Consider the following 144,179-nt stretch of genomic DNA (forward strand, 5'->3'; position numbering starts at 1 on the left):
AATTTCTTCAAATTCACTTTCGCTCATATTTTAATTATTAATAAACAAAATTGTACTTAAAATTATTGACAACTAAATAAAAACTCAATTCTCCATTGCTGTTATGCACCCTAGTTACTACCTAACAACCAAAGTATCTATCTTGATAAAATGAATGAAACTAGTCAATATGACGAAAATGTTTAATTTTATAATTTATAATGGTATCAATCGTGCAAAACACGTTATAAGCATGTCGAACGTTAAGGGAAAGACAATGTCGAAGACAATTGTTTGGAGGAGGAGCGGAGCGACGTCTCCAATTATTGTCTGAGATCGGTATAAAACCCTTACCGTTCTCCATACTTAATATACTATTTTGCACGATTGATCATTTTGACTGTTTACCGTAACAGATTTTACGTCAGTAGGTGATATTTACTAGCAACTCGACGGTAAGTAATTCAACTCGACGGTAAGTACTCCAACTCGACGGTAAGTAATTCACTTACCGTCGAGTTAAAAAATCTCTTAATTTTAATTTATTTTTTGAAAGAATAAAGAAAACTAACAAATTATTTATTAATATTGAAACTTATGGTACAATTTGTTAAATTATTTAATAAAATCCCACTTGTTTGGGCTGTGGTTTCACTTCTAACAGAAACTCCTGCAGAATCGCATGCATTAGTAGTATCCAACATTTCTTCTCTTCAAATACGCGATCAAAGTTGAAAACTTGGAAATATCAATGCCATCTTAAAGAAAAACGGTGGATTTAATCATTGAATATTCTGCCCAGAGGCTTCCAGGAGCTTTCAACTGCATATGTCTTTGAACGAAATATGCCAATAGAGTCTTTTCTTCGATTCTTAAATTCTTGCCTTCGCACCATTTTTTAAAACTTTGGTAGGTATTTTGATAACGGATTTTGGATTTTTCGGGAATAATTGCGGAACACCCTTCTTCCCAAGCCCGTTCAATTTCTTCAAATTCACTTTCGCTCATATTTTAATTTATAATAATCAAAATTGTACTTAAAATTATTGACAACTAAATAAAAACTCAATTCTCCATTGTTGTTATGCACCCTAGTTACTACCTAACAACCAAAGTATCTATCTTGATAAAATGAATGAAACTAGTCAATATGACGAAAATGTTTAATTTTATAATTTATAATGGTATCAATCGTGCAAAAAACGTTATAAGCATGTCGAACGTTAAGGGTAACAGACCTCAGACAATAATTGGAGTCGTCGCCCCGCTCCTCCTCCAAACAATTGTCTTCGATCGGTATAAAACCCTTACCGTTCTCCATACTTAATATACTATTTTGCACGATTGATCATTTTGACTGTTTACCGTAACAGATTTTACGTCAGTAGGTGATATTTACTAGCAACTCGACGGTAAGTAATCCAACTCGACGGTAAGTACTCCAACTCGACGGTAAGTAATTCACTTACCGTCGAGTTAAAAAATCTCTTAATTTTAATTTATTTTTTGAAAGAATAAAGAAAACTAACAAATTATTTATTAATATTGAAACTTATGGTACAATTTGTTAAATTATTTAATGAAATCCCACTTGTTTGGGCTGTGGTTTCACTTCTAACAGAAACTCCTGCAGAATCGCAGGCATTAGTAGTATCCAACATTTCTTCTCTTCAAATACGCGATCAAAGTTGAAAACTTGGAAATATCAATGCCATCTTAAAGAAAAACGGTGGATTTAATCATTGAATATTCTGCCCAGAGGCTTCCAGGAGCTTTCAACTGCATATGTCTTTGAACGAAATATGCCAATAGAGTCTTTTCTTCGATTCTTAAATTATTGCCTTCGCACCATTTTTTAAAACTTTGGTAGGTATTTTGATAACGGATTTTGGATTTTTCGGGAATAATTGCGGAACACCCTTCTTCCCAAGCCCGTTCAATTTCTTCAAATTCACTTTCGCTCATATTTTAATTTATAATAATCAAAATTGTACTTAAAATTATTGACAACTAAATAAAAACTCAATTCTCCATTGTTGTTATGCACCCTAGTTACTACCTAACAACCAAAGTATCTATCTTGATAAAATGAATGAAACTAGTCAATATGACGAAAATGTTTAATTTTATAATTTATAATGGTATCAATCGTGCAAAAAACGTTATAAGCATGTCGAACGTTAAGGGTAACAGACCTCAGACAATAATTGGAGTCGTCGCTCCGCTCCTCCTCCAAACAATTGTCTTTGATCGGTATAAAACCCTTACCGTTCTCCATACTTAATATACTATTAAGTACAATTTTGATTATTATAAATTAAAATATGAGCGAAAGTGAATTTGAAGAAATTGAACGGGCTTGGGAAGAAGGGTGTTCCGCAAGTATTCCCGAAAAATCCAAAATCCGTTATCAAAATACCTACCAAAGTTTTAAAAAATGGTGCGAAGCAAGAATTTAAGAATCGAAGAAAAGACTCTATTGGCATATTTCGTTCAAAAACATATGCAGTTGAAAGCTCCTGGAAGCCTCTGGGCAGAATATTCAATGATTAAATCCACCGTTTTTCTTTATGATGGCATTGATATTTCCAAGTTTTTAACTTTGATCGCGTATTTGAAGAGAAAAAATGTTGGCTATAGGCCTGAGAAAGCGATCATTTTTACACGGGAGCAATTTGAAAAATTTCTGATGGAAGCACCGGATGAAGAATTTCTAGTTCACAAGGTAATATAAGCTAGTTTAGGTAAAAGAAATACTCTAATGAAGATTTTTTCATAATTTGTAGGTCGCAATGATATTGGGAATATCTGGTGCCTGTAGAAGAGAAAAATTATATAATTTTACTATGAATGACATCCAACAAACCGATGGTTTAATGATTGTAAAAGTACCCAATACAAAAACGAACATCCAGCGTATTTTACAGTCGTTAATAAACCAGACGATAAAATTCCATATTTAGAAATTCTGCAAAAGTTTATAAAACTTCGTCCATTACAAGTAAAATCAAATCATTTGTTCTTAAGATACGCCAAAGGAAAATGTTGTGCTCAAGTAATAGGGAAAGGGACAATCGGGGGCTGGCCTTCTCAAATTGCCAAATTCTTAAATTTGCCTAATCCCGAGAACTATAACTGGCCATTCGTTCAGGAGGACATCAGCAACGCTTTTGGCTAATGAAGGTGTTGATGTCCTCGCATTAAAGCGTCATGTAGGTTGGCGTTCATCGACATTGGCAGAAAGCTATGTAGAAGATTCTCTTCAAAATAAAATAGATTTTGCCGAAAAAATATTGTGCAATAATAGTAATACTACTAATGTATGCGATTCTGCAGGAGTTTCTGTTAGAAGTGAAACCACAGCCCAAACAAGTGGGATTTCATTAAATAATTTAACAAATTGTACCATAAGTTTCAATATTAATAAATAATTTGTTAGTTTTCTTTATTCTTTCAAAAAATAAATTAAAATTAAGAGATTTTTTAACTCGACGGTAAGTGAATTACTTATCGTCGAGTTGGAGTACTTACCGTCGAGTTGGATTACTTACCGTCGAGTTGCTAGTAAATGTCACCTACTGACGTAAAATCTGTCACGGTAAACAGTCAAAAATGATCAATCGTGCAAAAATTTAATTAACTAGTTAAATACTGTCAAGGTGACAAATAACAACGTAAGTAAAACTATGGTTGCCACAATTGAAGAGTACAGGGGGAAAAAAGGAATGTCACATTTTATACATATTTAGATAAACACCAATAAAGGTTTCATTCGTATGATATCTAAAAACTACTTAGGAGATTCTTAGCACAATTCTAGCAATTCATGTATAATCTTAATACAATATTAATCTATATTAACTTACTAATTTAATAATGCACCAGAAAACTGCTAACATTCCTCATTTTTGTTCAGTGGCGTGCGGACAATCCTAGTTCTTCGCCTGGATACAAATTTTTAGAAAATGTATATAGACTGATCTTTCTGGTTATTGTCCTGAATCGATAGGCTAGTCTATAGTACGCAGTTTTTGCTACTACATAGCGAAAAAAGGCAAAATTCATGAAAAAGTGATATTCCTTGTTTTCCCCTGTACTCTTCAATTACGTTACGACTATTGCAGGTAAATGTACTTATTTGAAAACTAATTAATTCAAAATTCATTTAAATTGTTTGCATATAAAGAATAATTTAGTCGGACATTAAACGTTGTAGGTACCACGGGTATTATAGATAATAAAGCTTTCGGTCAACGTATATCCCTCGGGCAAAAGGCCCTCGGTATATACACCATTGACCTCAAGCGTTATTATCCTTATAATACCCTTGGTACGTTAATAACTATTTCATTGCACCAATAATTATGGCTCAATGCCATAAAAATATAATACTGAATTTAGACATCCCACAAGAAAACAGTTTCACAACCTTGTTAAACAACAGTTATCGGCCTTGCGTTAATATAGATTTTAGTTACAGTCATTGTACACGAAATTGGCTCATGCAGAAAATTCCATCTCTATCTCCATACTCATGCAGAAAATTCCATCTCTACACTTGAGTCCAGATACGGGAGCACGCCAAATATAATTCTATTTTAGTGACGTCACGTTGCCTAGCAACCGTCGGTTCTCCCATTATGAAATTCTATTTTATGACGTCAGCAAAATAGAATTCTATTTGGCGTGCTCCGGGTCTTTACCCGTACTTCATTTTAAAGCAGGGGTCGGCAACCTTTTTCGGATGGCGGGCCATGTTTAAAATAAAAAATTTTATGCGGCAGCATATTCAAATATAACTTAAATAGTCTTCTTCTTCAGTCTGTTTGCATCCATCCCTGGACAAAGGTCTCCCCATGAGTTCTCCACTTCTCTCTGTTTTGTGCTATTTAGTGCCAGTATCTACCCATTTTTGCTTTGACGTCGTCTAGCCATCGTTTTTGTGGTTTTGCTTTAGTATGACCGGGCTCGTGTGGTCTCCAATGTATAATGTTTCGCGTACACATTTTATTGCTTTGTCATCGCCAGTTCCATTTTATTTGCGCAATTTTTCCAATTGCATCTTGCACCTTCATCCTGCGTCACACGTCCTTATTTTCGTTTATGTCCTTTCAGCTTAGTCCTAACATAGCTTGTTCGATGGACCTCTGTTAGTAATTCGTTAGTAATTTTGGTAGTTCAGATTTTACATTTAATATTTCCATACCGCGGTTTTCTAGTTTTTCTATGTTGAGCGAGTATAATTCTGTATAACTAGTAATATTCAAGAATATTTATTAAATTATTATTGTCATTTACAGTTATTCCATTTATATCTGTTATCAGGTGTATTTGTTGTCGGTTTTTCCTATTTAGAGTTTTTAACATTTTCATACTCTTGATTTTCCCTATAATATTTTCGATTTGTTCGGTATTTTAGTCCCTGATGTCTGGTCTTATCCTTTTTTTTATTGCCTTATTAAGTTCCTTATATTTTATTGAATTTCGGTCCATGCAACTGTTGTCCTTAAGCGTCTGTTGTCTTTCTGTATTTAATTTATTATTGTTCATAAGTTTGTTGATTTTTTCTAAAATTACATTAGTGCATTGACAGGCCGCGCAAAAAGTTTCAAAGGGCCGCATGCGGCCCGCGGGCCGCATGTTGCCGACCCCTGTTTTAAAGGAACCATAGTGTATTATAACATCAATATTTCGAATTTTACGCGATGCCTCTTCAGGTGACAGTCATAACTTTAATTTTTTTTAAATGGGAAAGTACATCATGTGGCTTGTCATTTAAAAGCTTTTGAAATACTAATTACAAAAATATATAATACTTTAAGCCTTTTTGAGAGCATAGGCGCCAAATTTCGGTCGAATTCTTTTTAAATTTTTTTCCGAATCCTGAGAAAACTAATAGGTATTTTTGAAAAATTTAAACGCAAAATGAAAGAATACAGTATTACAAGTCCCTACAAATTTTTATAGTGTTTATTTTAATAAGTTCACAGAGGTGGAAAAAGTAAAAATTATGTGTGATTTTTAATTTCAAATATATCATTCAAAATAAGCTTTGTTTATTCTAAAGGACTTTTAACCCTCCGTAATAATGTAATCGTTCACTATGCTGTTAAACTTTATAAAAATACTTATTAATTTTCTCAGGATTCCAAAAAACAGAATGCAGTTAAAAATGATTTGATTGAAATTTTGCGCGTACACTCTCAAAAAGGATTAAGGCCATCGGTACATAATTCGCAAATATTTTACGGCTATACCTACTTTTTCTGTCTTTACACGGCAAATTGCGTGTAGTAAAATTCACACTGGTATGGATATGTAAACATTACTACAATGTCATTCTACTTGAAAATGTCATCATTAACTTAAAGAGATGGCTTTTGATAATTGGATAACTGTTATTTGTATAATTGCAAATTATTAATTTAGTTAATAAATGTGATAATTTTTTCACTAACTATGTATTCAGTGATTGTAATAATTTATATATACAACAAAAACTAATACTCAATCGAGAAAAAAGGAAAAGTGTTAAAGTAATTTTTTAATAATATATTGTTACTATGGAACGCTTACAATTTTGAACACCTTTAACAACAAAATACTTGGATCACAGAACATATTATCCTGATGTATTCTCTGCATGGATCTTCCACAAATAATACACAATAAATAATTTTTATTAAAATAAAAATATATACCATTTTTATTCACTACTTCGAATTTTTATTAAGTTCACGTCATATAATAAGAGTCAACAACTCAAAATATTCCGGAAGCCATGTCAAATATTTAAAATTGTCACTGATTGTCACTGTCTGACTGACAATATGCTTTTTTTTTATTAAACACAAGCTTTGTTTAGACTACTGAAATCTGGTCATCAGTTGACCAATTATCAGTTCTTCTTTAACTTATATTACTAAATGACACATAATCTAAGATCTTAACCCTATGGTGTCCTCTTATTTTTTTTTAACAAGTATGAAATTTTAAAACTAAAACTAACACACAATACAACACTATGCTCTGCTTTTACACTAACACTTTACACTAACTCAAATGGTTTTCTTCGTTTGAGTCTTCTTTCTATCCCAGTATTATCGAGGAGCTGGATGGCCTCGATGTTTACATGACTATGGAGCCGTTGTTCGTGACTACCTGCGATCTTCTTGATAACTTTGTCTACATCTTCCATCTCAAGATCCTTGTGGAGGTCGACATTTCGGATATACCAAGGAGCATCAACGATGTTCCGTAATACTTTATTCTGGAATCTCTGGATAATCTGAATATTACTTGAATTGGCACAGCCCCAGAGCTGGCAACTATACATCCATACTGGTCTAAGTATTTGTTTGTATAAAAGTATTTTGTTATATGTGGACAATGCAGAGTTTCTTCCCATCAGCCAATACATTTTTTTGTAACGGATACCTAATTCTTCCCTTTTCTTTTTAATGTGGACTTTCCAGCGAAGCCTTGCATCAAGTGTGATACCTAAATATTTTGCAGAAGATGCATATGGTATTTGGGCATCATTTATTCTAATTGGAATGTTTTCGATATTTTTATTTGTAAAATTGACATGAATAGATTTAGATTCATTTAATTTGATTTTCCATTTTTTAGTCCAGTTGTGTATTTTATTGATTGCTAACTGTAATTCTTCTGCTGCTTCTTCGCTGATATCACCTACTGCTAAGATAGCGGTGTCATCTGCAAATGTGGCTATAGTATCATTTTCCATTTCAGGTATATCGTATGTGTATGACAGGTGTAGAACAGGACAGAGACATACGCTTCTTTGAGGGACTCCTGCTCTGATTTCTTTTAGATCAGTGTACACGTCTTCTTGCTTAATTCTGAAATATCTGTCAGATATATATGATTGTAAAATTTCTGAATATTGTTTAGGCATAAGAATTTTGAGTTTGTAGACTAAACCTTCATGCCAAACTTTGTCGAAGGCCTTAGCTACGTCTAAAAAGATTGTAGAACAGGCTTTCTTTTCTTCTAATGATGTCTCAATTATGTTAGTCATTCTGAGTACCTGATCAATCGTAGAATGTTTATTTCTGAAGCCAAATTGGTGGTTTGGAATCATTTTTTTCTCTTCTATTACTGGTTTTATTCTTTTTAGCAGAAGTTTCTCAAAAAGCTTCGACATCACTGGTAAAAGTGATAATGGTCTATATGAATGATTTTCCTGGTTTTGGTATCATTATAACCTCAGCTATTTTCCATAAATTTGGAACATATCTCAATCTAAATGCAGCATTGATGATGTTGGTCAATTTGACTATGGGTTTACGACGCAGGTTTTTTAGTAATTCTCCAGTAATTAGATCATATCCTGGTGCCTTCTTAGGATTTATATTGTCTTTTATTTCATCAGCTACTTCCTTCGGGGATGTTGGTCTGATTCTCTCCTCTGTCTGATTAGGCTCTATCGATATTTGATCATTATTTTGGTCATCATGCGGTTTAAATGTATTTTCTAAATATGTGACAAATCTCTCTGCCTTTTGTTCATTACTTCTAGCCCAGCTACCATCTTCTAGTTTAATGGGTGGAGAATGGGTTACTGGTCTTTTTAGCCTTTTTGTAGCTTTCCATAGAGAGTACTCTGTGCTACTATTATCCTTCAACTCTCTCAGGTAATAACTGATTGACTCATTTTTTATATTTTGAATCTCTCTTTTAAGTTTTTGACTAGCATTGTTTAAATTTGTTTTATCTTGGGGTGCTCTGGTTTGTTGCCACTTCCTTCTAAGTTTTCTTTTCTCTTTAATTCACTTTTTAATTTCTTTCGGATAGTTGTTTCCTTTGACGTTTGATCTTATAGTAGGAGTACTTTCCCATGCTGATTTTTGTATATTTTGTACAAGCAACTCAACTTCCTCATCTAGTTGTTCAGGTTTTTTAATGGTACTGCTAGTTCAATTCTATCTTCAAGGATTGATCTAAAACTTTCCCAGTCTGTTAGTTTATTTGTTAGTATTGGGTTACAATCCTTTCTGATAATCGTGTCACTCACAGTGAGTATTATGGGTGAATGATCTGAATTCATATCCCAACCTTCATTAATATCTACATAGTTGGATGAAATATTTTTAATAACAAAGAAATCAATTAAGTCCGGTATTTTGTTTGTATCTGTTGGCCAATAAGTCGGTCTACCTGTTGATATTACTTCACATTTCTGTTCTTTGTATAATTGCAAATTATTAATTTAGTTAATAAATGTGATAATTTTTTCACTAACTATGTATTCAGTGATTGTAATAATTTATATATACAACAAAAACTAATACTCAATCGAGAAAAAAGGAAAAGTGTTAAAGTAATTTTTTAATGATATATTGTTACTATGGAACGCTTACAGTTTTGAACACCTTTAACAACAAAATACTTGGATCACAGAATATATTATCCTGATGTATTCTCTGCATGAATCTTCCACAAATAATACACAATAAATAATTTTTATTAAAATAAAAATGTATACCATTTTTATTCACTACTTCGAATTTTTATTAAGTTCACGTCATATAATAAGAGTCAACAACTCAAAATATTCCCGATGCCATGTCAAATATTTAAAATTGTCACTGATTGTCACTGTCTGATTGACAATATGCTGACAATATATTTTTCGACTGAGTGCGTTGTAAGACAAATATATTTTTGGAAAATATTACCACGGACATTGTGTTCATTTTTTTCGAATCCTGAAAACACCAATAAATATTTTTTAAGAATTTAAACGCAGAATGAAAGGCTAAATTATTACCGAGGGCAGAAAGTCCCTTAGAATAAATAAAAAGTTTATTTTGAATGAGATATTTGAAATTAAAAAACACACTAAATTTTATCTTAGTTTTTCACCCCTGTAACTTATTAAAATAAACATTATAGAAGTTCTCACATTTCTCAAATAAAATATAAGTTATGTTTGTAAGTTATATAAAGTTATTTATTATTTATGTAATCAGAAATGTAAACATTTTAGCCCTAGGCCTACAAGGCCGGTTGCGCTTAATAAATAAAATAGAAGTTCTAAGAGACTTTCTCGGCCCTCGCTAATAACGTAATCTTTCATTCTGCGTTTAAATTTTTCAAAAATACTTATTAGTTTTCTCAGGATTCGAAAAAAAAATAAATCCCCATTTTAATAGCATTGCAGCCGAAAATACGTACCCATCCCTTAAAGAGTTTTTGTAATCAGTGTTTACAATGCTTTTAAATGAAGTATCACATGATGTACTTTTTCATTTAAAAAAAAAATCAAAGTTGTGCCTGTCAGCAGAAGAGAGCTTCCGTAAAGTTCGAAACATTGATGCTGTAAAATACTATGATCATTTTAAAAATCGACGTGTCTGAGCGTTTTGCTTATGTGCTAAAAATAAACAAGTTTATAGGGGGTAACACTTATTCCAGAGCACGGTTTAAAAAAACAATATTATAAATCAGGTTTTTTTTATTTTATTGTATTAACTACAAATAAAGTATATAATCAAAATATTTATTATTTCTACGAATTTTATACCTATGCTTTTATTTTATTTTATTTAATCTGTACGCAATTTATTAAATCTTCTTTTTCAAATCAAAACTAATTTATAATATATATTCAACAAACCTGAAAATAAAATCGATAATTGCTCTGAACCAAGTTAATATTTATTTGTACAGATATTTAAAATATTATTTCTACATTTAATTCATTCGATAAAAACAAATAAGCAGCAACATAGAAATTATTTATTATACTGGAAATGTTTTTTTTTAATAATGTTAAATTGTATCAAATGGCATTTCCATAAAATGATATGTAGAATTAGCGATTATCATTTACAAGTAATTTAGTTTATAAAATAGATAGCGACAAAAACCAGGGCGGATCAGTGAGTGAAAAAAAACTGCATTTAAATGTTAGAAGAAAAAGTTTTGTGATTACTTCAATAATACTAAATTGACTTTCCCCTCCCCTCAAATAAGTTAAGAATAATAATAAAAAAAATTAAAGTATCTAAAAATTATTAAAAACTTTGTTTTTTTCTACTTTTCTTTTGTAGAAAAGTCTCACTGAAATCAAATAGCGATAATTAAATTTTCTATAAAATATATATACAGGGTGTTAAAAAAATGCAGGTCATAAATTAAATCACATAGTCTAAGACCAAAAATAGTTCGATTGAACCTAACTTACCTTAGTACAAATATACACATAAAAAAAGTTACAGCCTTTAAAGTTATAAAATGAAAATCGATTTTTTTCAATATATCTAAAACTATTAGAGATTTTTTAACCCCCCAAACTTTTTTAAATTACTTTTGTGGAACCATTAGTTAAACACAATATTTTTAAAACTTTTTGCCCCTTAGTACTTTTTCGATAAGACAGTGTTTATCGAGGTATTCTGAATATTTGTCGAATTTACCACATATTTTAGAGAGACCTGTTAATATCTGAAAGTTTATTTTATAATTTACATTTTTAGGTATATTTTGATACATTTTAAAATAAGCAGCCACATCTCGATCAAAGGTCGCAAATAAAATACTATCTAAAAAATACTAGGAGGCAAAAAAGTATTAAAAATACTGTGTTTAACTAATGGTACCACCATAATAGTTTAATGGTAACGTACACAAACATTGGGGGGTTTTAAAAGAACAAAAACCCCATAAAATTTATATGAAAACATATTAAAAAAGAAGCCGCATCTCGATAAAAACTGACTTATTGAAAAAATACTAAAAGGCAAAAAAGTTTTAAAAACATTGTGTTTAACTAATGTTATCACAATAATAATTTAATTGAAACTAACTTACACAAGAGTTTGGGGCGGTTTAAAGGAACAAAACCCCGATAAAATTTTTATGGGGTGTACAAATTTCACTGGTATTTTTTTAAGATACTCCTGCCATGAGAATGCCACAGGTCCAATTTCAATAATAAATCTCTAATGTCGATATATTAAAAAATCGATTTTAATTTTGTAACTTCAGAGGGCTGTAACTCTTTTTAGGTGCACATTTGGACTAAGGTAAGTTAGTTTTAATCGAAGTGTTTTTGGTCCCAGAATATGTGTTTTAATTTATGACCTGCATTTTTGTTACACCCTGTATATACAGGGTGTTTGGTAAAGAATGGGACATATCTTCACCTTAGATTCCTGAGGTTAAAGTAGGTCGATTTAAACTAACTTACCTCAGTACAAAAGTTGAACATCAACTTTTAGTCAAAGTTAAACTTTTATTTTATTTATTTTTCTCTGTGGGGCCAGAGGGCGCCAAATACGTCTTACAGCGCTCATTTAATACGTTCAGTTTTTTTTATGTCCCACTCTACATACTTTGTGAACCAAAACTATTATTCTGTTAATACGAAATATTCTCCTAATAATTCTCGAAAACGGTTGAGTTTAACGAGATGAAGTATACCTTTTTTAAGTTAAAATATTAAGGGAATAAAAGTTTTGATTCAAAAAGTCTGTAGAGTGAGCAATAAAAAAATTGAACATATTAAATGAGCCCTGAAATTTTTGTTGACGAATTTAGATTTCTTGTCCCAAAAAACCCCCGCTTACCAAAATTTCGTGTTATTATCCTATGCGTGTTAGGAAATATTCAAGAATAAATAAAATAAAAGTTTAACTGTGACACCCTGTATTTCGGTTAGTATCAACTTTTGTACTAAGGTAAGTGAGCTTAAATCGACCTATTTTAACCTCAGAAATCTAAGGTTAAGCTATGGCCCATTCTTTACCAAACACCCTGTAGACATATTTACAAGGTGTCCCCGAAAATAGTGCGTTCCTTTAAGGTATGGATATAATACAGAATTTAGAACAAAAAAGTCCTATAACATTTTTTTCTAAAGTTAACTGCTTTCAAGAAAAAAATTACATTGTTCTCCATATAGGTGAATTTTTATTTTCATAAATTTGAATGACATGGCAACGTAGCCTAGAAGAACTTGCTGTGACTGTGGAAATTGAACCTAATAACCCCTTGTTTATTTAATTTGAGGTGTGATTTTTGGGGTTCTTGACATCGTAGGTACCTACCTGCAAAATAATGGATATGGGTTTGGTTGATATTTATATTATTTTACCTACCAGATGAAACTGACCTACAAACCTGCTTTTTTAATCTTTATATTTTTGAGTTGCGCGTTGTTGCCAGACTTCAATTTGCATATCAAAATGTATTTTCGTTTTTCGACCAAACTGATGAATTTAGAAAAAACTGTTATAAGAATTTTTTGCTCTAAATTGTGGCTTCTACCTGTCCCTTTAAGGAACGCACTATTTTCGAGGACACCTTGCATATCTGACTGGCTTAAATTTGTTACCCTTGATTAAAAACAACAATAAATGGAAACCTTTTCTTATTCAATTCATTCAATTTTCAATGACTTAGATCACAGATAGGCCTTTATAATTCGCTGAGAAAATGTGTTTAAAATAGTAAAACAAGTCATTAAATTTCATTAATAATTCAATTAATTCATTAGATTTCGCATGATAATGGTTCAAACTGAATTAAAAAAACTAAGCCATATAGAAGTTTGAAAAATTTTTGGTTATAACGTAACGTACCTAACGCACTTTATTGAATTGAAATTATGACTATTAATTAAAAGATTATTTGGGCGGCCTTTAAAATTGTAAATAATTGTTTGGCTTATAGTGCAGTAACTGAAAGTTTTCACTTCCGATTTCGTTGAATATCCATTGATTTTCATGAAAATTGATGAGTATTTAGAGAATATCTCAAGAAGGTGCCAAATTGCGTTTTTACCCTGAAGGTGGATGGCACTCCTTCCCCTATGGAGGTGAAAACTATTGCATTAAAAATAGGCTCATAAATAGATAGAAGGATAAATTCTAAGCGAAATTTGTTAGGTCAAGCTATTGAAATAAATCAATACTTTCTGAGTTATTAAAAATCAAAGATTTTAATCTTTCGTGAAAAACATGCTTGTTTTTAAAGCGGTTTTCATAAATAACTAGACCGGGAACAGTCGCACTCTTTTCTGTAACGTAATCAGTCGCGCGTTAGATTTTATCTAACAAAACGAATTTAAATACGAATGTACAATATATTTTTAGTTTATAGTATTTTTATTTACTTGTTATGTTACAAATATTAGTTCTAATTATTATTAAAGCTAATTAGACCAGGGCGCATCTGTAAAAATATTAGTACATTTGACTGTTGAGAGGTGACTCATATTTCTTTGCAGAAATTACTTGAAAATAACTTATGTAATAATAGTTGAGTTTTCCTCCTACTCAAAAAGGTCTGGAACATTGTTTAAATAATCAAAATGTCAAAAAATGAAGAAGAAATTCGATGTTTTTCTTCGTTTTTTTGATTATGACTTTAAAAGTATTCATTTCCGAGAAAAGTTGCACTAAAATAAAAGTTTCGTAATTAAATTTCCTATAATATAGGATTAGTATAAAATTTTAAAAGTTGTCACCCTTGTTGCAAAATAGCAATAATTGCGAAAAAAACCATAAAAAACAAATATTCGCATTTTACGTTTTTCAGCCATTTATCCTACACTTAGAACCTTCATATTTCACCCAAAAAAACTTTAATAATATAATAACACAATACTGTAAATTTCATTAAGATCGGTTTCATACACTTTGCAAAATAAATTTTGCAATCCAGCTTTCGCAAAAAATTCATTTTTTTTTCAAAATGTTGCAGGACTGAAAATAAAGCAGACAGAAAGTTGACTTTCTTTTAGATCTAGAAGAAAACTGTACCCTTCATCTGCAATTTGCAAAATTTAAATCGGTTAACCACCACGGCGTCAGAAATTTTTTTAAATAAACATTAATTTTTGGTGCTACGCGCAGGACAGCGGATACGTTTGCTCTGATTGGGCATTCTAATGACCTTTGATAATGATTGATAAATTTTAATTTTTAGTACATTTCGATATAAATAAATTAATTTGTTTATTGCGAAATAAAAATACATCCTCTATCTTTTGAAATAACACTTTTTTTAGCAAAAACTTTCTTTGTTCATATATTTTAATTTAGAGAATAAAAGTTTATTATTTTTAAACATAGGCAATGGTTTAAACAATATTTCACAAACAATAATCAAATTAATTTGATTTTTGTGGAATTAAAATATTAATATACAACAAAATATAAATACAACAAAATATAAAATATAAATATGGGGGTTCAAAGGGGGTTCAAAATATAAGATGCTGTTTCCAGCCTTCTCTAGCCTCTCCTACTCAATTCCTATCCTCACCTCCACGAAATGCAGCTTGGGCTGCACGGGTGAACCCTGGAAAACCTGAGCAACCTTGCTGGAGATTGGGTAACCAACCCCAATGGAAGGCAAGGTCAGGGCCGACGAGGAAGGGAGAAATGCTCCTCCGAAAAGGGGGTTGGTGAGCAAGGTTAGCAGCTTACCTACTGCAAAAACAATCAACGCTCATAGAACCGAACCTCGGAATTGGACGGATACACAGATGACGACCCACACAAAGAAAAGGACAAAGAGACCAAATAAACTAAGAATTGGCACTTGGAACATCGCATCCTGGAACAAAAGAGAACAGGAAGTTGTGCAGGAATTGGAGCTCCATAACATTGATATATGTGCCGTGAATGAAAAAAAAAAAGAAAGGGAAAGGAAATGTCAATAAGAACAAATTTATGTTCTTTTACAGCGGAGTAGATAAAAACAAACGAGCACAGGCAGGAGTAGGCCTCTTAATTCACAATAAATATAGCAGCAGCATTCAAGAAATAAGATACATCAACGAACACATGATGCTGGTTTGCCTTAAACTTCACCACACGACACTTAATATTATCCCTGTATATGCCCCAGATAACAAATAACAACAAAAACAAGGAACAAAAAGATGCTTTTAATGGACAGCTCCAAGATCTACTGGACACTACAACAGCCGGTAGTAAAATAATAATTCTCGGGGCGACTTAAACGCCAGAGTTGGCAACATACCTGTGGCTGGAGTTACAAAAAGATTTAACGAAGAAACGCTCAACGACAACGGAGAAAGACTCCTATAACTTTGTTTATTGAATAACCTCCGAACTAACAACACATACTTTGACCATCCAATAAAGCATAAGATCACCTGGTCAGATAAAAGAGGACGTAACTCTATGATTGCCTACATTATAACAAACAGACAAATACACCCCAGGGATATAATAGATGTGCGCACTCTATCGTCCGCCAATGTAGGATCCGACCATGGCCTGATACTAGGGAAAATAAATATAGAAATCAGCACACAACGCAAGCGAAATACAAAAGTCGAAGAAAAGTTAAACATAGAAAGCTTAGAAGACGAAGGGACACAAAACGTGTATAGAAACAGACTAACAGAAAAGCTAAACAGCCATAACCTAGAGACTAAAAAGGATATAGAAGAAACCTGGAAAATTATTAGAAAAAGTATCCTACAAGCAGCAGAATAAGTTTTAGGTAAAAGAAAAGTCAACAGAAATAAACGGGATACAAAACTCCATGGTACGACGAAAGGGTGAAAGCACTAGCAAATCAAAAGAAACAAGCTTTCCTAACATACAAAAGAGTGAAGACACCGGAGGCACGAGACGACTACGTGACAATCAGGAATAGAGTAAACCAAGAAATAGATAACATCAAAAAAGAACACTGGGAGAACTTTACCAAAGATGTGGAATACGACCTCTATGGATCCCAGAAAAAGGTGTGGCAGATGATAAGGAGACAAAAAACAGAAATGAATGAATTTGTACGGATAGATAACATTACGGAGACACAATGGACTGAGCATTTCACGAAATTATATGGAGAAGGAGAAGAAGAGAACAGAGAAATAAACATTAATGAAACCCACGATAGCGTACTAATATCAGAATAAGAGCTACAAGAACGAATAAAAAAATTAAAAAATAGAAAAGCACCTGGTCCTGATAAGATAAATAATGAACTGCTAACGTATGGAGGAGGAACAATGCTCAAATGGCTCCTAAAATTATTTGTCGATATAATAAATATCGGAGTAGTACCAGCGGAATGGAAGGAAAATCTCCTGCTACCGATAGTCAAAAAGGGAGACTCGAAAAATCCTGAAAATTATAGATTCATTAGTCTGATGAACAGCACAATAAAATTGTTGACGGCAGTCATAAAAGATAAAATCGAGGAAAAATCGAACATGGCAGATGAACAACAAGGCTTTCGGAAGAACCGCAGCACAATAGATGCAATTTTTATTATCAGGCAAATAGTAGAAAAGTCTATTGAATATGGAAAACCAGCATACATGTGCTTTGTAGATTTAAAAACCACTTTTGACGGGGTCCGGCGAAATGATATCATAAATTTATTACAAGCTGAACAAATAGACCACCAGATAATAAGGTTAATTAATGAAATTAACAAGAACAACAAGACCAGAGTTATAATTCCATGATGACCAGAGTTCATTGTTATTTAATATGGTGATGAATCAAATAATTCACGAAGTAAGAGAACGACATGGATACCACATGGGAGCGCATAAAATCACGATACTATGCTATGTCGATGATGCAGTACTAATTGCTTATAACGAGAATGACCTACAAAGGCAGCTCCACACTTTCAATATCACAGCAAATAAACTTAATATGAGAATATCAGTAGAAAAAACTAAATGTATAGTGATAAGTAAAGAGCCGCGTAGATGCAAGTTAGAAATAGACGGCAAAATTGTAGAGCAAGTAATGAAATTCAATTACCTAGGAGTAGAGATCACTAGTGACAGGAATATAAGAACAGAGACCACAACACAAGCGACAAAAGCGGCAAGAGTAAGTGGTTGCCTCCGAGAAACCATATGGAGAAACAAATATCTGACCACGGAAAGCAAAATAAAAGTATACAAGACAACAGTAAGACTTATCCTAACATATGCAGCGGAGACAAGGACCGATACAAGAAAGACGAAACAACAAATCAACAATATCGAAATGAAAGTATTAAGATCAATAGCGGGCATATCATTAAGAGATTGACAAAGCAACAGAAGTATACGAGAACGATGCAAAATTCAAAATATTAACAGGTGGATAAAAACAAGAAAGAAAAACTGGAACGAACATGTAAACCGAATGGAACCAGATAGATTAGCGAACATCTGTAAAAACAACAAGCCGTATAGCAGAAGACCCGTTGGAAGGCCGCCGAAAAGGTGGAAAGACAATGTACAGTCAACAACAACTGAAACAGAATAAGAGGCAGACAAACAGGAGTAATCCTAGTCGCGGGAAGAAAAAGAACAAAATATAGAGTAAGAAAATAATATATTAGATAAAGATTGGAAGAACTTTTGATGGAAATCAACTTGTGTGAATCGCACACAGCTGTCCTGCGCGTAGCACCAAAAATTAATGTTTATTAAAAAAAATTCCTGACGCCGTGATAGTTAACTGATTTTAATTTTGCAAACTGCAAATAAAAGAGACGGTATTTTTCTATATGAAAAGGGAATTTCAACTTGCTATCTGCTTTATTTTCAGTCCTGTAACATTTTGAAAAAATTAATTTTTTTGCGAAAGCTGGATTTCAAAAATTATTTTGCAAAACTTATTAAACCGATCGTAATGAAATTTATACTATTGTTTTATTATATCATAAAGTTTTTCTGGGTAAAATATGTAGGTCCTAAGTGTAGCATAAATGGTTGAAAAACGTAAAATGCCAATACTTGTTTAGTTATGTTTTTTTCGCAATTACTGCTATTTTGCAACAAGAGTGACAATTTTAAAAAAATTTTACCAATTCTATATTGTAGAAAATTTAATTACGCAACTTTTATGTCAGTACAACTTTTTTCGAAAGTGAATACTTTTAAAATTATAATCAAAAAACGAAGAAAAAAATCGAATGTGTCCTTCATTTTTTGACATTTTGATTATTTAAACAATGTCCGGAACTTTTTGAGTGGGAATATAACTCAATTATTATTATATAAGTTATTTTCAAGCAATTTCTGCAAAAAAATATGAGTCACCTCTCAACGTCCATCTCAAAACAGATGCGCCCTGGACTAAATTGAATCTTACCAAAGCCATAAATTCAAAAAAAAATAAACCTACGCATTACTGCACCCTTCCTCAAAGCACTTACGAGAGAAAAGTTATGTTGCAAAATTTTTCATCGAGTTATCATGAAAAAGGAAAAAATGTTAGATTTTTTCTAACAGCGCGACTGCTCCCGGGCTATAGAACCATAAGTTTTTATACTAGCCTTTTCTAAATGTAATTATTTTATTTTATAAGTAGTAGCAATACGACTGTAATTTTTTTCGATGAGAAACCACTTACTCGGCTAATTTACGTCCCCTTTTTATGTATTGCACAAAGATCGGTATTCTCAAACTTACTGCCATACAATAGCCCGATCAGGGAACACAAAATTTTACGAAAACCTCCAAAAAAATAAAGGAAGGATGAAAATTTGGGAATGGGTAGTTGAAATTTTCTATTATTATATAAGAAAAAGTTTACAATTCTACATTCTCTCCATTTTACAAAAATTGGGAAAAACGGGGTGAAAAATATTTTCTCGTGAGTGAAAAAATATACGTTCAAATAGGCCCGTAATTGGATAAAATGACTAATTCTAAGCAACTTTTGTTCCATAAAGTTTTTTCACTAAGTCAATACTTTTTGAGTTATTTGCGAGTGAATATGTTCATTTTTAACAAAAAAAAACATGTTTATGGACGGTTTTTCGCAGATAACTCAAAAAGTAAGTATTCTAGCGAAAAAAATATTCTTAGTAAAAATATATCCTATAAAAAATTGAAAAAAATGGTGTACGCGTGAGGTCTGCAGACCCAGTATAAGCAGAGTTGTAGCTAATGAAAAATAGGTTCTTCTTCGTCAAATTCCAAATCGAATATTTCAATGTGAAATAACCAAAAAATGAAGCACTTTTCGGGGAAACTTCATTACATCTTTTTTAAAGTGTTTAAAAAAAGGTTTATTTTGTCTTTTAAAAAAATTTCTAACATTAAAAATAAGTGAGTGACGCTCAAAATATTGTTGGTCCCTTTTATTTTTTGGTACAAAAATCGCGAAAATCACCTCCTAATTAGCTTCTCAAATAAAATTAATCGTTACCGCTTCACAAGTTACTTTACGTATGTATTGTTTATATTATCTATAAGCTTCATTGTTTCAAAGTGCTCAGTTTAAAAAAAAATTGGGTTTAAAATAAAACATTTTTTTTAATTAAAAAAAATGGAATTGTTCATGGAAATAACTTAAAAATTATTAGTAATAACAAAAATTTTAAAGAGTAATAAGATATACGTTTTGCTTTTCTGAATATTTTTGCTTTTTTGTTTTCTTCTTCTACAAAAATTGGTTATACTATGGCTGTTCAAAATTTGCCTAAACTCGTGATTAGTTACTCGTTCAAGCCATTTTAACAGCAGCTTTTTCAAAAATAAGCACTTTGAACCGATGAAACTTACAGATCATATAAATAATACATAAGCAAAGTAACTTGTGAAGTGGTAATGATAAAATTTATTTGTTATGCTAATTAGGAGGTGATTTCCGCGATTTTTTTACCAAAAAATAAAAGGGACCAACAATATTTTAAGCGTAACTCACTTAATTTAATGTTACCAGTTTTTTAAAAAACAAAAATAAACCTTTTCTAAACACTTTAAAAAAGTTGAAATGGAATTTTTCCCGAAAAGTGCTCCGTTTTTTGTTATTTCACATTGAAATATTCGATTTGGAATTTGATGAAGAAGAACCTACTTTTCATTAGCTACAACGCTGCTTCTACTGGGTCTACAGACCTTAAGTATACACCATTTTTTTTTTAGTTTTTTATAAGCTATATTTTTGCTAAGAATATTTATTTCGCTTAAATACTTATTTTTTGAGTTATCTCCGAAAAACCGTCCAAAAACATGTTTTTTCTGTTAAAATTAACATATTCACTTGCAAATAACTCGAAAAGTATTGACTTGGGGAAAAAACTCTATAGAACAAAAGTTACTTAAAATTAGTTATTTTATCCAATTCCGGACTTATTTTGAATGTATATTTTCACCCCCGAGAAGGGGTTATTATTCCCCTTCATTTTTTAAAAATGGAGGTGATGTAGAATTGTAAACTTTTTCTTATATAATAATAGACAATTTCAACTACCTATTCCCAAATTTTCATCCTTCCTTTATTTTTTTTGGGGTCAGATTGTTTCTTGATCGGGCTACAACGTAAAAAGTAATTAGCAAATTACTTCAAAACACATAAATTCAGTCCTCTACTAAAATTTTTTAGTCTAACTTGTTTTTAAATTACATGACTTATGTATAATTTAAAATCAAGCAATCAGAAAAGTAGGACGACGAATTCACAAAAATGTGTAACGAAATAGGTTTTGCATTTACGCCAACTATTTAAATTACAGGGATCAACTCTTATATTATATCGAAAATCTTTTCTAAAAGAAACGTTTTTTGTGAAATACATTCAAAAACGTCCATTTGTAATTCATGCAAAATTATTTTTTTCAATTTAATTGTGGCTGATTTAGCATATAAATATTTAATTGTTTCTATTGGCAGCTAACAAAATGTGTGCGAGACTTAATGTAAGAAAATATTTCATTTCAATATAGGCTATTGATCATATTCAAAATAAGATAGCTAAAAGGAACTATAACGTTAACGGGGTTTTATTATTTCATATGGTCAGTGAACATCTATATATGAAAAAATCTCGGAGTGCTACCATTTAAAGGGGTGCGTTTTTGAGAAATGGGTGAATTAGTCCCTGGGCACAGGTTACATTAGTGTGAGTTCTATGCACTTTTGGTACAAACATATCTACAAAAAAATTGTTCCTGGTTAAATTTCTTATCTAAATATCACTTTTTATAGTCAATAATACTTTTTTTTACAAAAATATATTCAAAAGAAAAAGCACAAAGAAACCCAAAAGAAAGAAATTTTGTTTTTTGTCCCATAACTTTTGTCCACGAGGATATAGGTATAGATATTGCTTTACAGAAAAAAAATCTACATATTTCTTCTTTAAAATGTTGTTTAGTAGAGGTAATTAGGATTTACAGTTTTCGAAATATGATTTTTCAAAATTCACCACTCACAGCAATTTTGGCCAATTTTCCTTGTTATTTCGCAAATATTGTTCTGAAACTTTTTTCTACGTAACTTTAGGCATATGCAATGGTACACGTAATAGGAATAGAAATCAATTACCTTTAAAATGGTCTACTGTATAACGTTGCACGACTTTTTTTAAAGAGATTATGGTTTTTCAAGGTTTTATACTTTTAACGATTTTTTATAATACATATATTATATATTATATAATATTACATTATATATAGTTATTATATATAATATAATATAATATTATATTATATATTATATAATACCTAATATAAAAAAATATTATTTTTTACATTTTTTACGATTATTTTTGAAATTTCTCATTATAACTTTTATTTTCTTGTACATGAATATACTATATATTGCTCAATAGAGAGGGCTTACTTTATGTTCTTTAAAATGGTGTATCATCTATATTTAAATATGTACTTAATGGAAACCGAGTGATTCTTTGATATTTTTTTACCTGTATTATTTAGAATTATTTCTTTTACAAAAATTACATAAACATTAGTCTTAGAAAACATCACTTTAGTTAAAATTATTTAAACGTTGACATTTAAAAAATTTTCAAAATCAAAGTCCATCTCTTCGTTAGCATTAGCTTCAATATCTTCCTCTGACACCTCAGTTATCTTAGAGTACCCACAATTAGTACCCATGCACATGCACCCTTTGCAGAATATTGAACAACTAATTCCTATCTTCCTACAACCGCAGTTTTTTGTACATCCTTTGGTACATTTACATGCTATTTTTTCAAGCACAGCTTGTGGTGCAGGAGCTTTGACAGTAAATATTGGAAATAATCCATATTTTGAAGTTTGCCCGGCGGAGTCAAGTGGATCCAAAGTATAACCTATAAAAAATAAGTTTAATCATAACACACACTCACATAAAAAAGATATAATGAGGAATTTAAAAAATAATCCTAAAATCAAAAATCGTTGCAAGTACTTACTACATTTTGAAAAAGCATATCTTATTCAAAAATAATCCGAGAAGTTTTTATAATACACCATTTTAAAGTAAACAGAAAAAGCTTTCTTTTTGTTATATAATATATACCTAAATTTAGAAAAAAAAGTTATAATGGGAAATTTAAAAAATAATCGTAAAAAATATAAAAATTAGATAAAAGTATAAAGTCTTGAAAAAGATAACCTCTTTAAAAGAAGTCGTACAACATTATACGGTAGAACATTTTAAAGGTAATTGATTTCTATTCCTCTTACATGTATCATTGCATATTATGCCTAAAGTTACGTAGAAAAAAGTTACAGAACAATATTTGCGAAATAACATGGAAAATTGCCTAAAATTGTTGTGAGTGGCGAACTTTGAAAAATCATATTTCGAAAACTGTAAATCCTAATGACCTCTACTAAACATCATTTTAAAGAAAAAATATGTAAGTTTTTTTTCTGTGAAGCAATGTCTATACCTATATCCCCGTGGACAAAAGTTATGGGACAAAAAATAAAATTTCTCTCTGTTGGGTTTCTTTGTGCTTTTTCTTTTGAATATATTTTTGTAAAAAAAAGTATCTTTGACTTTAAAAAGTAATATTTAGATAGAAAATTTAACCAGAAACAATTTTTATGTAGACGTCTTTATACCAAAAGTGCATAGAACTCACCATAATGTAACCTGTGCCCAGGGACTAATTCACCCATTTCTCAAAAACGCACCCCTTTAAATGGTAGCACTCCGCGGTTTTTTCATATATAGAGATTTATTGACCGTATGAAATAATAAAACCCCGTTAACGTTGTAGTTCCTTTCTATAGTACATAATCAATAGCCTAAATAAGTGTACGAATTATATTATTAAATCATTGGATTTTTTTAAATGTTTTTTGCAACCGAAGAATATATCTCCGTAAGAGTTCTGATCACAACTACAGGCCGAGGACTGTATACTGCCCAGCTTAGCAAGATGCGATGGAAATCGCCCATGATTTTTTAAGTCGACAAACACTTGCCGAAAAGAATTTTGAAGTAGAATAGTTGAAAATATATTGAGGTGGAAATGGTAGGGTAGGATGTATTTTAAAATAGGTATTTTGTGAGTTTACTACAGTATTTTCTTACTGTCGTTTCCATTTACTTGATCGGGTAATCCAAGTTAACTTGCCAGCCATTTTTTTAATTTTTAATTTTAATTCTTTTGTTTTAAGCTATTCCGAATAGAAAAAAATCTAATGTGCATTCAATGGACAATAAAATTATAAATCAAAACGGGAACTGGTGTATGTTTTCAAAGACTGATAGTGTGTAAATAAATTTATTAAAATCAGCAAGTACTTTCAGCATTTTTATTGCCATCATTAGAGCTATCGTCTTATAATTGTAACTACCTCAAATGAAGAGAAAACTTTGAACAAACACATTCTACTATTAAAGATTAACTCAGGGATCTAACTACTGATCGAGGTAACAACCCTTAAATGTATAAAATTATCACATTTAATGTGTTTTAAAAAATGGCTACCATTTTTACAATCAACAGCTATTACTGATTGTAAAAATGGTAGCCATTTTTTAAAACACATTAAATGTGATAATTTTATACATTTAAGGGTATTTACCCTGACCAGTGGTTAGATCCCTGGGTTAATCGTTAATAGTAGAATGTGTTTATTAAAAGTTTTCTCTTCATTTGAGATAGTTACAAATATAAGACGATAGCTCCGATGATGGCATTAAAAATGCTGAAAGTACCTACTTAGCTGATTTTAATAAATTTATTTACACACTATCAGTCATTGAAAACATATACAGTTCCCGTTTTGATTTATACAGAAGTGTGTACAAGTCAAACAGTCTGTTTCTATTAATAAAATTATAGCTTTGTTTTGAAAGGTTTTCCATAGTATTTGCTATTTTAAGTAAAACGCACCATAAAAGAGTACCTCTGACAAAGTTTGAAGATTGAGGCTCTTTTGTGTCGCATTTTACTTCAAATTTAGCAAACACTATGGAAAAATCTTTTAAAACAAAACTATAATCTCACCTCATTTTTTCCGCGTATAGCGGTTTTTTATTCTTGTTGAATTACACAAGAATATAATATCGTATATCGTTATCTCCATTAGATGTATTATTAGTCCAGAAAACCACTGCGCATCCGCTAGGAAAATATTCCGAATTTTTAAAAAAAATTTTTTTGTTTTTTCCCAAAATTATTTTTTTTGCATGGAACAAAGTTTTTTTAGGTTTCTTAGATCATTCCAAACAGAAAAGGTCTTTTGTGTCTTTTTTCTAAAGTTAATAGTTTTTGACATATTATAAGCGATTAATAATTGAAAAATTGCGTAATCGGCCATTTTTAACCCTCAAAAACTATGTGAAAAACTGAAAATTTCAATGTTACCAAGGTAGGTAGATATTCTTTAAACATCGATTGATGAAATCCCGAAGAGTTTTTTGCAATACAATATTCAAAACTCCTTTGTTTTTTAATTGATAATCAAGCGTGCGCGACACTATTTTCCACCGTTGCATGTGCAATGTGAAGGTGTACACACAGTATGGTGCAAATAAAAGGAATAACTTCGTTATTTTGTAAACCGCCGACTTTAAGAAAAAATACCGAAACAGGTCGATTTTTATTTTTAAGTTATGATATTGTGGCATATATGTTATACTAGTGACGTCATCCATCTGGGCGTGAGGACGTAATCGATAATTTTTTTAAATAAGAATAGGGGTCGTGTGCCAGCTCATTTGAAAGGTTCTTCAATTCTATATTCAGTGGTATACACATTTACATAATAATTTATGCAGGGTGTCCAAAAATTTTTTATTAAATTAAGTTATTTGACAAAAAAAAAGAAGAATGTATGTAATTTATTTAATTTAAAATACATTTTACTGCTTTTACAAATCAGAAAACAAAGTTTATTTCACATATAAACATTGCTTTTCGCTTAAATTAAATGTTCAAACTTCCAAGACGCAGGTGGCTGGCGAGAACTGGCTTGAACGTTGAATTTAATCGAAAAGCAATTTTTATTTGTAAAATATACATTTTTTAGTTTTCGGGTAACAGTAAAATGTAGTTTGAATTAAATAAATTAAATGCATTCTTCTTTTTTTTTCAAATAATTTAATTAAAAACTATTTTTGGACACCCTGTGTAAATAATTATATAAATGTTTATATTGCTGAGTAGAGAAGTGAAGAACCTTTCAAATGAGCTAGCACACGACACCTATTCTCATTTAAAAAAATCATCGACTACGTCATCACGCTCAGATGGATGACGTCACTAGTATACCATATATGCCACATATGTCCTTAAAGTCGCCGGTTTACGAAATAACGAATGTATTCTTTCATTTGCACCATACTGTATACACATGCAACGGTGAACTCAAAACTCAAACTCAAACTCAAAACAAAGAAGTTTTGAATATTTTATTGCAAAAAAGTCTTCGGGATTTCATCAATCGATGTTTAAAGAATATCTACTTACCTTGGCAACATTGAAATTTACAGTTTTTCACATAGTTTTTGAGGGTTAAAAATGGCCGATTTCGCAATTTTTCAATTTTTAATCGCTTATATGTCAAAAACTATCAACTTTAGAGAAAAGTCACTAAAGACCTTTTCTGTTTGGAATGGTCCAAAAAACCTAAAAAAACTTTGTTCCGTGCAAAAAAAAAAAATTTTAGGAAAAAAACAAAAAAGACGTTTAAAAAATTTTTGACCCACTTTTAGTCCTGGCAACATGCAGATTTGTTAAAAGTGGTCCATTTTGCGTAAGATTGTGCAAAAAAACCGACTCGGAATATTATTCCTAGCGGATGCGCAGTGGCTTTCTGGACTATATGTATTATATGGTACGACATATCGATGTATAATTTATTTGTTTTTACCTTCCCTAATAATGACGTAAATCTGTAAATATTATAATATAAATTGTCATTATTTGTCAATAATAGTTCCTTTTAATAATTTATTATGAAAGAAGACGAAAAGTGTGACAATATGTAACTGTCAAAATCACTTCGTCAAAATCACTTCGTCAAACACCATCATCCATTAACATCATGACTTCCAAATTCTTGTAATAATGACCTCCACCACTATATAACCCATAATGAGCACCAGAGAAATAGTCCAGCTTCATTTTGGTCAAGCAGGAGTCCAAGTAGCAAACGCTTGTTGGGAGCTGTACTGTCTAGAACATGGAATCAAAGTAGATGGCACATTTTACGATGAATGTTTTACAGACAACAGTTACAGTCCATTTTTCAGTCTTACAGCTTATGGCCATGTGGTGCCCAGAGTTGTTATGGTAGATTTAGAACCCACAGTAATAGATGAAATCCGTACTGGGTACTACAGACACTTGTTCCATCCAGAGCAGCTACTTACTGGTAAAGAAGATGCAGCGAATAATTATGCTAGAGGAAAGTATGGAATTGGTACTGAGATGTTACATTTAGCGTTGGATAGAACTAGAAAAGTTGTTGAAGGATGTGATAATATGCAGGTAGATAGATTGCTTTATCTTACTCTTTTGAAGATATTCTTCTTTAGCGGCGAATCGATTGAGGGTAAAATTTGATTGATCCGCGCGCATGCGCACACCGACAGTATGGTATTAGTTGTTATACGGGCTCTGATTGGGTGTTGAAATTTTGAAATGATCTGTCAATAATTGTTCAATATGGAGGTTATCGGTAAACAAAAATATTGTATAATATTAGTTTTTATTGATGTGTGGACAGAAATAAAATCAAATTTACAATTATAGTGACTTTTTAAATAGTTTTGAAAAGCCGCAGGTACGTAATTCTAAATGTTTCAGTTGGAAATACCTAATAGTTTCAATACCTATCTATTTGGAAAAAGTAAACAAAATAATGTAGTTACCTATTAGTAGGCAATGCTTTAATTTACATAATCTGATTACGAACAAACTTTCTACAAATCTTCATCTCATATATCATTTTCTTACTCTATATTTTGTTGTATTTTATTTCGACAAAAATCAAACTAATAATTTTATTAAATTCATATAAATTTATGGTGTAAACGTTTAGTTTGTGTATATTCCCACATGACGTATACGAGAGTTTGGTGCAGTTTGAAGTGGCGTCAACTTTCGTACGGCGCGGTAGACGTGAAGTGGGTTCAAGCCCCAAGCAATTTATTATTTTTTTATTTTTTTTTATAGATTTTATGACTGTAAGTATATTATTATATAATTTTTGAAGATATTCTTCTTTTTTGAAAGTGGTAGATAAGAAAGTTAGTTTGATTTTTAAATAAAATAAGTACAAATAACCTTTTAAGTATATTTACTTCGTTTAAATTACCTATTATATAATAGAAGAACATCTTCTTACGTGCGTACAAAGTACACACACATTCTTTTTTTTTTCAGAATGGTCAGAAATAATAGATACCTATATAATATTTAATTTTTGTTGAACGGTATCTAGAAAACTATACAAACTATTTTTACAGATGCTCATGTGAACCATTGTTCACGAGATTGATCAAAACCAGTCGTTTGCTCATTTCTACAATTATTACCGTTTGGGCATTGATCTCCTTCTCATCTTCATTGAGCAGTCAATTAAGAGGCAGAGTTTTCCTTAATAGTAGTCGAATTCTATCTAAGTGAGAAGATACATATATCTCTAAACATATATCTACAGAGAGAGTCAAAGATAACTGCTGGGACATGGACCATAGCAATTCGTGGACAGTAAATAAACCTCGGAAGAATACCAATATTTTCTCTTCGCAATAGAGTCTATAAAAGATAGAGGAACTCTAATGAGTAGACCAGCATATATAGCAACGTCCAAAAAGTATTCAGGATGGCGGTAACATATAGACGTTTTTCTGATACTCAACTACATGGTAGGGGAGCCCAAGCGGGGATTTTTGCAGTTACTCGAGCGCGTCAGATTATCAAATGGGGAGAAACATAGTGCCCTGTAGATGTACCTCTACCATATATTGGCTCTTTACACAGGGAGTTCGTTAAGGGGGGCCCGAAAAAAAATCTATCCTTAAAAATACTCGAAATTGTCAGATTAAGATAAGGTAAGTTAAGTACATGCAAAAGAGTGTATATGTATTTAAAAAATCTGACGATTTAAGCGGGGCGTAAGGAAAGGGACGAGTTAAAAAGTTTCACAACAAAAAAGCGAATAATTCGCGAAATGAACGTTAGATCAAAAACTAAAAAGTAAGTGTTTAATATTTTTCAAAAATCTATCGAATGATACCAAACATCACACCCCACGGAGAGGGGGATGGCCCGTTTCGGCGCCGGCGATTCGGCGCCAGCGATTCGGCGTCGGCGTTTCGGCGCCTGCCGGTTCGGCGCCCGCCGATTCGGCGCCGGCTGATTCGGCGACAGATACTTTGGCAAAGTGAGAGAGAAAAAAAATAGTTGTTAATGTATGATAGTCTGAAATTTTCTTTAACAAAAAATGTAGAGTCAGGAGAACAATTTTCGACATTTTAATTTTAGAAGATGTAAAATAATACCCGAAAGTTAGGTTTGGACCGAAGGGTTAGGTCTTCCTCCTTTGAAAATTGTACTGTATAATATATAATATATATAATATATTAATTTTTTAATTAATTATGTGCAATTAAATAGCTTACATTTACAAAAGTTGGAAAAAATAACATTTAATATATTTTTTTAGTGTGGTATAGATATAAATCAAGAGCCTCTTAAATTTCTAAAAAAGTAACGTAGGTATAATCTAGCGCCAAAACAGCCGACGCCGAATCGGCCGGCGCCGAACCGGCCGGCGCCGAACCGGCCGAAGCCGAATCGGCGGCGCCGAACCGGCCGCGCCGAACCGGCGGCGCCGAATAGTACTAGACCCACGGAGAGGGGTGGGGGTAAATTTAAAATAAATATTTCGCAAAATAAACATTAGATCGAAAAACTGCAAAATACACTTAATCAATATTTTTGAAAAATCTATCGAATGGTACCAAACACGACCCCCCACGGAGGTGGGGTGGGGGGTTACTTTAAAATCTTAAATAGGAGCCCCAAATTTTTATTCCAGATTTGGATTCTTTACGTAAAATAAGCAACTTTTATTCGAAACATTTTTTCGACCTATGGATAGATGGGGCTATAATCGGAAAAAAACATTGTTGGAAATGGAAAATTAAATTAAAATTAAATTAAATTAAATGGCAAGCGCCCACTAAAATCGAAAACTTTACTCTTAACTTTTTTTGGTTTTAGGACCTACTCTTCACAACCCAATAGGTCCCCAAAGCGCTCGAGTGACTGCACATTTAGCATACTTTGCTCCCCTACGAACATGAATTAGGCTTAAACAGCTCTTATCATTAACAAACTGTAACAACTAGTGGATGAGTCCTTAGTCCTTACCTGCCTTTGCGAGGAAGAATCTGATGAGGCAACTATCAGAACTCGTCTAAGGATAAAAATCACGACCTTAACACAGAAACCGGTTATTGAAAAATCAGGAGATCGAGAAGGACGCACAAATAATCTTAGTCTATACGATTGCTATTATAATAAGGCTCGATGTAAATTTCTTACAAGCGCCCTAGGTTTACAAGGGCCATAATCATGTTCCCAACAGATCATAAAAGATCTGTTGGGCATTGGTGGAGTGCTTATACGGGTGTTAGTAAATAAGTATGAAAAATTTTAAGGGCTAATTCTACATGAAAAATTAATGCCAGTTTGCTCTATAAACATATGTCCGCAAATGCTTAGTTTCGGAGATACGGGGTGTTGAGGTTTTTATTTCAAACTGCCAATTTATTTATTGCTCTAAGACCAGTTGAGCTATGAAAATGAAATTTTCTTGAGTTTTAGGAGGAAGTTATTACGAATTTTATGACATACAATTAAGAATTTTGTATTCATCATTGGCGCGCCTACGGGCAATGGTCTGAATTATTTTAAAGAAAAAAATAGTACGCCACTGAGATATTTCGAATTAGAAATTATTTTTAAATTCCACGTCTAATTTATGATAAAAACCTTTCTCGCCTTTTTTTCATATGATGCAAGGTTTTTATGCAGAAAAATAAAACATCTTGGCGCATATTTTTCATTTCTTAATACATCATCAAGAACTATCCAATATAATAATACTAAACTAGAACAATAACAGAAAATATTACTAATACCATTTCAACTAGGTGAAAAGCTGCAAGAAATGTTTAAAATGATCTCCTTTACAGGTAACAAAAGAATGTTATATTCATCATTGGCGCGCGTACGGGCAATGGTCTGAATTTAATGAAGAAAAAGATAGTACGCCACTGAGATATGTCAAACTTACAATCATTTCTGAATTCCTCGTTCAGTTGACGACAAAAAATCTTTCTTGTCTTTTTTTCATATGCGGCGCCGTTTTTATGCAAAAAATTAAACATCTTAACGTTTACAAAGTATTTGAACTAAGTTTCTATGCATATGGAAACTACCTCAAATACTTGGTAAGCGTTAAGAGGTTTTTTTTTGTATAAAAACGGCGCTTCGTATGAAAAAATGGAAAGAAAGATTTTTTGTCGTAAATTGAACGAGAAATTCAAAAATGATTTTTAGTTTGACATATCTCGGTGGCGTACTATTTTTTTCTTCAAAAAATTCAGACCATTACCCGTACGTGCGCCAATGATGAATATAAAATTCTTCTGTTATCTGTAAAGGAGATCATTTTATACATTTCTTGCAGCTTTGCACCTATTTGAAATCTTATTAGTAATATTTTCTGGTATTGTTCTAGGTTAGTTTGGATAGTTCTTTATTGGATACTTCTTGATGATGTATTAAGAAATGAAAAATACGCGCCAAGATATTTTATTTTTCTGCATAAAAACGGTGCACCATATGAAAAAAAGGCAAGAAAGGTTTTTTATCATAAATTAGAAGTGGAATTTAAAAATAATTTTTTATTCGAAATATCTCAGTGGCGTACAATTTTTCTCTTTAAAAAAATTCAGAGCATTGTCCGTAGGCGCGCCAATGATAAATAGAAAATTCTAAATTGTATGTCAAAAAATTTGTAATAACTACCTCCTAAAACTCACCAAATTTCATTTTCATAGCTCAACTGATCTTAGAGCAATAAATAAATTGGCAGTTTGAAATAAAAATTTCAACACCCCGTATCTCCGAAACGAAGCATTTGCGGACATATGTTTATAGAGCAAACTGGTATTAATTTTTCATGTAGAATTAGCCCTTAAAATTTTTCATACTTATTTACTAACACCCTGTATATAGCTAATTTGGCGAAATCCAGAGTACTTAAATAATAGTCAAACGAGGTACTAAACCATTGAAATTGTCATTACTACAATTTTTTATGGAATATGTTTCAGACATACTAAATTCGGAAAACAAAGCAACTTTTATAATTTTACAACAAAAAGATGTAACTTAAGACAACGGTCACGACTCATGTGGCTAGAACTTCTAAAAAATAGCATGTATCAGATTACGTGTCTTGCTCACACCATCGCTTTTGAAAATAACAGATAATGAGCATGTCAAGAAAACTTATCGTCTTTCATTTTCCTAAGCTTTCGCTGTTTAGGGTGTAACGGGTAGTTCTTTCAGGACGACAGACTCAGTAAAACGCAGGTTGAAAACAAAGCAAATCTATTAACTCCAAATTATAACAATATAACGCAAAATAATAATTTGATATTTTATCTCGTCCCAGCGAAGTCCTCCTCCGGATGGGCGTCTGTAACAGAAGAACAAAATTAACAGCGGTATTCAAATATATTATATCTATCGGGGCTCGCTCAATACGCTTGCCTCCGTTGAATTACGAGTCTCACATTACCTCACTTCGGTACACCGTGCGTCTCGTCTCGAGTTGGCCTGCCTGAGTTTACGAATCACCTCACGAACGGTGCACGTCGCGATTCAGGTTGGCCGGCCTCGCTCACTTCGCTTGGCTGGTTATGGAGCCCAGAACGGTCGTTCAGCACTGCCGGATCAAGCAAGCAAGCAAGCAATTTGATTTAACCCGACCTGTGGGATTTGTTCACCCTCTCGAAGGAGTACATTCGGGTGTAACAAGTCATTGGGGCGAGGTGTTTTGACCCGAGTTATACAGGGATCACCCCACCTCGCTCCAATGCCCCAGGCCATCCCTTTCCCCCCCATAGCACGCTGATGCGCGATGGGGGCACAACTATCGTAGCCAAATGCTCTTCACAATGGAACCCTGGGTAATAAGATTCCACTGTGGTATCCTAATCGAATGCAAAATACTAGGCCCAGCGTGATGCGCTCTATGCCTTTATCTTCTTAATAACTTATCCGCGGTACTAAAAATTGCTTGCTTGGGCCCCGAGTCATCGTGCCGAGCCCCACTGAGCCCTGTTGGGCCCTGCTGGGCCCCGCCCGATGACTCGATGCTCTAATTTTTTTTTTGTGTTTTTGGTTTTTTTAATTTTTTTGGGGGCTTTCGCCATTTTTTTATTTTATATGAATTTTTTTGGGGGCTTAAGGCCCTTCTAATTTTCTAATATTTGCTTACCTTGGAGGTGGTCGTGGTACTTGGACTTCGTGGGTAACGCTATCTTCGGCACTTGTTTCGAGCTACGAACACACTACTATCACTTATCACTTTTAGTTTATCCTATAATTTGTTGTTTCGGGCGTCTGTGCTTCCATCGGTGGAACTCGTCGTATCTTAGCGTCTCTCGCAGTATGTAATTTGGGTGATGTTCTAATTCTGCGAATTTGACCCTTGCCTTGTCTGTCATGGTTTCTGTGACTCTCACCTGTTGGAGTTCTCTGAACAGGAATCTTTCAGCTACATATCTTGGGACTCTGACGGCCTCCCTCAAGCTGTTGTTATGGACTGCTTGGATCTTCTTCTTGTGTGTATTACATACGTGTCCCCATGCGAGAGACGCATAAGTTAATACCGGTAGGATTATACTATTTATCAATCTTAACCTTGTTTTGAGTGTTAGTTTACTTTTTCTGCCTGTGAGTCCTCTTAGATTCGCTCTTGCTATGTTGGCCTTCTGGACTGTGGCTTCTACGTGTTTTTGGAAGGTTAATCCTTTATCCATAATGACTCCTAGGTATTTGGCTTCGTTTTTCCACTCGATGGGCCTGTTCTGCACCCTCAATTGTTCCTCTGGCTGCTGTCTCCCTTTCTTGTATAGAACCGCTTGTGTTTTCTCTGAATTTATGGCTATCTTCCATTTGATACACCATGCTTCAATTTCTTCTAGTGCAGTTTGTAGGTTGGTCACTGCTATATCTGCGTTTCTATGCTTGGCCGCTATTGCTGTATCGTCGGCGTAGAGGCTCATGAGGGTACCTGGTGTTCTAGGTACATCTGCGGTGTATATCGTGTACAGCAGGGGTGACAAGACCGCTCCCTGTGGTACTCCAGCCTCCGGGATTCCGAGTTCGGACAGGACTTGTCCTATCCGAATCCTGAACCTCCGGCCGCCCAAGTACGACGAGATTAGCCTCGTCATCGCTCCGCTGTACCCGTAATCCCGCATTTTGAATAGGAGCCCCTTGTGCCAGACTCTGTCGAATGCCTTGCTTACATCCAGGAACGCTGCTCCAGTGTACTGCTTATCATTGAAACCAGCTGCTATGTACTCGGTTAGCCTGAGGACTTGTAGTTCGCTGGAGTGCTCTGCTCTAAATCCGAATTGAGCCTCTGGGATGATATTTAGTCGGGTTGTTTCCGCTTGCAGTCTGCTGAGGATGACTCTTTCCACTATCTTGCTGATCGCTGGAAGTAAGCTGATTGGCCTGTAGTTCTGTGGGAATGTGTGATTCTTGCCAGGTTTTGGAATCATGATGACACGGGCCTCTTTCCATCTGTTTGGGAATGTCTTGAATCTTAATATTGCGTTTATAATATTTGTGAAATACACTATAGCTTTTCTGGGCAAATATTTTAGGGCTCTGTTGGTTATTTCGTCGAGGCCAGGCGCTTTTCTCGGTGAACTATTTTTGATATGTTCATTGATTTCTTCCGGTGATGTTGGGGGGATGAAGTCCTCTGGGTCTTCTGGTCCTTCTTCTTGTTCTTCGACTTCTTCCAGGAAGTCGTCGTCTTCATCTTGGTGGAAGTTCAGTCTGCATTCATCTTCGAGTGTAGTCCTCATTGCCTCTGCTTTGTCTTCTATGGTGTATACCATGCCGTATCTTCCATGTAGTGGGGGGATGGGTTTCCTGTCGCTTCTCAACATTTTCTGGAGCTTCCAGACATTTCTCATGTTTGAGTCTTGTTCTTCCATCTCTTGTACAAAGTTGTCCCATTTTTCGCTACGGTGGAGTTTTAGGGCCGTTTGGACCTCCCTATTTAAAATATTTGCCCAGGATTTATCTACTCTGTTTCTTGTTCTTTTTGCTGTTTTCTTTGCTCTATTTTTTTCCCTTATCAACTCTTGTGTTTCTTGTGGTATGTCTTTGAACCTTCCCATGAATATCTCGACATCTTCCTCTGTTGTGCTGTTTCTAATTGCCTCTTGGATGATATTTTCGAACTCTAGGACTTTTCCTTCTATTTCTTCTGGATTGTTTATTACTGGCACTATGTTTATTCCTTCACTTACTAACCTTTTGTAGTTAGTCCACTTTATTTTCTTTTTTGTTCTTTTTGGCGGGTTTGTCTCTTCCCATGTTCCGATTTCTAATAGGATGGGGTGGTGGTCAGTTGATCCTTCGTCCAGCGTGATTAATTCTGATTGCAGTCCTAGGTTTTTGGCTACAACTAAGTCGATGTGTGTCGGAAGTGCGTTTCCTGGGTAGTGGGTAGGTTCTTCTGGGCCCATTGCCATTGTGTCTTCGTTGTTTTCTATGTATCTGTTTAGTAGTCGTCCATTCCTGTTCGTAGCTCTGTCGTTCCAGTTGGGGGATCTTGCATTCAGGTCTCCTATTATGATGGATGGTTCGGCGATGTTTAGGAACGCATCTAGGTCATCGTCCATTAAAGGGTCTTGTGGTCTTACGTAGGCTGATGTGATCCTTATTGCGCCTTGCCTCATGTTAACTTCTATTGTTGTGGCTTCCATGTTGACCAGTGGTGGAGTAGTGTAACTGGTGTGTCTAATACCCTTCTTTACTAGGATGGCCGTTCCTCCTGATCTTCTAGTGAGGTCGTTCCTATATACGTCGTATCCAGGAAACTTTAGGTTGAAGTTGTTGGTCAGTTTTGTTTCCTGAATTGCTACGATGTCCATCTCGTATCTGTTGGCGAGTTCATCTAGTATGTTCTGATTTGTGGTTATGCCGCCCGGGTTCCAGGAGCCTATCCTCAAGTATCCCCTCTCTGCCATTAGTTCTGTGCCTGCCTGGTGCTGAGTATCACTTCTTGGACTACCTTAGTCACGATGTTTGTGACCATCCTGACTAGGTACTCTTCGTCTGGGAGGGTTGGTCGGTTGGACGGTGTGTTGTTCTGCGCTGGTTGGTCTCCCTGCGTGGCTTGCGCGTAGGATACCCCGGTTGCCTGCTGTCTTCGGTTTGGTGGTGGTCGCTGTTGTGACCTCTGTGGTGGAGGCCTCCCCCAGGTTGGGCACCTAGGACATCCTCTGTAGTTGGCTGGGTGGCTCCCATTGCAGTTGGCACACGTTGCCTTGACTTCTCTGGCTCTCTGGCACTGCTTTGAGTGGTGTTCTTCGCCGCACTTCACACATCTCGGGTCCTTGTGACACGAGTTCTGGGCGTGATGGTACCCTTGGCAATTGAAGCACTGCGTCGGTCCTGCTGCCTTGTGTAGGTCCTCTACCACAACTTTCATGTGGCACAGGTTCGTTACCCGCTTTGCTTTTTCCACGTCTTCCTGATCCAGTGTCATGACAAACATGGGTAGTGGCCTCCTTTTCCCTACTCTCGTAGACATGTTACGTGCTGTGTGGCAGGTTATTCCATATTGGTTTGCCATGTCTTCTTGGATTGCCTTCTCGGTGGTATTCGTGGGCAATCCTCGTAACACTAATTTTGGTTTCCTGTCTTCGTCGAGTGGAAAGGCTATCCATTGTAGCCTCTTTTTCTCTTTGGCGGCGTATGCTTCTGCATATTCCTCCACTATCCTTGTCATCTTTCTGTAGTCATCCGGGCTTTTAGCCTGGATGAGCGTCTCTCTGCCACTTCTGGAGATTTTGTTTGTGGTGATGATGCCTTTGCCCTGGGCTATGGTAAGAATAGCCCCTGTCTCGCTGACACTCTGTAACTTAATTACAGGCGGTTTTCTGTATGGTGTTACCTGGTTTTCAGGTAACACGGCTTCTTCGGCGTCTTCTTCGTTTTGGTTTGTTTCCATTGACACTGTATCAGTTTGACTGGAAGCGGCAAGCGCGTCCCTATCTGTGCTCGTGGATGGCACTGGTTCCTCGGGGAGGGGTAGCTGTACCTGGGGAGCTAGTTTCATGGCTTTTTCTTGGTTGGACGTCCATGTGGCGTCTTCCTCGTCGGTTAGTGGAAGGTGTGTCACCAGGGGTGGAAACTCTTCCTTTCTCTTTTTCCTCTGTTGGGTGGACGCCTCCTTCGTCGAGGTGGTAGCCTTCTGGCTGGGTGGTCGAGTCTGCTCGGTGGTCATCTTTTTGGTGGCAGGCTGCTCTACTGGTTGCTTTTTGTCCGTCTTTTCGGGGTTTTTCTTCTCCGGTTTCTTTGCGAGTTGTTTCTGGAGAGCTATCAACTCGTCGAATCTGGCATCCATCTTTTCGCTCATTCGTCGAATCTCCGTATTCAGCTCTTTGATCTCTGCCTTCTGTTGTGCGATCACCTCTTCGTATTTTTTGTTGTTTGCATCAACGTTTGCTGCAAATTCTTTCATCAGGGTTCTGAGTCGGTTGATTTCTTCGTTGGCCCTTGTCAGCTCGTCTTCGCTGGCGGCATCCTCTTCAACCCGCTGACGTTTGGTAGTGCCCCCGCCTTCGGCGCCTGGGACGTCTTCGTCCATGTCCTCGACTTCCTGGGTGGCCTCGATGTTCTGGGAATCCTCGACTTCCTGGGTGGCTTCGGTGACGTTCTCGGTGGTCTCGACGTTCTGCGTGGAGTCCTTGCCTTTTGACTTCTTTTTCTTTTTTCTTGTTCTACGATTTTGGATCGTAAAACCGTCTTTTCCATCTTCCTGGTCGCTCGAGCGGTCATCGCTGCTCTCTTCAGGGTGCTGTAACAGGAGGGACTCTTTAGAGTCTGCATATCTTGGCGGGGAAAGCGCCTTGGATCTGGGGGGTGACCGAGATCTGACTCGTGTCATCTTTGGTTGGGAGCGGTAACCTAACTTTTAGAAGAAGCCTTTTTTTCAGCCGATTGGCCCGACACCACATCGACTTCAGGGTTGGCTCCCTGCACAACAGCGCGGTAGTTCTCGTACCTAGACAGAACTAGGTACGGGATCCTCTTGATTTTCTCAACTCTCTGACCTTAGGGGCCGGGGCTGCAAGATGTATTCTAAATAACTACACCTTGCAGTGTCGAGGCACAGTGTTTTAAACTGTACCCATTCCTAACGGAGGCACAGAGAGTATCCCGTAGCGGGCTCACGTCGAGCCCGCTATTGCTTATTCTGCTTTCCAACCCTTGTTTGCAATGTCTCAGAAAATTCAATGAAATCAAACTTCCTGAGTTTCACCACATCCAAGAGGTTGGCTTTTGCCTCTGCTTCCACGTCTTCGCGTCTAGCGAGAGCGAGCGCTCTAGTGTTGCTGTGCTTACATTCACAGCCGTACTAAGAAGTACGTTACACCAAAGCACTTCCCTCTCCTCGACTTGTTGCGCTGCTACTGCTGCTCGTCCGCACTCTGCACGTCTTGTCTCTTCGGCGGCTACCGAGAGACTTACTTCTGCACTGCCGGATCGTCGCTTGCGATGCTCTTAAATATCCCTCTGGCGGCGTTGGTTCGGAGAGGTGGAACTTAGTGGGGGCACCTGCGCGATTTGAGAGAATCGCATGGTTCCGAGTGTCGATGTTTGGTCGAGCCGTCAGCCTATCATTACACCCCCTCTTCTTCGAAAAAAAAAAAAAGAAGTAACATACCTTTTTTTTGGCGTCTATAGTCGTTTGATTCCATCTATCCCTCGTGGTATCTTTATTACAATTTTTCTCCCGTTATTGCATGAAATTCTGTACCTTTTGGTCCCTCCTTCGATTAGTCGCTTTGGGACGACTTCCAATAGGTCAGAGTATTCTGCGGTTTGAGGTTCTCCTGGAGTGGATGCGGCTTGGGCTTCGAGCCCCGTTGGTGTATCTGGGGCCGCCGGGGATTCGAGGACACTCTGCTTCCTTGGCGGGGATGGCGGCGTTCCGAATAGTTCGTGGAACCTCTTTAACATCCGTTCCGCGTCTTTCCCTGGTGTCACGGGCAGACCGGGTCTCTCTGGCGTTCCTAGGGGGGTCATCTGTTCAGGAATTTCTAGAATATCTTCCATGGTGGATGTGGACGAACTAAATTCTGAATGCTAATATTGCTGCTTATATAGTGATTTAAATGCGATGGCTTTAAATCTTTCACATGCGCCGTTATCTGCTTACGGCTATTGCTGTCGGCAAATTTCAGTTTTACGATTACTGGCGATATCACGGATGTTACTGTGTATGGTCCTGAGTACTTTGGCGCTAACTTGCTGGTGAACGCTGCGCTAGCCGATGATAGATAGTGTTCCTTTTTCATGACACGATCTCCTGGATGTGGCCGCCAGTTTCTTCGCCTTAAATTGTCATGTTTCTTTTGGTCCTCGAAAGCGTGTTCCATGTGTACTTTTGCCAATTCCCTCAACGCTTCTAACTTGCTTAAGTTTTCTGCGTACCCCTGTATACCCTGGTCATTTGTCACATCTGTTGTATCTAATTCTCTTCCAAAATTGAGAAGCGCTGGTGAAAATCCTGTCGAATCATGTTTTGACGAATTTATGGCATAGAAGAATTCTGGTATGAATTTGTCCCAGTCTTTATGGTTATCCTCCACGTAAGTAGCTATCATTGTTTTCAGTACCTTGTTTGTTCGTTCTACTGGATTGCATTGAGGCGAGTATGGTGGTGTCAGAATGTGATTTATATTGTATGACTTCATGAATGCCCTAAAGCTGCTACTTGTGAACTGCGCGCCGTTGTCCGAGATGATTTTCTTTGGGATTCCGAATTGCATAATTACTTTTGATCGTAGAAAGTCGATGAGGGAGTTCGTAGAAGCTGCTTTTATTGGTTGGGCGACAACCCATTTGGTGAACCGGTCTTGCACGACTATCAGGCAAGCGTTACCCTTTGTAGATCTTGGAAATGGTCCCACTAAATCGATTCAGACAGTATGCCAAGGCTTTTCTACAGCGGACGGTTGCATTTTCCCGGCTGGTTGCATTTGAGACGGTTTATATTGAAGGCACTTCGTACAGGTTCTAACGTAGTCTGCAATTTGTTTGAACATTGTTAAGACTTGTAATTAGTTTCTGATTAATGAAATCTCTTGGGTCAGTGTGTCTGGTTCGGCTTCCTTGGAAGTATTGCTTTTTGGGATTGTTCCTGTCTCTTCCCCGCGATCCTTATAAAAGATTCTGAGTCTTAACCTTAACTCGTCGACGGTTCCTTTGGAATCCAATCCGCACCTTTCGGCGTCGCGCTGTAATTCCTCTTTGGAAAGACGATTTATCCATGATGTACCCGTCGTGGCACCTGATACTGAGTCTGTGTCTTTATCTGTCGTCATTTTTGTTATTATCTGAGCGTCGAATAACGACGTTTACTTGCGTATATTTCGACTTTTGCTCTGGCGCCAAATTTGTAACGGGTAGTTCTTTCAGGACGACAGACTCAGTAAAACACAGGTTGAAAACAAAGCAAATCTATTAACTCCAAATTATAACAATATAACGCAAAATAATAATTTGATATTTTATCTCGTCCCAGCGAAGTCCTCCTCCGGATGGGCGTCTGTAACAGAAGAACAAAATTAACAGCGGTATTCAAATATATTATATCTATCGGGACTCGCTCAATACGCTTGCCTCCGTTGAATTACGAGTCTCACATTACCTCACTTCGGTACACCGTGCGTCTCGTCTCGAGTTGGCCTGCCTGAGTTTACGAATCACCTCACGAACGGTGCACGTCGCGATTCAGGTTGGCCGGCCTCGCTCACTTCGCTTGGCTGGTTATGGAGCCCAGAACGGTCGTTCAGGACTGCCGGATCGTCCATCCAACATTGTTTGATTTGCTTGTCTAGATAATTGCTAAGAAGAAATGCGTTCAATGTGCGTCCCCGTTTAGGATTTTGTCCTCTTCAGGGTTTGTCGTGAATGTATTGTGTGGCAGTAAAAGCAAACAGTCCGAAAAACACACTGGGGCAAGTGTCGTATCCTGGTGTTTTTCCTTGGTTATGCCGGACGGTGGTGTCCAGAAGGCTAAAAGTCAACAGAGAAGAAAGGTTTGATGGATTGTTGTTGGTTCCATAGACATTTACGTGTACTGTCCGTGCTTTGCTCTCAACCAGTCTCCCTAGAAACCATTGTACAACGACAGGCGAACCTGCGTCCCTCGTGGGCGGTCAGGAGGTGGCTTTTGAGCGTAGCGTGGACAGTGAGCGTTGGAGTGGAGAAAATAGTTGCGGCTATTTTCTTGGGACGAACAGGTATAATTGTGCAATGAAGTTGGAAAACCGCAAAAAACCAACTTCTCCCTGTTCGGGGTAGGGAAGAGGATATGTTATAGGTGGGTACGGAAGGCTAACGGAGTAGCCTCAAGGATGTTTTCGTACTCTGCCGGGAGTTCGTCAATGCATGTTTGCATTAGAGCAGACGGTAAATGAATCTTTTTGTGTTTGGGCGTTCGGCAGAGTACGTGGCCGGAAGATGAACAGGAACATTTGAGAGATTCTTGTGTGTCGGAGGGGGGGCCGTTGATTACTTTGATTGTGAAGTTCCTGTTCAGAGAGTTTATTCTCTCGGTGATTTTGGATCGTCGCTTGATCGTCGCTTGCGATGCTCTTAAATATCCCTCTGGCGGCGTTGGTTCGGAGAGGTGGAACTTAGTGGGGGCACCTGCGCGATTTGAGAGAATCGCACGGTTCCGAGTGTCGATGTTTGGTCGGAGCGTCAGCCTATCATTACAAGGGGTCGCTCTTCCTTACTCATATTCGCCGCTCCCCTGTACATTATGTCTTCTTCACTTAAACCTTTCTCTCTCAAATCCTCTGTCACACAGCCTTTCCATCTTCTCCTCGGTATTCCTCCTTTCATAAACTTCTAACATTTCCATGCTTCGACTTACATAGTTTCCTTTAATAGGTCTGATGTGTCCAAGCCATTGTAGTCTTTGTTTGTGAATTTTCTTTGAGACTGTAGTCACTACTACTTCAATTTCCCTAATCAAGTCGTTCCTTCTCTTGTCCCCGCTAGTCTTACCCAACATCGACCGTAACATTTTCGTTTCAGCTACCTCCATTTTCTTGTCCTCAATCTTGTTTCCAGGTCACCAAGAAAACTTCTCGTAACTTTCGTAAAACAAACTGGAATGCCTATCAAGCAGAATAGGAATATTATTTAGCTTTTTAAATTTGTAGCGTGTACACTAGTAATAACATAGGAATATACTAGTTTATAATATGTATATTGATACATTTTTTCTATTTAAAAGGGTTTCATCCTCTTCAGAGCTAATGGTGGAGGAACTGGTGGAGGATTTACATCCCTCTTTCTGCAGCATCTAGCCGCTGACTATGGTAAAGTTAATATAGTGGAATTCACCATATTTCCCTCGCCGCAGATATCAACCATTATCGTGGAGCCATATAACACTGTTTTATCCACAAACGCCTCCATAGAATATGAAGACGTGTGTTTTCTAATGGATAATGAAGCTGTTTATGATATTTTAGGTAAGTAGACTTGCTTATTTTTATTAAACTTCGGTATTGATTAGTTTTTTTGGACATCTTAATATACCTAGGCTCGCTGTTGACTAGATATCAACGTTAGCGAAGAAATTAAATAAAGAATAGATATCCAGTCCACTGACCTGCTAAATCATCAGGCCTAACCGTAATTAATGAAGAATGGACCAACAACCAATAGATAAGAGCGCGCATCGGAAAATCTAGATCCACCTTCAACCATGTGGGTCTTCTTTAACAGCCACATTCTTTCTATTGGCATAACAGTAAGAATGCTGCGGTACTACGTCTTCTCTGTCCTTTTTTATGGTAATGAATCGTGGACCTTGAACGAAGATATATAATCAATAGACCTTCTACCCTCTCGGGTGTAGGTATTGACGTGTGCTCTGTTAACAGTGCACAAATCTCTTCCATTGCTTCCTGTCCTGTGCCATAGCCTTTGCTTTATTCCATGATATTCTTTTTTTGTCAAGAATCCTTGCCATCACTTCGTTTCATGTCTCTCTCGGTCTTCCTCTACTTCTTTTCCCCTACACCTTCGTTTCCCATATCTATTTAACTGGTACTTCTTTCTGTAGTCTTTGTAAATGCCCCCACCAACTTAATTGTCTTTTTTCAACATACTCCAACATTGTCTAGATTTTCAGTTCTTCTCTTATGCAGTTATTCCTTACCCTATCCCTTCTAGCGACTCCTTGAACTCTGCGTAGATACCTCATTTCTGCTGCCTGTATCTTACTTTTGTGTTGTCTATTTAGTACCCAGGATTCACATCCGTAGGTAAGTACTGGTCTGTATATAGCTTTAAATACCTTTATTTTCGTATGTTTCGATACTTCTTTCTTGTTAATAATTATTTTTCCTATTGCGTGGTAGAGTCTGTTCACTTTATAAATTCTTTTATTAATCTCAACTCCCTGTTTCTGTTTCTTCAATGGTTACTCCCAAGTACTCAAATGATTGTACCTGTCTGTATCATCTATCTGAACATGTAGATCCTCTCTTTCTTTGGCTATTATCATTACCTTCGATTTTTATTTGTTCATAGTCATACCATACTTTTTTATAACTGTGTTCCATGTTTTTACTCTTCTACGCTTGTAACTCGTCTTCAGTAGCTGCTAAAATTACTACATCGTCGGCAAATGTACAATCTGCTATCTCTGTGCTTTTCAGATTTCTATACCATATGTGTAGTGGTCTGACTTTTGTTTTTGTTTCTTTTATTATTTCGTCCATAAAGGTAATAAACAGTAACGGGCTCAAGATTCTCCCTTGTCTTACACCTTCAGTTGTTCTGAACTGGTTGGAAATCATACTTTTACTTATCACACAGTTTTTAGTGTCTCTGTAGATTGATTTAGTTACCGGTATAAGTTTCTCTGGTATGTTTCTGTTCTTCAGACTTTTCCATACTTTTGATCTAGGTACTTTATCAAATGCTTTTTCCATATCAAGGAAACTGAGGTACGTCTTTTTCTTCCTAGATAATCTTTAATTTATTATATCGTTTAACGTAAAAATGTGATCTTGTGTTCGTGTTCATCTACCAGGTCTAAAACCACTTTGCGATTCTTCTAATGTTGGTTCTATTATTTTTCTCAGTCTACTCTCTAATATTAGCTCATAAACTTTCATCACTGTATTTAACAGAGTTATTCCTCTATAGTTGTTGCAATTATTGTTGTCACCCTTCTTATATATAGGTACAATCAGACCAATTTCCCAGTCTGTAGGTATTTGTTATGGGTAGCGAGTAGGAACTCTTTAAATTATTGAAGATAGTCATATCAGGGAAAATGAATCAATCCCTGCCCTCGCAGATTCCGGGGGTTTCCTGACCCGGGAAACTAGTACCTGTTTAGGGTCCCTTGTCCAGGGTTACGGATGAAGTCCACAACGGCAGACATGGCGGAGAAGCGGAGCTTCGGTACGGTGTGGATGGCGGAAGTGGCAACCCTCGATTATAGGGGTAATATAGAATCAAAACCGTAGCGTCTGATCCAGAATGGACGGCTACGAACAGCGTCTGACCCAGAGTGGGCGGCTGATAAAAAATTCAGCAACCCGTCTAGCCAGCGTGGTGTTTTAAGGCTACTCATCCTTCCAACTACATAGAAATGGCGAATACTAAAACGAACGGATATGCCAAGTCCCACACCCAGAAAAGGGTCTGCCTCGTGGAATCTGGGGGAGGCAAGAATTCGCTTAGTACACACAAAATGCACATCGGAACATATAACATCAGAACGATGAGGACAGAAGATAACCTAGAAGTGTTGCAAGAAGAACTTAAGACCATAAAATGGGACGTAGTAGGCTTATGCGAGACAAGGCTTAAAGGCGAAGAAACGACTCTACTAAAATCAGGGCACACTTTGTACCAATACAATTCAGGAAATAACCAAGGTATAGGAGGCGTAGGCTTTTTGGTACATAAAAGAATTGAAAACTTGGTAACTAAATTCCAAGCGATTTCTAATAGAGTTATCTATCTGGTAATAAAACTAAATTGTAGATACAGCATTCAAATAATCCATTGTTATGCGCCAACTTCTTCTGCAGATGATGAAGAGGTAGAACAACTTTATGAAGACATTACAAGAGCCAGAAACCTAGAGAAAACATATTACGTAATAATTACGGGAGATTTCAACGCTAAAATAGGAAAGAACGAAAATAACAACGACAACGAATATATTGGAAATTTTGAACTGGGAAGTAGAAATCACAGGGGAGATATGCTCGCAAATTTCCTCAGCAAAGCAAAGCTATTCTGCTTAAACACATTCTACAAGAAAAAGATGCAGAGAAAATGGACGTGGCACAGCCCAGACGGCAAAGTAAAAAATGAAATTGACTTTATACTCTCTAACTTCAAAAACATTGCTAAAGATGTTACTGTACTAAATTCTGTCGACACTGGTAGTGACCATCGATTAGTTAGGGTGCGAATAGAAGTAAATACGAAATTCGATAGAAGAAAATTATTAACACAGGATAAATTACCAAACATAGAAGCACTCGAAATTAATCAAGAGGAATATCAAAGTGAACTAAAAAAGCGACTAGGACCTTTACCAGTATTCAACACGAAAGATATAAATGAAATAACACAAAAATTAACGAATGACATAACATCAACTACAAAAAAGATCTGTGGTAAAAATAAAAATCCGAGAAAAACGAAACTTAAACAAACAACACTGGATTTAATGGAAGAAAGAAGAAGAACATCTAAAGAATTACCAGAATATAAGGCTATCAACAATAAAGTTAAAAAGAGCATAAGGTCAGACTTGCGGGCTTATAAAACAAAACAAATATTGCAAACCATCGAAAACAATAGAAACATGAGAGTATTGAAATAAAATTTAACTAAAGGACAATCGAAGATAACTAAAATCAAAAACCAACAGGGGAATACGGTGACGGAAAAAACTCAAATAATCAAGGAAATACAAACGTTCTACAAGAATCTTTATACATCCACTATGCAGAACCCCGGAACAGACCATAGAACAATTCTAAACGTCGGCTCGGAAACTCTCCCTAAAATAACTTCTTCGGAAATTAGACATGCCTTATAGCAAATGAAGAATAAAAAAAGCTCCTGGCGGGGATCATATAATGTCTGAAATGTTAAAAATGGGTGGCAACACCGTTGTAGAGGTTGTGGAAGTCTTGCTGAATAGGTGTCTAATAGAGAAAAGAATACCCAATCTGTGGGAAAACGCCGAAATAATACTTTTACACAAGAAAGGAGACACTACTAATATTGAAAACTACAGGCCTATAAGTTTGTTGTCACATTTATACTTTATACAAACTGCTAACAAGAATAATAACCAACCGCATAACACAAAAACTTGATTTATATCAACCGGTTGAACAGGCGGGATTTCGACAAGGGTTTGGTACTAACGATCACTTACAAACCATCAGAACACTGGTAGAAAAAACCACAGAATATAATGTACCCTTACATATGACATTTATTGACTTTCACAAAGCTTTCGATAGTATTGAAACCTGGTCCTTTTTGTCAGCCCTAAGGGATGCTCAAATAGATTCACGGTACACTACACTTATTAAAAACTTTTATGAACAGGCCATATTCCACATCAAAATCAATGAAGATCAAAAAACCGAAAAAATACGCCTTGGTAAAGGTATTAGACAAGGTGATACTATTTCACCAAAACTTTTTACCTTAGCATTGGAAAATGTATTAAAACAGCTCGACTGGGAGGAAAAAGGTCTAAACATTGATGGTGTACGTTTGAGTCATTTGATGTTTGCGGACGACATAGTATTATTCAGTACAGATATCAAGCAACTGCAGCAAATGATGAAGCAACTAAACCAGCAGTCAAATAAAATAGGTCTCAAAATGAATCTTCAGAAAACAAAAATAATGAGTAATGTACAAACTAATCTTGTTATTGACAACGTCATTCTTGAAAATGTAGACCACTATGTATATCTTGGACATACCATTAAAATCGGCAAAGAAAACCAAATAGCCGAAATAAAAAGACGCATACAATTGTCTTGGGTAGCATTCGGCAAGTTAAGCTTTATCTTGAAGAATAGACATATACCAATGTGTCTAAAACGTAGAGTTTATGACAAATGTATCTTTCCTGTAACTACATATGGACTGGAGACCATGGCCTTTACAAAGAAAACATTAGAGCAGCTCAGTACAACTCAAAGAGCGATGGAGAGGGCCATGCTAGGGATTAGTTTGAGAGACAAAATTCGAAATATCGACATTCGTGAAAGAACAAAGATTGCTGATGTCGTAGAATGTATAGCAAGGCTCAAGTGGCAATGGGTCGGACATGTTGCCCGAGATAATCCCGAAAAATGGACACAGAGACTAACAAACTGGAGACCAAGAGAGAACAGGTGAGGAGTAGGCAGACCGCAGAAGAGGTGGGCAGATGATATCAAACCAGTCGCGGGCAAACAGTGGATGAGAATTGCCAAGAGTAGAAATCGATGAAAGCAAATGGAAGAGGCCTATGTCCAGCAGTGAACGAACACAGGCTGAAGAAGAAGAAGAAGAAGAAGAAGAAGAAGAAGAAGAAGAAGAAGAAGAAGAAGAAGAAGAAGGTATTTGTTCGTCTCTCCAAATCATTTGTACTCAAAATCCCGTGGACTGACCGCCTCACAAATGAGGAGGTCGTCAGAAGAATAAAGAGGAACTGAGAGGTACTTACCACCATCAAATATCGAAAGTTAGAATACTTTGGACATATTATGCGAAATGAATTCAGAAATGCCCTCTTACAAGCCATCCTACTAGGAAAAATATTTAGAAAGCGAGAAGAACATCCTAGTTAAAAAATCTCAGAACTTGGTTCAACACAACATATGTGTTGCCAGCTTTTCCGCGCTGCTGCAGATAGAATCAGTATTGCCATGATGATCGTTGACTTTCGTCACGAAGATGTAAATACATCAAGAAGAAGAAAAAATTTGACAAAAGATCTTTTGGTAGAAGAAGAAAGGACTATGCAACGTAAATATTACCATCAGGCATTATCACTTATCAGATCTAACTTCTCCTTCTTCAGGTGCCATCTCCGCTACTTATTCTTCTTCATGTACCATGTCCTTTCAGAACGTTGGTTACCATCATAGCTATCCTAATTTTATTTACTGCCACCCTAAATAGCATGCTTGTATCAACACCATACCAATCTCGGAAGTTCTTCAACCATGAAGTTCTTCTTCCTCCTGGACCGCGTTTGCCTGCTACTTTTTCTTGCATAATATTTTGTAGCAACCTATATTTGGGACCTCTCATTACATGTCCGAAGTACTCCAGCTTTCTCTGCTTTTTATGATCTCAGTAGTCCTGCTGAGGCGTTCTAGTATTGTGGAGTTTCGAATCTTCTCCACCCAGGAAACTTTTAAAATTCTTCTATAGCACCACATTTCGAAAGCCTTAAGGCGATTTAGATCGATTTTATTCACAGTCCAGGACTCGACACCATAAAGTAAGACCGAGAACACGTAGCAGCGAAGTAGGCGGATCCTCAATGCCAATTTTAGGTCTCTGTTACATAACACCTTGGACATCCTTCTAAAAGCGGCTCTAGCCTGCTCCATCCTAGATCTAATTTCGCCGTGACTTTCTGCGTTAAAATTTAGTTGCTGTCCGAGGTAAACGATTTTATCAGCTTCCTCAAGTTTGGTATTATTTACATATACAGACGGTTTTGTATGCTGCTGTTTACTTATTACGAGTATTTTGGTTTTCCGTATGTTCAGATCCAGACCTGCCTCCATACAACTCTCAACGACACTATCAAGTAGTGTTTGCAGATCTTCTTAACTAGAAGCTAGGAGTACTGTATCGTACGCATATCGCAAATTATTGATGACTTCACCGTTCACAAGTATTCCTTCTTGTTTTTCAGAAAGAGCTTTTCTGAAAAATCTTTCGGAGTAAACGTTGCAAAGCAGTGGTGACAAGAGGCATCCCTGCCGTACTGCTCTTTTAATAGTAAGAGCCTGTGATTCCACATCATCTACTAAAACTGATGTTGTTTGATTCCAATGTAAATTTGCAATTATTCGAACATCTCTGCCGTCCAAGCCTACGTCTTTTAGAGCTTCGATCAATATAGAGTGCTTAACAAGTGTGTAGGACGCTTCACCTGTGGTAAAAGGACCTGGTGAATATCTCCTGTCCTTCACACAAGAGGGGAACCAGCTTCTATAGTGGTTGATATAATTAGACTCTGATATTCTTTGTCGAGTCGAAGCAAGGTGTAAATCGGTGTTGAAATGATTAAAATACGTGTGAGATAATTAGTTTATTTAACACAAACACTAATATTTACAAGTATCGTACAAAATAATTATTATTGTTTTTACTACAACAAAAAAACATACATAAATTTGCTATGTGCAATTGACAGTAAAGTGAACCGCGATTTAAGAGTGAAACATGTGATTAGTAACAAGTGAGAGAAGATTCGCGTGAAAAACCGTGTAATGCGATAGGAAAATACGAGACGTGAATACTTTCAGAGTTGAGCGAGAGACGCGACCGATTAGCTCGGTAGTTGACGAATAAGTGATTGAGAGACGAGAGACTAAAAACGACTTAGGCATAAGGATTCCTTTTTCCTTTGGGTCCCCAAAAAGAAGTGGAACTCATTCATCAATGTCCTATGCGTGTCTAATTTACGTTCAGAAATAAACAGAAGGTTTAATTTAGTCCAGTAACGACAAAGGCCTTTATTGGTTTAAGGATACATAAATCCGACAGCAAGACAGCTTCACACATTGTCAAGTTGAAAGAATTGTTCTTAATTTCGATCCAAACCCTGGGAACCGGATATATCTTAACCTAGAATGTTTTCGTAGTGCACGGGTCCTTGTATCGCCGACTGAAATGGGAGGCCACGGGACAAGCAAATGTTTTCTCGGAATTGGTTAATTTTGGAAGCTACAAAGGGCAGATGTGTTCGTTTGAAATTATCAATGATTCGACGAATTTTATTAAGATTCTTATATAAGTAGAAATGATAATTAGCTTTATGTTAGAAAATCTAACATAAATTGCCCCCCGCGCCAGAGGAGGAAAAATAAATGTTAAGAGCAAGATAGAGAAAGAGAGAGCGATGGAGAGAGATAGCGATTGGGAGAGAGAGATCGAAAGAGAGAGAGAGAGCGAGAGAGGGAGAGAGAGAGTGCGGTTTTTAGTAAATTTGCTTGAGAGAAGAAGAGATTATGGGAAACTTTATCTTCAGTTGTGAGTTATTTAAAAATTATATTTACAAATAAATTGCGAAAAATCAAGAGATAATTCTTTACAATAATAAACAAAACTTGTTTTTTTTTCATTTTTCTTAGTGTATATACTATTTTGTACAAAATTTTGACCTAAATTAACAAATCAGTTGTCGCGGGTAACTGTAAATGTGTCATAAATTATAGGCGTTTTGCCCTGAGTGAACTGTTGTGGTGTTTTTATTTTTCAAATTTATTGTCAACAAGTGAAAGTGCGGGTGACTTGGGTACTTGAGTAGATAGAGGCATTGTCTAGTTATACAATGCTAGCGGTAATATTTTGAGGGTAAGGTCGGTTATTGAACTGTGTTTCGTAAAAAGGGAAGAAATATTTTCATTTTTGTTAATGCCTTTTAAAATGAGATTTTAGACGTTTTCTTGGGATAGGAAATGATTCGTCAATATTCAAATTCTCGGATGGTGTTTTATGGGTTAAATTGATTTTGTCAAAATGCACATTTGTAGAGTGAGAAAATAAAGAAATGTTTTGTTGTTTAGAATGGGCTGCGTTTGGAATATTACCGGCGATTACCCATCCAAATATTGTATTGAAGAGTGTGGGTAGATTTTTTCCTAATTTTACGATACCCGGTAAGAGGATTTCGTAGTAAGCATCTGCTCCTATCAGAATTTCAATATTTGATTCCATATAAAAATATTTATCAGCCAGGCTGAGATCTTTTGGAATTTTAAGAAAATCAGGGTTGATATCTAATTGCGGTAGCTGGCAAGAAATCTTTGGAATTATTGCACAGTTTAAATTGACATTACGTTCGAAACCAGGTGTGTAAAGCATGATTTTTGCCATTGATTTCGAAGTGAGAGAACTTTGGGCAATGCCACAAACTTTTAGTTCATTGCCAGAAATTTCGGGATTAATTTTATTAGCGAGATTTTCCGTTATAAAAGAATTTTGACTACCAGAGTCAAGGATTGCCTTAGCAAATATGGCATTTCCAGATTTGTCAATTAAAATTACTTGAGCGGTGGGTAAAAGAGTCGAAGAGTGTGTAAAAGGTTTATTTGTAACGGTTAGAGCTACGTTAGGGTTACATTCATCTTCTTGAGAGTCATTAAAATAAGATGGCTGAGCAATATTTGCGTGGAGTGAGTTAGTGGAATTTATGGCATTTGTGGTGCGGGGTGAGAGACTGCGAGCATCAGCAACTTGTGCTTGCGAATTTGCATCATTATTAAAACGAGAAGCATTATAACGTGTATTTCTGTTACTATTCTGTTGAGCGGTTTCTGCATAGGGTGTAAATCTAGCAGAATTTACATGTGTGCTTGCATTGCGATTATCTTCGTGGTGAGAAGCGTGAGAAGAACGAGTACGTTTAATGTTTTCTGCATACGAGTTTTGGTGCAGAAGGGTGTGATGGTTTTTAGAACAAATAAAACAACCGCGAGAAGTACACTGAGCATGAGTGTGTTTTGTACCAAGACAGTTAGAGCACATGTCTCGCGATTTTAAAAAATTATATTTTTCTGAGTGAGAGAGGGCAGCGAATTGCCTACAGGAATATATTTTGTGCGCTGAATTATTACAGTAATTGCATTTGATATGATTACTAGAGGAGAGAGGTGGAGATGTATTTGAGAGAAGAGAAGTGGAGTTAGATTTAGCGTGTGATTTGTCCCTTTTTGATTCTGGGATATTTGTGAGGTCTGCGAGAATGTTGCAGCGTTCATTGAGGATCTCAAAAAGTTCGACAATTGTGGGAGTGTAATTTCTATCTCTTCTTTCCCCATAATATCGTTTGGTGGCAAAATCGAGCTTTCTTGTTATTAAATTAATTAAGAGATAATCCCACGATTCGACGGGAGCTTGTAGAGCCTTTAAGGAGTCAATATTTCTTTTTAAATCGTTTGTAAAATCACTTAGTGACCGATAGTTGCTCCTTGTGAGTGTAGGGAAATCTATGATAAGATTGATGTGAGAATTGATAATAGCAAGACTGTTGTCGTACTTCTTTTCGAGTATGTCAATAGCGAGATCAAAGTTTTCGTTAGTTACGTCAAGCGAATCAATTAAATTTAAGGGTTCTCCGCGGAGGGAAGATTTCAAATAAATTAGCTTTTGAGCTTTGGTGAGTGTTTGATTATCCTTTATAATGGAGGAAAACAATTGGTAAAATGAGACCCATTTACTGGGCTCGCCATGATATATTGGAACAGAAACAGGGGGGAGGCGTACGTTGGAATTACCATGATTACCGTGTTGATACTGAGAAGGTACCGAAGAAGAAGAATTAACTTTCGAAAATTGCGCCAATTTACCGTCAATTCGAGACATAGCAGAGAAGTATTTATTTTCAACTTCTTCTCTATTTTCTGTGTGCAAATCAGCATTCTTGTGAGTGTCTATCTTATTACAAATGTCATTATAATTATTAAATGCATTAATTAAGTGCGTTCTTCTGTGACTAAGTTCAAATGTATCAGTTTGACTTTCGAGAAAATTGCTTATCCAGTTTACATTTCGTTCAAATGATGATTTGCATGTACCAATCTCCCTCTTCAGTGCGTCCATAATTAAAATATATAAAATTTAAAAAATTAAAATATTGATTGTCCAGTGACAATCTGTAAATATTGTGATTTTAACGGTACACAAAGAGAGATCGTGGTTGAAAATATAGTGAGTATGTAGTGTAAAAAGAAATAAAAATTATGCAAAATATTTAAAAAGGAGATGAGCAGATATATATAAAAAATAAAGAGTAAACAAATAAATTGTCCTTTAAAAACACATGCGTACACAAACTTATTGAGTTAATGATAAAATGTGGAGTAATATTTAAGGAAATAAAATAAAAGTTCATAAAGTTTTTTATTATTGCGATGTTACCTTAGTATGCGTCAAGAAAGCGATGTTCTTGAAGAATGGGACGGTGTCAGCGTGGCGGCGGGCAGCGGGAGCAGCACCAGGCCGAGGTGGAGGCGATCAGCGGGACAGCAACGGTCCAAGTTGGAGGCGGTCAGCGGGACAGCAAACGGTCCAAGGTGGAGGCGGTCAGCGGGACAGCGACGGTCCAAGTTGGATGGCAATCAGCGTGAGAGCAATGGTGCAAGGTGGGGTCGATCAGCGGAACCGCAACGGTCCAAGGTGGAGGCGGTCAGCGGGACACCAACCAAGGTGGAGGCGTTCAGCGGGACAGCAACGGTCCAAGGTGGAGGCAGTCAGCAGGACAGCAACGGTCCAAGGTGGAGGCGATCAGCGGGACAGCAACGGTTCAAAGGTGGAGGCGGCCAGCGGGACAGCAACGGTCCAAGGTGGAGGCGATCAGCGGGAGAGCAACGGTCCAAGGTGGAGGCGGTCAGCGGGACAGCGACGGTCCAAGGTGGAGGCGATCAGCGGGACAGCAACGGTCCAAGGTGGAAACGGTCAGCGGGACAGCAATGGTCCAAGGTGGAGTCGATCAGCGGGACAGCAACGGTCCAAGGTAGAGGCGGTCAGCGGGACAGCAACGGTCCAAGGTGGAGGCGATCAGCGGGACAGCAACGGTCCAAGGTAGAGGCGGTCAGCGGGACAGCAACGGTCCAAGGTGGAGGCGATCAGCGGGACAGCAACGGTCCAAGGTGGAAACGGTCAGCGGGACAGCAAGGGTCCAAAGTGGTGGCGATCAGCGGGACAGCAACGGTCCAAGGTAGAGGCGGTCAGCGGGACAGCAACGGTCCAAGGTGGAGACGGTCAGCGGGACAGCAATGGTCCAAGGTGGAGTCGATCAGCGGGACAGCAACGGTCCAAGGTGGAGACGGTCAGCGGGACAGCAACGGTCCAAGGTGGAGTCGATCCGCGGGACAGCAACGGTCCAAGGTGGAGACGGTCAGCGGGACAGCAATGGTCCAAAGTGGTGGCGATCAGCGGGACAACAACGGTCCAAGGTGGAGTCGATCAGCGGGACAGCAACGGTCCAAGGTAGAGGCGGTCAGCGGGACAGCAACGGTCCAAGTAGAGGTAATAGGATCACCGGAACAGCCGATAACGATTCGATTCAATTTCAACACCGCGAGCCTTGCTTCTGGGTATGCAGACGATTCTTTGAATCGTCCCACCAGGGGTACCAAATTATGTGTAGGACGCTTCACCTGTGGTAAAAGGACCTGCTGAATATCTCCTGTCCTTCACACAAGAGGGGAACCAGCTTCTATAGTGGTTGATATAATTAGACTCTGATATTCTTTGTCGAGTCGAAGCAAGGTGTAAATCGGTGTTGAAATGATTAAAATACGTGTGAGATAATTAGTTTATTTAACACAAACACTAATATTTACAAGTATCGTACAAAATAATTATTATTGTTTTTACTACAACAAAAAAACATACATAAATTTGCTATGTGCAATTGACAGTAAAGTGAACCGCGATTTAAGAGTGAAACATGTGATTAGTAACAAGTGAGAGAAGATTCGCGTGAAAAACCGTGTAATGCGATAGGAAAATACGAGACGTGAATACTTTCAGAGTTGAGCGAGAGACGCGACCGATTAGCTCGGTAGTTGACGAATAAGTGATTGAGAGACGAGAGACTAAAAACGACTTAGGCATAAGGATTCCTTTTTCCTTTGGGTCCCCAAAAAGAAGTGGAACTCATTCATCAATGTCCTATGCGTGTCTAATTTACGTTCAGAAATAAACAGAAGGTTTAATTTAGTCCAGTAACGACAAAGGCCTTTATTGGTTTAAGGATACATAAATCCGACAGCAAGACAGCTTCACACATTGTCAAGTTGAAAGAATTGTTCTTAATTTCGATCCAAACCCTGGGAACCGGATATATCTTAACCTAGAATGTTTTCGTAGTGCACGGGTCCTTGTATCGCCGACTGAAATGGGAGGCCACGGGACAAGCAAATGTTTTCTCGGAATTGGTTAATTTTGGAAGCTACAAAGGGCAGATGTGTTCGTTTGAAATTATCAATGATTCGACGAATTTTATTAAGATTCTTATATAAGTAGAAATGATAATTAGCTTTATGTTAGAAAATCTAACAACAAGATCAAATGCATTTTCGAAGTCAATAAAACAACAGTAAATGTCTACAGATATATCTCTACATCTTTGAGCAAGTACGTTCATTCCAAATAATGCCTCTCTCGTTCCAAACCCGTTACGGAAACCAAACTGTGTGTCATCCAAGTATTCCTCGCATTTATTGTAGATACGACCATGTATTACCTTTAGAAAAATTTTCAATAAATGGTTTAACAAACTGATGGTTCCATAATCAGCACAGGTTTTTGCTGTTGTCTTCTTAGGTAGAGCTATAAACAGTGAATTAGACAGCCATTAGGAAGTTCTCCGCTGGTATAAATGGTATTGAAAAACGAAGTTATAGCCTCTAAAACATTGCTCTATCATTTATAAGCTTGTATATTTCAGTTGGAATTTCATCAGGACCAGTCGCTCTGCCATCTTTTGATGATTGTATGGCTTTTATTACCTCAGAGCGTGTTATTAGGGGTCTCCGCTATATCTCCGCTACGGAGGTTGGCAATTGTCATAGCTATTTTGATCTTTAAGGCAGTATCTCTAAATAGTTGGTTTGAGCTGCATCCAAACCATTATCTCAGGTTCTTCAGCCATGAAATTGGTTTTCTTCCGATGCTATCAGATCTAACGTCTTATCGAATTTTAGGCTTTTTAGAATTTTTGGCTAGGAAAACAATTTCTGGCAGAAGGAAATACAAGCTGTCATAAATTAATCATCTTATGCAATAAGCATATTTTTTAAACGCTTTTCTTTAGTTCAATCGTTTGCGTCAAATCTTTAGACGTTAATTTGACTGCCTTTTCTTCAATGAAAATGAATGCAATTTTGCAGGCATATGCATTTGCGGGAACAATACACGAATAGTCAATAATTTTTTTTATGTTTATTAATTGTTTAAATAAAAAACGATTTTAATGGAAAATGCTTAAATTCTCTTGTTTTTTACAATGTAGAAACTTGAAACTTTTACAGATTGTAGCTAATTATATGAACTAAACATAATTTCACTTTTTACGTTAATTGTTTACGTTACGCTTCATAAATAAAATAAACAATAAAGTTTCAAATTTATCCAGATTATGTCCGATTTCTATCCAGTTTTCAGCGAAAAAAAGTTATGGCACCGCAGATAGACGAATGCTGCCCTTAGTATTGTCGTGGGCTTTCAGTGTCCATAAAACGGAAGGTTCGACTGTTGACTACGCTGTCGTGAACTTGGGCCCGAAAATGTTTGCGTAAGGCAGGCTTACGTTGCATTTAGTCGAGTGCGATCATTAAGGTACGTATCCATACAACGGTGAACCCCGCTTGATGTAGCTGCTCAAATGGATACGGCATGCGCTACCCTACATGTAAACCGCAAACCGGTTGAATCGAAGAGGGTGAGCGCCGAGCGGCGATCACCGACGTATCCACTATGTGGAGCTGCTACACCGAGCGAGGTTTACCCTTGTATGGATACGTACCTTACGACGGCTTGCGCATCTAAGGACTGCATTGCGAGAAATTAACAGGGTCTACACCGTGCAATATAGGCCAGGGTAATAAGACAAAAGTATACCCTGTTCGTGACAATTCTGAAGCGTTTTTAGACACGTAATACCTATAGGAACAAATTATAACTATTTCCTGCGTAGGATCTGGCGGCCATTTTTATTTATAAACAATTAACTGTCAAAAAATGGCATTTCCCCCTTTTTTTTTCAAATCAACGGAAAACAGTGAAACTTATGATTTTTAGTACAAATAGCTTCGATATTATGGAAAAAGCTTTAAAATGACGTATTACAAAGTTTGATATACTCATTTATTGTTAATATAATTGCGAAAAAAGCTCGGAATTGCAAAAAAAAAAAATTCTCAATAACTGTCGTAAAAATTAGTGTACAGCTTTGAAATTTTGTCAAATAAAGGTTCTTTGGTGCTTAATATGTGCCAAAAATTTCAAAGCGATTCATTCAATTGTTTAAATTTTATTCAAATAGTTTATCCCAGACAGCATTTTTTTTGCAATAACATTCAGTGTTCTAGTACGTAACTCTAACAAGTCAGAAAAAAATGATCTTAGAACCATTCCACAGGTGTCAAATAAAAGAGCATGAGCTATATTTTCAACATGGTTTAAAAAAGCGAATAAAAAATGCATTTATTAGTAATAAATAATTATACAAAAGTATCGTCAATTTTTCTTTATAAACTTTTTAAATAACTTTTCCTAAAAAAATTAACTTTTTTACCCTGTTTTAATAGGTCTGGATCCCGCGTATGAAAAAAAAGTTGATTAATAGCAAGCTGAAAATTTGCTAATAGCTTAAGGGTATCTAGTCGGACAAACTTTGATATATGGGAACACTGGAACAGGGGAAGTTTTAATTGTGGAACAGGTTAAAAATTTGGAATGGTCAGACCACGAAAACGGCACATGTATTTTGTCCGACAGAACAGACTTAAACTCTCCGAACAGAGATTAAAGTCTCATGCAAAAATCAGACTGGTATTTATCACCAAATTGGAGTTTTAATGAGTGAAACATGAAGAATATGTCAAATGGCAGGAATTATGACATGTGATACATAGCAGTCTGCTTTTTGCATGAGAGTTTAATCCCTGTTCGGAGAGTTTAAGTCTGTTCTGTCGGACAAAATAAATGTGCCGTTTTCGTGGTCTAACCGTTCCAAATTGTTAACCTGTTCCACAATTAAAACTACCCCTGTTACAGTGTTCCCATATATCAAAGTTTATCCGACTGGACACCCTTAAGCTATTAACAAATTTTCAGCTTGCTATTAATCAACTTTTTTTTCATACGCGGGATCCAGACCTATAAGTGCACAACTACCAAGTAATGTTATCTATGTCATAATTGATAAAAAATTGTAATAAATATGTATAATTTCTTATATAACAAAATGAAAAGTTTATAAGAAAAGATTTACAATACTTTTGCATAATTATTTATTACTAATAGATGCATTTTTATTCACTTTTTTAAACCAAGTTGAAAATATAGCTCATGCTTTTTCATTTGACACCTGTGGAATGGTACTAGCGTCATTTTATTCTGACTTATGTTATTGCAAAAAAATGCTCTCTGGGATAAATAATTTCAATAAAATTTAAACAATTGAATGAATCGCTTTGAAATTTTTATCACATATTAAGCAACAAAGAACCCTTATTTACAAAAAATTCAAAGCTCTACACTAATTTTTCCAACAGTTATTGCGAAAATATTTTTTTTGCAATTCCGACCTTTTTTCGCAATTATATTAACAATAAATGAGTATATCAAACTTTGTAATACGTCATTTTAAAGCTTTTTCCATAATCCCGAAGATGTTTGTACTAAAAAAACCATAAGTTTCCGTTTTCCATTGATTTGAAAAAAAAAGTGAAAAATGCTATTTTTTGACACTTAATTGTTTATAAATAAAATGGCCGCCAGATCCTACGCAGGAAATTGTTACAATTTGCTCTTATAGGTATTACCTGTCAAAAAGAAAAGCTGCAGTGCCACCGGGGTGCATGTACGGACGGCTTCCAGGAAAAAAAACCTGTCAAAAACCGCTTCAGTACCCTGGCTGTTCAAGTGTCATGGAAAAACCTTATTATCCTGCACTAATAGTAAAGCACTAGAAGAGATGGAAAGACTGCGAAAACTGCAATAGGTGTAAATAATGATTTTAATTTAAGAAATGTATGAAGAAATTACAGAAAATATACAAAGTATGTATTAACAGTTGAAATAAATGCAAAAAATGTGTCTATCATAATATAGTTACATCCTTTCTTTTTAACATGACAATATTATATTTTAATGTTTGAAAAGTGTAAGACTAAAAAGTAAAAAATAAAAAAATATGAAAAAAAATTTTTTTAAGAAACGCTTTTCTTTAGTTATGAGTGACTAAAATTAAAAATATTATAAAAAAATCAACTAAAAAGAAAAAAATATCAAACTCGAAGGATTATTCGAAAAAAAAAGTTCGTTAAATAAGTGAAAAAATATAACACATTCGTTAAAAAGAAGCGTGGGGCGCTATCCTCAAACCATTTATTCGATGAAGAAGCGCCCTACGCTTTTCTTTAAGGAATGTGTTAGATTTTTTAAATTTTTTAAAGAACATTTATCGAGTTGGATATTTTTTAATTTTTGCTTTTTAGTTGATTTTTTTATAAAATTTTTAATATTAGTCACTCATAACTAAAGAAAAGCGTTTCTTCAAAATTTTTTTCAAATTTTTTTATTTCATATGAAAATTGTGTATTTGTAACCCTGAAAGTATTTCTGGTTTAATTCTTTTATTTAAATTACGTATCTTTTAAATTACATCTTTTTCTAGGTAGAAACTTAGATACACCAAGACCTACCTATACAAATCTCAACAGGCTCTTGGGGCAAGTGGTTTCAGCCGTTACAGCGTCATTGAGGTTCGAAGGGGCTATAAATGTTGACCTAGCAGAGTTTACAACAAATCTCATACCATATCCCAGAATACACTATCCCTTGACAACATACGCTCCATTTGTACCTGCATCCAAGGCTTACCACGAACAACTGTCAGTAGCCAGCTTGACAAATTCATGTTTTGAACCTGCAAACCAGATGGTAAAATGTGATCCACGGACTGGTATGTATAATAATTTTATATTATTATTGTAATATGAAACAGACCATGGAATCCCATATGTATAGGTAATAGCTAGACTTATGCAAATATGCAAATTGCATATTTTTCATATTATGCATAAAATATGCAAAAATGTAAAATTTTGCATATTTCTATAAAAGTGTGCATAAAGTGCATATAACTTGAAATTTTAAGTGTATAGATATTCATCAAATAAATCAAGAGCTTGAAAATCCGAATATTTAATTTTGTTTCAATATCTCTAGATATTTATTGTAGTTTTTTCCTTGATTAAGGGTTCCAAAATCTGCTAATTTATACCTCTAGGTAAAAACTTTTATTGGGGTGGTCAGTTTTAGAAATCAATTATGTTGTAAAATTGGAGCTGCTCACATATATCTTTGTAATAATATTGTAAATTGCAATTTGAAACTACCGAAAATAAACACTGCTTCAAATTTGGATAAAACCTACATCTACGGATAAGGTTAAAATTTACTGCTCAATTTGTGGTAAAACTGGAAGTACTACATAACTGTGTGTTATATTATTTTATACGAGAATATTTTCTAATATGTGCATTTTTTTAATTTCTTGTGATGAAAAAATAAGATCTAAAAAATTCAAATCATTCAATAATGTACTGAAAAGTCGCTTAACATTATTTTCTCGTACAATAACCTTTAGTTGTGGGCTTAGATTTAGGCTCGTAGTATTTTTTCTTAGATAAACAAACAAAAACCAAGAATCTCCTGTACATATTTGGGGGACCTTCCTGCTTTCACAGTTATATTATATTGATATTTTCAAGATTCCTGATTTTAATTGTTATGAAAATAGTTACCAGGTCCTTTCTGAAGTACTTAGTTCAAGTAGGTACTAGGTGGGACACTCTTAGTTAGGACACACTTAATGTGAAAGCAAAGATTACCTTAAATTTGAAAAATGCCCCAGTAACATCGGTTGATGTAGAAAGAAGTTTTTTCATTTAAAAAATATATTGTAATATGTACCTACTCAGAAGCCATAAGTTTTTGTTAAGAAAATTTAAACAGCATTTAATCATTTAATGTAAACAAAATTCCCAGTAATATTATTTATTTGTTACAATACTTAAATAGTTAAATACCTAAGCTTAGTTTGCAAAATAAATAAAAACTATTAATTACTATAAATTATGAAGATATTTTAAATATGTGTGTAAATAAAATGGATAATACTTTCTGAGTTGTTTAAGTATATGTACTTATATTTTTTTATATGCATATTTTCTAGATAAACGTGCATATTTTTGTATAAAATACTGCATATTTATGCGCATATTTCATGTTTTTATTTGCATATTTGACTAAGTCTAGTAATAGCCTAATGAGTATGCCGAATTACATAAGAGTTGCGGTTTTACATTGCTAATATATCAAATATTTCATTCATAAATTACCAGTTATTATTTCGTCCCTAATTATTATTAGTCCAGAGAAATAAGATTTTTCTCGTGACACATCCCCCTCCAGGCTGAAACCAAATTTTTTGAGTAGTATGGACATCAATATTATTAACCTATATGTTTCCTGCAGCCGATTTTGATGATATACATAGTTATAAACAAATGAAGATCAAAAAACGCTAAATTTTCGCTTTTTTCGTATATTACCAAAAAGTTAAGCACTTTAAACAAATTTGAGTGTAAGAAACTCATAAATCGTATAAAAAACTTCAATATGGCGTTCGCTGAATATGTCCATCCTTATTGGTTGCTTAGAAAATTGCAAAATAAATCATAAATTTTGAGTTTTTAAAAATATTCATAACTTATGTAAAAATTAACTTAGAACCTTCTTATTACACGGAATGCTGATACTTCTTGTACTTAAATTATATTTTAAATTTCAAAGCAATTGGTCAAATAGTTTAAAAGTTATTTAATTTGTTTATCCCAAATTCATTTTTTTGCAACACTACAAGTCAGAAAATTATGAGGCTACAATCATACTTCGGACAGTTTATGAAAGAAGAACATTTATACTATTACCATTATTAAAAATAAATGACAAAAAAAATTTTAAACAGTGTAAAATTATTTTGAAAAAACATGTCGATTTTTTGCTTACTTATAAACAATTAGAATAACTTTTTAACCGTTACCTGTAGAAAAATTATTTTTTCATATTTAGAAAGACTGAATTTTTATACACATTTAGCAAGAAAAACAACTGTCCTAGGACAATTAGTGACAAAGTTAGCCCCCCATTTATTCAATTCACATGTTTTTGCAAAATAATTTTGCAATATTTATAATTATTTTTTGTAATTTTTTTTTAATTAAATTAATATTGTAAATTTCCTTCTTCCATAAACTATCCAAAGTATTACTGTAGCTTCATCATTTTCTGACTTACAGTGTTGCAAAAAAATAAATTTGGGATAAACAAATTAAATAACTTTTAAACTATTTGACAAATTTCTTCGAAATTTAGGGTATGAATTAAGCACCATAAGTCTCAGGATTCCGTGTAATAATAAGGTTCTAAGTTAATTTTTACATAAGTTATAAATATTTATAAAAACTCAAAATTTATGATTTATTTTGCAATTATCTAAGCAATCAATAAGGATAGACATATTAAGCAAACGCCATATTGAAGTTTTTTATACCGTTTATGAGTTTCTTACTCTCAAATTTGTTTAAAATGACTATTTTCTTAGTAATAGACGAAAAAAGCGAAAATTTACCGTTTTTTGATCTTCATTTGTTTATAACTATGTATATCATCAAAATCGGCTGCAGGAAATATATAGGTTATTATTATAGATGTCCATATTACTCAAAAAATTTGGTTTCGGCCTGGAGGGGGTTGTGTCACCAACAGGCTATTTTTTTTCCTTATTTCTCTGAACTATATTTCGAAACCCAATTTGGATTTGGGAATGCCATGCGTACACGAGAGGCATTATTTGCATTTAACGTCCTCATGCAAAGATTTATGGATGTAAAGCACTGACGAAGCGTCCATGTAACCACTGTTACCATTGGTAACAGTTAAAAATCTTACAAATAAATATTTTATGACGATGAATTTACCTATATTACCATTTACCTATATTTTAACCAATAGAAATATATTATTATATTACTCAATTAATAGTACTCAATTCGGTAAATAGCCAATTACTCATAGACACACGAAAATATTGGCGAGCTTATGTAATTCAGTTGTACTTTATTATACTCTGTTACCAGTTTCATTTCTGGTTACAATGGTTACATTCTCGCTGTCGCTCGGGACCGGCTAGTGTCTGAAAATTTTGAAGGAGCAACGGTGGGCGTAAGCGCGCTGTGTATAGCCCTGTTACCAGATTTAAATTTGGTTACAGTACCTATAAAAAGTGTGCGTGCAGTTAACCATGGATTAGTGTCGCTGCGTAATCGATCAACTACTTGAAATGTAATTATCCTTGTATAATTTTGAAGAAAAAAATGAGGTTATTGAAAATGAAAGACCTATTTTAAACAATTTAAAAAAGGAATCAAAAAAAGTAGTTCGATATTTTAAATTTAGTTGGTACAGCGAAAATCCTTGGTTATGTGGTTGCAAGAAAAATAGACTGTATTGTTGGCCATGTCTTCTGGTTTCTACAGAAAAATGGGTGGACCAGGTTCACGATTTACATAGTTTTAGAGTTTTAAAAAGGAGACATGAAATTTCTCCGTTACCTACATGTAAGATGTATACCCAATTTGATTCAGTTTGGCAAAACAAGAATCGAAAGTTCTCTTAACCAAGCTTTTAAATCAAATATTGCTAAACATAATGAGTTTGTTAAAAAAATAGATAGGTATATCCTTAGCACACTTATAATAGATACCGTATGTTTTTTCGCCAAACAAGAATTAGCGTTTCGTTGTCATTTTGAGGGCGACGACTCTGACAATCGAGGCAATTACAGGAAATTGTTAACATTAATTGCCAGAAAAGATCAAAAACTTTGCCAATACCTAGAAACATCAACTGTTTTTTCGAGAGTTTCAAGTGATATACAAAATTATATTATTGAAGCTACACAGTGGTGAGCGCACTAATACCCGGCAAAATAACCCAAAAGATGGAAAACATATTAAGTTGTGAGATAAAAAGAGATGAACCTAGTGGAGGTGTTAAATTTAGCGATAGTAACTTATACAGGGTGTCTGCGTAACTTGGAACCATATGGGAAACTTTTTTAATATCAATTTTACGAAAAAAGTCATTCTTTATAAAGTGCTCTGCATAGTCTAAAACCTAAGATGCAATCATCAGATATCAAATTTTGTCAACATTATACGAGGTATGTCAAAAAATATGAATTTCGCTCAAGAGCAAACTACCTTTATATTTCAATATATCAAAAAAAATTATTATGAAAAGTTATTTGTAATTAAAAACCATATTCAAATATGCAATAATAGCCTTCTACTTGAAAAAAAAATTTCTGAAATTTTCCTAAATTACCGATTCCGAACATCATTTTTATTTATTAGACATGTAATACCTCTTTTATTAATCATTTTAGGAAAAAAAGTTATTCTTCATAAAAATCTGTGCATGGTCTAAACCTCAAGATGCAACGATCAGTTATCCAAGTTTGTTAATTTTATACGAGGTTTGTCAAATAATATGAATTTAAAAAGAATTCTTTTTAAATTCTTTCTAAATTCATATTAGTATCGTTCGCGGTACCTGTTCCGTACTTGTCCAGGATTACTTCGCATGCGCACTTTAAAAATCGCATGCGCACTTTAATAAAAAGAACGCTATTTTTTAAAGTGCGCATGCGAAGTAATCCTGGACAAGTACGGAACAGGTACCGCGAACGATACTATTATTTGACACACCTCGTATAAAATTAACAAACTTGGATACTGATGGTTGCATCTTGAGGTTTAGACCATGCACAGATTTTTATAAAGAATAACTTTTTTTCCTAAAATTATTAATAAAAGGGTTATTACATGTCTAATAAATAAAAATGATGTTCGGAATCGGTAATTTAGGAAAATTTCAGAATTTTTTTTTAAGTAGAAGGCTGTCATTGCATACTTGAATATGGTTTTTAATTACAAATAACTTTTTATAATAAAATTTTTTGATATTTTGAAATATAAAGGTAGTTTGCTCTTGAGCAAAATTCATATTTTTTGACATACCTCGTATACTGTTGACAAAATTGGATATCTGATGATTGCATCTTAGGTTTTAGACTATGCAGAGCACTTTATAAAGAATGGCTTTTCTTCGTAAAATTGATATTAAAAAAGTTTCCCATATGGTTCCAAGTTACGCAGACACCCTGTATATTGACATTATATTGATTGTTTCCCACCTTTAGACGTATCGAACGAATTTGAGAAATGCCACTTACTCTGGGCTAATTAGCAAAATACAAGGAAAAGTTATTTACCAGCAATCTGATTGCTGGAATCGAATATTATTATTGTATGTATTAATAATATATATATATATTGTTATATTTCTATTGGATATGAAAATTAAAATTAGATAATTATAAACAGAATTCAATTTAATATAAAATATTTTCAATTTTCTCAACCACGGGCATATAAATTTAGAACAACCTGTATACAACAAATTGTTATATTTAATTTTAAGAAGTGATTAAACGATACTCGGAACAATGCGCTTAAAATAAAACTAAAGTGAAATCGATAATAGGTCATTATCGTTGTTCGCGGAAGGTTCAATCATTAGCCGATGCTAAAGAAGACTTAGTGAAAGTAGATAATAGATCATTAAATTTTGTAATTAGTAGAAAGTAATTTTAGAATGGGAATTAACTATTTTTTTTGGAAATCCATTAAGCATATTTAGAAAGTTTAAAAATTGGTTTTGAGGAATACTGCGAATGAGAGTTGGTGGTGGAATTTTGATTTGTGAATCTGGAAGGGATATTTAGAAAGTAGGGGAATGAATGAGAAATAGAGAGCAGAATGTTTTGAGCTGTCGAGAAGTGAAGTCGAGTAGTAGACGGTAGTGTACGGAGAGTGAGAAAGCCTGTGTAGTTCCGTGAGTGTGAAGTATCTATCGTAGAACGAGAGGTAGGCCAGGTTGAGAGTAAAAGAACCTCCTTGAGCCAAGAGTTCCCGGTAGCTGATTGCAGTTTCGAAAAAGGTAGAACACAGCATCACGACAGAAGCAGGAAACGAGAGCTATACGAGCTAGTTTCAGAGGAGAACATTACTGGAAGCCAGGACGAGGTTTGGATTGCAGCCAAGGATAGCAGGAAACGGGTCTTGTGTGAAGACATTCTCAGTGCACCAGAAAAAGGTCAGTCTCATTTGTTTGGACATGAATGTATGGGTTTTTCGTAGTAAATACCACATTTAAAATTGAAGAAACATAATCAATAATATCAGAAAAGCTTCATCAAACTTAAATAGAATTGTTGCTAATAAATCATAATAGTTAAATGTTAATAAAAACTTTCAATTGGAAATCAAAAGAAAATAAGATTCCCATGTGTAAATGTTATGTTTAAGAAAAATAAGATATAGCAAATATTAAGCAGTGATTGCCATTTAAATAAAATAAACAATATTTTGATTACAATTGTAACCCATATGTGTTATTATTTTACTCTTTTCTTTCCTATCCCGATTAGGAACCATTAAGAAATACTTAGAAGCCACGTATGTAAGTAATTAATTTTATAAAAAGCCCTGAGATTGAAAACATATTGATATGTGATCTGGTAAATTAATTAGATTATTATTAATGCATTGATTAAATTAAATGACATATAAAAATATTATCTCATATCAATAATCAAGATCACAACAACTGTCGTCCAACGTGGAAAGCATTGTTAAGTATTTCTAGTGGCAAATTTGAAGGATAGAAAGAGTAAAGCCGGTATTTGAAAATTTATATGCCTGTGGTAAAAAGTGAGATACTTACATTTGATAACATAAAATTTTAGATCTCTTTAGGTACAAATTTTACATAACTGATTTAATATTTTATTTTTACGATATTTACATTTGATATATTTATTGACAATTTATAATATTTGGGTGAGAAAAAGTCGTCTTGGTAACATACTAGTAAAATTTCATATTTGGCGGGGACAGTACTTCTTGAAAACAAATGTCTGTGACAAGAAGCCAAAGCAAAGACAACAAAAAACAAAAAGAACATTCAAATCAAGAGAATAATTCAGACCAAGAAGATATTTTAGACACGACAATCATGGCATCAGAACAGCAAGAATTATCAGGAATAGATAAATTATTACAAATGATGCAACTCCAGTCACAAAGAATAGAACAAAAAATGGATAAAAATCAGGAAGAAACATCAAAGAAAATGGATAAAGTGGATCAAAAAATGGATGAATCACAACAAAAAATGGATCAAAAAATGGAGGAAACACAACGAAAAATGGATGAAACACAACAAAAATTGGATCAAAAAATGGATGAAACACAACAGAAAATGGATGAAACACAACAAAAAATGGATGAAACACAACAAAAATTGGATAAAAAAATGGATGAAACACAACAAAAAATGAAACAAGCAATAGAAGAGAACAACAAGAAAATGGAGGAACGCATAGAAAAGGAAGTAAAAGGATGTTTAACAACAATGAAAAACGAGATGAAAGAACAAGAAATGAAAATTCAAAATAAAATAAAGGAGATAACGAATTGCCAGAAAAAAGAAATGGAAAGTTTGGAAAACAAGTTGCAAAACGCTATTCAAGCAGACATAGAAGAAGTGGAAAGAAAGATTGCGGAAATCAATACCCAACAAAATGTCGGAGAAAGAAGAGAAATGGTTATACATAGCACAGATGACGTGAAGATAAGGTTTGGCGGGGATGTAAGAAGATTACACCCAGTGCCGTTCATAAATAGCCTGAAAAAGAAAATACAGCACATCGGAAATTTCGAAACAGCAAAAGAAACTATCAGAAACCATCTCAAATATGAAGCAAGCCTATGGTTCGATAGCAAAGAAGAAGAATTCGGCAATTGGCAACAATTTGAACAAAAATTTTTGAATTATTTCTGGGGAAAAGTCCAACAATTGGAAATTAACAAGGAATTGCAAAATGGGAAATACAATGATAGGATGGGTGTATCAGAAAGGACATATGCTTTGCAAATTTACAATAATGCAAAACATTTACAATATAATTACTCATCGGAACAATTAGTCGAACTGATTGCAAGACATTTCGAGGAAACGCTGGAAGACCATATCACATTGCAAAACTACAAAGACATAGATAGTTTATGCCAATTCCTACAAATAAGAGAATCACGTCTAAGAGAAAGAAAATCAAGAAGGTCGCGAGAAGATTACAGGCCCCGAGAAACACAAGAGTACAGAGATAGAAATCAAAATAGGAGGGACTATACAAGACGAGATTTTAATCCCAGAAGGGAAAACGAAAATAGAGACAACGGAAGAGGAAATTATGAACAAAGAAATAGGCAATGGAATGAGGACAGAAATCGAGAATACCAGAATAGAACCACCACACGCTCAAATCAAGAAAACAGAAATAATGGTAGACAAAATGAACAGGGATATCGAGAAAACCGAAACAGATCCGACAGACCAAGAGAAAATAGAAGAGAAGTAAATAATACCCAGACAGATGAATATGACGGAGAGAGACATTATGACGAAAATATAAACAACGATGAGCAACCGGCGTCTTTTCACGACGGCGCTCACTAAAAACCAAAAATCAAACAGGAATCTTTTGTCACCCCAAGGAGTTTATTAAATTGGCAGGAAACAACGAAAAGAAAAATGGAGTTAATTTAAAATTTGTGGATGGATTTATCAACGAGAAACCAATTAAAATTATGATAGACACTGGATCTGAAATAACATTGGTCAACAGAAAACTAATAGAAGAAGTTAACTTAACAAATTTAATTTACAAAATACCTAGGGTAAATTTAGTGGGCGCAAACAAACGGACATTGGCAACTATAAATGAAGGCATACGAGTAATGGTACGACTGGGTAAGAAAATGTATGCACTACAATGTGTAATAATGCCAAACATGTCACATGACATGATAGTAGGAGTTGACGAATTGGCAGAAAAACATGTAGTGATAGATTTTAAAAATAATACGATGAAACTAACAGAAGAAGAAGAAAAAGAACAGGACAAGGAACATGAGAAACAAAATACGGACGAATCAGGTAAAGAACAAACAGTGGAAATGAATTTGGCAGCGAAGCAAGGACAAAGAAAAAAAAGGAGAAAAGGTCAGAAAAAGATAAAAGAAAATGAAACCTGTGGCTCCTCAAAAGAAGAGTTGAGCCCAGAAGAAGAAAATTTGAGAGTATCAGAAACAAAGGAAACCTGGGATTCCTCAAAAGAAGAGACGAGCTCAGGAGAAGAAGAAATAAAGCAAAAAAATGAAAGTGAAAAAAATATGATTGAAACAGTGGTATTTGAAGAGGAGGTATATGCAAACGAGGATGCAGAATGCACGGTAAACATGTGTGAAAAATCTGAGGAAAAAGACAGAAGATTGATATGGGAAAAAGGGAAAGACAACATAATAGCCGACACTCTAACACAGGATGAGGACACTGAAAATAAGGAAACAATTACTCTACAGGTGGGACTAATTAGAGTAATACAAGAAGAAGGGGTATAAGACGTAGATTAAAGTAAGGAAATATACAGGGAGTTGGTTTTGCCCTCGAGAAAATTTATTTAAAAATGCAGATAAATTTTATCGAATACAAGGCGGGGATTTGTTATATTTCTATTGGATATGAAAATTAAAATTAGATAATTATAAACAGAATTCAATTTAATATAAAATATTTTCAATTTTCTCAACCACGGGCATATAAATTTAGAACAACCTGTATACAACAAATTGTTATATTTAATTTTAAGAAGTGATTAAACGATACTCGGAACAATGCGCTTAAAATAAAACTAAAGTGAAATCGATAATAGGTCATTATCGTTGTTCGCGGAAGGTTCAATCATTAGCCGATGCTAAAGAAGACTTAGTGAAAGTAGATAATAGATCATTAAATTTTGTAATTAGTAGAAAGTAATTTTAGAATGGGAATTAACTATTTTTTTTGGAAATCCATTAAGCATATTTAGAAAGTTTAAAAATTGGTTTTGAGGAATACTGCGAATGAGAGTTGGTGGTGGAATTTTGATTTGTGAATCTGGAAGGGATATTTAGAAAGTAGGGGAATGAATGAGAAATAGAGAGCAGAATGTTTTGAGCTGTCGAGAAGTGAAGTCGAGTAGTAGACGGTAGTGTACGGAGAGTGAGAAAGCCTGTGTAGTTCCGTGAGTGTGAAGTATCTATCGTAGAACGAGAGGTAGGCCAGGTTGAGAGTAAAAGAACCTCCTTGAGCCAAGAGTTCCCGGTAGCTGATTGCAGTTTCGAAAAAGGTAGAACACAGCATCACGACAGAAGCAGGAAACGAGAGCTATACGAGCTAGTTTCAGAGGAGAACATTACTGGAAGCCAGGACGAGGTTTGGATTGCAGCCAAGGATAGCAGGAAACGGGTCTTGTGTGAAGACATTCTCAGTGCACCAGAAAAAGGTCAGTCTCATTTGTTTGGACATGAATGTATGGGTTTTTCGTAGTAAATACCACATTTAAAATTGAAGAAACATAATCAATAATATCAGAAAAGCTTCATCAAACTTAAATAGAATTGTTGCTAATAAATCATAATAGTTAAATGTTAATAAAAACTTTCAATTGGAAATCAAAAGAAAATAAGATTCCCATGTGTAAATGTTATGTTTAAGAAAAATAAGATATAGCAAATATTAAGCAGTGATTGCCATTTAAATAAAATAAACAATATTTTGATTACAATTGTAACCCATATGTGTTATTATTTTACTCTTTTCTTTCCTATCCCGATTAGGAACCATTAAGAAATACTTAGAAGCCACGTATGTAAGTAATTAATTTTATAAAAAGCCCTGAGATTGAAAACATATTGATATGTGATCTGGTAAATTAATTGGATTATTATTAATGCATTGATTAAATTAAATGACATATAAAAATATTATCTCATATCAATAATCAAGATCACAACAATATATATGCAAAGTCCGCAGATAGTGTGCTACTTTTTTATAAACAAAATGGCGCCCGAAAATCGTGTTTTTTTCAATTTTTGCTCTATAACTCTAAAGATTTTAACTTTAGACCAAAAACACTCAAATAAAAATTCACCGCAATTAAATTCTGCATAGAGACGTGTTTTTTCCGACTTACTTCGACGAAAACTTTTCCCGGAAAAAACGGGTTTTTCCAACAAAATCTTTAATATTCAACTAAACTTTTAGATAAGTAGTTGTTAATCAATAATTAAATAACTTGGTAACTTAAAAGCCCTTTCCGTATATATTATAATTCCAGAAGTCTATGGAAATTGAATGAACAGTTTAGCAACAATTAAAATGTTAATTAAAAATTTATGGTCGTTATAATAACGACAATAATTATATTGCATAAGAATAACTATGATTTTTTCATAAAAAGGCACTATACCTATCTAACGTATTTTACAGAATTGAAATTGGACTATATATGCGGCCTCGGGAATATTTTAAAATTATAAACAATTTTTTGGTTTAAAAACAAATAGAATATCTCAGGAAATATTAAACTAAATTAAATTTTGAAAACGGTATTCGAAAGACAACAGTAGGACACCTCTTCTAGAAGAAAAAACATTTAATTATGACGAGTGGTTCCTGAGATACAACCAGTCTAAGTTGACCGGAATTTACGGCAAAGATATAAACAATAGGATCATAATTTTCAAACCATCACCTTTTTATTTTTGTCCTCTTTCTCCACACCAATTTTCATATCTTTAAAATCCGCATAACATATATTATTATAATAAAAACTATCGATAATACGTGTGAAAATTGCCAAAAATAGCAAAATTCCAATCAAAAATTAGGTTGGAGAAAATGTAACCCTCAAAGTTCAAAATCGGTATACGTTAACAAAATGCATTTTCTCGGCTTCCCATGGAGCAATTTCCTTCATTCTTTTTTTGTTCCCTAATAACTCGAGTAGAGCCATCGAACTAAAGCATTATTAGATGTCAAACTTGCTTTTGTTTTGTTATAATAGATTAATTTATTTATAAGAACAGAAAATTACATATTTTTCCCAGTTGTAGGCTTTTTTTAGATAAACTTACTACAAGTGTACCTTTTAAAGTTAAAAACATAAATATTCTCATTTGAAAGCTGTATAATTATTTAAACAATTTTTATTGAAACAAATTAAAATATTGTGTTATAATAAATAAATTAATTTATTATAACAAAACAAAAGCAAGTTTGACATTTAACAATGCGTTAGTTCGATGGCTCTACTCGAGTTACTTGGGAACAAAAAAAGAATAAAGGAAATTGCTCCATGGGAAGCCGAGAAAACGCATTTTTTTTAACGTATACCGATTTTGAACTTTGACGGTTACATTTTCTCCAACCTAATTTTTGATTGGAATTTTGCTATTTTTGGCAATTTGCACACGTATTATCGATAGTTTTTATTATAATAATATATGTTATGAGGATTTTAAAGATATGAAAATTGGTGTGGAGAAAGAGGACAAAAATAAAAAGGTGATGATTTGAAAATTATGATCCTGTTGTTTATATTTATCTTTGTCGTAAATTTCGGTCAACTTTAAGCGGTTGTATCTCAGGAACCACTTGTCATAATTAAACGTATTTTCTTTTAAAAGAAGCGTCCTGCCGCTCTCTTTCGAACACCGTTTTCATAATTTAATGTAGTTGAATATTTCCCGAGATATTCTATTTGTTTATAAGCCAAAAATTGTTTATAATTTTAAAATATTCCTGAGGCCGCTTAAATAGTCCAATTTCAATTCTGTAAAGTACATTAGATAGGTATAGTGTCTTTTTATGAAAAAATCGTGGTTATTCTTATGCATCATAATTATTGTCGTTATTATAGCGACCGTAAATTTTTAATTAACCTTTCAATTGTTGCTAAACTGTTCATTTAATTTCCATCGACTTCTGGAATTATAATACATACGGAAAGGGCTTTGATGTTACCAAGTTATTTAATTATTGATTGACAACTACTTATCTAAAAGTTTAGTTGAATATTAAAGATTTTGTTGGAAAAACCCGCTTTTTTCGGGGAATATATACAATCATAAGATGCGATTCCAGCAATAAAATTGCTGGTAAATAACTTTTCCCAAAAATGGCCTATTCTCCGATAATCAGCCCAGACTAACTGTCACAGTGGCAGTTTTAGTTGAGATACTTCTCTGATACGTCTAAAGGTGGGAAACAATCAATATAATGTCAATTTATATGTTACTATCGCTAAATTTAACAACTCTGCTAGTTTTATTTCTTTTTATCTCACAATTAATATAAGATTTTTTGCATCTGGTTTTGGTAACACTATAGAAAAAGTCACGCGTCGCCACTGATGTAAAAGAACCACTCTATGTTTGTTTTATTGATTACAATAAGGCGTTCGATAAGGTCCGACACAACCGTCTTATACAGTTGCTTAAAAATAAACACATTGACAAAAAAGACTAAAGAATAATACAATAAAAATATATACCAGTTTTATTCAATTGCAATGCGAAGGCAAAACAATCTTATTTTTCGACGATACTGCCGGGTCTAAATGCAGGGAAAAATATAGGGAAAACGAAGTATTGGAAGAAGACGCATTTCCTGGCTCAACAATCAGAGAAAGTGGTATAATTGCAGTTCCCTATACTTGTTCAGAGCTGCAATCTCAAAAGTGAAAAAAGCTGTGAAGATTACCGGCCTCTTTATTGGAGACAATACCGAAAGAAAAAAGAAGATTTCGTACCCTTTGAAAACTAAATATCAATTAGATGCAGAAGTTGAATTTTTCACCAAACACATCCAGCAAGCAGCCTAAAGCAGTACTTACATCCTCCCTATTAATAAACTCTCGGAAAGAAATCAGAGGAATAATTCCTGAGAGAAGTAAATAACGTCCATCGCAAATGGCAACAAATCATATCTGTATAGGATAATCATTCAGACAATCGCGTCCACTGCTGGACAAGGGCTTGTCTCAGTTTTTCTAATGTTCTTTACACTAGGCACTTCTTTCCGGCTACCTTACTTCGTCGGTCCATCTAATCAGTGGTCGTTCTCAGCTACTTTAGTAACTTATATACGATTAAGAGAACGTATCTACCTCTTTCAAAAAGTTACATCAGTGGCTGTTAACAGTTCAGGTACCTACCAGTATCAATTGCTGTATTCACTATTTTGAGCCCAGGGATTCTTAGAAGTCCTTGCCCATTCAAGTACTGTCCGGGACTAAGGCACACTTGCGTGTTTTATACACATTTGAGTGGTTTTTAACAGCAGAAATAAACAGCTCTATATCTACGTTGAAATCCATCGCTCGGTCAACTTGTACTCACTGATTGCCTAGCACAGACTCCCAAGCCTCCAACTTGTTTGCAAGTCGCGTACACGTGGCGGCGTAACAGAAACTGGCGTGCTCTCGGTCCACGCGGCTTGCAAGTCACTTGCAAGCAGCTTGCACCTCGCGTCTCAGCTCGAGTGTGCAACGCCTAATTACAACTCATGTACTGCTGAACCGCCAGCGCTCGCACGCAGCTTGCTCGCAACGTGCACGTGGCTTAAAAAGATGCAATTGAGCATCGACCTAAGCCGATTTTTGTTCCTTTCTCTCAATAATGATATTTTTGAAAATTGTTATGCATTGATTTTCCGTTGCCTTTCGCATACCAATATATCTCTCTCTCTCTCTTCATCTATCTCTCTTTTAATCAACTTTTAAAAGCTCTATCATTCATCCCACTTAGTTTTCGTTTTTACCTCTTGTTCCTTACGTGCCATCTTCGCGACGAAAGTTGGCAATCATCATTGCTATTCTCACTTTTGACACTACAGCCCGAAAGAGTTCAGTTGAGCTGCATCCAAACCATTCTCTGAGATTTCCCAGCCAGGACATTTTTCTCCTACCTATGCTGCGCCGTCCTTGAATCTTTCCCTGCGTAACTAATTTTAGGAGTTCATATCTGTCACCACGTGTTATATGACCCAACTATTGAAGTTTTCTTATTTTGATAGAATCCAGTATCTCCCTGCTGTTCTGTATTCTCCTTAGTACTTCCTCATTGGTTATTCTGTCTGTCCAGGAGATTCTCAGCATTCTTCGATACGTACAGATCTCAAATGCTTCAAATCTATTGAGGCATTGTTTATTGAGAGTCCATGTCCCCACACCATACAAAAGAACAGAAAATACATAACATGTTAGTACTCGCTTTCTAAGATTTAGGCTGAGGTCTCTACTACATAATATTTGTTTCATATTAGTCAATGCAATTCTAGCCTTTTCTATTCTAATTCGGATTTTTTTGGTATAATCGTTTGTTTCACTAATGTTTGTCCCTAAATAGTTATAATTCTGAAGTCGTTACATCGTCTTATTATTTACGTGTAGATTTATGTTTCTAATATTTTTCTTTGACATAACCATGAATTTCGTTTTCTCTATGTTTAGTGACAGACCAAATTCTTCACGCGTTGCAACAACCTTATCTAAAATATCTAAAATTCTTTGTAGATCTGTAATAGTTTCTGCTATTAAAATTGTGTCATCGGCGTATCTAATTTCACATATGGGTAAGCCATTTATTTTTATGCCTGCTACTTCATCTTCTAATGCTTTTTTGAATATTTCTTCGGAGTATGCATTAAACAGTGATGGCGACAAGACACAGCCCTGTCTAACGCCTCTTTTGATTTTTATTTTATTGGTGTTTAAATTATTTATTCTTATGACAGCTTCTTGTTCTACTTCTGGCGTAATCATTGTATTCTCCGTTTAATATTGTAGTCTCCGTTCTTGAATCTTTTTCAAAACTGTGGTCACCCTGGCTATTTCTTTAATCAAAGCATTCCTGATTGCTGTTCCTTCTAGTCTCATCCAACGTTCACCGTAACATTTTTATTTCAGCTACTTACCTTCATCTTCTTTTCTTGAATTTTCCTTACAAGCCCCATCGTAGGCCTCACCAAACTCTCGTATATCTTTTCTTTCAACCGTTCCCCAATTTTTCAATCACAGAATGCACCGCTCATTCTCTTCCAGTTAAACCAACCAGTATGTATTCTGTCGTCAATTCTCTAGTTTTCCATTTTTCGTTATGTAGGATTCAAATTATTTAAATTGTTCTACTCGTCCTAGTTTTTTTCCAAGCAATTCGATGCCCTTAAACATTCCTGCTCCTCCCAACCAATTTCGACCTGGTAACCTCAAATTCTCCCTCTTCAATAGCCCTTCTCCGACCTTAAAACTTTTCATCCAACATTTTTTTGATCTCCTCTTCTACGAACATCATATCATCACAAAATACCATTGACAAAGGACCCTACGTCCTTACCTTCTTTCTCAGTATATCCATCACAAGAATAAACAGGTAGGCACTCAGTGAAAAGCCTTGATGTAAACCAACCGTCACTGGAAAACTTTCTGTCAATCCGACACAAATCCTTACTTTGGTCTTGATGTACGCTCCCCCATACATATTCTTCAGGAGACTTACTTACTTTTTAGAAACCCCTTTGTCTCTGATACATCTCCCTTGCTCTTGTCCAGGAACTGTGTCATAGACCTTTTTAAGATTTACACCTGAACTAGGGATGGGAAAAACCTACCGGTTTAAACCTAAAACCGGTTTTTTTACTTCGCAATAACCGGTTTTACCGGTTGTTTTTTGTCCCGGTTATAACCGGTTTTTTATTTTTAAAGTAAAAACCGGTTATTAGGTTTCCACGGTGATTAGGATTAGGTTAGGTATTATTTTGGATCCCAGTTATAATTATTATTCTCAAGTAATTATTCCAAACAAAACCATAATTCAAATTTTATTTTATTTTATAAAATACAGAAGCAAACTGAAAGTGTAATCTCACATCAGCCAGAAACAATTATTAAGTTTTATTATAATATTTCCTTGAAAAGGTATTTGTAATCATAATATTTACATAAGAAGTGATCTGGTTGAATTAGACGCAAACATCATCTATTTTTCACACTTAACTCTTGACATTGAAAGTGGGTGAATGACTTTTTCTTATTACCAAAAATAATGCTATGACTATGAATATCGAATTACTGATTACGAATACGAATCTCCAAGAATTTCCCTACGTTTTCAAAACGATACACTCATACAGGAAGTATTAAATGAGTTAAAATGTACCTATTCTACAAATAGACAAACGTGTTAAAAGTAAGACACGTTCTTTCGATGGTACTAATTTTGATCATATTGATATCGAGTCGAATGGAGTATCGCAAACTAAAGTGTATTGTAAATGTAACTTTGTAACCTATTGGATTAAAAAAGAATGTGTCTGTATACTTTGTACGCACGTAAGAAGTTATACTTCTATTATAATATAATTTCAACGAAATAAATATACCTACTTAACAGTTACAATACAAAAAATTAACAATAATTACCAAAAATGCCTAACAAAATTACCTTTCAGATATACATAATTATACATCACGGTGACAAGTGAAATATAAAAATAGATGTTTTATTATTTTACGCCCAAGGAAGACAAATCCAAAGACACAAAATTATAATAAAAAACCTTTTAAACCACCTTTTTCAAATTGCGCAAGTTGTATTATTAATATTAATTATAATAATTGAAATATAAATATTTTGACGTTTCACAATTTGACAATTCACTTTTAACTGCAGTGCCTTAAAAATTTTAAAGCACTAGTGCCTTAAAGTAGCATTTTTAACGCTCCTATGGAGTTCTAAAAATTGCATTTTTAACACGTTTGTAGAAAAATATATTTCAAAACACTAATATATTCTTTCCACACCTTTTCTGGACTGATACATATATAAATTAAAACATTTTGAAGTATAACTTCAAAAATATAATATGAAAACTATTTAAAAAGGCAGTATAACTATTAACTAACCTTTGTTGTTTCTCTTCCCACAAATTTTAAAACGCAACAACCATACATAACCAAACCGTCAACCGTCCAAACCACAGCAGCGCTACAGCTGCCATATTGGATAATTTTTGACATGTCATTTGAACATCCAATCAGAACAAAGTTATAATGCGCATGCGCCGGGATCGTAGGTTTTAACATATAAAAATTCACCCTCATATCGCGCGTAAAGAAGTATAACTTCAAAAATCGAAAACCGGTTTTTCCAAAAACCTGTTTTTTTTGGCCGGTTATAACCGCCAGGTTAAACCGTAAGCAAAAAAAAAAACCGGTATAACCGAAAATCGGTGTTTTGTCAAAAACCGCCATCCCTAACCTGAACCTAAATCGTTTTGTGTATAACTGCTTAAACAACTTTTCTAACCGAATTTACTGTTTTAGGCAAATACATATCCTGCTGTCTTCTGTATCGTGGTGATGTTTCTCCAACCGATGTCAACAATGCAATAACTAATATAAAATCTCATCGATCAATACAATTCGTTGACTGGAGCCCAACTGGCTTCAAAGTTGGAATAAACTACATGCCGCCTGTAGCTGTTCCCGGAGGTGATTTGGCAAAAGTCCACAGAGCTGTCACTATGCTGTCAAATAACACTGCCGTCAAAAGTGCCTGGGAACGAATTCTTAGAAAATTTAATTTGATGTTGGCGAAAAGGGCGTTCATACACCACTACGTTGGAGAAGGCATGGAAGAGGAAGAGTTCAGAGATGCAAAAGAAGATGTGAAATGCTTGATTATGGATTATAGAGAAGTTGAGAGTTAAAATAAAATCAGCCTACGGCGTACATACGTGGAAATGGCATAAAAAGCAAAAAAAAATAAATCGAAAGAAAACAAAAGTAACTTTAACACATTAAAACTCTATTAAGTATTCTGTCTTTTACATTTTGCGGATTTTTATAAAAAATAAAAGTATTATACAAGGTGATTCAGTGAACCGGTACGATTTGGCAACGTTGCTGACGATAAAATAGAGGATCCGCGGGCTTTCGACGTAAACGTTGTGAGTCAGGAGAGTGGGAAGTTTACTTACCGTGGAGACGTGGTAGGGTGAAAGTTATTACAGAAATGGTGGAAAAAAGTTTTGTGCGTGTACAACAAGCGTTTCGTTTAGACTACCATTTGCCGCTCCGCGCTGCAGTTCCGTCTAACATGGCTATTAAGACTTGGGTTAGGAACTCTAAAAGTAGTGGTTCAACATCACATAAAAGAAGTGGCAGTGTCAGAACTACTCGCACACCATAGAAGATTGAAGCGGTGCGAAATTCATTAGACGCAAGTCTTCGAAGATCCCGGCGATGACTCCGAGTAATGAATTTCGCACCGCTCCAATATTCTGTAGTGTGCAAGCAGTTCTGACACTGCCACCTCTTTTCTGTCATGTTGAACTATTACTTTCAAAGTTCCTAACCCAAATCTTAACAGCAATGTTAGACGGAATTTCAGCGCGGGGCGGCAAATGGTAGTCTAAACGAAACGCTTGTTGTACACGCACAAAACTTTTACCATTGTTGTAATAAGCTCTCAGAGCACAAGGCGCGTTGTTCATCCGACCACGTCTCCATGATAACTAAACTTGACTAAACTTCCCACTCTCACTTTCTAGATTCAAAACGTATACGTATACGTCAGCAGCGTTACCAAATCGTTTCACTGAATCACATTGTATTTACAGATTGCAAAATTTGTCCAGTCGGGTTAGACGAATAATAGGCCTAACCTTTCAATGGGAGCTGCCCCAAATTTTATTTTTCTAATCTTTAGGGGGACTCAATAGTAGTGTAAATTTAAAATCTCGACTTAATTCCTCCGTTGCGTTAGCCGCCATCTTGATTTTAAACGAGAATCGTTTTTGCTCAATATCTACGCCATTTTCAACTTTTTGACAAAAAGTGTAACAACCAAAATTGTTGAAAATGCGATTTTCTATCATTTCTATTGTTACAATTTTTTTGTGCCGTCGATATTTTCCGAGTTATGGCGGAAAATAGTGACAGTTAGAGCATAATTATTAAATTATCCCGTTTATTATTAGTTTTGCGACAAAAATGTTCTTACACAAAAATAGAGAAAATTAAATTCTACACAATTTTGATCTCTTTCATTAAAGTTAATATTTAAGGTAGTAGGTACGTATGCGGTAATGGCGCGAGAGTAAGACCGGATTGATTTCGTTGCAATTGTTTTTGTTCAATATCTACGCCATTTTCAACTAAAATTGTTCCAAATATGATTTCCTACAATTTCTTTTTAACAATTTTTTTCATGAGGTTGATATTTTCCGAGTTAAGTAGGAAAATAGCAAAAAGTGGTGGGGAGCATAATTACTGAATTGAGTCTTGTTTCCGAGCTGCCCCAAATTTTAAAATTCTCTCCTTTAGGGGAGATCAATAGTAGTGCAAATTTAAAATCTCGACTGAATTCGGCGGTTGCAATAGAGGCCATATTGGTTTTAAAGGAGAACCGTTGTTGCTTAATTTCTCCGCCATTTTCAACTTTTCGACAAAAACGGTAGGAACTAAAATTGTTGGAAACGCAATTTTCTACAATTTCTTTTTCACAATTTTTTTATGCGATCAATATTCTCCGAGTTAAGGGGGAAAATACTGGAAGCGGAGGGGAAGCATAATTATTGAACTGTCTCATTTATTATTAACTGTATGACACAATTGTACATAAACAAATATAAAGAGAATTCATAAACATCATCAAACAAATCATATAAATCTTAGCATGGTCTTGAAAGAATTATAAGACATTGCTGCATGTATTAGTGGCAGATACTCTATAATCCACACCTCACACAAGTTTTCTTTGTTATTTCTATGTACACCTCTTTTGTAGCCATTTCGGTATACTAGATGTACCTATAATCACTATTATTCATGATAATTTTTAGGTATACACGTATTGACAAACACCAAACAAATAAATGGGGATGAGATCTATGTTTCCAATTAACATACAATACAATGCTACTCTTCCTAGAATTTGTTTACGACCACTATTTTTAAGTTTATTTTTGAAGTAACTTCAATAATTTACGGTAGATAAAAGCGGTCACGTCATAGCGACTTCTAATCTTTGTTTGTATTACCGAATATTATTATTTATTTATTGCAATATTCAACAATTTGTTTACCAGTTATGCTAGTAATAAATAGTATTATCTTAAAACTAACAGATATTTCTCTTTAGATTAACGAATTTTTGAAGAAAATATATAACAGGTACAATTGTACCTATGCCGTCTGTTAAGGTGATACAGTAGCGATCAACAGGTAGCCAAAACGCGTTCCAAAATCGCGGCTATAATTTTGAATATGTTTTCGAGATATTTGGCACACGTATTCTTAATATAATAAAGAATGGCGGTACAGAGCCCAATTTGAAAAATATATTAATATGTGGAAATTACTCTGTAATTAAATCCAATATTAAAAAAACGAGCCTGTACCGCCATTAAGAAAAACAAAAAAATACACTTTCTTCAAATAAACTTTTTTATCCGATACCTAGATTTTGTGTCATTTTGGAACTACTAATGAAATAAAAAAATTTAGTAGTTCCAAAATGACACAAAATCTAGGCATCGGATAAAAAAGTTTATTTGAAGAAAGTGTATTTTTTTGTTCTTCTTAATGGCGGTACAGGCTCGTTTTTTTAATATTGTATTTAATTACTTAGTAATTTCAATATATTAATATGTTTTTCAAATTGGGCTCTGTACCGCCATTCTTTATTATATTACGAGTAAGTGTGCCAAATATCTAGAAAAAATATTCAAAATTACAGCCGCAATCTTGGAACGCGTTTTCGCTACCTGTTGATCGCTACTGTTTCCTCTTAACGGTGTAAAATTATGCCGCTCGACAAAGGTTAATCAACTCAAAATATTTCCGATGCCGTGTCAAATATTTAAGACTCTCACTGTCTTGTCATCATATTCTATTTGACTCAGTACGTTGTATGACAAAGATAGCGAATGTTCGATTTGGAAAATATCCCCACGGACATGGAGTCAATTTTTTTCAAATCCTGAAAAAACTAATAAATATTTTTAAAAAATTTAAACGCAGAATGAAAGACTAAATTATTATCGAGGGCTGAAAGTCCCTTAGAATAAATAAAAAGTTTTAGGTCTGGATCCCGCGTAAGAAAAAAAAGTTGATTAATAGCAAGCTGAAAATTTGTTAATAGCTTAAGGGTGTCTAGTCGGACAAACTTTGGTATATGGGACCACTGGAACAGGGGAAGTTTTAATTGTGGAAGAGGTTAAAAATTTGGAACGGTCAGACCACGAAAACGGTACATGTATTTTGACCGACAGAACAGATTTAAACTCTCCGAACAGAGATTAAACTCTCATGCAAAAATCAGACTGCTATTTATCACCAAATGGGCGTTTTAATGAGTGGAACATGTAGAATATGTCAAATGACAGGAATTATGACAGGTGATAAATAGCAGTCTGATTTTTGCATGAGAGTTTAATCTCTGTTCGGAGAGTTTAAGTCTGTTCTGTCGGACAAAATAAATGTGCCGTTTTCGTGGTCTGACCGTTCCAAATTTTTAACCTGTTCCACAATTAAAACTGCCCCTGTTCCAGTGTTCCCATATATCATAGTTTATCCTACTAGACACCCTTAAGCTATTAACAAATTTTTAGCTTGCTATTAATCAACTTTTTTTTCATACGCGGGATCCAGACCTATTTCATTGAACGAGATATTTGAAATTAAAAATTACACTACATTTTCTCTTAGTTTTTCACCTCTGTAGTTTATTAAAATAAACATTACAAAAGTTTTCAAAGACTTTCGGCCCTCGGTAAGAACGTAATCCTTCATTCTGCGTTTAAATTTTTCAAAAACTTATTAGTTTTCTCAAGATTTGAAAAAATGAATCCCATTTAAATAGCATTAGTGCCGAAACTACGTACCCATCCCCTAACGATTGGATTAAAGATTTTGCAGCAAAAAAAGCTAGAAAAATGAGTGTTTAGAGTTTAGATATGAGATTTATTATGAGTATGGAGTGGAGCGAGTGTCAATGTTGATCACTAATCCAACTTTATCCAAATTAAGAACATGACATTGACGTTTTTCAGTATAAGAGAATAATGTGACAATTTAACGATCTAAAAGTTTATTTGTGGTATTCTTAATATTTTTATTTTTCAGTACCGTAGCCTTTTACTGTTATACAGTTCATATTATTTAGCTTGTTCTTTTACTTATAAAGTCTTTTCAACTCGGCTTTTTTAGTCTTTTGCTGTCACCTGTATCTACTTTTCCCCCGGATAAAACAAATGCTATTTAATTTTAACAATTAAGGGCAGAGGCGCAAAATGTTGCCTGTCAAAATGTTCAATGTGATTTACCAATATACTTTTTGTAGTACCAATGTTGTATCAATTTTAAAAAGTAAAATTAAAATAAACGTTATGTATTAATATTATGTGCGTTATGCATTAATTACATAATCGTGAAGTTATCGGGGGCCGCTCGGGGTAATTTGGCCTAGGGCCGCAAGTACCCTAAATCCGGCACTGTACATAGATAGCTAAATTGCTTGATACAAAATTCACATTTTAGATGTTTCACGAGTGTGAATTCTGATACGAATCTTTAAAGCAATTAGTTTAGTAAACTGCATGCTGCAAATTTCACATTTGTAAGGTGTTTCATCAGTGTGAATTATCATATGAATCTTTAGAGAACTTAGTTGAATAAACTGGTTATTACAAATTTCACATTTATAAGATTTTTTCACCAGTGTGAACTACCTTATGTTATAAGGATTTGATCAATGTGAAGTTTTATATGATAAAATTTAAACCGCTTAATTGACTAAACTGCTTACTACAAATTTCACACAGATAAGATTTTTCACTAGTGTTAACTAGTTTATGAGTATTCAAATTACTTTTTATAGTAAACCGCTTACTACAAATTTCCCATTCGTAACGTCTTCACCAGTGTGATTTCTCATATGAATTTTAAACTACTTTTATTGAGTAAACTGCTGACTACAAATTTTACATTTATAAGGTTTTTTACTAGTGTGATTTCTTTTATGCGCATTTAAATGACATCAGAGTGAACGACTTAGTAAAGATTTCACATTTATGAGGTCTTTCACACAGTGGCGGTTGGTCAGAGGAGCCAAGGAAGGCTTACTCTGCCATATTTTTTACACACACTACACTGTTTTGTTTATTTTCAATCGCGAAAAACAACAAGCACTCTTACTATTAGACAAAGTGTAAATGCCACGCTATGACAGGACCCTAAAATTAGTTATCCCGAGATACATGTAACGGAGGCTAGTGGCTGACAAGGGAGGCAGACCGGCCGCTAGCCTCCGTTATATGCATCTCGGGATAACCAATTTTAGGGTCCTGACTACAAATAATATGAAATCTAAAAGTGCAAATTTTGTCATGAAATTTGGTGTGTGGAGTTAGAATAATATTTGGAACAACTTGTTCAAATAACTTTTTCGGATATCTCTAATGCGAAGCAAATTATCTGAAATTTACCGTGTTTGTGGATTCGCAGTAGGCTGCTTTTAAAATTTAAATTTTAGTTGAGTATCTTAAAGAATATGAACCTTCAACCTGTATGACTGAGCAAAACTTTAAATCTGTCTTTATTTTGATAGCTGATATATAGTGTGTACATTTTAAGTGAGACACACTGTATTTATATTTATGTCTCTTTTATATATCAGCTTCTTTCTCTCAGTCAGGAATTAAAACAATTGTGTTTTTTTTTGTTACTTAATATTTCGCCAATTCGATGCTCGCTTCTTCAATTATGCACTAAAATTTTATTAAAACAAAGGTGTGAGCAAAATAAAAATAAAATTACATGCATATTTATTTACAAAGATGGAGTTGTTAACAAATAAACGACACAAACATTTATACTTTTAAAACACTTTTAAAATTAGACCAACTTTTTAAAATGATATATTATGAAATTGGAAAAAATTGGAAAAAATAAAAGGGGCTTTAATTTAATTTTTGGCGCATTTTTTTTTGCTAGTGCAAATTTGTCTAGATATTTTATAGGTATAGCCCCCCCCCTATTGTAAAAATCAATCACCACCAATGCTTTCACCAGTGTGAATTGTCATGTAAAGCTTTAAACTACTTTGTTGAGTAAACCGCTTACTACAAATTTCACATTTATAAGGTTTCTCACCATTGTGAACCATAAAATTTACCACTGCATTTACAAGCAATATCACAAAGTCTTAGCGTTCCGGTACTGCTTAATTTGCGACTACACCTTGGTGTGAATTACCTTATGTTTAATTAGACCACCTTTTTGAGAAAACTTTTAAAGCATATCACACATAAGGTTTTTCATTAATGTCAATTCTCGTATGAATTTTTAATGTACTTAGTTCAGTAAACTGCTTATTACAAATATCACATTTATGAAGTCTTCTATAAGTGTGCATTCTCAGATGAAGCTTTAAATTACTTAGTTGCGTAAACTGCTTTCTACAAATTTCACATTTATAAGGTCTTTCACCAGTGTGAATTGTCATATGAAGCTAGCTGAACTGCTGTGTCGAGTAAACCGCTTACTACAAATTCAACGTTTATAAGGTTTTTGACCAGTGTGAACTTTTATATCATAATCTAAACTAATTTGGTAATTAAATTGCTTACTACAAATTTCACATTTTAGGGTTTTCAGCAGTGTGAATTCTCAAATGCTCCTTTAGATTACTTAGTTTAGTAAACTGTTTACTGCAAATTTCACATATATAAGGTGTTTAATCAGTGTGAATTCTCATACGAATGAATCTTTAAAGCCCTTAGTTTAGTAAACTGCTTACTACAAAGTTCACATTCATGAGGTGTTTCATCAGTGTGAATTACCATATGAATTTTTAGAGAAGTTAGTTGAGTAAACTGTTTATTACAAATTTCACATTTATAACGTTTTTCATCAGTGTGAATTATTTTATGAGTTTTCAAATTACTATTTCTAGTAAACTGCTTACTACAAATTTCACATTTATAAGATCTTTCACCCGTGTGAATTTTCATATGAAGCTTTACACTACTTGGTTGAGTAAATTGCTTACTACAAATTTCAAATTTACAGAGTTTTTCACCAGTATGAACTACCTTATATTCATAAGGCATCTGCTCAGTGTGAAGTTTCATATGATAATTCAAACCACTTAACTGACTATATTACTTACTACAAATTTTACACAGATAAGGTTTTTCATTGGTGTGAACTAGTTTATGAGTATTTAAATTACTTTTTATAGTAAAGTGCATACTACAAAAGTCTTTCACCCGTGTGAGTTTTCATATGACGCTTTACATTACATAGTAGAGTAAATTGCTTACTACAAATTTCACATTTATAAGATTTTTTACCAGTGTGAACTACCTTATTATGTCTACTTAAACCAGCTTTTTAAGAAAACCTTTTAAAGCATATTTCACATTTGTATGGTTTTTCATTTGCGTGAATTATTTTATGAGTATTTAAATTACTTTTTATAGTAAACTGCTTACTACAAACTTCACATTTATAAGGTCTCTCACCAGTGTGAGATCTCATATGAATCTTTTGATGACTTAGTTTAGGAAACTGCTTATTACAAATTTCACATTTATAAGGTCTTTCACCAGTGTGAATTGTCATATGAGTATTTAAACTACTTTTTTGATTAAACGGTTTACTACAAATTCCACATGTATAAGGTTTTTCACTAGTATGAATTCTTTTATGAATATTTAAATTATCTCTTTTAGCAAATTTCTTACTACAAATGTCACATTTATAAGGTTTTTTACCAGTGTGAACTACCTTATGTTTATTTAAAACACATTCTTGGGAAAACTTTTTAAAGCATGTTTCACATTTATGAGGTTTTTTTTCAGTGTGAATTATTTTATGAGATTTCAAATTACTCTTTGTAGTAAACTGCTTGCTACAGATTTCACATTTATAAGGTCTTTCACCAGTGTGAATTCTTTTATGAATATTTAAATTATCTTTTAAAGCAAATTTCTTACTACAAATTTCACATTTGTAAGGTTTTTCACCAGTGTGAACTACCTTATGTTTATTTAAAATACTTTTTAGGGAAAACTTTTTAAAGCATATTTTACATTTATAAGGTTTTTCACCAGTGTGAACTACCTTATGTTTACTTAAATTACTTTTTTGAGAAAACTTTTTAAAGCACATCTCACATTGATAAGGTTTTTCATTAGTGTGAATTCTCGTATGAATCTTTAAAGTACTTAGTGTAGTAAACTGCTTACTACAAATTTCACATCTATAAAATCTTTCATCAGTGTGAATACTCATATGAAGCTTTAAACTACCTAGTTGAGTGAACTCTTTACTACAAATTTCACATTTATATGGTGTTTCACCAGTGTGAATTTCCATATGGGTATTAAAATTAAGTTTTGTACTAAACTGCTTACTACAAATTTCACATTGATATGAACTTTCATTAGTAGAAGTTTCCAATTGTACTTTGGTAGCATCGAATGGTTTCGTACCTTCCATTGTAGTATCCTGTGGAGCACCTAGAATATAAACGAAATTATAAAAATTTGTTTTTTACTGAAAGGGAAATTTAATCTATACTCGGGTTCACTCATAGATTTCAGCGTTGGCTTTTATTAATCCGGTCAAATTAGACATCAAAATAGTTGGCAAATAACAAAAATTGACGGAGAGCCAAATTTTGGAGGAGAGCTAGAGCTTACCATAACAAATAAAGTGTTAAAAGTCCCCATCGATCCCATGTGTGCAACAAAAGTTATTCGGGGTCAAAGGTCAAAATTTGAGATTTTTTGGATTTTTCTCGAAAACAGTAAGTTTTATCAAAAAAACAAACATCAAACCAGAGTTGTAGATCTTAACATTCTCTACAAAAGTAGTCCTTACAATTTTTTTCCCAAGAGTTACCATTCCTGAGATATCGCGATTTTAAAAGTTACTTTATACATTACATGCACATAAACCACGTATATACAGTCGGAAAAATGAAAGAATCCCCATGAACGATCACATCATTCACTTATTTTGTATTTGCTGTCTTTTTCTATAAATAACAAACGTTTGTTATAGAAAAAGGTAGCAAATACAAAATAAGTGATTAATGTGATCGTTCATGGGTATTCTTTCATCATAATGTGGCACTTAAGACAAGTGCCACATGAATGAATGCCTATTTGTGTCTCTTTTATACAATAATATATTATACTGTTCTAAAATATTTCTTCAAAACATAATCAGTCCCAAACTGAATTTCCTCTATCCATGTGGCCTTGAAAAACATTTGGCTATACCACTGTTTAAAAAATAACATAATATTGTCTATTGTAAACAATTGCTACAGCATTGTCGGTAGGTCTTGTCTTGTTCATATTATCTGTTTCTTTTAGTGCTAAAGGTTCAGTTCAAGTGAATATAAGTACTTATTAAAAGCGTCTACCATTTAGCAGATATTACTGGTTTACAGTGACAGTGGTATTTGACGGCTACAATGACTCGACAAAGAATATTAAAGCTGCAGAACAACGTCGTCGAACTGCAAAAACATCATTGGGTTCCGAGATTTCTTTGATGAAAATATAACAGTTCCAGCGAATCAACAACAATTTTTGGCTAACATTATCAATAAATCTCGTTTCATTTCCATGTTAACTGACAAATTAACAGCTGCGAATATTGAAGTGAAACAGGCTAAAAATGACGCAGATGACCTTATAATTGAGACAGCAATTGAAAAATTTATGGCAACAAACACAACAATATTGTAGTTGGTGAAGATGTTGATCTGTTAGTACTGCTTACTGCAAGGACTCCAGTAGATAAAGTTATTTAATTTCTGAAACCTGGAACGGCTCAACAGCGAACAGCGATATAGTCTTCGAAAAGTTTATCGGCTTATCCCAAATGCCAAAAGTACATTTTATTTTTACATGCGATACCCGGCTGCGACACTACGTCAGCAATGTACAGAAGAGGCAAAACGTCAGTACTTAAATTATTCGAAAATAAAAAAGATTTGACTGACTGCTGTAAAGTTTTTACAGAACTTGATTCCACAGCGCAAACAATAATTACGGAAGGAATTCGCTTTCTTCTTGCGGTTTATGGAGCTCCAAAAAGAAATTAGTTGTCTTGATAAATGCCGATACTTAACTTTTGTAAAAAATACGCAAAACAAGAAACAAGTACAACTATCATGTCTTCCTCCAACATCAGCACCTGCTTTTGAACATTTGTATCGAGTATATTATCAACAAACATGGCTAGGCAATGAACTGAATCCAGAAGACTGGGGTTGGAAATTAATAGATAATACTCTGGAACCGATTAAAACCTTACTCCCACCTGCTCCAGAAAAACTCCTTAACACTGTTTTTTTGCAATTGCAAAAAAGGTTGTAGTGCCAAATGTGGATGTAAAAAAGTCGGGTTGCTGTGTTCTCTAGCGTGTACCAACTGCCAAGGTCAGTCCTGCTCAAATGTCCAGTTTAGTACAACAGAGGAAGACTCCTGTGATTTTAATGAAGAGACCAACGACTCAGTCACATTTGAACAATTTTTGAACATCCAGAAAGAGGAAGAGGAAGAAGATGAAATCGAAGAAGACTTGACTGTTGAAGTAGACTTCTAAAATATCTAAAGAAATCAAAACAATAGTTAACCTAATAATCAATAGCAATATCAATAATCAATATTCAATATCAATAATAAAGTAATATCTACAACTTGACCGGTATTGTTTCCTTAAATTATCCTAAAATTGTCAAAACAGTTAGTGGAGTAAGCCTACAGGGGAAACCACGCGCCGAGTACACTACTTCACAGGTGGTGTGGAAACGTGTGCATGTGCATATCATGTATAATGTGACTCTTAGGCAGGCCGCACATCAAAGAAACATGAAACGTAAATTACGTTTCATGGAAATAAAACACTGCTAAACAAATATACGTGCGGCCATTTATGAAACTCTCCGAAAATAAAAATATGTCATGAGCATGAATCACACTCGTTTCATTGGTAGGGGGACTTTGAGATTTGTTTCATCATCAGCCCATAGTCGTCCACTGCTGAACATAGGCCTCCTCGAAAAACTTCCATTCAGATCTATCCTGCGCTGCTGCAATCCAGTTGGTACAAATCCTCTTTATGTCGTCAGTCCATCTTGTGGGTGGGTATCATCTCTCATTCTAGCGACGTGTCCTGTCCACTTCCATTTAATTTTGGCTATGTGTTTTATTATGTCTTCTACACCACTTCTTCTACAAATTTCTTCGTTTCTTACCCTATCTCTTAACGTTATGCCCAACAATGATCTTTCCATTCTACGTTGCGTCACTTGTAGTTTTCGTGCAGATGTCCTTGTTAGGGTAAGTGTCTCTGCGCCATATGTAAGAACAGGCAGGACACATTGATTAAAGGCTCTTCTTTTTAAGCTGATGGGTATATCACCTTTAAAAATATCACGTAGTCTTCCATATGCTGCCAATCCCAGAGTTATTCTTCTTAGCAGCTCAGCAGTTTGATTGTCTCTGCTTATTTTTACCGTATGTCCAAGGTATATGTAGCTGTCAACAACTTCAATTTCGACGTCTTCTACCTTTAAAGGATGGCTCGGAACTAAATTCGTCATCATTTTGGTCTTTTGGTAATTAATATTTAGACCTACTTTACGTGCTGCATAGCGGAGTTCATTCAACATATCATTGGCAGTTTTTAGGTCATCTGAAATCAGAACTATATCATCTGCGAATCGTAGATGACTGAGCATCTCACCATCGATATTTATTCCTTTATTTTCCCATTCCAGTGATTTCAAAGCATGTTCAAGTAAAGTAATGAACAACTTAGGCGACATAGTATCTCCCTGTCGAATACCTCTCCTGATATATATATCTTATTGGTAGGACCGTACAGATTTATAGTTGTTGTAGCATTTCTGTATATATTTTCTATAATATTGGTGTACCTATGATCAATTCGACACTCTTCCAAGGCCTTAAGTAGTGCGATTAGTTCGATAGTATCAAACGCTTTATGGAAGTCTATAAACGTTAGAACTAGAGGTCTGTTATATTCAATTGATTTTTCAATCAAGACTTTGAGACACTGTAGGTGGTCATTTGTACCGTAGTTGGGGCGAAAACCAGCCTGTTCTTTTGGTTGGTACAGCTCAAATTTTGCTTCCAATCGATTGGTTATTATTCTGGTGTACAGTTTGTATAAATGGTTGAGTAGAGAAATTGGCCTGTAATTCTCTAGGTTCATGTTGTCACCCTTCTTATGCATAAGAATTGTAATTGAGTTATTCCAAACTATAGGAATTTTTTGACTATACAAGCAGAGATTGAAGAGGTCTTGTATTTTTTTCAGAAGAGAAGTTCCGCCAATTTTTGTAGCTTCTGTAACTATTCCATCATCTCCCGGAGCCTTGTTGTTTTTCATTTTTTGGAGTGCATATTGTATCTCATCTTGAGTAATTTCTGGAATATCCTCAGATCTCTGGTTTTGTACCGTGTGTCTATTTTCTGGATTTATGACATTGTTAACTTGGTTTGTGTATAATATAGTGTAGAACTCTTCGACTATTCCTAGTATTTTCTGTCTGTCTGTTGTTATCTCACCATTTTTATCCCTAAGCTGGAAAATTTCTTTTCTACTTGTCGTCATTTTTCGTCTCATTACCTTCATGCTCCGGTTTTGCTCTATAGTCTGTACTATTTTTTCATGTTTAAATTTCCTAATATCTCTTCTCACAGCTTTCGATATGTCTTTATTGAGTGCCCTAATGGTTTGTGGATCAATGTCCCTTTCACTTTTTAACTGTCTTCTTTCTGTTATTTTGTGTTGTGTTTCTAAAGTGATCTTTTCATCTCGTTTGATCTTTGGGCAAAAACGTGCTTGTGCCAGTTTAAGTGTATCAACTATTTGTTTGTTCAACTCATCGACATCGTTTGATATTATGGTGTGATCAAGAGTGTTATTAATGTAGTCTCCAAATGCTGTTTCGTCTTGTGGGCGTGTGCAGTGAAAGTATTTCTTTTTTAATATATGGCTTCTATCTAAATGAGTTGGTATCTCAATGGTAGCTCTAACCATCCTATGGTCAGTGTTTGTCGAGAATCTATTAAGAACGGTCACATCTTTAAATATATATTTTTTATCTGTAATAAAGTAATCTATTTCGTTGCGGGTATTGCCGTCTGGGCTCCTCCATGTCCAGCGTCTGTGTAGCTTTTTGTAGAAAAAGCTATTCATTTGATAAAGATTATTCTCTAGTAGAAATGACAAAAGCATTTCACCTCTCCCATTTCTACCCGGACTTCCGAAATTTCCCAGAGATATTTCCGATGCATCTAACTGTGTTCCCATTTTTGCGTTGAAATCACCACCCATGACAGTGTAGTGGCATTATTCTCTCTTATGGCTTCTAATATATCTTCGTAAAGTTGTTCTACCTCTTCGTCACGATGGGTTGATGTTGGTGCATAGACTTGTATGAACTTAACCGTACATTTTTTATTTAACTGTATTTTTATATAAATTACTCTCTCAGATATTGCTTTTAGTCCTGTCGCCAAGGGGGTACAACGGCCTCCTGTATTCAGATGGACGTACCCAAGTTTTTTTATGTATTTTGACCCGTAGAACACGAATTTTTTGGGTAACAGTTGATCCGAATGTCGATAAGTTTGTTATAAACAAAGAAGTTGAGGAATTACATAACAGCGATTTCTCGCAAAACAAAACATTTTTTTGTATTTTTTGGGCCATTCTAACCAAAAAATGTTCCTACAATTTTTTTCGTAGGATGCATAATTTTCGAGATAAATGCGGTTGAACTTTTAAAAAATCGAAAAATTGCAATTTTTGAACCCGAATAACTTTTGATTAAAAAAGAAAATAGCAATTCTGCTTACCGCATTTGAAAGTTCAAGTCAAATTATATCGGTTTTAATTATTTGCATTGCTTAAAATTTATTATTTTATTGCTAAAAAAAGCTAATAAACACCTAGTGCTTGAGTGATGTTTTCAATGATTTCTCATTTAAAATCGAACGAGTAGGTAGTATAGGTACAAGTGCAAGCTAGGCTATTTCTACGTAGCATGCATTAAAACGCATGTAATAGGTACGGGAAACACTATGTGTTTATAGCTTTTTTTAACAATAAAAAATAAATTTTTAGCAATGCAAATATTCAAAACCGATATAATTTGACTTAAACTTTCAAATGCGGTAAACAGAATTGCTATTTTCTTTTTTATGCATCCTACGAAAAAAATTATAGGAACATTTTTTGGTTAGAATGGCCCAAAAAATACAAAAAAATGTTTTGTTTTGCGAGAAATCGGTGTTATGTAATTCCTCAACTTCTTTGTTTATAACAATCTTATCGACATCCGGATCAACTGTTACCCAAAAAATTCATGTTCTACGGGTCAAAATACATAAAAAAAACTTGGGTAAGTCCATCTGAATACAGGAGGCCGTTGTACCCCCCTTGGCGACAGGACTAATTTACTAACACCACATTTTTGGAGAGTTTCTTGTGTATTATGATGCCTACTCCTCCTACAGAGATGTGTTCACTTCCCATATAGTAAAGTAGGTGACCAGAGTTTAGTGTTTCGAGAGACTCTCCTCGTCTTCTTACCTCACTGAGTCCGACTACGTCTCATTTAATGTTCTGTAGTTCGTTTTCTAATTCCAGTAATCTGTCTACCGACATCAGGGATCTAACGTTAAGCGTTGCAACTTTCATCGTAAATCGCTTTGTGTTTTTCTCAGGTTGTGTCAGAACTTTGTCCCCCCCAGAATCCGTGGGACAGACTGATAGATCAGTGTGAGACTCTGGGTTTTGAACCCTACTCACCTGGGGTAATCTTCCTTTATTATCTGACATTTCATTTTTCGAGGGAAAATGGCAATTTAAAACGCCGCGCTTGCCATGCGTGTTGGCGAGTTTAAGAGGAGAGAATAGATAGTGTGAATAAAATAGTGACCCGTCTGTCCTCGGAAACCTAATAGCCATTCGGGGTCGGAAGAAAACAAGAGTTAGCGAAGGGAGGCTGATAGGATAGATCAAAGAACATTTCACTTAAGACCAGTTGAAGAAGAGTGAAATGTGAAGGCCCTCATAACTCGCCAGGTGCGATTCATGAGCGTATGAGTATTTATGCATATTGTGTTCCCGCTCATACATCGGGGTAGTGACTACAGACTGTATGGCTCGTCCAGCATGCCATAGCCTGTACAACTGGGGGCACGACATACTGCGCTGCAAACCTCGTACCCCCCGAAGTCCATGGCCTGACCCTTTAGCACTGTTTTATTTTCATGAAACATGTTTTTCGTTTCATGATTCATGTTTTTCGTTTAATGTTTGTTTGATGTGCGGCTTGCCTTAGAATGGCGATATCTCAGGAATGGCAACTCTTAGGAAAAAAATAGTACGGACTATTTTTGTAGAGAATTTTAAGATCTACAACTTTAGTTTAAGGTTCTTTTTTGATAAAACTTACGGTTTTCGAAAAAAATCCAAAATTTTGACCTTTGACCCCGAATAACTTTTGTTGCACACATGGGATCGATGGGGACTTTTAAAACTTTATTTGTTATGGTATACCCTAGCTCTCCACCAAAATTTGGCTCTCTGACAATTTTTGTTATTATTTCAAATGTCTATATAGACCGGGTTATATGACCAATGTAAATCAAATGGAACAAAACGCTGCGCTGAACAGCGCGCTGTTGCGAGTTCGTTGTCGGCCTTACCGTGGCAAAGCCGGCTTCAGATACGCGTAAAGCGATACGAGAGTTTACCCACAATGACAACGACACTCCTATTAGACCGGGAGATATTATACAGAAGTTCAGCCACGATTTTCTAAGTCCTGCCTTTTGCAATACTGGAAGGGTAGACGATGTACTTACAATCTGTGGAAACATCCACAAATTTCCTGTAACATTTTCCTGTAAAAATTAGATTTTCCCAAAAAATAAAAATAGGGTTTTGCGATGAATTTCTAAGTCCTGTCATAACCGTAGATAGACAGGATACTATCGATTTTATGAAGAAAATTTTTTGGGCAGGAAGGTTGCAAACAGGGTAACGGAGTATATATTTATAAAAAAATTGTAAGGAAAATAATAAATTTTCATGATTTTCTAGGTCCTGCCAACTAAATAAACTAAACATATTTATTTCAAAATGATCAAAAAAAATATTGGCATGACGTCTCCTAATATTTAAGTATACTTGTCCCTTGGAAAATTCTGCGGAAAATTTTCACCCTGATTCCGTGATTTTCTTAGTCCTGCCTTTAAAAAGTTATAATACTCACACACAATCAATACCTTTTCGGTACTCGGCAGGAAGGTTAAACGGTTCTTGTAAGACGGCAGGAGTCCTAGATTTGTAAGAAAATTCGTGAAAAAGTCAACGATTTTCTGAGTCATGCCATTCTGCACATGTTTCAAGAATCTTAATATAAGTCTATTTACAAAGAGGCAGGATGGTTTTATGGTTATTTTGTATACAGGGTGGGGCATTAGTGTGACAAAGTCCAATTACTCGTTTGTCGTAAGATAAACGAAAAAAGTTATTTAGGTAAAACATGGGCCACAGATAGGACTATGATTTAACAGTATTTTCTAGTATACAGGGCTACCCGTTTTCACAGGGTGACACAAATTTATGTTTTTTTTAATGAAATACCCTGTATATTTTTACATTTTTGGATTCTACTCGATGTTCTCTTTAATAAAATATAGTGTTTTGAAATATTATGCGAGGTAGTTTAAAATATAATTACGTTTTTTTGTTAATTTTGTAGGAACATTCACACCCTATACATATTGTTAATGATTTGATATCCAAACTTCTATTAATTTATGTTCAAACGATTTTTAATATAGTCTACCATTGTCAGTTATTAATAATATACCAAAATGTTTAATTTTAGTATACGGGGTTGGTTGAAACTCGGAATGAGTATTTTCTGAGTTTTCTTAAATGGGACACCCTGTATTTTAGTATTATAATAAAGTGATATTTTATGGTACCTTTTTATTTGTTAAGCATTTTCTATACCATATTTATATATTAATTTCGGCAGTAAATTGATACAGACAGATTACTTAGATGGTTTTTGGGGTTTCTGAACAAGAATGTCACATTAGAACAGATATCTTCCCTAAGGCGAGCCGCACACCAACGAAACATGAAACGTAAAACACGTTTCATGAAAATAAAACACGGCTAAACAAATCTTAAAGTCCGCCTACCAATGAAACGAGTGTGATTCATGCTCATAAAACATTTTTATTTTCGGAGAATCGCATAAATGGCCCGACGTCTATTTGTTTAGCGGTGTTTTATTTCCATGAAACGTGATTTACGTTTCATGTTTCTTTGATGTGCGGCCTGCCTAAGGGAGCTAAAGCTCTTTACAGATGGCGCGTTGTAATTAGTTTTTTATATCTCCAGAACGCTTCCAATTCGAAAGACAAAAACTGGTCCGCCTTTTTTTCTTCCAGAGATAAATCGATTCCATCAATTGCGAATCTCTAGTACCGGTCATAGGAATCTTTTTTGTCTTTCCCTTTTAGGTATTTTTGACACTAGATTATTAAATTGTGAGCTATTCTAGTACTAAAAGTTACTCCTGCTTTAAGTCAGCAGGATGCACGGTTTTCTGGAAAAATCCATTTTAAAATTTTTCGTTTGTTGAATTTGAAAAAAATTTAAAAATAATTAAAAAGAAAACGGTGTATTTGCCGACTTAAAGCAAGAGTAACTTTTAGTACTAGAATACCTCATAATTTAATACTCTACTCTCAAAAATGTCTAAAAGTTTAAAGACTAATAAGTTATGAGATAAAATATCCGTTGATCTACCCAAGACGGATGTCTATGACCAGTACTAGAAATTCACAATTGATAAAATCGATTCATCTCTGGAAGAGAAATAAACGTAGCAGTTTTCGTTTTCCTAAATAGAATTTTTCTAAATTCTTTTAAACTCAAGAAACCAAAAAACGAAAAAATTTTCAAATCGATTTTTCTAGAACACTGCGTATTCTTCTGAGTTAAAGCATAAGTACCTTTTAGTACAAAACTATCCCAGAATTTAATAATACAGTGTCAGTAATGCTTAAAAGTTGGACAGAAAAGTTATTCGATAAAATATCCGTTTACTTACCCAAAACGGACCCCTATGACCGGTATTAAAAATTGACAATTGATAATTGACATTTGACAATTGACCTCTGGAAGATAAATAAGTGTACCAGTTTTCGTTTTTCCAAATAAAAGCGTTCTGCAGCTATTTTAAAGAAACTAATTACAAGACTTCGATATGCTTCTTCTAGACGAAGCATATCGAAGTAGAGGTCGTCCGCCAACCAGATGGTCTGATGACATCAAACAGATCGACAGAAACTTGATGCAGACAGCACAGGACAGAAATGCATGGAGAAGACTGAGGGAGACCTATATCCAGCATTGGATAGATCCGGGTTGAATTATGACGATGACGAATTACAAGACGCCATCTTTAAAGAGCTCTAGCTTTCCAAGGAAGCATTTTTTAACTATGTGAATTGAGTTAAATTTTCTTAAAATTATCTGGGGAATCTCCGGTTTTCGTTTGTTATGAGAGCTTCTGGACACCCTGTATAATATAATGGGTAGGTAAATTCCCTACTATAACCAATAAATTGTAAAAATTGTTTATTTACTTTTATTGCGTTTACTTAGATAAAAATATGATCTAATCACTTAAAATAAAGATGTTACAGTTTGCTATTAGATTTGAAAAGTGTGTAAAAATTCCGAGACATTATTCAGGAAAATAATATTAATAGGATATGATTGTTTTAATGATATATAAACTAATTTTTTGTATTATTCATCTTTGCGGTTATCCTGCCAAGTTGTAAACGGTTTTATATTAGTGTTTTTTAAGCATACTCGACATGGTGTAACTCAGAAAATTGTGGTGATAGGAATATGTTTGTATAACACCCTGAAATCATTTTACGGACACACAATTTAATTTTTTATACGAAATAACTATACAACCATCCCGCCTATTTGAAAATAGATTTATATTAACCTTCTTGAGATATGTGCGAAATGGCATGACTTAGAAAATCGTGTAATTTTCCACGAATTTTCTTACAAATTTTTTAACTATATATAGTAAAAAAGGCGTAACTAAACATCCTGCCATTTTGAATAATGTCTACTGAAATTATTTATTTTATAACAAAATTTATTTTATGACTTAGAAAATCACGGAACCATAGTGAAAATTTTATACAGAATTTTCCAAGAAACAAGTGCAGTTAAACATTAGGTGACGTCATGCCAACATTTTTTTGGTCATTTTGAAATAAATATGAAATTTATTAAGTTGGCAGGACTTAGAAAATTATGAAAATTTCATTATTTTCATTACATGTTTGTATATCTGTATACTCCCTTATTCCTTTTGCAACCGTCCTGCTCAAAAAATTTTCTTCATAAAATAGTTATTCTATGGATATGGCAGGACTTAAAAATTCATCGCAACTCCCAATTTTTTTTTTTCATGGAAAATCTAATTTTCACAGGAAAATGTCACAGGAAACCCGTGGATTTTTCCACAAATTATAAGTACCTTCTCTAACCTTCCAGTATTGCAAAGGGCAGGACTTAGAAAATCGTGGTTGAACTTCTGTTAATATCTCCCGGTTTATATCGAACAAGGTTGTAACTCATTTTTAGCGATTTGACAGGAGAGGCAAAAAACGAAAACATGAATTTTTATAAATTTGTAGCGAAGTGATTAGACTCTTTTACACTAATGTGGTATGATATTTTTACAACATAATAAGGGATTACTGTGAGATGTATATTTTGTAATTTTATTATCTATTGAAAATCTTGAGTTTGATTGAGATACAATCTTGAGATTAAATAAGAGTATTCGTAGAAAAAGGGTGTATAACTCGCCTAACAACCATTTTACACTCTCCGTGTTAATTACTTTTCCCGTTTAACTACATATTAAAGATTGTATGTTTTGAGTTATTTGCAATATAGCTAGGAGAAAATTAGTTTTTATGGTATAGTTAAACAAAATATCAACTCACAGTTTACTCAATTTTAATTGGAAATTATAAATTTTACAATAACAATAATATTCTCTCATTATGAAAAAAACATGGTATAAAATATCTCAAATTTTTCGCATTTTTATTGCGTATCTGAAAATATTTAATTTTAACCCATTTTACTTTATTACTTTACTTTTTTACTATTAATATCTACTTCATATAGGTTCAAATTTGGAATTTGCTTCTGATTTATTTCAGCTAAGGATTTAGGCTTGTCTGATGCTTTGGCATATCGTATCATTGTTATCCATTGGTGTGGAGCATATACGACTTAACGGTTTTTCCGTTTTTCTATAAGGGCATGCATTGAATCACCTTCGTTTTGTGAATATGCTGTTTAAAAAAATACTTGTGTATTGTTAATATTAAACTTTTTCAATACATAGAAGTACGCAGCAAAAACTATTCCATATTTCTTTTGTCCACCGCAACTATCAAAAAGAAAAAAGTCCGTAAATCTTTTTTTACTTTCATTTCGATAAATTGACTCAAGGATCCCCCAAACCGACGCGAAAGTTTTGCGACGCGAATTTTCCGTAGCGGAACATTCGCAGGCGGAGCGGTAGCGGACAAGGGTTCCCCATATTGACGCGAAAGCCGACGCGACTATTCGCCATACAAATGTGAACAAATTATATTTTTAAATCGGCCAACAGGTTTAGGAAATACAAGACATCAAAAATGACCAAATTTTTAAGTGGGCGTAATCTCTATGCAAGCAAATTAATAATAATATTATAATATATAATGAAAACTTATCATTTTCTCCTAATTCTAACTCTATACTATTCCAGACTTTATCCTTTTTTCTTATATTTTTATAATCTTCGTCCGTTAAATCATATATTATAGGATATTGTTTAACAATTTCAATGAGTTTTTCTGTAACAACCATTTTAAAACACGCGAAACTACAACGGTAGCGGAAAAAACCGTGCATGCAGCGTTTCATGAAAGAAACACTGTTCTGCCGCGACCGTTGCGGATTCCGCGCAAAGTGGTCTGAACACCTTCATAATCCGCCGTGAATATCGGTTCGCCGCGATTCCGCGTAGGTTGCGGTTGCGAAAGTTTCGCGTTGCGCGTTGGTTTGGGGGATCCTTTATCAGATGCACCATATCTTTGAATAAACTGCTCGTCAAAAGTTAGGGATATAGAAAATTATGCTGATTTTCATACTTGATTTTTTCGCGAACAGACGAATTCCGCTATTTTTTTTTATTTTAGATTTTTCTTTAGTATTTACACAATTGTGAAAAGGTTTACTCAAACTTATTTTATGTACTTATACCGGGTGGAAGAAAAGAAATATTTTTCTTATGTTAAGTTTGAGACACCCTGTACGGAGATCCAGGTACAAATGTGAGTATACATTAGAATCGTATTGTAGTCTTACGTTTTGTGAACATGTTGTTGTTTAAATGTCCCTGATATCTTTAGGAACAAAAAAATAGACGGTTTTGTAACTTAACCCTTAAGTACTAACACCCCGTCTCTCAGACGGCATCGCTTGTCGAAAGTGGGATATTTCCCTTCCTAGAAAATTTTGAAGGTCACCCGTTTATGATTTTTCAAGTTGGGTTGTTCTTTACGGCGGGTGTAATTTCCTCACCAAAATAATCTTTTACCTGCGTTTGGAAGGGTATGCCATAATCCCACAGGTATTTTCCTCACCAAAATCGAAGTGATTATTTCAGGTAGATTTTACAAAAAGGCATTCAAGGGAATTATTTATCTACCTGCTCTATGATTACAGTAGGTACCTATAATAATTAATGAGTTAATAATTATGGTATTTTATTTTTAGTCACAATTGCAATTTTGGCATATTTAATATGCAATGGCATATTTAATAGAAAGTAATCGCGATAAACCTTTACTGCTATTTGAAAATTTTATTTTTTATTAAGTGAAAGTTTTATAAAATGAAAGTTTTAAAAAGTGAAAAAGTGTCATAAAACAATTTGTAGTGCGAAATTGTTTAATATTGGTGCAAATTTTACAATTTCTAGAAGTAGCCTTCAATATAATCATGCATTTTCTTAGAAAAAATTAAAGAATTTCAGGTAGATACGTATGTTAAAATTCAAAGTTTGCATATTGCAAAACCAATCAAAGATAAAAAAGTTAAACTAAAATTGAAAAATGTAGAAAATTTATTTATAAGATATCAGTCAAATCTAATGACTAGACTGGATTTTGTAAAGTGTGTCTCTTATTATAGTAAATATTAAATAATAATTTATAAGGGAGTCAATATACAATATGTCCATGTAGGTTGGAATCATATAAAACTTTTTTATTATTAATTTTACGAAAAAAGTTATTTTTCATAAAAAGTTCTGCATGGTCTAAAACCTAAGATTCAACCATCAGATATTTTCTTAATAACAATTTTCGATATTTTCAAATACTAAGGTACTTTACCCTTGAGCGAAATTCATATTCTCAAATACAAAGGTATATTTGATATTTGATGCATTTTAGATTCTATGTTCTATACGATGCAGAGCATTTTATGAAGAATAACTTTTTTTCGTAAAATTTATAATAAAGAAGTTTTCCATAGGTTCCAAGTTGCGCAGACATGCTGTATAAGAGCGCAAAAAAGTTTTTTTGAACGTTTAATATTGTTTAAGCTTGTTATTAAATGTATTTTAGGTAAGTTGTACAGAAAAAAATTTGATGACTTTGTGTAAACATTTTTTTAACTGATAATTTTCGGATTTTGTATTACATTTTTTACCTTTCTTAATTTTCTCAAAAAGAAGTTGTTTATTACATTTTTGAAGTAAAATAATTTAGTGCACTTTAAAGACTATATCTTAAGCTTTAAAAAACACTCATAAAATTGTAATATATCCGTTTAAACTTGAGTACGGAGCACACTAGTTAGCTCGCGAGTTCAAAAATCCCTTTTAATATAATACAGTTTAAAAATAATAGTTTTCGATCCGAAAACTGTATACATATACTGGTTCGCTTCAATGGTTAAGCAGGCTTTCACAGGCAATGGTTGTACGCTCAAGTAATGAACTGTTTTCCTTGTTCACTGAGTAATCAGCAAATCTAACTAAAGTCTATAGCAAAACATTCACGTACGTTTAATGGATCTAGGAAAACCCAACTTCTTGAATTTTTCTACACCATGATTGTCCGAGATGAAATCTACATCATTTTATTTTCGCAGAGAGAAACACTTCACTTACGGCTGCATGGATCTCTTTTTCGAAATCGGAATACACAATCTTGGGATTAAAAATGTTTAATTTTTGACACAATTTAAGGCAATCACATATGAATTTGCTAACTTATTTGAAAGCAAAAGAATAACGGCACAAAATGTCCATTATTGAGTCCGTGAATTGTAAATAGTTAAGTAAAAAATTTTGTACAGTATTTAAAAGTTCCATCAACCTAATAATTGCTTCTAATTTACTTAAAAACGTTAAGTTGATTTTTTTTGAGTAAAATATCGTTTAGTAAGATATTTAATAAGTAAGTTAAGTTGTTTAGTAAGATTTTAGAGTCCTATAGGTAAAATTGTATTAGTTACACATTTTTAAACCATTTTTGATTACAATTCATGTACGTCTCACTTTCCGCCCACACCGTACGTTTGCCCATATTTTTTCTATTTATTTCAACTTAAGATAGCTTTAACATTCTTCTTTCGTTTCCAATTTGTAAAATTTAGTTTGATCAATTAGTTAAGAAATTATAATAAATTAAAAAAAAACCAATAGAATCCTTTATAAAAGGTATTTTGTAATCACACATCATCAGTGCTTATCTAAAATGATTGGTCAACCAATCGAAAACTAGTTCTGTGATGTATCCCTTTTTAGGGATTTTTAAATATATACCTTTTATAAAGGATTTTATTCGTTTTTTGTATTATATGGTATACAGCCTACAGGAAAGCTTTTTCCTTGTGGATTTTTATAATAAATTAATTCAAACGCGCGCAGCGTTGAACGCTTCTATAAAGTGCGACAATGTTTGTGAGAAGGGTGACTTGAGCGTTTTAAATAAAAAAATTATAGAAGCCGTAGATTTAATATTAGACAAATCTTTGTATTCGGTTCTTTACGTAGAATTTTTAAGTCTATTTTTTTCAAAAATTTATAATTTTCGTCGGCATTTAAAAAAACAATTAATTTCGCAGTTCATTTGTTTAATAAAAAGTGAAGCACCCACTTTTGGAGTACCTACTACTTTTTGATATGTTGTTTATTTAACATTTCTTAATGAAATTATAAAAAGTTCTATCTTATTTGATTTTTTCCATAAGCAAAAACTCCATTGACACCTCTATTATACGTTTTGCCTATTATATTATAAACTATTATTATAATGTAAGGAAATTAACGACTTTATATTCGGATTTCGGATTCTTTCATAATAAATATTCTTAAATTACATCTACCTTTTTATTTTATTACCTGAGTGAGTTGGTGAGGAAAATACCTGCCGGATTAATATGAACCTTTAAATTTGGTGAGGAAAATACCTGTGGGATTATATGTTTTTAATGGTTGGTGAGGAATTTACCTCCGCCCGTTCTTTAGTAGTCTTAAATCCGGCAATTTGCTGCAGGTTGTTATTCGAAACATATTTAGGCGCAAAGTGTGATTTCCGTCTAATAGACGGAGTGTTAGTGTTTGTGCCCAGTTCGTCATTAAACATAATGTGCCCCAGTTCGTAAAAAAACATCAAATAAGGGAATAAATACCCTGAGGAAACTATTTTGAAATGGTTTGATGAGGTAGAAGACGACATAAGCGAAGTGGAATCGATTTGTGATGAAAATGTTGCCACTGACTACCATTGCTACACTGTACTAACTATAGTACCTGTCAGTTTTTTTTGTTTTAATATTTTTTAAAAACCTTTTTATTTTCATTTTTCTTACTCTTTTTTAACTCGATTATAAATTTTTATTAGGATTCTTTAATTTGTTTAATTTTTATCACACTTTTTTTCAGGAGTAAAAAGGTACACAAACAATCCTTCCATTCTTGTTATAATGTTTTTTATTTTAATAAATACAGAAAAACTAGATTAATTACTGTGTTTTTAAGATAATCAATACTTTCATTAAGTCAGCGAGTTATTTTTTTGCATTAAAATATTTAACAAAAACCAAAATTACCACTAAAATGTTAAACCCGTCTGTCAGGCGGTTATTTAGTGTTTACGCCATTGATTTAAGATGTTATTATTTAAGGGTTAACAAGTGTTTTAACCGAAACAAAAGTTTGAGAGACCTTGTAGAGAAAAAAGGCATAAAGGTGAGTATACCTCGATATTATGTTGTAGTCTCGTATTTTGTGAATATTTTATTTTGTTAATTTCTCTGATATCTTTCATAACAAAGAAACTAGACGGTATTACTGTTTAATATGTGTTTCTGTGTTTTACATGTGTGATGTGATGCATGTCGTCAGTTAAAACACATATTAAGTAAGTAAACACAGTTAAACACATAAGAGTAATACCGTCTAGTTTCTTTGTTATTAAAGATATTAGAGAATTTTTTTTTTCTGATTCTGGCCTTGGTTTAGAACTAGAACCTTTAGCCACGTAATTGTATAACTTATCACTAACTCAGGTGTAATGTGTAGTGTGTGTGTTGAGTAAGTGTCTTGTTACTTTGCAAAGTCGACGTCATTGTCTTTGCAAAGAGACGCTAATTTTATCGAAACGTCTGCGGTCCCTCCGAGAGAAATTAAAAAAATAAAATATCACAAAATATGAGACTACAACATAATATCGAGGTATACTCACCTTTTTGCCTTTTTCTCCCTACAAGGTGCCTCAAACTTTTTTTTCGGTTAAAACACGTGTTAAATTACAAAACCGTCTATTTTTTTGTTTCTAAAGATATCGGGGACATTCAAAAAACAAAATGTTCAGAATATATGAGACTACAATACGATTTCTATATATACTCACATTTGTACCTCGTCCTCCCTACAGGGCGTCTCAAACTTAAGATAAGAAACACATTTCTTTTCGTCCACCCGGTATAAGTACAAAAAAAAGTTTGAGTAAACCTTTGCATAACTGTGTAAATACTAAAGAAAAATCTAGAATAATAAAAAAAATTAGCGGAATCCGATAATCTGTTCACGAAAAAATCTACTATGAAATTTCAGCAGAATTTTTTATATCCCTAACTTTTGACGAGCAGTTTACTTTATAAATTAAACATACGTGCAACAAAGTTGTAACCAATTTAAAAACCTTGTTAATCATCAAGTATAAGGCTACGGCTCCACGGGCGAGAAATTGACGCTAGCAGTAGCAGTAAAATGAACTTAACTTTCTGCGGAACGGAATGGGAATAGCCGAACTGTACCGACTACAGGACTTGTGCGTAGTCGGTTCAGTTCGGCTATTCCCATTCCGTTCCGCGGAACCTTAAGTTCGTTTTACTTCTACTGCTAGCGTCAATTTCTCGCCCGTGGAGCCGTAGCCTAAAGAAAGTAAATATTTAACATAGGGAGTATCTAGTGTTCCAGCCTTTTTCACGCTAAAATGACACACGTAAGTTAAAATACAACTTTTTTCAATGGAATATTAGGCAAACTATTTAGAATTAAACTATGTCGTTTATATTGATGTGTGCGCAATTTTTTGCTGAATTCGCCTGCGTTGAAATCTGAAAAAAGGTCTAACTTGGGTTATAACTTTATTCGATGGGGGTGTCGACAATATCATTATCAGGAGCTAATTGAGAACACTTATATAAAAAAATGAAAAAAGAGGAAAGAAAACAGTAATGATGGAACGTTGTGGCATAATAAATTAGAGGCATATATTTCTCAGAAAAATAGAGAATTATATAGAAAATTGGTGAATTGTATTTAGTTTACTAAGAAAGTTAATACCAACTTGTGTTGTTAAGTACCAACACCATAAACGCTGCCTTGTGTTGATAAATGACTTAAATGAAAATATAATTAGAGCCATTGACGAAAGTCAACAAAAAAACTGTCCAAACAAAAAGAGAGATGAAAAATAAGCATAGAAACTAGAGAACTAATCAAAACTCGAAGTAAAATTAGAGGAAGCAAAAATACTAAAAACGTGCGTTAACAGATATCAACAAAAAAGTGTCAAAGGAAATAAGAAAAGACCTAAGGAAGTTTAAAACTCAAGGCATTAAGAAATTCATAGAAGAAAACAGAAGTTTGAAAGTTTTACGGAGAAAATTGAACAACTGAAAATGCGAAATACATAAATTGAAAAATAAAAAGGGCGAAATACCATCAAACACAGAAGATTTATTAAATAGTGAGAAAGAATTTTATTTGGAATTAAATGGAAACCAACGGCAAAATCAAAATAATCTGAGGGAAGCGATTTCAAAGAAAATAGTAAACCAGGGCTCCGAAATACTACCAGAGATAACCACTAGCGAAATCCATCAAGCACTAAGAAAAATGAAAAATGAAAAAGCACTAGGTGAAAATGGAGTCGTAATAGAGGCCATTAAAAACACAAGCCACATTCTTATAGGTAAAATAAAAAAATCTCTTCAACTTATGCCTTCATTAAAAGGCGATACCTGAAAAATGGAAAAACGCAGTAACAATACTTTTACATAAGAAGGGAGATAATATCGACTTGGAACATTACAGATCCATTAGCCTGCTATACGAGTTATACAACCTCTTTACAAAAGTAGTGACATCAAGAGTAGAAAAAAAAAGCTAGATTTTTACCAACCACAAGAACAAGCTGGATTTCGTACAAACTTTGGAACAAACGACCATCTGCAGGCAGTAAAGTTACTAACTGAGAATAGACCGGACAGTATCGTCGCCTCCGCTAGCGCAATTATTCCGATTCGATTTTTTTGCACAAACTTACTCAAAAAGAGGTCCTTATAACATATCCACAAGGTGCGGGGCGGTGCCGTGGTCGAAAAATTTTTTAAACATTTTTTTTTAAACAAATGCACAAAAATAATTTTTTTATTTCCAACAATTTTTTTTAGATAATTTGGATCATTCTGAGTAAAAAAGGTCTCCTGTCATTTTTCTCTAAAATTGACTGTTGTCGAGTTATACGCGAATAAAAATTTGAAAAATGCGAAAATGGCCATTTTCAAGGCTTCATAACTCGATTAAAAATGATTATTATGAAATTCAAAAAGTGACAAAATCAAGATTCAAATACTTTCTTCAGCGTCCTGAAGAGATTTTTGTCATTATTTTATTACAAAACTGTTATTTTTAGTTATTAACAATTAGCGCTATAGTCTAACTGTATCGTCGCCTCCGTTAGCGGAACTATTTCGATTAGATTTTTTTGCACAAACTTACTCAAAAAGAGGTCTTTATAACATATCCACAGGGTGTCGGGCGGTGCCGTGGTGGAAAAATGTTTTAAACAGTTTTTTTTAAACAAATTCACAAAAATAATTTTTTCATTTCCGACAATTTTTTTTTAGATAATTTGGGTCATTGTGAGTAAAAAAGATCTCAAGTCATTTTTCTCTAAACTTGATTGTTGTCGAGTTATACGCGATTAAAAATTTGAAAAATGCGAAAATTGCCATTTTTAAGGCTTCATAACTCGATTAAAAATTATTATTATGAAATTCAAAAAGTGACAAAATCAAGATTCAAATATCTTCTTCAACGTCTTGAAGATATTTTTGGCATTATTTTATTACAAAGCTGTTACTTTTAGTTATTAACAATTAGCGCTATAGTCCAACTGTATCGTCACCCCCGTTAGCGGAACTATTTCGATTAGATTTTTTTTGCACAAGCTTACTCAAAAATAGGTCCTTATAACATATCCACAGGGTGTCGGCCGGTGCCGTGGTCTAAAAATTGTTTAAACAATTTTTCGACCACCGACCGGCACTCTGTGGATATGTTATAAGAACCTATTTTTGAGTAAGTTTGTGCAAAAAAATCTAATCGAAATAGTTCCGCTAACGGGGGCGACGATACAGTTGGACTATAACGCTAATTGTTAATAACTAAAAATAACAGCTTTGTAATAAAATAATGACACAAATCTCTTCAGGGCGCTGGAGAAGGTATTTCAATCTTGATTTTGTCACTTTTTGAATTTCATAATAATCATTTTTAATCGAATTATGAAGCATTGAAATGGCCATTTTAGCATTTTTCAAATTTTTATTCGCATTTAACTCGACAACAATCAATTTTAGAGAAAAATTACAAGAGACTTTTTTTGCTTAGGATGACCCAATTTATCTAAAAAAAATTGTTGGAAATGAAAAAATTATTTTTGTGAATTTGTTTAAAAAAAATTGTTTAAAAAAATTTTCGACCACGGCACCGCAAGGTACCCTGTGGATATGTTATGAGGACCCCTTTTTGAGTAAGTTTGTGCAAAAAAATCTGATCGAAATTGTTGCGCTAACGGGGGCGACGATACAGTTAGACTATAGCGCTAATTGTTAATAACTAAAAATAACAGCTTTGTAATAAATTAATGACAAAAATCTCTTCAGAACACTGAAGAAGGTATTTGAGTCTTGATTTTGTCACTTTTTGAATTTCACAATAATCATTTTTGATCGAGTTATGAAGCCTTGAAAATGGCAATTTTCGCATTTTTCAAATTTTTAATCGCGTATAACACGACAACAGTCAATTTTAGAGAAAAATGACAAGAGACCTTTTTTGCTCAGAATGACCCAACTTATCTAAAAAAAATTGTTGGAAATAAAAAAATTATTTTTGTGAATTTGTTTAAAAAAAATTATTTAAAAAAATTTTCGACCACGGCACCGCCCGGCACCCTGTGGATATGTTATAAGGACCTCTTTTTGAGTAAGTTTGTGCAAAAAAATCTAATTGAAATAGTTTCGTTAACGGGGGCGACGATACAGTTGGACTATAGTGCTAATTGTTAATAACTAAAAATATCAGCTTTGTAATAAATTAATGACAAAAATCTCTTCACAACGCTGAAGACAGTATTTGAATCTTGATTTTGTCACTTTTTGAATTTCATAATAATCATTTTTGATCGAGTTATGATGCCTTGAAAATGGCTATTTTCGCATTTTTCAAATTTTTAATCGCGTATATCTCGACAACAGTCAATTTTAGAGAAAAATAAAGAGACCTTTTTTGCTCAGAATGACCCAAATTATATAAAAAAAATTTTTGGAAATAAAAAAATTTTTTTTGTGAATTTGTTTAAAAAAATTTTTTTTTTAAATTTTTCGACCACGGCACCGCCCAGCACCCTGTGGATATGTTATAAGGACCTCTTTTTGAGTAAGTTTGTGCAAAAAAATCGAATCGGAATAATTGCGCTAGCGGGGGCGACGATACTGCCCGGTCTAGAAGTCAATAGAATATAATAAGCCCCTTTTCCTAGCATTCGTAAATTTTCATAAAGCCTTTGAAACGATAGAGTTGAATAGCATTTTAGAAGCTCTATATGAATGCCGCATTGACTATCGTTATAGTACACTTATCTATAGTATTTATAAAGAGGCAACAATTGGTCTTAAGATACATCATAAAACCAAACAAATAAGCATAGAACGCGGCGTAAGACAAGGCGACACACTGTCGCCAAAACTATTCATAACTGTTCTGGAATATGCCTTTAAGATGCGCAACTGGGACAATAAATGGATCACAATAGATGGAAAAAAGTTAAATCATCTTCGTTTTGCAGATGACATAATCCTTATAACTGATGACCTAGGAGAAGTAAAGGAAATGCTAAATGAGTTAGACGCTATCTGCTGGAAAATAGGCCTGAAAATGAACTTTACTAAAACTAAATTCATAATTAATCTGATTCCTAGCGGACAGCTGATTATACGCGAACAAGACGTAGAGCTAGTGGAAAAGTACATTTATTTAGGTCATGAAATAAGAATTGGCAGTGATAACTAAACGTGCGAAATAAAAAAGAAGATTAACTCTTGCTTGGGCAGCCTACGGAGCGTTGAGAGACATAATATTTAGCAGCAGTATACCGATCCGTTTAAAAAGACGAGTGTTTGATCAATATGTGCTACCGGTAATGGCATATAGAGCAGAGACACTGACTCTAACCAAGGCAACAGCGTCGAAAATGATAGTTAGTCAAAGACGTATAGAAAGATCCATGCTGGGCGTAACCCTACAGGATAAAATAAGAAATGAAGATCTCAGACAAATAACAAGTAACACAGATGTTATAATACGTGTCACCAAGCTCAAATGGAACTGGGCAGGTTACGTCGCAAGGCTGAAGGACTCAATATGGACACCAAAACTAATAGAGTGGAGACCAAGACAAGGTAAACGCAGTAGAGGAAGACCACCTACACGATTGACAGATGATATCAGGCGGATTAGTAAAAACTGGCTAGAATCAGCACAAAACCGTGTGTGGAAATAATTGGGGGAGAAATATGTCCAGCAGTGGATGTAAGTTGTTTTAATAATGATGGAGAAAGTTAAAATAAGTGTATACATATATGTATATATTACGGTATAAATCAAGGTTACGACACGCGTCTCGATTTTTCGAATGACGCCAAATAGGATTTTAGTCCCATCAGAAACACCATACCGAGCAACAAGAAGTATTCACTTCAAAAAACCTCATGATACTAACCCGACATGGTATTTGATCTTACATTTAGTTTACTTTCAAATTAACACCAAAACTCTGATTTTATGTCTATATTAAATATTTTAAAACATAATGATGTATCCTCAATATGTTATTGACTTAATAACGTGTGATCCAAAATTATTGTCACCATAGGTGGCTCTCTGAACGACAGAGATAGCGATAGAGTGCATGTCTATTCTTAGTTCAGATATACTTTCCAGTTTACGTCAACTTTGCAGTTTACGTCAACTTAACAAGAAAATTTAGGTTACGACACGCGTCTCGATTTTTCGAATGACGCCAAATAGGATTTTAGTCCAATCAGAAACACCATACCGAGCAACAAGAAGTATTCACTTCAAAAAACCTCATGATACTAACCCGACATGGTATTTGATCTTACATTTAGTTTACTTTCAAATTAACACCAAAACTCTGATTTTATGTATATATTAAATATTTTAAAACATAATGTTGTATCCTCGATATGTTATTGACTTAATAACGTGTGATCCAAAATTATTGTCACCATAGGTGGCTCTCTGAACGACAGAGATAGCGATAGAATGCATGTCTATTCTTAGTTCAGATATACTTTCCAGTTTACGTCAACTTTGCAGTGTACGTCAACTTAACAAGAAAAGTTAGGTTATGTAGAGGTGTTGGTAGTGAACATAATAATATATTGTTTGATTTTATTTATTATTTTTATCTACTTATAATTTTGTTAATTATTTTTATTTTTGATTAAAGTTCTGTGTTAAAGGTTTTGACTGATTTTTTATGTTTTATATCGTTAATCAAAATTAACTGATAAACCAATAATATACATTCAGATTAAAACAAGACCTACGTAATTTTTTGCACGGCTAGCTTTTATCCCAATAATTGTGGATTGCGCGTTATTAGTGGAATTTTCATTCTATTGATTTCCTGTTTTAATATGGTTATCCAGATGGTCAACCAAAGATTGAAAGAGTCTATGGAGCACTACAGGAAGTATGTGATAAAATATAAAATCCAAAGACACGATGCTGTTATAAAGCAAGAAATTAGGGGAAAATTGATAACGAAAAGAGAATACAAACGACTAAAATATGCAGAAGAAAAAAAGGGCTTTGAAAAAACAGGTATTCTATAAAAGTATAAAAGAAAGCACACAGTCATTTAGACCAAAATTGACGATATCCAAAGACAAGGGAGGAGAACTACTAAGAGAGAAACAAACAATTTTAATAAGATGAAAAGAATACTTCAAGGAAAACCTAAATGCTAACAATGAAAATCATCAAAACGAGATAATATGTTATCCGGAGATAATACGTAATGTGGCGGACCAGCACATGAGCTATGAAGAGGTAGTTCATATAATAAAGAAACTAAAAACAATACAGCGCCAGGATCGGACGGAATTTCGACAGAATTATTGAAACATGGATAATAGTAGGGGAGCAAAGTATGCTAAATGTGCAGTCACTCGAGTGCTTTGGAGACCTATTGGATTGTGAAGAGTAGGTCCTAAAACCAAAAAATAAGTTAAGTAAAGTTTTCCATTTTAGTGGGGACTTGTCCATTTTAAATTTAATTTTCAACTTCCAACAATCTTCTTTTAGATTATAGCGCCATCTATCCATAATTCGAAAAAATAATTTGAATAAAAGTTACTTATTTTTATGTAAGGAATCCAAATCTGCAATAAAAATGGGGGCTCCGATTTAAGATTTTAAAGTAACCCCCTACTCCACCACCTCCGTGGGGGGTCGTGTTTGGTGCCATTCTATAGATTTTTCAAAAATATTGAATAAGTGTATTTTTCAGTTTTCGATCTGATGTTCATTTCGCGAAATATCGCGGGATTCGTGTTTAAAATTTTAAATTTACCCCCCACCCCTCTCTGTGGGAAGTCGTGTTTAGTATCATTCGATAGATTTTTGAAAAATATTGAGTAAGTATTTTTTAGTTTTTCGATCTGTCATTCATTTCGCGAAGTATTCGCTTTTTTCTAGTGAAATTTTGGGACTCACCAATTTCCTTACGCCCTGCTCAAATCGCCAGATTTTTGAAATATACACTATTTTACATGTACTTAACTTACCTTATCTTAATCTGACCATTTCGAGTTTTTCTAAGGATAGATTTTCTTTTTCGGCCCCCCCCCCTTAACGGATTCCTCTGCATTAAGAGGCAATGTAATATGGTAGAGGTACATTTTCAGGGTACAAGGTTTCTCCCCATGTAATAATCTGACGCGCTCGAGTAACTGCAAAAATCCCCGCTTAGGCTCCCCTACCATAATAACGGAATCTTTTTAGAACTGTATAAACAATATTGTGATTCAAAAATATAACAAAATGTTACGTGTTAAAACAAACCCATTTTTAGTTCAAAGTTATAAAATTTTATTTACATGTACCAAATAAAAAAATATTTTTAATATTGAAATTTTTATAGGTACCTTTTTAGTTTTAAAATTATAAATTTAACGAATTATTATATTAAAAATTAAGATTTTATGAAAAAAACAATTTGCAAGTCATAGAACTTCGAAATTTTATTAAAGCGAGAGGCACAAAATGTCGCCTGTCAAAATTTTCAATGTGTTTTAAATGTATTCATTTTTTTTCGAGTCCTGAGAAATCTAATAAATATTTTTGAAAAATTTAAACAAAGAATGAAAGATTACATTATTTCTGAGGGCCGAAAGTCCCTGAAAACTTCTATATTGTTTATTTTAATAAGTTACAGGAGTGAAAATAAAAGAAAAAATATATTGTGATTTTTAATTGCAAATATTTTTTTCAAAAAAAAACTTTTTATTTATTATAACGGACTTGCGGCCCTCAGTAATAACGTAAACTATCATTTAGCGTTTAAATTTTTAAAAATACTTATTACTTTTCTCATGATTTGAAAAAATGAATACATTTAAAACACATTAAAAATTTTGAAAGACGACATTTTACGCCTTTCGCGTTAAGCCTGGATGCATTAAATCGGTCCGTTTGTACTCATTTCCCACTATTTCCCATATGGTTCCAAGTTACGAACATACTGTACAAGAGCTCAATTTTTTTTTTTTTTTTTTTTTTGAATTTACCAGTTGGAACGACAGATTCGGATTTAGCATAATCATAATAGTCTAGTAAAATAAAATTACACTACATGTAAATCAAAATGTAAATTCGTACAGGTTGAAACAAATTTTATATCAAAGTCTAGGTGGGTACAAAAGATATTTTCAAGAAAGAAAGTATCCAAATCATACAAGGGGATCATTGTTTAAATAATTAAAAAGCGGTCATTTTTGCAAAAAAAAATACTTTTTTAACTGCTGAGGTCATTCAATTACTAATGAAGGTCTATAGGATTGTTTTCTGCAAAGTTTAAGGGTAAATCTTTCACACAAGACTTACTAAATTAAATTTGACTACCTATTTATTTAAATAATTATACATAAAACTTTAAAAATAAATTAGCAAAAATTATTTTTAGCGTTTTCAATAAGCACTATAAAATATTTTGTTTTACAGGAAAAGTTGCGCTATGTTATTAGTATTAATCAATAAAAAAATTGTTCCAAAAATATTTAATAGTTTTATAGATATTGAATTTGTTTATTAAATGTTACTCTATTTTCAATTGCAAAAACGCGGTTGTTGACAAAAAATATTCACCTGTATTAAATCTTATTAGTTTTATTTTTATGTGTAACTTCGACAAATGTATTGATAAATTCAAATTTCGAATAAACTTCCCCTAAAATATCCTTTGAAAATTATTCAAATTTGTTTATAATTTGTTTATTTAATAACGTTTTTTTTTGCAAAAATGACCCCTTTTTAATTATTTAAACAATGATCCCTTTGTATGATTTGGATACTTTCTTGAAAATATATTTTGTACCCACCTATGCTTTGATATAAAATTTGTTTTAACCTGTACGAATTTACATTTTGAATTTTTTTAATTTGTTAGGCAATAAACAAAATAGAAATATTTTCGATCAATGTAAAATTATGAATTCACCGGTATTTTTAAAATTGTTTATACAAGCAGCTTTTATTTTTTAAATAATTAATAAACAATTAGCAGCCAAATCTGTGAGTAGAACTTTTTACTCTAACATATTTATAAACCAACAAAAAAGGTTTTAGAAAAAACAAGCTTGTTTCATTTTTCCGAAACAATGCACATTTTAGATCTACATTGACTCCCCTATTTAATGAAAGATCACATTCATGACATAAGATTGATACTTAGAAATGAAGAAGAGAAGAGAAAGATGTGTTTCTTACCAATAGTATACTCCTCCAATTCTTTTTTTATTTCAACTTCATTTTCATTACATACATCTTCTAACTCATGGTTTTCTATTTTAATATTCTCTGAATCTGAGCAATACTCATCTAATACAGATTCCTGCCCATAACTGCTTTCATCTACTTCAGATTTAACTTCTATATTGTTATGTTTCTTTAGAGGATCTGCTTCATCTTTAATACATGGTAATATTTCTTGGTTTCTAGAATCTTTAATATTTTCATTACATTCAATAATAACTTTAGTAGGTATTATAACTTTAGTAATTGAAATTTTTATAGGTACCTTTTTAGTTTCAAAATTAAAAATTTAACGAATTATTATATTAAAAATTAAGATTTTATGAAAAAAACAATTTGCAAGTCAATGACATCGAAATTTTATTAAAGCGAGAGGCACAAATTGTCGCCTGTCAAAATTTTCAATGTATTTTAAATGTATTTTTTTTTTCGAGTCCTGAGAAATCTAATAACTATTTTTGAAAAATTTAAACGAAGAATGAAAGATTACATTATTTCTGAGGGCCGAAAGTCCCTGAAAACTTCTATATTGTTTATTTTAATAAGTCACAGGAGTGAAAATAAAAGAAAAAATATATTGTGATTTTTAATTGCAAATATTTTATTCAAAAAAAAACTTTTTATTTATTATAACGGACTTGCGGCCCTCAGTAATAACGTAAACTATCATTTAGCGTTTAAATTTTTAAAAAATACTTATTACTTTTCTCATGATTCGAAAAAATGAATACATTTAAAACACATTGAAAATTTTGAAAGACGACATTTTACGCCTTTCCCTGTTACGCCTGGATGCATTAAATCGGTCCGTTTGTACTCATTTCCCACTATTTCCCATATGATTCCAAGTTACGGACATACTGTACAAGACGGACATACTGAGCTCAAAAATTTTTTTTAATTTACCAGTTGTAACGTCAGATTCGGATTTAGCATAATCATAATAGTCTAGTAAAATAAAATTACACTACATGTAAATCAAAATGTAAATTCGTACAGGTTGAAACACATTTTATATCAAAGTTTAGGTGGGTACAAAAGATATTTTCAAGAAAGTATCCAAATCATACAAGGGGATAATTGTTTAAATAATTAAAAAGAGGTCATTTTTGCAAAAAAAAATACTTTTTTAACTGCTGAGGTCATTAAATTACTAATGAAGGTCTATAGGATTATTTTCTGCAAAGTTGAAGGGTAAATCTATCACACAAGACTTACTAAATTAAATTTGACCCCCTATTTATTTAAATAATTATACATAAATCTTTAAAAACAAGTTCGCAAAAAATTATGTTAAGCGTTTTAAATAAGCACTATAAAATATCTTATTTTACAGGAGAAGTTGCGGTATGTTATCAGTATTAACCAAAAAAATTGGTCCAAAAATATTTAATATTTTTTGAGATATTGAATTTGTTTATTAAATGTTACTCTATTTTCAATTGCAAAAACTTGGCAAAAAGTGTAGGTACTATACAGTCTACTAAATTGTGATAAATAAAAGTTTCTAGCTACTACCAGAGGCGTACGACAGGGAATAGTTAATGGTTGACCCTTCCCAAATTGTACGCCACTGAGGGAATCACTATTCAGCGATATTTTTCGATTCTCCAATACTTTCTATGTAAATAATATACTCTTTACTGGTAACGATTAAGTCATTAGTTTTCGAGATATTGGACGTTAAAAATGAAACGGCATAGTTATTTTGATCTATTCATTCATTCATTTTAAACTTCCAATATCTCTCAAACTGATGACTTTATCGATACCAATAAAGTTATTTACATACAACGTATTGGAGGATCTAAAAATTTCGCTAAAATAGTAATTCACTCAGTGGCGTAGACTTTGGTAAGGGTCAATCATTCACTATCCCCTGTCGTACGCCTCTGGCACTAGCTAGAAACGTTTATTAATCACAATTTAGTAGGGTCTATAATAGCCACACTTTCTGCCAAGTATGGTAAGGAGACGTCGAATAGTTTTAAAGTACCTACTTGGTAACAATAATTTTTAAATTTTTAAATAAAACACCCTGTAACTCAGTAAGTAACAACATTTTATTTAAGAGATGTTAGTTAAATCTTAATATTTTTAGGTCTGGAATCTACAACTCAGAGATTCGACATTCTTAATAAAAATTTAACCCTAAAAGGACCCGTAGTAATATAACTCCAAGAAAAAAAAGAAGAAGAAAAAACGACAAAAATTTTGTTAATTAGTAAAAAATTCCCAGGAACCCAATTATCGAAACGGCATTTCAAAATACTTAATCCCCGCGACGTTATTAAATAAACAAAATATAAACAAATTTGAATAATTTTCAAATGCCATTTTAAGGGGAAGTTTAATCGAAATTTGAATATATCAATACAATTTTCAAAGATATATAAAAAAATAAAAATGATAAGATTTAATAGAGCTGAATATTTATTTGGCAACAACCGCGTTTTTGCAATTGAAAATAGAGTAACATTTAATAAACAAATTCAATATCTATAAAAATATAAAATATTTTTGGAACATTTTTTTTTATTAATACTGATAATATATTTCAACTTTTCCTGTAAAATGAAATATTTTATAGTGCTTACTGAAAACGCTAACAATAATTTTTTGCAAATTTATTCTTAAAGATTTATGTATAATTATTTAAATAAATAGGGGGTCAAATTTAATTTAGTAAGTCTTATATGAAATATTTACCCTTTAACTTTGCAGAAAACAATTATATTGACCTTCATTAGTAATTGAATGACCTCAGCAGTTAAAAAAGTAATTTTTTTGCAAAAATGACCCCTTTTTAATTATTTAAACAATGATCCCCTTGTATGATTTGGATACTTACTTGAAAATATATTTTGTACCTAGTGCCAGTTTATCCACTGGGCGCTTGGGGCGGGCGCTCAGGGGCCCGTTCCTTTTAATTATAAAAAAATAAAGTCGCTAAATAATTTACATATTCTCCGAAAAAAATCTCATACGCAGATACGCCAATACGTCAGTGTTTGTGGCCGGGCCCCTTTCCAAAAACTACAGAAAGTTGTCAGATTTCGCCATGTCATTGATTAAAAACTACCCAGGTAGTGGGTAAAAACTGTGTAGGTTATTAATCAATTGCCATGTCTCGAATTGTATCCAAAATAATCGCACAAACGAAGTTTTTTAGTTTCTAATAATTTCTTTTTGAATTGTGGGGCTTAAATATTAATTTATCTCATCTTTCGGCTTAAAGATAACTTCTTTTAAAATAGGAACAAAATAAGTCCTTTTAAAATAGTTAAACGAAAGACAAAAATAGATATACATAAATCTAATTTATAGGTAAAGAATAGAACATTCTCGAAAATGCCAATACCCAAACAATAAGTACACACTCTTTCAAACATTCAAAAGTAAATCGATTAAAAAAATTGCAATCTGGCATTATACAATGGCCTCTAAGGCTAGCACTCCACTTGCAATTTGTAGTCGCAGCGACAAAAAAAATCGCTGTCGCAGAAAATCTACATAGAGTCTAGAAAATTAGTCGCTGTTTTCAGAATCGCGAATTGAATGCTACAAGGATGTAACATCAGCTTTTAGATGTTTTTCTAATCTAGAGATAAAGAAGAAGTCAAGACGTCAATTAATACTTTATGCGAGAAACATAAAAACGATGTTGATGAAACCAAAGAGAACTTGCATAATGAAATTACCCATTTTGTAACGGTATGCCAAAATTTGGATAAACATCATACAATTTATGAAAAATTTTATTCTTCCAGGATGTAAAAGCAACTTTTCCTAATATTTTAACTTTACCGCAAATTTATTTGACGATACCAATTTCTAATACGTCAAGCGAGCGGACTTTTGCGGCTTTAAAACGAATAAAAACATATTTAAGGTCAAATTTGGGTAAAAAGAACCTAGACGCATTATCACTATTGTATATAGAGAATGAAGAAATGGAGAAACTGAATTGTGATAATATTATATGACAGTTTGCGAATGCCAAGTCAAGAAAAAAGTGATCTAATTTTTGTCTTTATGTATGTTTTAGAATATGTTTTTTTGCTTGTTAGGTGTTGTTTTGTGGAACTTTCTGTTTTTTTATTTATGTTTTTTATTTATGTTTCTAAATGTATTTTTTGGATTATTTTTTACGTTTGCGATTCTTCTTGCTTGTTTAAAAAAATATTTTATGGATTTTACAATAAACCTTTATAGTTAATGCATGTGTTTCCTTGTTAAAAACTGACAACGAATAGCAATGAAGGGGGCCCCTAAACCACCAGCGCCCAGGTCCCGAAGTTAGGTTAAACCGGCACTGTTTGTACCCACCTAAACTTTGATATAAAATTTGTTTTAACCTGTACGAATTTACATTTTGACTTTTTTATTTTATTAGGCTATAAGCAAAATAGAAATATTTTCGATCAATGTAAAATTATGAATTCACCGGTATTTTTCAAATTGTTAATACTTAAGCTTTTGTTGTTAAGCTTTTATTGTTTAAACAATTAATAAACAATTAGCAGCCAAATCTGTGAGTCGAACTTTTTACTCTAACATATTTATAAACCAACAAAAAAGGTTTTAGAAAAAACAAGCTTGTTTGATTTTTCCGAAACAATGCACATTTTAGATCTACATTGACTCCCCTATTTAATGAAAGATCACATTCATGACATAAGATTGATACTTAGAAATGAAGAAGAGAAAGATGAGTTTCTTACCAATACTATACTCCTCCAATTCTTTTTTTATTTCATCTTCATTTTCATTAGATACATTTTCTAACTCATGGTTTTCTATTTTAATATCCTCTGAATCTGAACAATACTCATCTAATACAGATTCCTGCCCATAACTGCTTTCATCTGCTTCAGATTTAACTTCTACATTGTTATGTTTCTTTAGAGGATCTCCTTCATCTTTAATACATGGTAATATTTCTTGGTTTCTAGAATCTTTAATATTTTCATTACATTCCATAATAACGTAGGTATTAACAACTAACTGAGTCCACTGAGAAAAACACTTTCATAATATATCACCTATCACCTTTCTATAAACAACGAGTATAGACTCATGTAACCAACGAACATATAAATATGTATAATCCAGTATGTATATCTAACAAAGATGTTTTTAGTAGTGTGATATTATAGTTTAAATGGGAGAAATGGTATCTGTTATTATACTTCAAAAATACTTCGGTAGATGGCGGCTGCATACACTTTACCTACTAATTACTATATTATTTTAGTCCATGTCGTGAGGCTATTCCACAGTCAGTGACGGTTTAAGGCATGATGAGGCCCTAGGCGGCCATAAAAAGTAGGCCATTATAGCGACCATTTAGTTAAAACAAATTTACAGATATTTATGTTGTTTTGGGAAGTAGTTACATACTCCAAAAATAAATTACGACAATGTAAAAAAATCATTTTTCTTTTTTTTACATTTGTAAAAAAAGAAAAATGATTTTTTACATTTCGCAACAACTTCTCATTAATAGTCCACAGCTAATATACCAAAGAAAAGAAGGGATATTGTATCGATATGTGATTTTGCCCTGGGTATGAGTGCCACCCCTTCGGGGGTGAAAAAACATGCATTCAAAATAATTGCGGAAATGGATAAACTGATTAATTATCAGTAACTTTTGTTCAATCGAGTTTTTTCACTAAATCAATACTTTTTGAGTTATTTGCGAGTGAATATGTTCATTTTTCAACAAAAAAAAACACGTTTTTAGACGTTTTTTCAAAAATTAAGATCTTATCGAAAAAATATTCTTAGAAAAAATATAGTGTATTCAAAATTTTAAAAAATGGTGTATGTATGAAGTATAATATAAGTTGTGCTGAAGCTATTTTCTTGTGGCATTTTTGCAATTAACTAGTTTATTGCATTTTGACAACGACACCCGATTTGGGCGTCAAAACGTTAATAAAATCATTTTTTTAGTAAAATTGTGGCTTATTTTCCATCAAAACTAGTTAATTATAATATAAGTATAATATATAGACCCAGTATAAGCAGAACTGGAGCTAATGAAAAGTAGATTCTTATTCGACAAATTCCAAATCAAATATTTCAACGTAAATAACCAAAAAATTAAGCACTTTTCGGTGAAAAATCATCACAACTTTTTTAAAGTGTTAAAAAAGTTTCATTTTTGTTTTTTTTTAACAAGTTTAAAGGAAGTTTTTTAAGTAAAGCTTAAAATAATGTTGATTTCTTTTTTTTGGCAAAAAAATCTTGAAAATTTATGAAAATCTTGAAAAATCTTAAGTATATTATTTATATGATCTGTAAGTTTCACCGGTTCACAGTGCTTATATTTCAAAACATTGGGATTTAAAGTAAAACAAATTTTTTGAAATTTTGAAAAAAAATGTTTTTTTTAAATAACTTAAAAATTATTAGTTTTACCAAAAATCTTAAAGAGTAAAAAATGTCGGTTTCGCTTTTCTGAATATGTATTTCAGATTTTTGATTTTTTGGAAGATAAAAATTGGTAAAGATAACTGTTCAAAATTTGCATATCCTGGATAGATAATTTTTCATTTATTAAAAATTAATAAATGAAAATAATTTCTATCGGATCTATGTGGGATCGGTACTGACCGGAGGGACCGCAGACGTTCGGATACAATTAGCGTCTCTTTGCAAAAACAATGGCTACTTTGCTAAGTAACAAGACATTTACTCAACACACACACTACCCATTACACTAGGTACCTGATTAGAAAAATCCACTGTACCATGCCAATGGCCATTAGTTGTCGAGGCATTAAGCCAAATAAAAAAAATGCATACACTCGTGATTAGTGACTTGTTCAAGCCCTTTCTACTACAGTCGTTTATATAAAAACTAACAGAGCATATAAACAATACATAAGTACAGTAGCTTGTGAAGCGGTAAGGATTAATTTCATTTGGTATGCTAATTAGGGGGTTATTTTCACCAGTTTTTTTTTTACCAAAAAATGGGATCAACTTTATTCTGAGCGTGTCTTGCTTACTTTTTATGTTAGAAATTTTTTTAAAAACCAAGAATAATGCTTTTTTAAACATATAAACAAATTATGATGAGTTTTCCATGAAAACTGCTTCATTTTTTTATTATTTCACGTTGAAATATTCAATTTAAAATTTGACGAATAAGAACCTACTTTTCATTAGCTACAACTCTGCTTCTATTGGGTCTACAGACTGCACACATACACCATTTATTCAATTTTTTAAAAGCTATATTTTTGTTAAGAATATTTTTTCGATAAAATACTTACTTTTTGAGTTATTTGCGAAAAACCGTCTAAAAACGTGTTATTTTTTGTTGAAAAAGAAGATATTCACTTGCAAATAACTCGAAATGTATTGCCTTGATGAAAAAACTCTATTAAACAAAAGTTGCTTAGAATTAGTCAGTTTATCCACTTCCTGACGTATTTTGACGGTATATTTTTTCACCCCCGAGAAGGGGTGGACTCAACCGTAGAGCAAAAACACACATTGGCACAATATCACTTTTTTCTTTGACATGTCAGCTATGCTTATACCAGATTTCATGTCAATCCAAGCTCTTGTTTCATATCCAAAGGTTCTTTAAAATCCGGAGGTTTTGCAATATTTTACCGTGAGTGAATGGACTATAAGGCCCATCGGTGGGTAGAAATTGGAAAAAAACGTACCATACCAAAATAATTACCAGCTTCTAAGCAAAATTGATTACCAAATTGAGAATATAAAAATGCCTTTGAAGATAACTGCTTAATTTTTCTTGAAGTCGGTTGTATTTTCATGATATTTGACAGAAGACAAAGCAAAAAACTGAGTTTGATTGGAAATCATAAATTAACCATTCTATTTTTTGTCTCAGTTAGCACTATTTGATTTTTTTAACATTTTAATTTTTTTTTTAATTAATGTTTAAATAATTCAATATTAATTAATGCATTTGTGTGGGATGCGGGCCCCATCAAGTGCCCAGGCCCTAGGCGGCGGCCGCCTAGTCCGCCTAATGGTTAATCCAGCACTCTCCACAGTACATCGTCCTTTTTGGAAAATGATTACAAAAGTCTTAAAAATGGTCTTAACTGCTTCGTTTGAGCGAGTCTACCACTTTCTGAAAAATTTTAGAGTGCAGGTTGGACGCGTTTCCGCGTCCCGCGTCATTAATATATTTACGTTGTCGGACTAACGAAACGCGGCTGTAAATTGTTCGGACAAGAGATCGGCAATCTCATTTTTTTCGTGACATTCTCCCCATATTCTGCTGATCTGTTTGTCTTCAAATACGGTTTCTCCTTTTTGGTTTTTTAGTCGTCTTGTTTTATGGCTGGGCGTTTTTTTTGTTGCTCTCTCTTTTTTGTAAAATTGTTTTATTTTATGGTTTTCTCTGCCTTATTCAATATCCTTCAGCGAAACCAGTAATTTTTTTCTTTTTATTTGTTGAGTTGGCTTTGTTTCTCGCTATTTTGTATTCTTCTCTGTTTTGTTCTAACGGATTGTTGATACATATTATACTGGCGTGGTGTTTTTTAGTGTTCTCTCTGTTTCGCTGTCTTGATTGTACGTAAAGTACAGCTGGTTCCAAAAAAAACTGATACGACTCTTATTAAGATTTGATCATTTTGAGCAGTGTATGATTGGTCTGACATTATATTATATTTATTATGACAGACAAATAATAAAATAAACAAACAAACAGCCATTTTTTGAGGTTGAAGTTATCTGACAAATTTTAAGATTTGGCAGTATGTAAATAATAAGTATTTATCCTTCAAAATATAATAAATTAAATATAATTAAACTCATATTCATTATATCACACCTTATCAAAAGCTTTTTATAAGAACATAGTCAGCGATTTTGATATGGCTTAGAGCCAAACTACATCAAGATCGCCTACAAATCGTGCTGATAATTGCCTTGCAGCGAGACCAAAACAAGAAGAAGAAGAAGAAGAAGAAATTACAGTGCTCAATTTTCTACAAAATACGCTTTAAGAGTCGTATCAGTTTTTTTTGGAACCAGCTGTACATATTCAAAGGTAAATTGAAAAGGATTTTCCCAAATTAGCTAAAAGACCAGTTTCAATCATCTCAACCTGTTTGGGTATCGCCCCAAGCCCTCCTTGGCATATGAAAAATATACAGGGTGTCCAGAAACTCTACCGACAAAAGAAGACAGGAGATTCCTCAGATAATTTTAAGACAATTTAACCCAATTCATTTAGTCCGAAAATGCTTCCTAAAGGAGCTAGAGCTATTTGAAGATGGCGTCTGGTAATTAGTTTTTCTTAAATATCTCCAGAACGCTTCTATTTAGAAGAACGAAAATTGGTACACATATTTATCTTCCAGGAATAAATCGATTCCATTAATTGCCAATTTCTGGTACCACTCATAGGTGTCTGTTTTGGGTAGGGCAACAGTTATATTATCGCACATTTTTTTGTTTTTAATTTTTAAGCATTTTTGAGTCTGGATTGTTAAAGTGTAAGTACTAAAAGGTACTTTTACTTTAAGTCGATAGGATACACCGTTTTCTAGAAAAATCGATTTGAAAATTTTTCGTTGTTTGAATATCAAAAAAAATTCAATAAAGAATCTATTTAGAAAAACTAAAACTAAAAGGAAGCCTTAGAAAAACTAAAAAAAGCATGCAAATTATTAGTAGTGAAATGATTTCCTTGACATCTAAAACAACGTGGTCCGTAATCTGTACTGCTACAAGCTTTTGTGGTGTGGGATTCCTGACATTTACTACATCTTGGTCTAATTCGCCACTGACTTCCCAGGTGGCCGAAACGGAGGCAGTTGTAACATAATAATACCTTCTGTTTATTCGGTTTAACTTCCTTGATAAACTTAGAAATATATTTTGGTAAGATTTGTGATTTGAAAGTAACAATGCAAGACTTAGTGGATACCAATTCTATTGTGTTGCCTTCATCCGTAATTTTTTCTATCTCATAATTTATTCTTTTAGCATTAGATACTTAAACGCAAAAGTGCAATGTTGATCAAAATGTTCCATTTTATCTTTTATGTATGCCTCTGAAAAGTCTTGTTCAATAAAATATAACGCCCTGTCTATGAAGCATAAATTTTGGAATAATATGCAATACAAAGTTATTTTTAACAAAAATATTTTCGTTTTTACGTACTTGTTAGAACATTTGCTGATTTATAATCCTTTAACTTGATTCTAATCCATTTCCGACCTATAGAATCAATACTAACATTGTTATTGTCTATTTCCGGAAAGTCAGATATATTATTTTCTCCGATTTTAAGAGCATTTAATTTACCTTTGAATTCGACCGAATTTTTCTCAACATAGGTAATATTATACAGGCCTAAATTAGTACTTACATATACACAAAAACGCCTCTCTTTCTTTTGATATGTTGTCAATTTTAATTGTCTTTTGTAAATCGTTTTTTGGCGAAGTTAGATTCGCGATTGATAATAATTGGTTTAGAAAAATACAGCTTCGATATCATAGGGAGCAGAGATATCAGTCTGTATTACAGTTAAACAGAGTTTCTTCTAGCGATATTTCAATAATATTTGTGATTCTGTCCACCTGCTTGTTGAGTGCTTATTCTAAAATCCGAATTGATGTATCCGAATCAGATTCTTTGGTTCAATAATTGGTTTAATTCTCTTGAGGAGAAATTTCTCCTCAAGAGAAGAATAGATACAGCTTCGATATCATAGGGAGCAGAGATATCGGTCTGTACTACGCAACCTCATGTACTGGTTTTCCTGAATGCATTATTAAATAGATTTGTTAGTTTTACGATAGCTCTTCGGGAAATACTTTTCAGCGGCTCACCCGTAATAAATCATAGCCCAGAGCTTTTCTTAGGTTAATATTTTTCTTTATTTTTACACACTGCTTTTCATGTAGTTAATCGAATCTCTTAGTCTAATTGAACAGGTTGTTTCCATGTTTCTTCACCCTCTTGACATGCATTTGGTTTGATTGTATTTTCAAGATATATAGCAAATAGCTCTGTTTTTTGTATACTACTTTTGGCTAAGTTTCCATTTTCTAGTTTTATAGACGGAGAAGTCTCTTCTTCTTCTCTTCTTCTTCAGCCTCTTTGCATCCACTCCTGGACAAAGGCCTCCCCATAAGTTCTCCACTCTTCTCTGTTTTGTGCTACTTGGTGCCAGTTTCTTCCCATTTTTGCTTTGATGTCGTCTAGCCATCGTTTTTGTGGTCTTACCCTACTACAACTGTGCTCGCGTGGTTTTTAATGTACAGTTTTTCTCGTCATCAAAACGCGCGTTAAGCGCCTGACATGAAAACGGGGCCTTAGCTCATTCCCTTTTATCTTCCACAATTTTTGAAAAAACTCACACTCTTTTGTTTTGTGAAATTTGAAGTTTTCAGCATGGAATTGGAATTCGAAATTTGTTAAAATTTCGGGAAAACTTTTAGATAACTATTAGGCAGCAAATATTTTTTGGGGATTATTTGTCCGGGATTTTTTGTGGGGATATTTTGTCCAAAAAATGTTGAGGGGATTATTTGTCCGGGATTTTTTGTGGGGATTTTCTGTCTGGGGATTTTTTGTCTAGGAATAATTTGCGGGGATTTTGTGTCCGGGATTATTTGTCCGGGGGTTATTTGTCCGGACCCCGTTTGGTTACTTGTACATTTCTGTAATTTCTTAGTTAGTCATCAAAAAACTCTTCTATTGAATAATATGGTCTTTTAGATAGATGAGCTTTTGTCATTTTACGGAACTTGGGGAAAGATGTTCTAGATTTGAGTTGTAAAGGGAGATGGTTGTATAGTTTTTTGCGGAATATAATATAGATTTCTTTACTAACTCAGAGGACGGGATCGGTAAATAGACATCAAAAGTTGAGTTTCTGGTGGAGTAGTCATGATGAGGCCTTGCTAAAACTATCGAATTTTTTGATAGTCTGTTGGTTATTTTGGTAAGCAGTTTGTACGGATGCGGTAACCAACTTATTTGTCTGTAATTTTTGTGTTTGTGTTTGTCTCCTTTCTGGTGTAGTAAAAGTACCTGTGCATTTTGCCAAAAGGTTGGAATAGCACCCCCAAAGATTCACTTGATTAAGATTTTACTTGCCTCCAAAATAGTTTGACCTTCAGCTGTAATCATCTCCTTTGTCATTCCGTCACTTGTCAAATTTTAAGTTTCCCTTCAGTAACTGTTACATTTATATAAACTTCGATTCTATTAAATGTATTGTTTCGTTTTGTCTATAATAATTATGTATATTGTTTCATTTTAGCACATATTTATTTACCCCTGGACGTGTTTGTTCAATAGATATCCATAAGCCGTAAATATTCCGATTTTTTTGTTTTGGTTTTACGATTTAGTCAGTACCTGATAATGTGTTTAGGGTACCAATTAAACATCTGGCGCCCTTACAGACTATTGGTGAATGTATTCCTTTTTAAACCTCTGAAGGAAGAAGCAATTTTCTTAAGAGTACACTCCACTTGGAGATTAAGATTTCTCTACTGGACTCAGAGTTGAAATAAACTACATGCCACCTGTAGCAGTTCCAGAAGGTGATTTCGCTAAAGTTCACAGAGCTGTAACCAGTGGCGTACTGAGCATGGTTCCGTGGAACCAGGGCAGGGCCCCGCAGTGGCCCGCTCTAACGCGCGTTTTGCTTCTTTTGTTTCTAATTTAATGGGTAAATTTTGAACTACACAAGTACACACTAGGAAATGTAACTGTTAATAAATTTTAATTTTTGTCTAGGTACTTATAACCAAAAATGAAGAATACTTATTTATCAAAAAATTTAAAAGCAAAATTTATTAAGAAACACAGGGAACGCTTTTGCAAGATTCCTTACTCGTTTTACTTGCTTACCGAAGCCCTTTTTTCAACTTTAACACTCGTTTAAACACTACAAAGTAACCTCCGGTGCTTGCCTACACGTGGTAACTCAAACAGATGTATTTTAGCACGATCCATGAATAAGTTGTAGGTAAACTACAAAGCTGCAGAAATTCGGAAACTGATCAATTTCAATTTTATACGGTGGTTCATAAAAATAATCCCAATACAATAGGCTCGATGTTCGATGCTAATGTTTATAGCACCCACATCCTTCAGCCTGTACTTTTAGGTAATTATTAATAACTAAAATTAAATTCTAAATATTGACAATATGTACTGGTAATGATAATAAGGATGAATAGAGGTGAAAATTAATTTCTTTTTAAGAAAATCTCGTCGTTTGATAAAAGATATCAACCCCACCGTTATCCAAGGTTTTTTTATATTTTTTATTTGATCGTTTTATCTAACTAGAGGTTTGTATGCAATTATTTAACTTTTTATAAATGTACCATATGCAATTTGAAAATCTATTTTGTTGATATAAATTTCATTCCAATTTCCTGGTGTAAAGTGATCAGCCATGTCAGTATGAAAAATGATAGGATTAATTTAACTACTGTTTTAATAGTCCATTTTTTTTTTAAGTTTCTAACATCGAAATTGTTATGATCAAAATAATGTTTGTATCTTTTTTTTGTTGGTAAAAAAAACGTAAAAATCATCTTCTAATTAGCATCCGAAATGAAATTAATCGCTTCTGCTTTACAAATTACTTTACTTATGTATTGTTATTAAGATATGTAAGATTCGTTGTTTCGAAGTGCTTATTATTGAAAAAGCTGTAGTTAAATGGACTTAAATGGGGCACTAATCACGAGTGTATGCAAATTTTGAACAGGCATACCTTACAGAACTAATTTTTGTCTTCAGGAAAACAAAAAGTCCAAAATATTCACAATAGTAAAACCTATATTTTTTACTAGTTGAGATTTTTGACATCACCAATAATTTTTAAGTTATTTTGAAAAAAAATTTATTTTTCAAAATTAAAAACAGTTTTTAATTGAAATCAATTTTTTTTTCAAAAATGAGCACTTTAAAACGACAAAACTTATATAAACATAATATAGTCATATAAGATAAGATATAAGATCATATAAACAATACATACAAGTCAAGTAACTTGTGAAGCTTTAACGGTTAATTTCATTGTGGATTCTAATTAGGGGGTGATTTTTACGATTTTTTTTTTCAAAAAAAGGGACCAACTTTCTTTTGAGAGTTACATACTTAATATTCATGTTAGAAACTAAAAAAAAAACAAAAATAAAACTTTTTTAAAAACTTTTTCCCGAAAAGTGCTTCATTTTTTGGATATTTCACGTTGAAATATCCGATTTGAAATTTGACGAATAGAATAGAATAGAATAGAATAGGATAGAATAGAATAGAATAGAATAGAATAGAATAGAATAGAATAGAATAGAATAGAATAGAATAGAATAGAAATATACTTTATTTTTATGAAAAATTTTACAATTTTATCGACAAAGCTTATAAATAGTCAAAAAAACAAAACAGTAACAATCCAATTTACTAAAATTACATAAATCGTCAATATATTAAAATAATAATAATAATAATGAAGTTAAAACAGAAAAAATCAATTGCAAAAATTTAAATAAATTGCAAATGCATAGTCTACCTAATAATTAATAAAAAAGGTTTAAAAGTTAAAAAGTTAAAAAGTTAAGCTGCTGCATATGACACCCAAATATAGATAAAAAAATAATAAAAATACTACTTGTGCAAAGGGTACTGTAATTTCTTAGTTATTGACTAAAAAAATCTTCTACTGAATAATATTGTCTTTCAGATAGGTAAGCTTTTGTCAGTTTACGGAATTTGGGGAAAGATGGTGCAGATTTTAGTTGTAGGGGGAGATGGTTGTACATTTTTTTTGCAGAATAAAATATCGATTTCTTTACTAACTCCGAGGACGGGGTCGGCAAATAGACGTCAAACGTAGAATTTCTCGTGATGTAGTCATGATTAGGTCTTGGTGGAAAGACATGTAGATGTTTACGAATTAAGCAAACAGTTTCTAAAATATACAAAGATGGAAGGGTTAAAATTCCGTGATCTTTGAAGTAACTTCTGCAATGTGTTGTTCTTCTGAGGCCAAACAGATATCTTATTGCTCTTTTTTGTAATTTGAAAATCACATCGAATTGGGCAGCTGTACCAGAACTCCAAAAAGGAAGACCATAACGAAGATGTGATTCGAACAAAGAAAAATATGTTATTTTGGAAGATGCTAAATTGAGTTCATTCGAAACAGATCTTATAGCATAGCAAGCTGAAGATAATTTCTCCCTTAACAAATTAATATGGAGGGACCATTTAAGGTTGCTGTCTAAAAAAATACCAAGAAATTTTTCAGAATCAACGGTACTGATCTGGTTGTTATTAAGAGGTAAAGGTTGAAGAGCTCCTTTATAAGACAATGCTACTCTTTTATCTACGTTAAACGAGAGTAAATTTGAGTCAGACCAGGTTTTTATTGTAAGTAGATCAGAAGTTTGTTGTTGTTTGTTTGGGTTTATATGACTAACAACAACAAACTTCTGATCTACTTACAATCTACTTACTTAGATCAGAAGTTATAGTAGCATGAAGAGTTGCAATATTTGAGTTGCTCCAAGTGATACTGGTATCATCAGCAAAAAGAAAGATTTTTCCATCGATTTTTAAATTAGTGATGTCATTAATAAAGATAAGGAAAAGTAGAGGACCCAATACTGAACCTTGAGGTACCCCACGTACCATGTTTTTGAGACTAGAGTCTGTATCATTTGCTCTAACCAGTTGTTTCCTATCATCCAAGTAAGATTGGAACCAATCTAAAGAAATGCCTCGAATTCCGTAGAAACTTAGTTTTTTCATCAAAATGTTGTGATTTACACAATCAAAAGCTTTGGCGTAGTCACAAAAAACGGTGGCAGTTTGAAGATTATTGTTCAGTGCTTGATAAACCTCATGTAGTACAGAAAACATGGCATCAGTGGTGAATTTATTATTTAAAAAGCCGAACTAATTTTGTGATAAAATGTTTTGAACTAGAAAGGACATAAGTCGGGCTTTTATGAGTCTCTCAATAATTTTGGAGGGTACCGGTAGTAGTGCAATAGGTCCATAATTGCAGGTATTAGATATTTCACCACCCTTATGAAGAGGAATATTGATGGCTGTCTTCAGGCACTCTGGAAATTTACCTTTCTCAAAAGAGTCATTAATTAGTGAGATGAGGACTTCTAACACATTTTCTGGAAGATTTGAAAAAATTTTTATCGATAGACCATCAGTACTACAGGAAGATTTGCTTTTGATACTATTGATTGTTTGGATCAGTTCAGATTTATCGACTGGTTTTATAAAGAATGAATTCGAGACCTTTCTTGAATTAGGGAGATAAGAAATGGGATCTTGTTGTGGCAAAAGAGTTGATGTAATATTTCTTTTTAATGTGAATACTTTTGATGAATAAGAACCTACTTGTCATTACCTACAACTCTGCTCCTCCTGGGTCTACAGACTTAGTATTTTTTACTTTTTTATTAGCTATATTTTTTCTAAGAATAATTTTTTCGACAACATACATACTTTTTGAGTTATTTGCGAAAAACCGTCTCAAAACGTGTGTTTTTTTGTTAAAAAATGAACTTATTCACTCACAAATAACTCGAAAAGTATTGACTTTTGAAAAGTGAAAAACTCTAGAGAACTAAAGTTTCTTAGATTTAGTCAGTTGATCCAATTCCTGACTTAAGTTGAAAATATGTTTTTCGCCCCCAAGAAGAGATGAAACTCACTCCCAAGGCAAAAGCACACAATGACACTGTTTCTTAAAAACATTTGATATATAATATGTGTTTTTATTGGGCGGGCGGGCCCGCATCCCAACTGGAACCAGGGCCCGCTGATCTATGGGTATGCCACTGGCTGTAACTATGCTGTCTAATAACACTGCGGTGAAAAGTGCCTGGAAACGAATTCTTAGAAAATTCAATTTGATGTTAAAATAGCATTTGTTATACACATACGATATACCTGAAATGGAAAATGATACTATAGCCACATTTGCAGATGACACCGCTATCTTAGCAGTAGGTGATACCAGCGAAGAAGCAGCAGAAAAATTACAGTTGGCAATAAATAAAATACACAACTGGACTAAAAAATGGAAAATCAAATTAAATGAATCTAAATCTATTCACGTCAATTTTACAAATAAAAAAATCGAAAACATTCCAATTAGAATAAATGATGCCCAAATACCATATGCATCCACTCCAAAATATTTAGTTATCACACTTGATGCAAGGATTCGCTGGAAAGTCCACATTAAAAAGAAAAGGGAAGAATTAGGTATCCGTTACAAAAAAATGTATTGGCTGATGGGAAGAAACTCTGCATTGTCCACATATAACAAAATACTTCTATACAAACAAATACTTAGACCAGTATGGATGTATGGTTGCCAACTCTGGGGCTGTGCCAATTCAAGTAATATTCAGATTATCCAGAGATTCCAGAATAAAGTATTACGGAACATCGTTGATGCTCCTTGGTATATCCGAAATGTCGACCTCCACAAGGATCTTGAGATGGAAGATGTAGACAAAGTTATCAAGAAAATGGCAGGTAGTCACAAACAACGGCTCCATAGTCATGTAAACATCGAGGCCATCCAGCTCCTCGATAATACTGGGCTAGAAAGAAGACTCAAACGAAGAAAACCATTTGAGTTAGTGTAAAGTGTTAGTGTAAAAGCAGAGCATAGTGTTGTATTGTGTGTTAGTTTTAGTTTTAAAATGCATACTTGTTAAAAAAATAAGAGGACACCATAGGGTTAATATCTTAGATTATGTATCATTTAGTAATATAAGTTAAAGAAGAACTGATAATTGGTCAACTGATGACCAGATTTCAGTAGTCTAAACACAGCTTGTGTTTAATAATAAAAAAAAGCATTTATACACCATTACGTTGGAGAAGGCATGGAAGAAGAGGAGTTTAGAGATGCAAAAGAATATGTAAAATGCTTGATTAAGAATTATAGATAAGCGGAGAGTTAAGATAACATCAGCCTACGGCGTACATAAGTGAAAATGAATTAAAAAGCAAAAAATAAATCAAAAAAATAAACCGAAAGTAACTATAAAACATTAAAATTTTATTAAATATTCTGTCTTTTATATTTTCCGGTTTTTTATAAAAAATATAAGTATTATATTTACAGATTTCAAAAGTGGCATAGAGACTTAAAAAGTGCGTCCAAGAACGTATATCATCTATAGTCTATAAGTCATCTAATTATCCACAAGGAAAAATTTCCTATAGCTGGCCGTATGCCATTAATTACAAGTAAATTTAATGAAACATTTTTCTTGGTAAAAGAGAACAAAACGTATATAACGTGGTATAACAACAAAACGTTTTCGCTCTTTAAAAAGAGCATCATCAGTGTTACAAGCCGAACATGCTGAGCCACCCAAAAATACAAAGGTAAAAATATTTTAAAGTTGACAAAATGTCTTACATAATTAAATACATTATGAAATGCAAAGGATGGATATAATTCGTTGCCTTTCAGCTCTCTCGATGTGATGACCTAATTATTACCCAGCAACCCACGTACCACGTGGGCCTATATGTTGCCCTAGGGCCTAATCCATAGTGATTGTATCCATCCTTTGGATTTCATAGTTTATTTAATTATGTTAGACATTTTGTCAATTTTTTAAAGGTTTTTACCTTTGTATTTTTGAGTGGCTCAGCATGTTAGGCTTGTAACACTGATGATGCTCTTTTTAGAGAGCGAAAACGTTTTGTTGTGATATTTGTGGCTTTTTTAAGGGTTTTTAAATAAATAAACCTTTTTCCGAGAAAAATTTTCCATTAACTTTCCATTAAAAAAAGCCTAAAAATATACAGCGTGTCTACTTAAGTTGGAAACATAATGGGAAACTTTTTTATTATTAAATTTACGAAAAAAACTTATTCCTCAAAAAAAGTTTTGCATGCTCTAAAACCTAAAATTCAATCATCATACATCAAATTTTATCAATATTGTACGAGGTATGTCAAAAAATATGAATTTTGTTCAAGGGTAAAGTACCTTTATTTCTCTGAATATCGAAAATTCTTATTAGGAAAAGTTGTTTGGAATTAAAAACCAAGATCAAATATGTAATTACATGCTTCCAATTAAAAAAAAATATTTTACAAATTTTTCTCTTTATGAATACCCAACGTCATTTTTATTTATTAAAAATTAATATGATAACTCTTTTATTATTCATTTTACGAAAAAAAGTTATTCTTCATAAAAAGCTCTGCATGGTCTAAAATCTAAGATCCAACTATGAAATATCAACTTTTATTAATTTTATACGAGGTGTGTCAAAAAATATGAATTTCGCTCATGAGTATAGTACATTTATATTTCACAATATTTTAATAAGAAGGATGTAATTACTTATTGAAACATAGTTTTTAATTCTAAACAATTTTTAAATACAATTTTCAATATTGTGAAAAATAAAGGTACTTTACTCCTAAGTGAAATTCATATTTTTTTATATACGTATAAAATTAACAAAATGTGATATCTGATGGTTGCATCTTAGGTTTTAGGCCATGCAGAACTTTTTATGAAGAATAACTTTTTTCGTAAAATTAATAATAAAAGAGTTATAATATGAGTAATAAATAAAAACGAAGTTAAATATCCATAAATTTGAGAAAAACTTGGAATTTTTTTTCAATTGGAAGCATGTAATTGGATATTTGATCTTGGTTTTAAATTCCAAACAACTTTTTATAATAAGAATTTTCTATATTCAGAGAAATAAAGGTACTTTATCCTTGAACGAAATTCATATTTTTTGACAGACCTCGTATAATATTGACAAAATTTGATATATCATGATTGAATCTTAGGTTTTAGAGAATGCAGAACTTTTTATGAAGAATAACTTTTTTCCGTAAAATTAATAATAAAAAAGTTTCCCATATGTTTCCAACTTAAGTAGACACGCTGTATATAAAAAAGCGTGTAGAGCCTTAGAAATGGAGAGAAAAAAAATTTGATAATTTAGAGAATATGTAGCAATAAGAAATAATAAATATTAAGAAGTGTTTCGAACAAGATAACTTTTATTTTCGACTAATTTCTTTTTCTTGTTCTAGTCCTTACTATTGTCAGGGTTAGATGTAAAACTTGTTGAATTAGGTAAGCTGCAAAAAAAATATTGAAAATTCAATCAACCTTCTTTCTTTTGATAAATTTTTAACTTTTATTAGTTTTTTGACAACCAGGCCTTTCTACTTTTTTACTGACACTAACAGTTCTATAAAGTCCTACAATATCTTATCCGCTCTGAGTTGGTTGGTAGAGGGTATATTTAATAGAGCGTGAGCGCCAGTAGTGACAAGTCAGTGATCTTTTTCTAGAAGTTTGACATAAATGTCAAAGTGATTCATTTAAAACATTGAAATTAAAAACATTAATAGGAAAAACTATTACTTGGCCAAAGCTGTGGTATATATTTTTACCTTAAATATACTTACCTTTTAAATACTCAAATTTGTTTTTTTTTACATTTCGCAAATTAATCTATTAATCTAAGCGCCATCTACACGACAATTGTGAAAGTATCCGAAGTAGAAAGAAGGAAACTAATATTTCATCAACAGAACGTCAAAATGGACTAGCAAAATATTTAAAAAATAATTATAATGAATCATAAATTTTGAACTTACTGATATTAACCATCGATTACAATTTAATTACTTCTTTGCGTTGTAAATATTACACGATAAAAATTAAATAATTGATTTAAAAATTTCCGACGAAAGTTGCATTAGTAATCCGTTAGTTGACGATACCAGTGAAGCTCAGAGCGAATAGGACAGACATAAATAAACTAGAAGTCAAACAATTAGGAATGCACGTCATAGATTTAAAGACATCATAACCCACAGGTACAAACTTGACGGCAAACAAATTTAACAAATTTTTCCTCATACATATTAGTTTTTTTCTGGCGTCAAATTTAACAAGAAAGCGCTGTTGCCAAATAAAAAACATATCAAAGCAGCTACCGACTACACTGTTTCTCTTTGTCTTTAAGAGTGTGATATCACTATCTGTACTATGTGTAAAACTGACATTGTCGTATAAAAGGTTATGTAAGATTTTTTTGTTTATGTTTTCTTCTTCTTTCATCGCTTTTGGGAGTTGTGCCCATTTAACCAGCAACATTTCTTAAAATTAACGCCTTAAAATACCTACTCTTTTTCTCATGAGCATCTTTCAGTGCCTCACAGTTTTTCGATTTCTTTCTAACGCATTAAATTGTATGTGACAGAAAAAAAGGCACGTCTGTGATTACAAACATTTATAACATTTATTCTAGTTGTCAATAGATGGCGCTATAATCGAAAAAAAATTATTTACAAATTATATAATAATATATCTACGGATACAGAGTGAGTTTTATGTATGGAAACACTCAATTATCTCGAAAACGGCTTGCAAGATTTTTATAGATTTTGGTAGGTAGGGGTTTTCTAATGCCTGCAGTCGATATTATAGTTCTAATTACATTGTTGTCGGATCTTCCGTTTTTCTGGAAATTTAATGAACTTTCTTATTTCAAATGAAATACTCTGTATATTTTTTGAGTTTTGAAGTCCTTAAGAAATACTGATTATTTTTTCATGTTATGTTCCCTATACCTAATTGCCATAATTTCGGAGTTATTGCTACATTTATTTAAAAAAAATTAAACAAATTTTAAAAATCAATTTTTAGGTTCTTTGGATCATTGAGAACAAAAAAGGTCTTTTGTAATTTTTCTGTAAAGTTAATCGTTTTCGAGTAATAAATAATTTAAACTGAAAAAAAAATCGAATAATGACGATTTTTAAGGTTCAAAAACACAAGTAAAAAATATAATTTTTGAAATCGCAAAGTACCTAAATTCAAGTACAACTTTTCTTCTAATAGCTTGCTATAAGTTGTTTGGCTCGTTTTATTCTAAAACATTGCTTTTTAATTTTTAATGAAGTACATATTATGAGAGTACGGGCCACCGGGCTGCATTAACAACTAAAAATCAATGTTTTAATATGAAACAATCTCAAATTACTTATTGGTAACTGAAAAAATAAGGCTTGAGCTTAAATTTGGGTACTTCGCAGCTTCAAAACTAATATTGTTAATTTGTGTTCTTGAACCTTGAAAATCGTCATTATTCGATTTTTTTCAGTTTTAAATTGTTTATAAATCGGAAACGATTAATTTTAGAGAAATATTAAAAAAGATCTTTTTTGTTCCCAATGATCCAATTAACCTAAAATAGTGTTTACCTGTAGCAATAACCTGTAAATGTAGCAATAACTCTGAAACTGTGCCATTTATGTATAGGGAATATAACACGAAAAATAATCAGTATTTCTTAAGGACTTCAAAACACAAAAAATATACATGGTATTCCATTTGAAATAAGAAAGTTCATTCAATTCAAAATCTATACAAATCGTGCAAGCCGTTTTTGACATAATTGAGTGTTTCCATACATAAAACTCACTCTGTATAATATGTACAAATTATAAGACTATTAGTCCAAAAAGCCACTGTGCATCCGCTGGGAAAAATATTCCGATTCGGATTTTTTGCACAATCTTACTCAAAAAGGACCCCTTTTAACACATTTGCATGTTGCCAGGACCAAAAGTGGGTCAAAAATTTTTTTTTGTTTTTTTCGTAAAATGATTTGTTTTGCACGGAACAAAGTTTTTTAGGTTTTTTGGATCATTTCAAACAGAAAAGGCCTTTAGAGACTTTTCTGTAAAGTTGATAGTTTTTGACATATAAGCGATTAAAAATTGCGAAATCGGCCATTTTTTACCCTCAAAAATTATGTGCAAGAATGAAAATTTGAATGTTGCCAAGGTAGGTAAGTACATATTCTTTAAACATCGATTGATGAAATCCCGAAGAATTTTTTGCAATACAACATTCTAAACTCATTTGTTTTTTAATTGCTAATCAAGCGTGCGCGACACTATTTTCCACCGTTGCATGTGTATAAAGTATGGTGCAAATGAAAGGAATAAATTAGTTATTTCGTAAACCGGTGACTTTAAGCAAAAATTCCGAAACAGGTCGATTTTTATTTTTAAGTTATGATATTGTGGCATATATGTATACTAGTGACGTCATCCATCTGGGCGTGATGACGTAATCGGTAATTTTTAAATGATAATAGGGGTTGTGTGCTAGCTCATTTGAAAGGTTCTTCAATTCTCTATTCAGTAATATAAACATTTACATAATTATTTATAAAGGGTGTCCAAAAAAAATTTTATTAAATTAAATTATTTGACAAAAAAAGAAGAATGTATGTAATTTATTTAATTCAAAATACAATTTACTGCTTTCACAAATCAGAAAACAAAGTTTATTTCACAAATAAACATCGCTTTTCGCTTAAATTAATTGTTCAAATTTCCAAGAGGCAGGTGGTTGGCGGGAGCTGGCTTGAACATTGAATTTAATCGAAAGCAATGTTTATTTGTGAAATTAACATTTTTTAGTTTTCGGGTAACAGTAAAATGTATTTTGAATTAAGTAAATTACATACATTCTTCTTTTTTCAAATAATTGAATTAAAAACTTTTTTTGGACACCCTGTATAAATAACTATGTAAATGTTCATATTACTGAATAGAGAATTGAAGAGCCTTTCAAATGAGCTAGCACACGATCCCTATTCTCATTTAAAAAATCATCGATTACGTCATCACGCCCACATGGATAACGTCACTAGTATACCATTTATGCCACAATATCATAACTTAAAAATAAAAATCAACCTGTTTCGGGATTTTTCCTTAAAGTCGCCGGTTTACGAAATAACGAATTTATTCCTTTCATTTGGACCATACTGTATACACATGAAACGGTGGAAAATAGTGTGGCGCACGCTTGATTAGCAATTAAAAAACAAAGAAGTTTTGAATATTGTATTGCAAAAAAATCTTCGGGATTTCATCAATCGATGTTTAAAGAATATCCACCTACCTTGGCAACATTCAAATTTTCAGTTTTTCACATAGTATTTGAGGGTTAAAAATTGCCGATTTCGCAATTTTTCAATTTTTAATCGCTTATATGTCAAAAACTATCAACTTTAGGGAGAAGTTACTAAACACTTTTTCTGTTTGGAATGATCCAAAAAACCTAAAAAACATGCAAACAAAATAAATTTAGCAAAAAAACAAAAAAACGTTTAAAAAATTTTTGACCCACTTTTGGTCCTGGCAACATGCTAATTTGTTAAAAGGGGTCCTTTTTGAGTAAGATTGTGCAAAAAATCCGAATCGGAATATTTTTCTTAGCGGATGCGCAGTGGCTTTCTGGACTATATACAAATCAAAGAAAATACCATTTTATAAATGCAATAAACACAATTAATTTGTTTATGCCAAATTGCAATTAAAATGTGACAACTGTCAGATTGAACTAAAATGTCATGTTAGAATAAATGTTATAAAATGTGTATTATTACGGACTTACCTTCTTCATCATTTGTGACGCACTGAAAAATGCCATAGGGAAGGGAAAGTGAAGTTGGTTATAAAATAAACTATCGTTAAAATATAAACTAAATAAATAAAATATAATTTGAAAACAATAATTTGACATTATATTTTTAACCTCCAATATTATGACAGACGTCAGTTATCATTTTTACAATCACAACAAATTAATGTAATAATGACGTCATATAAACTCGACACTAATTTTAGCAAATGAAATGCTTGTTGTACATAATAGGAATAGTATGTCAAAAAAATCTGATTAAATATTTTCCTTTATCTTTTCAAATTTAGAATATGGCAACAAGGGGAAAATTACGTGCATTTCTTATTGTTTGACTTTTCCTATACTAACTTTTTTTACAAATCGTAGAAAACGACTGAAAAACTACCTGACTTGACTTCTCCACTAACTAATTTTCCGATTTCTTGTTGTCAAGAATCTTGTGTCCATTCACATTTACAAGGTTTTCATCAAGTGTGAATTTTTATATAATAATCTAAACTACTTACGCAACTCAACTGCTTATTACAAATTTCATATTTATGAGGTCATTTACCTATGAAGCTTAAAACTATTTAGATGAGTAAACTACTTACTACAAATTTCACATTTGTAAGATGTTTCACGAGTGTGAATTCCTACTTAATTTAAATCACGTTTTGTACTAAACTGCTTACTACAAATTTCACATTTATAAGGTCCTTCGCCAGTGTGAATTCTCATTATGAATCTCCAAAACACTTAGTTAGTGAACTGCTTACTGCAAATTTTACATTTATAAGGTGTTTCATTAGTGTGAATTTTCATATGAAGCTTTAAACTACAGTGGAATCTCGATAAGTCCGGGTTAATTGTTAACAAATAAACGACACAAACATTTATACTTTTAAAACACTTTTAAAATCAGACCAACTTTTTAAAATGATAATATAATATTATGAAATTATGAAGCGAATGCTTTCACCAGTGTGAATTGTCATGTGAAGCTTTAAACTACTTTTTTGAGTAAACTGCTCACTACAAATTTTACATTTATAAGGTTTCTCACCAGTGTGAACCAGGGGTGTAATGGAGCCGGAACGCACCGGAACACCGTTTAGGTACTGCTTTTTTGGGTTCCTCAAACCCCGCGGAAAATTGACCACTGCATTGACAATTAATATCACAAAGTCATAGCGTTCCGGTACTGCTTAATTTGCGAACACACCTTGGTGTGAACTACCTCACGTTTAATTAGACCACCTTTTTGAGGGAACTTTTAAAGCATATCACACACATTTATAAAGGTTTTTCATTAGTGTGAATTCTCGTATGAATTTTTAATACACTTAGTTCAGTAAACTGCTTACTACAAATTTCACATTTATGAAATCTTTTATAAGCGTGCATTCTCAGATGAAGCTTTAAAGTACTTAGTTGCGTAAACTGCTTTCTACAAATTTCACATTTATAAGGTCTTTCACCAGTGTGAATTGTCATATAAAGCTATCTGAACTACTTGGTTGTAGGTCTGGATCCCGCGTATGAAAAAAAAACTGATTAATAGCAAGCTGAAAATTTGTTAATAGCTTAAGGGTGTCTAGTCGGACAAACTGTGATATATGGGAACACTGGAACAGGGGAAGTTTTAATTGTGGAACAGGTTAAAAATTTGGAACGGTCAGACCACAAAAACGTCACATGTATTTTTTCCAACAAAACTTCCAATTGATTTGTTACCCTTTCGTTAAACTCTCATGCAAAAATCAGACTGCTATTTATCACCTGTCATAATTCCTGTCATTTGATATTTTCTACGTTTTCCACTCATTATAATGCCCATTTTGTGATAAATACCAGCCTGATTTTTGCATGAGAGTTTGATGAAAGGGTAACAAATCAATTGGAAGTTCTGTCGGACAAAATACATGTGACGTTTTCGTGGTCTGACCGTTCCAAATTTTTAACCTGTTCCACAATTAAAACTTCCCCTGTTCCAGTGTTCCCATATATCAAAGTTTGTCTGACTAGACACCCTTAAACTATTAACAAATTTTCAGCTTGCTATTAATCAACTTTTTTTCATACGCGGGATCCAGACCTATTGACTAAACCGCTTACTACAAATTCTACGTTTATAAGGATTTTGACCAGTGTGAACTTTTATATCATAATCTAAACTTATTTGAAAATTAAATTGCTTACTACAAATTTCACATTCATGAGGTGTTTCATCAGTGTGAATTACCATATAAATCTTTAGAGAACTTAGTTGAGTAAACTGCTTATTACAAATTTCATATTTAGAAGGTTTTTCATTAGTGTGAATTATTTTATGAGTTTTCAAATTACTATTTCTAGTAAACTGTTTACTACAAATTTCATATTTATGAGACCTTTCACCCGTGTGAATTTTCATATGAAGCTTTACACTACTTAGTTGAGTAAATTGCTTACTACAAATTTCACATTTTTAGGGTTTTTCACCAGTGTGAACTACCTTAAGTCTACTTAAACCAATTTTTTTGGAGAAAACCTTATGTTTATAAGGTTTCTGATCAGTGTGAAATTTCATGTAATAATTTAAACCACTTCATTGACTAAATTGCTTACTACAAATTTCACACAGACAAGTAAGGTTTTTCATTGGTGTGAACTAGTTTATGAGTATTTAAATTACTTTTTATAGTAAACTGCCTACTACAAATTTCACATTTATAAAGTCTTTCACCCGTGTGAATTTTAACATGAATCTTTACATTACATGATTGAGTAAATTGCTTACTGCAAATTTCACATTTATAAGATTTTTCACCAGTGTGAACTACCTTATGTCTACTTAAACCACCTTTTTGAGAAAACTTTTTAAAGCATATTTAACATTTATAAGGTTATTCATTTGTATGAACTATTTTATGAGTACTTAGATTACCTTTTGTAGTAAACTGCTTACTACAAATTTCACATTCATAAGGTCTCTCACCAGTGTGAAATCTCATATGAATCTTTAGAGCACTTAGTTTAGGAAACTGCATATTACAAATTTTACATTGATAAGGTCTTTCACCAGTGTGAATTGTCATATTATGAAGATTTAAACTACTTTTTTGAGTAAACTGCTTACTACAAATTCCACATTTATAAGGTTTTTCACTAGTATGAATTCTTTTATGAACATTTAAACTATCTTTTATAGCAAATTTCTTACTACAAATTTCACATTTATAAGGTTTTTTACTAGTGTGAACTGCCATATGTTTATTTAAAATACCTTTTTGAGAAAACTTTTTAAAGCATATTTCACATTTATAAGGTTTTTCACTAGTGTGAATTCTTTTATGAGTATTTAGATTACATATTTGGGTAAACTGTTTATTACAAATTTCACATTTATAAGGTTTTTCACTAGTGTGAATTCTTTTATGAGTATTTAGATTACCTATTTGGGTAAACTGTTTATTACAAATTTTACATTTATAAGGTGTTTCACTAGTGTGAATTCTTTTATGAATATTTAGATTACTTCTTTGGGTAAACTGTTTATTACAAATTACACATTTATAAGGTTTTTCATTAGTGTGAACTCTTTTATGAGTATTTAGATTACTTATCTGGTTAAACTGCTTACAACAAATTTCACATTTATAAGGTGTTTCACCAGTGTGAATTGTCATATGAATCTTTAAACTAATTTTTTGAGTAAATTGCTTACAACAAATGTTACATTTATAAGGTGTTTCACCAGTGTGAATTATCATATGAAGCTTTAAACTACTTTTTTTAGTAAACTGCCTACTACAAATTTCACATTTATAAGATTTTTCACCAGTGTGAACTACCGTATGTCTATTTAAACC

General features: G+C 33.4%; 4 protein-coding genes and 2 long non-coding RNA genes across 10 annotated transcripts in view; 2 read left to right on the forward strand and 4 right to left on the reverse strand.

The window, feature by feature from the left end:
* Window positions 1–27,180: 27,180 nt before the first annotated feature.
* On the forward strand, window positions 27,181–79,502 carry LOC114337044 (tubulin alpha chain-like). The gene is made up of 4 exons (XM_028287431.2): window positions 27,181–27,698; window positions 42,808–43,048; window positions 60,223–60,510; window positions 79,009–79,502. Exons 1-4 carry the CDS (start codon window positions 27,303–27,305, stop codon window positions 79,392–79,394), a joined length of 1,311 nt encoding a protein of 436 aa, XP_028143232.1. The 5' UTR covers window positions 27,181–27,302; the 3' UTR covers window positions 79,395–79,502.
* On the reverse strand, window positions 32,827–33,166 carry LOC114337046 (uncharacterized). The gene is made up of 2 exons (XR_003653520.2): window positions 33,034–33,166; window positions 32,827–32,931 (listed from the first exon to the last, which is right to left on the reverse strand). It is a non-coding gene; the product is annotated as an uncharacterized LOC114337046 (long non-coding RNA).
* LOC126892102 (uncharacterized) lies at window positions 41,002–41,693 on the reverse strand. The gene is made up of 2 exons (XR_007700676.1): window positions 41,209–41,693; window positions 41,002–41,106 (listed from the first exon to the last, which is right to left on the reverse strand). It is a non-coding gene; the product is annotated as an uncharacterized LOC126892102 (long non-coding RNA).
* On the forward strand, window positions 53,739–54,942 carry LOC126892101 (uncharacterized). Of its 5 annotated transcripts, none has more exons than XM_050661538.1 (3): window positions 53,739–54,395; window positions 54,566–54,599; window positions 54,770–54,942. In XM_050661538.1, the coding sequence occupies exons 1-3, from the start codon at window positions 53,739–53,741 to the stop codon at window positions 54,805–54,807; spliced, it is 729 nt and encodes a 242-aa protein (XP_050517495.1). In that variant the 3' UTR covers window positions 54,808–54,942. The 5 variants fall into 5 exon arrangements, with proteins under 5 accessions (XP_050517495.1, XP_050517491.1, XP_050517492.1 ...); XM_050661534.1 differs by having other exon boundaries at window positions 53,739–54,293; window positions 54,362–54,463; window positions 54,532–54,942; XM_050661535.1 differs by lacking the exon at window positions 54,566–54,599 and having other exon boundaries at window positions 53,739–54,463; window positions 54,702–54,941.
* Window positions 79,503–83,238: 3,736 nt separating the features above from the next.
* Window positions 83,239–120,955, reverse strand: LOC114337049 (zinc finger protein 235-like). The gene is made up of 3 exons (XM_050661539.1): window positions 120,538–120,955; window positions 115,769–116,002; window positions 83,239–88,214 (listed from the first exon to the last, which is right to left on the reverse strand). Exons 1-3 carry the CDS (start codon window positions 120,794–120,796, stop codon window positions 87,085–87,087), a joined length of 1,623 nt encoding a protein of 540 aa, XP_050517496.1. The 5' UTR covers window positions 120,797–120,955; the 3' UTR covers window positions 83,239–87,084.
* Window positions 120,956–139,891: 18,936 nt separating this feature from the next.
* LOC114337043 (zinc finger protein 664-like) overlaps window positions 139,892–144,179 on the reverse strand; it is a 12,584-nt gene continuing 8,296 nt past the window's right edge. The window contains exon 2 of the mRNA XM_028287430.2: window positions 139,892–144,179. This exon is cut by the window's right edge and continues 212 nt beyond it. Within this exon, the coding sequence (XP_028143231.2) occupies window positions 143,214–144,179 (966 nt within the window). The 3' untranslated portion in view covers window positions 139,892–143,213.

Source organism: Diabrotica virgifera, chromosome 9 (genome assembly GCF_917563875.1).
Source record: "Diabrotica virgifera virgifera chromosome 9, PGI_DIABVI_V3a".
NCBI classification, from domain to species: Eukaryota; Metazoa; Arthropoda; class Insecta; order Coleoptera; family Chrysomelidae; genus Diabrotica; species Diabrotica virgifera.

What these genes read in the sequence shown, in the direction of transcription:
- LOC114337044 (XM_028287431.2), top strand. Translation starts at nt 27,303, where the DNA reads ATGAGCACCAGAGAAATAGTCCAGCTTCATTTTGGTCAAGCAGGAGTC. An exon ending in AAGGATGTGATAATATGCAG is followed by an intron (nt 27,699 to 42,807) that starts GTAGATAGATTG and finishes TCTATTTAAAAG; the next exon opens with GGTTTCATCCTCTTCAGAGC. An exon ending in AAAATGTGATCCACGGACTG is followed by an intron (nt 60,511 to 79,008) that starts GTATGTATAATA and finishes TTACTGTTTTAG; the next exon opens with GCAAATACATATCCTGCTGT.
- LOC114337049 (XM_050661539.1), bottom strand. Translation starts at nt 120,796, where the DNA reads ATGGAATGTAATGAAAATATTAAAGATTCTAGAAACCAAGAAATATTA. An exon ending in ATTGGAGGAGTATAGTATTG is followed by an intron (nt 116,003 to 120,537) that starts GTAAGAAACTCA and finishes AAAATATTAAAG; the next exon opens with ATTCTAGAAACCAAGAAATA. An exon ending in ATTGGAGGAGTATACTATTG is followed by an intron (nt 88,215 to 115,768) that starts GTAAGAAACACA and finishes TTTATATTCTAG; the next exon opens with GTGCTCCACAGGATACTACA.
- LOC126892101 (XM_050661534.1), top strand. Translation starts at nt 53,739, where the DNA reads ATGCGTCAAGAAAGCGATGTTCTTGAAGAATGGGACGGTGTCAGCGTG. An exon ending in CGGGACAGCAATGGTCCAAG is followed by an intron (nt 54,294 to 54,361) that starts GTGGAGTCGATC and finishes CAACGGTCCAAG; the next exon opens with GTGGAGGCGATCAGCGGGAC. An exon ending in CGGGACAGCAACGGTCCAAG is followed by an intron (nt 54,464 to 54,531) that starts GTGGAAACGGTC and finishes CAACGGTCCAAG; the next exon opens with GTAGAGGCGGTCAGCGGGAC.